This window comes from Oryctolagus cuniculus, chromosome X (genome assembly GCF_964237555.1).
Source record: "Oryctolagus cuniculus chromosome X, mOryCun1.1, whole genome shotgun sequence".
Classification (NCBI taxonomy): Eukaryota; Metazoa; Chordata; class Mammalia; order Lagomorpha; family Leporidae; genus Oryctolagus; species Oryctolagus cuniculus.
The window spans coordinates 23,557,399-23,685,947 of record NC_091453.1 but is presented as its reverse complement, the minus strand read 5'-3'; the positions used below and the strand labels follow the sequence as shown (position 1 = coordinate 23,685,947).

General features: G+C 40.9%; 1 protein-coding gene across 2 annotated transcripts; it reads right to left on the bottom strand.

The window, feature by feature from the left end:
* Nucleotides 1-8,030: 8,030 nt before the first annotated feature.
* Nucleotides 8,031-106,517, bottom strand: LANCL3 (LanC like family member 3). 2 transcript variants are annotated; one of them, XM_002719829.5, is made up of 5 exons: nucleotides 105,621-106,517; nucleotides 28,904-29,027; nucleotides 23,857-24,054; nucleotides 15,357-15,564; nucleotides 8,031-9,832 (listed from the first exon to the last, which is right to left on the bottom strand). In XM_002719829.5, exons 1-5 carry the CDS (start codon nucleotides 106,191-106,193, stop codon nucleotides 9,673-9,675), a joined length of 1,263 nt encoding a protein of 420 aa, XP_002719875.1. In that variant the 5' UTR covers nucleotides 106,194-106,517; the 3' UTR covers nucleotides 8,031-9,672. The 2 variants fall into 2 exon arrangements, with proteins under 2 accessions (XP_002719875.1, XP_051682964.1); XM_051827004.2 differs by lacking the exon at nucleotides 8,031-9,832 and adding an exon at nucleotides 14,204-14,300 and having other exon boundaries at nucleotides 105,621-106,328.
* Between the last annotated feature and the right edge of the window lie 22,032 nt (nucleotides 106,518-128,549).

The window sequence follows — 128,549 nt, the reverse complement described above, 5'->3', positions numbered from 1 at the left end:
TCATCCAGTAAAATGTAACCACCTGGACATCAGGATGGACTCAGCCCCACAGATCTTGACCAAGCTCCTAAACCTCTCTACAACTCATGTTTTAAATTATTCCATGAAGGGGTTAGGCCTTAGCATTACAAGATATATTTCTCTGCTGAAATTGGGTGATTTCAATCTTCAGGCACATTTGATACTTTTCTGTTTAGGAAAATAATACAAACACAAATAGAACGTGAAGATTCAGAAGGCGTCAAGACAAAGAATGTACAGGGAGAGAATGTAAGGGCCTGTTTTCCTTAGTTGTGCAGTGACATGGGAAAATCTATTTATAAGGATTGAGGGGAGGATGGAGCCAACAGCTGAGAGGTACTAGGTCCTTTTTCCAAAAGGATTACTAATGTCTATTTATAGGACCCGTCAGGCCACTGTGTCCTGGGTCAAGATACACACACTGTCACAAATAAGGAATCAGCAGCAACACTCCACAGAGAATTTGTACAATATTTTATCTGACACCATGGTTAGTTTTAAAAGGAAAATTAATCAGTAGCTTAGAATTATTAATTGGAACACACTCAATATTTAGTATTAGATTTTATTTTAAGGCAAAGGATTATCACAGGTTTTACATTAAGTGGCCTGTAAATACATGTGTATTGTGGGGTGGGGCAATAAGCCAATAAATAACATCACTGTAAACACTATAAAGTCCAGTTTATGGGGAATTATTTTCTACAGTACAAAACTAATACAGAAAACACATTGGAAAGATCACAGTGTTCAGACCATTGTGACAACAGTTTTTAAAAACAGTAAGGTGCATCTACAAGCTTCTGACTCAACTTTGCTTCTAAAGAGATTCATTATACCAGTGGCTCGAAAGCAAGTCCCTACAGGAAGGTGGATCAATATCAACTGACTGTATTAATTCCCCCTCCAGGAACAACCAGTAACAAAAGCTGAAATCTGATGAGCATTTGCATGTTAAGGTTTGCACACCAGCTAACTTGCCCCAATGATCATGTCTTTCTGTATTATCATTTGCCATTTTGTCCTTGAGAATAATGTATACAATACAGCTCATGATTGCTAGCTTCCCTGTCAAACCACCAAAATGGATTTTCACCTCAGATCAATTTAATATCATGTATTGCATTATATTTTCTCACTAGGACCAAAATATCCCATTGTTTTAAAAATATTATATACAATAAATAGACTTATAGAAAGTGATGTTTTGGTATAATAATATGTAACATATCAGAATACTTGAGAATTTGGTTTTATTATAAAATATACTAGTATGACATTTTGTGATATAGTAAAATATCTGGCAGAATGTTCTGCTCTAAATTCAGACCTAATTGCTATTGATATGTCTGAAAGAGTCTCAAAGTACCTCTAAGGAAATATAATAATTAGCAAGAGATCAAAGAACCTGTTTTGGCAAAATGACATTTAAAAAAAATCCCATTTTGTGTGCAATTCTTTCAAAATTTTAGTTATATGCAACAGATAACTGGTTAAGGATGACAGAAAATTAAGGATGACAAATTAATAGTATTTTAAAGTAGTAATAACTAATCTATATTATTTTTACAATTTTGTTTTAAATATGCTTTTGTACTAAGGCAAATAGATTGCAAAGAGTGTAATTTTATTAATAATAACACTAATTAATTGAGCAGTCCTTCAAAATTCAAAAGTATCTTAAATAATATTTTTCCTAGATACAATTAGGAATAATTAGTTATACTATCTTGAAAGATTATTCTTTTGCACTGTCCCCCAAATAGTTAAGGAATTGCACTAATTTGCTCTTTTTAAAATATATCTTTAGGAAGATGAGTCTGTTTTTCTTCAATGATATAATCATATCCTATAAGTACCATTTAAGGTATTTGTGCAAAACAAAGCTTTTTTGGTGAAGCAAGATGTATTCACTTGGGAAACTCACAGTCCCAAATTAACATATGGTATTTAATTATTTCCCTGTAGTATATGGCTTTGCAAAGTGTTCTCCCCAATAACTGGATCTTACAAAATCTATTTTTAAAATTACTCTTCATTTTGTGCCATTAAATCTAAGAGATTAAAATTCAGACATTCCTTCCAAGAAGGGCTCCCAAAGATGTTCAAAGTTGGGAGTGCTGTTACCACTTTAGAATGGGCTGCCTGTCCTTGTCATCAGATTCTGAAACCAAACTTACATTTGAGACTTTGCCTTCCATACTCCTGGAGAGTCTATGTAAAACTCATGCACCACTTTGCATTTACAAGAGTAAAGGTATCCTACTGCTACAGACTTAAAAAGACATTTCTAATATTGAAATATTAAAGTTGAAAACACAAAGACAAAACTGATTATTTGAATCAGCCTTCTTATTTGAATACATCAACATTTAAGGGTTACTGTAGTCGACTTGAACTAAATTAAGCAGCAGAATTTATTTTATTGGTAATAAATTGCCACTTTAGCACAGATCTAAACACAAAACTTGTGAGTATAGTGGCAAAAATATCATTTGCTTATGATTGACTATAGTCAAGTATAGTCTACATCTTCTTTAAACTGATGGCTATGTCACAGCTACTTTGTCCACATTATAAGAACAGCACACATTAAAGCATGTAAATTAACACTACATTCAAAAATATAAAGAAAGCATCTGCAGGAACTGTTTTACTTAAGAAACTATATGTATTATATGTTTATACATATACATGTCTAGTGCTACGTTTCTCATCTTTTTGGAATTTTCAACATTTCTGAAAGAACAAGAGAAAAGTGTATATTTGGGTACAAGACCTTAATTTTGTAAAGGGTTATTGTAGAACAAAAGAGACATCTTGACCCTTGGGTGATTCTGAATACAAATGTAAGTATGCATAGGATCCAAAAAGAGTGGAGAAAGAAAGGAAAACACAAGTTTTTCTTATATAAAAATAACTTATGGCAATTTTTAGAATTCTTATAGATAAGAACTCAACAACTTCAGACAGGTTACTTTACCCAGGACAGTTTTCTGAATCTTTACCATGTGATCTCTGAAAGAGGGAAAAGAACTTTCCTAACACAGGATCCATTTTCCACAGGGCAGCTGTTAGTACTGCTGTGTTGCATTTGGGGAAATAGCCCGATTCTCATACAAACATGAAGTGTCCATTTCCATTTTCTCTCATAACAACAAAAATATTTAAGCAGTAGGAAAACCTTATCAGTACAAGGAAACAGAAATAGGATGCTAGCCTTACACTATCCAACACAGTGGTCGACCCATATGTGACTTGCATATTTGGAATGTGGCCAGACTAAACTGAGATGTGTGCTAAGTGTAAAGTACACACTGCATACTGAAGGTTCAGTACAAAAGATGGAAAGTATCTCTTTAGTATTTCTATATTGATTGCATATTAAAATGATAATACTTTGGATATATTGAGATAAATATGAGGGTTTTCAAAAATTGTGGCAAAATGAAATTAAAAGATGAATTTATTTTGGTGCAAAAGTTTTTTGAAATCCCTGCTTAAATTTTTTCATAATACACATTTTACGTGAATTTTTTGAAGAGCCCTCTTATAAATGGATTTCAAAAAATTCTGTGCCAAAATAAACTCATACTTAATTCCACTTTTCTACAAACTTTTTGAAATATGGTCATACATGATTAAAATTATTTTCACCTTTTTTCTTTACTTTTTTCTTAATGAATTACCTATGTGACCTGCATCTGTGGCTCACACTACATTTCTATTGGACACTGCTGCTTGTCTGTGAAATGCATGGCTGTTATATTCTACAGATGGCTACTAATGGCTTTATCCAGGCAGAAGTTTTAGTAAAAATGAATGTTTAAGATAAACGTCTTAAAATGTAATGAGTACCCTAGTTAACTATGTGCTAATTTATTGGGGAGCAGTTAGCACATAGTTAAGACCCATTCATTAATCAAGTTATGCTAGAACACGTTTGTTCACTCGGATATATCTAATAGATAAATGTTGGATTTTATTTCATATATGATATTGACTGTCTCTTTCATTGCTTGTGCGCGTGCACACACACACACACAGAGAAATTATTTCCTAGTAGAATTAAAAACAAAAAAGCAAAGAGAAAGCACACACACAGTCCTTGGAAACCACTTTCATAGCTCTGGATAGTTGTACCTCGTTTAGCTTTCTCCCTCATGTCTTCTTCCTTGGTATTGTGCAGGTAGGAGAAAGGCAAGCAGAGAGGGCTGTCTGCTCTTTTAATGCGTACTACTTGCCAAACCCCTCCTTTGCCCAGAACAAAAATAGAGATGATTTAGTTTTCAATGCAAATGTTTCAAATTCGGTTCAGAGGGAGAAATACCAGGGGCAGAAAGGCAAAAGAAGATGTAGGGAATTCTGTAGCTAAGGGACTTTGCCATTTGTGAAGAAGTCTAGGTGGAAATGATAAGATTCAATATTTTAAGAAAACACAAATATATTTTTAAAACTCTAAAGGCATCATCCATCAGGCCTCAATTCATTAGCACTTTTAATTAAAGAAACAAGGAGAGAGATCACACTTCCAGCAAGATTTATGATAATGGTAGAGGCCTATACATTTAATGCAGCATCAACTTTCTGGTTGTTTTTTACAACAGTAAAAATAAAAATGCCCAGGTTTATTTATGGAGAGAAAGGATAAATGCAGCCACCATCACATTCTTATGCACAGCCACACTCATAGAGGGTTGTCCCGGACTTGTGATCTGACTACAAAATAGGTCCAATTCCTGTGGCTGCTGACCTTGATGTCGATCCTTCTGTCCACAGGGAAGTCCAGGTTTATTGAGCCTGGAGCTCTTAGCCAAGAACAGACATGGACAGAAGAGGTAAGGAGAACACCTACCCGCCCCCCAGGAGAAAGGAGGTCACATGATTAAGCAGACACGGGAAAAAACATATGAGAATGAACTGCTTAAAGAGAAGAAGGAGAGAAAGTTGATGAATTGGGGGTGCTCTGGGATTAGAGGTCCCAGGAAACAATAAAACCCATGGGTATACTCAGCTGGTACTTAGCAGAATTAAATATGCTTATACTTTGGGATGTGCATTTCCTTGCCTTCTCACTTGCCCTCTTTGCAAAGTTTTCGATGCACACTCATAGATGCAGCAGATAAAGGCTCAAGTAGCTGGATCCCTGCCATTCACATGGGAGACCTGGGTTTTGTTTCTGGTTTCTGGCTTCAGCCTGGTGCAGCCCTAGTTGTTGGGGGTATTTGGGTAAATGAAGCAGTGGATAAGAGATCTCTTTTTCTCTCTCTGCCTTTTCAAATAAATAAAATAAATATATTTAAAAAAATAATTCTGTAATTAAACCAGCCCTGGTAAATCAGAATCTGAGACACACATGTCTTAGTCAAGACTGGTGGTAGAATATTAAAAATTTGCAATTGGTTTTACCCATTTTTAGCCAGACCCCAAGCACTGCATCCACATATGGAGATTCCATTTGGTTGAAAAGTTTACTGGAAGTCATAACTGATCAGGATTCTCTATGCACACAGTAGGTACTTAAAATATAGTACTCCTTTTAAATATATAAAGGGACTACATCTTACTCTTTTATATCCATTTTATCATTGACAACCCTGTGAAGGGGGTAGGGTGCTGCTACTGATGACAATGATGATGGTGGTGGTGACCCATGAAGTTGCAGAACAAGGCTTTCAGATTTCTAACACAGGGCTCCTTGCATTGCTAATATTTTTCCTTTTAATTGTGTGTTTTCTTAATACAGTTACAAATCACAAATCCCTTTTTCCACTGAAGTTACTTGTATTTGCTCTTTACAGATATTGAAATAATTTGAGAACTACCTTGATAAAAATCTTGGTGTGTCAAAAAAAGTTAAAGAAAGTTGCCAGTGGGGCTGGTGCCATGGCGCACTAGGTTAATCCTCCACCTGTGGCGCCAGCATCCCATATGGGTGCCGGGGTCTAGTCCCGGTTGCTCCTCTTCCAGTCCAGCTCTCTGCTGTGGCCTGGGATAGCAGTGGAGGATGGCCCAAGTGCTTGGGCCCCAGCACCCACGTGGGAGACCAGGAGGAATCACCTGGCTCCTGGCTTCGGATAGGCGCAGCTTCGGCCGTTGCGGCCATTTGGGGAGTGAACCAACAGAAGGAAGACCTTTCTGTCTCTCCCTCTCACTGTCTGTAAACTCTACCTGTAAAATAAATAAATAAATAAATAAATAAAAGTTGCCAGTGCATGACCTCTCTTTTAGCATAGGCCATGGAAATGACTGTTTTCCTAGTTATCAGTAAGTGAATGTTGTTATCTTAATAGCACACTCAACTTCCTGAAGAAGTATAGGGAAAATAATATGCTGTCAAACCTGTTTTTCTAAGATAGCATTTTAACAAGAAAAGTAAAGACTTTTGACTGAAATAGGATTGAGTAAAATAAATATTACTAATATTTTGGGGAAATTTGGAAGAAAAGGTATGTAATTGTGTTAATGAAATAAAATACGCAAAATGTCCTTTTGCAAAATATAATGTGTGATTAAGTGACTTTTTCAATGTAACCTCATCATTTCTATTACCTTCAGGGTTTATACTTGTGCCACATATAGTAAATAATATTAAAAATATGTTGGTGAAAATGTCCCCGTAGCCTATAAGAGGCAACATGCCTATGTACTACATTAAGAATGTTACTTGGGGCAGGTATTTGATACAGCTTTTTAGATGCTACTTGGGATGCCTACATCCATATTGGAGAGCCTGGGTTCTCAAGTCCCAGCCCTGCTTCTAATTTCATATTCCTGCTAATGCACATCCTGGGAGGCAGCAATGATGGCTCAAGTACTTGGGTCCTTATCATCCACATGGAGGACCTGGATTGAGTTCTTCGCTCCTGGCTTCAGCTTAGCCCAGCTCTAGCTATGGCAGGCATTTGGGGAGTGAACCAGCAGATGGAAGATTGCTCTCTCTGTATCTCTCTGACTTTCAAATAAAATAAATTTTTTTTCAAAAAAGAATGTTACTACATAGAAAAAGACAACGTGAGTAAATAAGAAGTGGCATTCCAATTTCCCACAATAAAATATAAGGGTCTTTTTGCCTCCTTAATGAGGAAAATAGAAGAGTCCCTTCCCAAATCAATTATTCTGTTCTTCCAGGAATAAGAAAAGCTTCAACATGTTGAAGCACTAACAATCCTACTCTTCTTTCTACCTTACTGAGATATCATTTCATAAAGACAACACCAAAACATGGCTTTTGCTTGAATTTGATACCAAAAAGGGCTGCCCCCTCACCATGGTCAGCACAATGTGTTAGTCACCTCACCAGATCTTAAAAGGCCAGGTAAACAGGGAAGAGGTTCAGTTTCTCTAAAATTTCTAGCAATAGAACTGATATGATGAGCTAGGGTTTCACTTCTTAATGTTTTTGGTGTTTAGTTTCAAGGATGAATGGTGGAAGAATCAGCAAACAGAAACAGAAGGTAACTTTGAGGGAAGGTTCATTGTTATCTCCCCAACTTCCAGTGTAGAATCCCGAATAAATAAAGTTGGAAAGTGAAACCATGAGTTTGAATCCTTGTTCTGCCCTTTAGCAGCTGTGAGACTTTACAGCAAAAACAAACAAACAAACAAACAAACAAAATCTAACAAACCTCAAGGGGACATGGAATGATGAAAAAATAAAAGGATGTGTCCCATAGGCCCTGATATTGGAATGGTTATTATCTTCAGTCTACATGAGCTATATGAAATGAAGTTAAAATGAGATGCTGAAAAGCAGGCATTACTATCGTGTCAAAAGGAGACCACTTTGCATCTTGCCTTATGGTCTGGCACAAGGTACTTGCCTATTCATTAAGGAACTTATGGAACCCAATTTTGGGAGCCATTTGAAACCTGCTATTTATGTAGTGTTTCCCCAAAGTGAGTGTTTTCACAGATGAACAAATGAGGCCAATTTTATATGATTACATCTGAGGATGTAAAAAAATGGAACAATAAGCTTGAAAAAGTCTCATAGTTTAAAAAAAGAATTATGTTGCAGTTGTTTTAATGAGTGAAAACATACACAGAGCCATAAAACACACAGAGTTCTTACTGTTTGGGGGTCAGATTCTTTTAGGATCTTATGAATGCAAGAGATTCTCTACACCAAAAAATGAGTGTACACACACACACACGCCAACATACACATAAATATTTTAGGCAACAGAGTATTCCCTAACACTTCCAAAAGTCTACCTATGATTCAAGTTAGGAACTACTGAACTATCAACAATTGCTAGAAGTTTACATGAGGACAGATGGTACACAAATATACTTGTATACACATATGTGCATATATACACATATATACATATATCTTCAAATATTTAATAACTATTTAAATAACTAAGTCTTATGCAGTATGAAATTTACAATGACCAAATTATAAGAAAGGGGTAGACTCACGTTCTGCACATTTAAGTGACAGATGCTCCTGTAGTAGTTCTGCAACTCACTATTTAATTGAAGCAGCTTCACAATTTCTATGTGTTTACTGCAGGACTGTATATGATATGATAATTTGACTCAATGGGTATTGTAGCCAATTTCTAGCAGACTTTGGAAGGTACGGTGACTAGCCAGGTTGTTCCCTCATCTCTTAATCTAATAATACTAAAATACTGAGCAATGTTCTTTCCACAAACAGTGGTGCTTCTCCCAGCCTGTTTCTGCCTGTCCTAGGGGACACAGTATTCCATCAAAGACAGAAATGACACATCTTTGTAGTGGTTACCCTGATGTCTGAGATGAGTGATTTTTACCAATAGTATATTTTACAGTTCTGCTAATAGCTTCATACTGATTATGTATATAAATGCATTTTTAAAAATAAATTACTAACAACAGACGATACACAGCTCACACTTCAAACTGAGAAAAACACTGGACAGCAAAACTTGTGACAGTATTTGCTAGCATATGAGTTTTGCTGTTCTAATTGAGCATTAGGAAAGGAAAAGGAACCAGGAAGAGATGTTCTGAGGCCTAAGGAAACTTTTGAATTTCAATGTATAAGTTATGACATGATTTCTTTAAAGAGCCCAGGGTAATGATTAAAAAAAGAGACTGATATGCAAATATCTTCATTCAGTAAACATCATGAATTTCAGTAAGTAAAGGCATAGGACAACTAAGAGTTTTCTTTTATGTCCTTCAACAACCTGACACTTCATCCCTACTTGCAGCTTTCAACTGGGCAATGACTTTAGTTTTTAATTGTCTTTTTTTTCCCTGAATTTAGGGGTGGAGGGTACCCACAATGGTCAAATACTTTCCAAATGTGAAGGTATTAGCATTTTATTGCCCTACTCCACATTTCAGTTTTATTTTCTATATCATAACTGAAAATAGATATTTCTCTTTCCTGTTTTCCTTTGATCCCTGGTTTCACATCTATTCCCTGAAATACTAAATCTCTATGGTTTTAGATGTGCAGCAGCATCTTCGTTTTGCAGATTGTCTCTTGAGTTTGGTATCACTGCCTTCACCTGCCTTCTCCCCTCCTTCTGGTGGCAATGTTAAGGCTCATGGTTGTGATACCATTAAATGTGGCTTATGTGGAAACTGCCTTGGGTAGGCTCAGGAAATCTCAGGGGACCTCAGCAAGCCCACAGTGGAAGATGGACCCTTCTAAACAAAGACGCTGAAGAGAGGGAATTCAGCCTGATTGGGCTGCAGCAGATCGATGAGAAAGCACACGGTCCCGGAGAAGCCTTCATACAAGCTGTAGATGCTTTCAAGGACCCGAGAACCGGCCTTGAATTCCTCAGTAAATAAGAACTGAGCAAACCTAAAAGAAGAAAACATAAAAAATTTTAGCTTGAGTGTTTCCATATAATTGACCATGGGTCCATATTTCCATTTCTGCTGAATTAAATGTCTAGCATTATTTTATTCCCAGAATTATGTAATTATTTTAAGACTTTTTCTATGGGGCTGGCCCTGTGATGCAGTAGGTTAATCCTCCATCTGTGGCTCCAGCATCCCGTATGGGCGCCGGTTCTTGTCCCAGCTGCCCCTCTTCCAATCCAGCTCTCTGCTGTGGCCTGGGAAAGCAGTAGAAGATGGCCCAGGTCCTTGAGCCCCTGCACCCATATGGAAGACCAGGAGGAAGCACCTGGCTCCTAGCTTCGGATCGGCACAGCTCCGGCTGTTGCAGCCATCTGGGGAGTGAATCAACGGAAGGAAGACCTTTCTCTGTGTCTCTTCCTCTCACTGTCTGTAACTCTACCTCTCAAATAAATAAATAAAATCTTTTAAAAAAAGACTTTTTCTCTGTTAAAAAAGGAACTATTATATAATTGTGTATGTTTCGCAATAAATCATGCTGGCAAGATAATCCAGAGTTTGCAAAGCAAAGCAGATTGGTGTTTTCTGAGGATTTGATTCCTCTATCATCTAATAATTAAAAGAAAAAAATGACAAATCACTCTACTTTTATTTATCTTGAATAGAATTAAACTGATATATCACTTTTCCTTTTTTTAAAAAGTAAATATGCCATGTTTTTGCAGGCGTATTATTTCTAATCTGGGTTTCATTTGTATGTGACAAAGAGCAGAGACTGAAAATAAATAGCCACGATTTTATACAATCTGTGCTTTGAACAAACAAAGGAAGAAGATGAATGGGAAAAGGCAAGCAACCTTTTATAACAATGACATCAAATAGCAAATTCAGCTCCATGACAGATTATTTTTTAAGACATCACCTTAAAAATAAATTACTGACCTCTAAATTCTCTAAGAAAGACCTTTTTCATTTACTCATATTTGCCACAAATCCTATTCACATTATTTGTAATGGGTAACATTTGTATAATATTTTATAGCCTTTAAAATGTTATCACCTAAGTCATCTTTTTACTGACTTGCTCTACTTGTTTTAATCAACAACAAAAATAATCAATAATTCAGAGATCACAGCTTCTTTTTTTTTTTTTTTTTTTTTTTGGACAGGCAGAGTGGACAGTGAGAGAGAGAGAGAGAGACAGAGAGAAAGGTCTTCCTTTGCCGTTGGTTCACTCTCCAATGGCCGCCGCGGCCAGCGCGCTGCGGCCGGCGCACCGCGCTGATCCGATGGCAGGAGCCAGGAGCTTTTTCCTGGTCTCCCATGGGGTGCAGGGCCCAAGCACCTGGGCCATCCTCCACTGCACTCCCGGGCCACAGCAGAGAGCTGGCCTGGAAGAGGGGCAACCGGGACAGAATCCGGCGCCCTGACCGGGACTAGAACCTGGTGTGCCGGCGCCGCTAGGCGGAGGATTAGCCTAGTGAGCAGCGGCGCCGGCTCGATCACAGCTTCTTAAGGCCCAAGAGCTGATACTACCATAAATTTAGATTATTGGTACTACATAGGGGGTCTGTTGAACAATAATTACCTATTTGATCTTTTAGGGTGTCTGAGATTATTGGTGGTAGCTTAGAATATATCAGCAGGAAACATATTGTAATTTTGTTTGGTACAATTTTTCTTACAATTCTTTTCCTGAACATGCAACAATTTAAAATGGAATTTTGAAATTTTAAACAGAAGAATGGTGCATCTTAAGAATTAATTCAAGATTTATAATTATATAATTAAGTCAGTATCATAGTATAGCTTCAGAAGGGGGTCTTTTTAGTCCCCATGCATCATTTGCAGATGGGATTCCTTCTCAAAAAAAAAAAAAAAAGAAGAAGAAGAAGAAGAAGAAGAAGTTTCATGTGCATAAAGTAAAATACTCAGTATTACAAAGGAAGTTAACTTCATTAAAACACAGTAAGCAAATGTTTAAACCAAATTTATATTATAATAACATATATGTCCCTTACTAACACATTAAATGAAAAAATATATTAGTGGATCAAATAACTCCTGATATGCCTAAGTAGTGATGGGACTAAATATTTTACAATATCTCCAACAACAGTAATATGACATGAGAATATCTATTGCTTTTATCAGTTGCAGAGTCACAGTTACTGTTAATACTTATTGAGTTGGGGCCAGCGCTGTGGCACAGCGGGTAGAACTGCTGCCTGCAGTGCCGGCATCCCATATGGGCACTGGTTCTAGTCCCGGCTGCTCCACTTCCAATCCTGCTCTCTGCTATGGCCTGGGAAAGCAGCAGAAGATGGCCCAAGTCCTTGGGCCCCTGCATCTGCGTGGGAGACCTGGAAGAAGCTCCTGGCTCCTGGCTTCGAATAAGCGCAGCTCCAGCCATTGCAGCCAATTGGGGAGTGAACCAGCAGATGGAAGACCTCTCTCTCTCTCTCTCTGCTTCTCCTTCTGGCTCTATGTAACTGTAACTTTCAAATAAAATAAATAATTCTTTTTTTTTAAAAAAAAGCAGTGGAGTAGCCAGGACTCGCGCCAGCACCCATGTGGGATGCCGGCACACCAGGCGGCGACTTTACCTGCTGTGCGTCAGTGCCAGCCCCAACAGGTCATTTAAAAAACTTACTGAGTTATCTTATCTGTGACTTACTACTTACATTTAGAATCGAAGAAAATGTCGCATTTCAGTTTGAGATGTAATCATTTTCTCAAGCAAGTTCACAAACCCTAAATGAAGAACTCTTAGTACAATAGAAAGAGGAGAGTTTTGGAGTTGAGATACCCAAATTTGACAATTCCATGTTATATGATCTTTGTCAAATTTCTTTATCTGACTTTAAAATGATGGAGTTGAAGGATTGTATAGCATTATTCACAAAGATTAAAGATACCATATATTTGGCTCTGAGCATGTGGCAAACATTAAATAAATGAAAAACATCTTTTCATGTTTTTTTGACAGGCAGAGTTAGACAGTGAGAGAGAGAGAGAGAGACAGAGAGAAAGGTGTGGGGAGCAACTGGGAGCAACTCGGACTAGACTAAGTTACTGGAATTAAGACTTATTCTATGCATCTGCTCTCCCACAATATGGCGCTGAGAAGGGAGAAACAGCTTCTACACAGTTGCCTCCAGTTCAACCAATAAACAGCAGGACCTGCTCCTGATTGGAGGAGAGCAGCGTACTCGGCGTGTGGGTAGCAGAGTTGGGATTGGTGGAAGAGGACTATAAAGGAGGAGAGAGACAACATGCACCAGGAACATCTAAGGGGAACACCTGTGCAGCCCCCGAGAGAGCCGGCCGGCGGTGTGCCGCTCCCCCGCGGAAGTGGGGAATGTGGCAGGGGGAACCGCCCTTCCACGGAGGTGGAAGGGATGGTAGTTAACCCAGGAAGAACCAGCAGCAAACCCGGGAAGGGCCGAGCAGACAAAAGAACAGTGCAGGGTCCTGTGTCGTTCCTCCACGAAGACGGGGAGCGACAAAAGGTCTTCCTTTTTCCGTTGGTTCACCCCCCAAATGGCTGCTACGGCCAGTGCGCTGCACCAATCCGAAGCCATGAGCCAGGTGCTTCCTCCTGGTCTCCCATTAGGGTGCAGGGCCCAAGGACATGGGCCATCCTCCACTGCCCTCCCGGGCCACAGCAGAGAGCTGGCCTGGAAGAGGAGCAACTAGGACAGAATCTGGCGCCCCGACCGGGACTAGAACCTGGTGTGCCAGCACCGCAGACGAGGATTAGCCTAGTGAGCCGCGGCACCAGCGAAAAATATCTTTTCACGTGAACACAGCAGAATATTTCATTCCACCATAATATAAAAGAAATCCATAGTTAATTTTGCTTACTCTTCTCCTGGCCTTTATCCTCTACTCATTGCTTTATTGATTACATTATTATATATTATTAATGTGTAAATGATTTGGCATCCTGCATTCTTTCACTTAAAATAATATGATATATTCTGTGCTTTGCAAAATAATCTAAATATGCACAGCAATTTGTCAAATATTTTTCTGCAGTCATGAATTTTAACTATACATTAAAGGAGTAATAGGTGATGACCAGGTAATGTTTATTCCAGGCAGGTTAACACTATTTACCATTACCATTTTAGGAACCTCTCGGATGCAAGGGAACCAGACTGCATGAATAGGTATGAGAGGCCTCCAACTTTAAAAGATCTAAGTGCCACAGAGGAAACCAGTGTCTCTTGTAGCAACTTATGGACACAGACAGCTTCCAACTCCCCTCAAAAGGAATGTCAGTTTCATGCCATTCAGCATTTTCTCACATTTGTGCTTTCTACCAGGTTATTTAGAGTTCATTCATAGTCTTTCTGGCCCAGTTTACCAGTCAGGGTTATTTCTATTGAAAACAACAACAACAACAACAATGTTTTCTGGCATGTAGCTGATGTCCCATCTTTATCAGGTTTGTAGGAAATAAGCTATAGAGGAAAATTTAGTGTTTGTCAAAATTATAAATAATAATATCTTTTGGTCTAATAATTCTACTTCTAGGAATTCCCCTTTAGATATACCTATATGTATGCAATGTGATAGTTGTACAAGATTATTCATCACAGCATTACTTGTAGTCTAAAATATTGGAAATTATCCAAATAAAGTATTTTTTCCAAATAAGGTATTTTAATCCTAGTATTTCATAAAATGATTGAAGAAGTCCTTTGTATACTGATTTAGGGTGATCACTAAGATAAGAAAGTGCTACCATTGGTATAAATAAATGATGGACAAAATTTTATGTGGGATCTTCAAAAATTCATTAAAAAAGCATATTACAAAAAATCTATGCAAGCTGGCGCCGCAGCTCACTAGGCTAATCCTCCACCTAGCGGTGCCGGCACACCGGGTTCTAGTCCCGGTTGGGGCGCTGGATTCTGTCCCGGTTGCCCCTCTTCCAGGCCAGCTCTCTGCTGTGGCCAGGGAAGGCAGTGGAGGATGGCCCAAGTGCTTGGGCCCTGCACCCCATGGGAGACCAGGAGAAGCACCTGGATCCTGCCTTCTGATCAGCACGGTGCACCGGCCGCAGCGCGCCAGCCGCGGCGGCCATTGGAGGGTGAACCAACTGCAAAGGAAGACCTTTCTCTCTGTCTCTCTCTCTCACTATCCACTCTGCCTGTCAAAAAAAAAAAAAAAAGAAAGAAAAAAAAAGAAAAAGAAAAGAAAAGAAAAGAAACTTCATTCTCTCATTAAAAAAAATCTATGCAAGAATTTCAAATTGTTTGTACCAAAATAAATTTATCTTTTAATTCCATGAGGCTTGTGAAGTACCCTCATACACCTATCTCCATGCATATACACAGACTATCTCTGGGAAGATAATGAAGAAACTGGTAACACTGATTGTCTCTAGGGAGGTCAACTAAATGGCCTGAGGGCACTGTTGATGTAATTCTTGCTGCACTTTTTGAACCACGTGATTATATTACCTGTTTGGAAAATTAAAATTTTGAAAAGAATTCACTTGAAAAGTGGCTGACCTTTGGGCTCGATAGATGTATTTCGAGTTTCCTGTGAGCCGGTACAGCAGCAAGAAGACATAGGCACTGCCAGCTACGCCATGGCAAATCCCTGGCCCCTTCTTTAGCAGGCCCTTCTTCCACGTGAGCTCCCCACACCGAATACATGTGTCCAGGTACTGTGGCTTCTTGGAAACCAGATAAGCTTTGGCAAACAGATAGGCAATTCCTGTAAAAACATCAAAGACATTCAGAGAGGTGACGTTCAGGACTTAATACTACAGAGTTGGACTTGTTGAACTGTAAAGCATCACAAGAAACCACAATTTCTAAAATGGTAGGGCTGAGGTGGGGCCTGACATGCTGCTTTTCTAACAGAACTCTCCTGGGGACCACACTTTGAGTAGGCAGGCTATAGAATGCTCAATGAGAGAGTATTTTTCCCTGTAGGATTTAAGTTGCTTTAATCGTGAGGCTGGCCCCTGGAGGAAGAGCAACATTTTAACTGAGTACATCAACTGATAAAATCAATAATTTAATCTACAAATGGGTTAATATTTTATGATGTTCACTCGGGTAAGTATTATGTATATCTGGCTGTTTGGAATATTTACACATCTTACCGATTTCCCCACAGAGGTTCAGAATTTGTATTGTTTAAGTACTTGTAACAATATGCATTTTCTTAAGAGCAAAACTTGGGGGAGTCTTCAAAAACAACAATGCTCCCAAATGACCTTGCCAAGACTTCGACCCCAGCTATGAAGTGAGTCCTTTCCAAGTGGATTGTTTCAAGGAAAGAAACGTTTCTCCAAAACTCATCAACAAAAGTAGTATCAATTACAAAGGCAGGAACAGAAACCAGAAGCACTGCTATTTATAGAAATGATTTTCTCTAAGCTCCAAGTTCCAAGTGCTCAAGTTCAGAGAGGAGGCTAGTAAGGCAAGATGAGTCTCTCCTGCATAGCTTACCTTTCTCCTAGATAAAAAGTGAGGAAGAATGAAATGCAGTAAGTGCATCGATTAACTCATCCATCAGGTCTACCTCTGCCTTTCATTGCTTCAACTAGGCTATTTTTACAACTCTGTAAAGATAGAGATTACCTTGTAGAAAACTGATAGCAATGTAAGTAAGTCCTGTTCCTAGAAACTCAAATCTGTCTGGGAGAGTTTGAAGTGACTTCCCTCTGCCTCTGTGGAAGAAGCTAGTTTGGCATCTACATGTATTAAACAAATCCATTTCATCATTCCTAATGGCCTATAAATGTCTGCTCTTTGGATTTTCCTCTGAACTGGTTGTAACACCTTTCTGGTTTCCTTCTTAATTAATGAGCTATATAAAATGCTTGATATACTCAGGTGCTCATTTTATATTTGTGTGAGAGTCATGATTTCATCCTCTTAAAATGTATCCTTTAACACTCCCTATGATTAACACTTACATTGCAACAGGCTCCTTGCTTAGCCTGTGTATTCTAGTCCCATTTTTGACAATGGTTCCCCATAGCATTGCCCTGCTTAAGTTTTAGGAACTATCTTGCACAAATGAAAGGATGATTCTTTTAAAAAAAGAATCTATTTAATTATACATTCATTCATTCACTGAAAGTGGTCACTGATTATCTCCTGTATGCGTAGCCCTAGGCAAGACCGGCCTCATGGGCATGTAACCTGTGCAGACCCATCGACAGCCCACGTCCCTTCAAAGAATCCAATGCTGGTTTAAGTGTTCTGCTATTGCCATATTTAATAATTTTTCTTAATATTCTAGGCCCTGTAAGTTATGTAGCCAGTACTGGCTGCGGGTGACAGAAATGCTCAACATGACTCTTGTCCTTCAGGAACATACTGTCTGAAAAAGATAAAATATGCATATACGACTGACACATAATAGGACATATAGCTCATGATGCCACTGAAACATACATGCTACTGTCAGTAATACTGGAGGGGGCGTGCAGTGGATTAAGCTGCCACTTGTGAAGTCAGCATCCCCTACTGGAATGCCATTTTGAGTGCTAGATACTCTGCTTCGGTCCAGAATTTCTATGCTTGGGAGGCAGCAGATAATGGCCCAACTAATTGGTTCTCTGACATTCACGTGGGAGACCTGGAAGGAGTTTCTGACACTTGGCTTCGGCTTGGCCTAGTCCTGGCTTTTGTAGGCATTTGGGGACTGAACCAATGGATAGAAGGTCTCTCTCTCTCTCTCTCTCTCTCTCTCTCTGTGTGTGTGTGTGTGTGTTTAAATAAATAAATACTCTTAGTAATACTAAAAGAATTAAAAAGATTCCCTAAGAGAGAGTGTCAGACAATGCCTCAGATGGATGTAGAGCTTTTTAAGATTTTGTAGGATGGATGGAAAACTCCAGGCCCAAGATGAGGCAGTGAGGGCATTCTAGGCACCAGGATCAGCAGGGGCAAAGACTAGGAGCCAGGAAGGATAGGTTACATGAGGGTCAGTGGTGTAGAAGGATAGTTTCAGTTCAGATTATGGCTGATTTTACAAATCCAATTAGACAGATCATATTCGGTGGGCAACAGGGAACCAGTGGAAGTGTTTTTCTTGTGAACTGGCATGCTTTTCTTTTTATGTAACAATAGGACTATTACTATAAACAAAATGACACACAATGGTGTCGGCAGAGACTTAAAGAAGGGCAATGGAGTGGCTATGAGGTGATTATGTTGGCCCAAAGATGGGAATGAAGCTAATGAAAGGAGACACTTCACAGAACTTGGTGGCTGCTTAGTTATTAATTGAGTATCTACTGTATGTGAGACACACAAGCAGATGCTAAGGTTTTAATAAACTCCTACACCTTAACTGGAGATGTTAATTTGGCCATGTGTTGGAAAACAGAGTTGTCATGAGAGCATATAAGAGGACCCCAACCCACAGCTGGTGGCACAAGAGGCCTACTATAGGGAGTGACACCATCTAGCATGAGCACTGGAGGAGAAGGAGGAATTAGCCAGGTGTACCAGATACACTTGGTGCCCTGCCTGGATCCCCTTTACCTTACCAGCAGATTCCAAATCTCCCAGTTGCTGTGAGAATTGCAGCTTCCCCCTAAATGGGAGATTTATCCACAGCCAGATGGAAGGCTATGCTATGCACCCCTTCCTCAGAGAATTTTAGCCAATGACTTACTGACACAGGAGTACAATTGCCTCAAGACAGAACCAGCATGTTGGTATAACCTGGGCCTCTTAGCTTAACCTCAGAATCAGGGTAAAACTATCTGCAGGTGGGTTATGCGCTGTTTGGTTTTTCTCTACTGCCCTATCCTGCTTCCCTGCTCCCTTTGTCGGTTGTTTCCAAGAGCAGGCTCTTCTTCTAGACACTTGGCAAAGAGCATGTTGGAGAGGGATGTGTTCCAGCCACGGGAAGCCTAAATGGCTTCCTATTACCCAAGTGCCACAGCATGACCCAGAAAGCCCTCTGTGACACAGCTCCTAGTCTGTTCTCCTTCCTCTTCTCCTCCTTTCCCTGTTTAAAGCTTTTCACTTCAGAAAATCCAACTGTCTGCATTGTTTTGGTGCCTCTGACTACCCATGCTGTTGACTCTTTTTGGAACAAGCTTCCCACCTTTCCTGGCTTAATTTACCCCAGGCATGACTTCCTCTAGGGAGTTTTCTCTGAACCTGTAGGCAGCACACCAAGAATCCCTCCCCTTATTACAGTACCAGATTAAAACAATCTATTCCCATGTCTACCTCCCCTAGTATAGTGCTAGCCATCCAAGGTCAGAAACAGCATCTTGTTCATTTTTGTTTCCCTGGTCCATAGTATAGTGTTTGGCACCTTGCAAGGGCTCCATAAAAGTCTACAGGCCATATAATGCTACGTTTCTCACCCTATCATGGGCTGTCACTGGGGTGAAGATGGGAGATGTGGAAGCAAAAAGGGATGAGATAGTCTGATTGCTCTATCAGGCCAGTATCCTCAGGCAGCTTAACAACAGGTATTGATCCTGTGTTTCTGGACAGAGTGCAAGGGCCTCTACATGAAGCCTGGGTCACAGAACGGTGCATGTAAGAGACCTTGCAAAACTTCTAAACCTATGGGTTCCTAACCTAATCTAATAGAATTCATAGTAAGGCTGCTTAATCTGAAGGGAAGGAATGTTGGCTTTCTTTGCTTTTTGGGGGAACCATATAATTTTGTTATGGGAACGCTAATTGTTGTGCATTGATAAGAGACCTCAGTCAGCAAGAACTTATGTCTTTGCCAAATGCAACTGGGAAAAGGAATTATTACCTAATAAATATGGCTTGAGAGACTAAATCTTCATAAACATGGGTTCTAGCAGAATCTTGTGATAGCCAGACTTGGTGCATGCAGTTTATACATGCTACACATTCATCACTCAGATCCATTCTGGGCTGCATAATATTGTTGAAGCTCACATCATATGTATGATCTGCACTACAGAACTTCGTGACCAATGACACCTATACTGCCAAAGCATTGCTCCTCTTTATTCAAAGTCACCAAGAGCCCTTATGAAAGAGTTAAAAAAACACACACCTGTTTCAAGCAGAGTAGAGGAAATGCACTGTCAGTGTTACCACGGTAATGATGTAACTCAATGCAGTAAAGAGTTTATTTTAGCCACAGAATTTGTTCTAATGATTTTGCAAAGTGACTTTCATCTTGTATTGCAGAGTTATCAAGGCTATGAAGCGATCATATGAATCTTCCTGTAATGCTTCATTGCATTTAATGAGTAAAAGCTACATGCCACCACTCCACACATTTATAAATGAGCTTGTTTTCAAAGCTTTCGGTATATATCCCACAGGAATGGCAAGGGTCCACAATCTAAAAGAGGGGTCTGTGGTTATAAAAAGGTTGGATTCCATGATGGATATTAAGCCTAACAGCTTAGACACTTGCATTCCACAATGGAATATGTGGGTTTAATAGTTAGCTCTTGGTTCCTGGCTCTACCTTCCCACAAATGTAGACCCTGGGATATAGTAGTGTTGACTCAATAACTGGGAGACCTGGATTGAGTTCTTGGCTCTTAGCTTTGGTCTGGCTCAGTCCCCACCACGGAAGGCATTTGGGGTGTGTGGCAGGGAGTGAGCTCGCTCCCTCTCTCTCTCCCTCTCCCTACTTTTTTTTTTTTTTTTTGACAGGCAGAGTGGATAGTGAGAGAGAGAGAGAGAGACAGAGAGAAAGGTCTTCCTTTGCCGTTGGTTCACCCTCCAATGGCCGCTGCGGCCGGCGCGCTGCGGCCGGCGCACCGCGCTGATCCGATGGCAGGAGCCAGGAGCCAGGTGCTTTTCCTGGTCTCCCATGGGGTGCAGGGCCCAAGCACCTGGGCCATCCTCCACTGCACTCCCTGGCCACAGCAGAGGGCTGGCCTGGAAGAGGGGCAACCGGGACAGAATCCGGCGCCCCGACCGGGACTAGAACCCGGTGTGCCGGCGCCGCTAGGCGGAGGATTAGCCTAGTGAGCCGCGGCGCCTGCCTTCTCCCTACTTTTTGAAAAGTTAAATAAAAAATTGAATTCTGTACTCCATTTCAATGTGTTCATTTCACAGATGAAGAGACAATGGCAGAAAAGAAACTAAGTAACTTTTCTCAAAGTCATTTAGCTGAATATTGCTGGAGCTACAATTAGAACACAGAGCTATTAACTCTGAATCAAAAAAAACCTTTCTACACAGCATCGCTGATAACTAGAGCTGCCCCCTGTACAGGTGGGTTGAAGGATAATAGAAAAAAATTATGGGGAGAGATAGAGCAGTATTAACGAAGTTCCACATTGTAGATTATCTCTGGCAGGTTTTTAATCACAGAATTGGTCTGCTGCCCCAGCCATCTGCACTGTTCATAAGTCTGCACTCAAAAATGTTTTCTTCAAACAAATGAAAATTATTTTTCTAGGCCACTTCCTGTTTCAGAATTTTTAGAGAGTTTGTTCTTCCCAACTTTAGTGAGATATCAATGTTCTCTGACCTGTACTTACCAGACTTCTAATCATATTCAATGCTATTATTAGAGTATTTCTTAAAAGGAAGACCTATTGGTTTTTAGGTAGGGGTAGAGGCTGGCAGAAATAATGGACTGCATTTAGTGTTTTATTCATTTGTGAGTTGGTTTAATTTTGGTAGTCAAGTGAATACGTGGATTGAATGATTTTGCTTTGGAGCCTGTGTTCAATCTTCTCAGGATATTGAACATGAATGACAAAGGAGAATAAATAAAGTCCCCAAAGTGACAAATCCTATGCTGCACTGTTATGGTACATGATTTACAAAGACAGATGGCACTTAATGTACAGAAATGATGGAATAATTGCCTTTCAAGATACCTAAATCAATGAACTGCCCCACTTGCTCATTTCAGCAGATAATGTTCCTATTCTTTATAGGGCTTTTACTAGCACACTGAGTGCTTTTAAAATATTCTGTATTTAATTTGGGACATCTCCAAAATTCAAGGATCCTGGGATGCTTGGAGGATATCCAGAGACCATCATTAAGAATGATTAAAGTGAATGGGAAATGGAGGTATTGAAAATAACAAGAAGAAATATAATTTCCAGGATGGTAAATAACTGCTTTTCCTCCAAAAAGGTCAAAGCAAGAACAAATGGACTGAAATTATAACTGGCAGGAGTTAGCCTGAACATAATGTACAATGCCCTGGTACTGGTTCAAGCACACATTTTGAAGTTCCTCCCATAGATAAATATGGCAGGTACACAATACATAGTCAATAGTCTGTGACATATTATTCATCAACTCAAACTATACTACAGAAAGAGTAAAATTACATTTGGATTAAAGAACATTAATTAGGGAGTGAAAAGAGATAATAAAAATCAGGTAACAAAGTAAAGATAAATCAAATATACGTATTTTAAAGCTGCACTTACAGGATTGAAATACAGCCTTGAAAATCAAATCTATTCATAATCTAAATATTTTCTTATTTTGATATTTCAAATCTCTTCACTGGTCAATTAACCAAAATTAATTGATTTATTTGAATTTAGTTTTTTCAAATTGCCTCTTCTCTGAAGGCCTAATTAGCAGTGTAATGGGACTGTAAAAGAGGAGAGAAAGAGGGTGTCTGATAAATTTCTAGGCTGAATTCCATTAGAATTCAGCTTCATATTTCTCTAGGCTTTTTATTAGATACTAATGGAAATCTTCATTTGAAGAATTATAGAACAGGGCTTGTCAAACTTTAATGTACATACAAATCACCTAAAGTTATTGATAAAATGCAGCTTCCGATTGAGTCTAGGGTGGGACCCGAGATTCTGTATTTCTAACAAGCTCTCCATTGTCCATGCTACTAGGTCAAAGACCACATTTTGAGCTTCCAGGTTCCGGATTTGTACCATGCAATATAGCTATTGAGAACTTGAAATGTGACTAGTCTGAATTAACATGTGTAACTATAACATATACACAGGATTTCAAACACAGAATTTTTGAAACATGAGATATCTCAATTTTTCAATCTGTTACATGGTAAAGTGACAGTATTTTAGGTATATTGAGGTAATATATAACATTACAATTAATTTCACCTGTTTTTAATTTTCCAATGAGGCTACTGAAATTTAAATTACATATGTGACTTGTGTTATATTTTTATTAGACAGTGCTTATTTAATGTAATATACAAATGGACATAAGTCATATATTTTAAGAAATATAGGATAATTTTCAGGAGTCCTTTGGAGACCAAGACATTTTTGTCTTTGAAAAATTTTATCTTGACCTTTATATCTCACACAGTTATGACAAGAGGAGAAATACTGTCACTTAGAAGAGGGCATTTGGCCTAGCACCTGAGACATCAGAGCACCTGGGTTTGATTCCTAGCTCAGGCTCTGGCTCTTTTTTAAAAGATTCATTTTATTTATTTGAAAGGCAGAGTGATGTACAGAGAGACAGAAGAGGGAGAGACAGAGTGAGAAAGAGATCTTCCACCTGGTGGTTCACTATACAAATGGCCACAATGGCCAGGGCTGGGCCAGGCCAGAGCCGGGAGCCTGGAACTTCATTCAGGTCTCCTAGGTGGGTAGCAGGGGCCCAAGCACTTGGGCATCGACTGCTGCTTAGGCACATTAGCAGGGAACTGGATCAGAAGTGGAATGGCTGGGACTCAAAATGGTGCTCCAATATGGGATGGTGGCATTGGAGACAGTGGTTTAAACCCACTGTGCCACAACGTCTGACCCCAGCTCTAGCTCTTGACTCCAGATTTCCACTAACGCAGACCCTGGGGGGCAGCAGTGATGGGTCAAGTAATTACGTTCCTGCCACCCATGTGGGAGACCTGGGGAGCACTTCCAGATCCTGGTTCTGGCTTCCATTGAGCCCCAGCTATTGCGGGTATCTGGGGAGTAAACTAGCAGATGGGGGCATTCTCTCTCTCTCTCCTAAATAAAAATATTTTTAAAATAGTGATACTTTCAGAAAAGGAACCTCTCTTTGGCTAAGCTGAATGAAAAGCAAAGGTTTCAGATAACAATGTGTGAGAGACCTGGAGCACCGTGGCACCAGTGTACCAGCTCATTCTCCCTCTCGATCGTCTCGCCAAGCTCAGGGGGCCAGTTGCAGTTCTGTTCCTGTTCCATAAGGAAGTCTACACTCTGCCATACCAGCTCACGATCTGAGGGCTTGAGGTGCTCATGGTAAGACAGAAGCATCTGGAGAATGGATGACAGGCCATGAGCTGCCCCTATAACAACAGAGAAAGCGTAATTAATTCACATGATTAGAAGAGCCAGTTTGATTTGCTGAAAACACGCTCAACAGGATAAAAAACGACAGTATTACTTGAAAGCACATAGAGTACTACAATAATTGAATTGTTGAAGAGCTACGCATCTGGCAGTCTACAACCTGCAGGTCCACTGCCTATTTTTTTAAATAAAGATTTATTGGAACATTCATGCTGATGTGCTTACATACTTGTTTAGCTGATTTTGTGCTACAATAGCAGAGTTGTATTTGTGAGACACAGTACATGATCTACAAAGCCTAAAATATTCACTGTTCAGCCCTTTACAAACCCAATTTGTTTTCCAATTCCTACTGTTTAGATTGTTTTAATTTTATAATTAACCTTTCAGTAGCTTTTATGAAAATGTTTCTAAAGTGCTTCAAAATAATTTGGTATGAGTACCCTAAACACTTATTTATTCATTCATCCATTCAACACAGAAGTATTAAGCATCTACTTTATACCAGATACTGTATTCCATGCTGAGGACAGATCAATGAACAAAACAGATTAAATTTCTTATTTTGTAATGTTAAACACCAGTGACTGGTATTTTTACCTAATCCTTCACTTTTAGTACTTTGTATATAGGACACTGTCTAATCCTGGGAATATACAGATGAATATGATTTGGTTCACACCCTTGAAGACTTCCCCATCCAGTTGTGAGACAGCCAGGTTTGTAAATAAGTTATTAGAACATAGGGTGATAAGTGCCTATGGAGGGGTGTATTCCAGGAGTGTGGTTAATTTTACATGTCAAATTTGACTAGGGGGCAGACATTGTGGTGTAGTGGCCAGTGCTTGGAATGCCCTCATCTTATATCAGAGTGCCTGAGATTGAGTACCGCCCCCCATTTCTGATCCAGCTTCCTGCTGATGTACCCTCTGGGAGGCAGCAAATTATGGCTCAAGCACTTGGGTTCCTGCCACCCATGTGGGATACCTGGATGGAGTTCCTGGTTCCTGACTTTGGCCTGGTCCAGCCCTGACTATTGCAGGCATCGGGTAGTGAACCAGCAGATATCTCTCTCTCTCTCTCTCCCTCTCTCTCTCTCTCACACACACTCTCCTTCTTTCCCTTTCAAGTAAATAAAAATAAATAAACTTAAAAATAAACTTGACTGAGTCATGGGATACCCAGATATTTGGTTAAGCATTATTTCTGAATGTGTCTGTGAGGGTGTTTCTAAATAAAAATAACATTTGAATCTGTAGGCTGAGTAAAGCAGATTGCCTTCCCTCATGTAAGTAACCCTGATATAATCCATCAAAGGCCAGAACAGAAGAAAATGAAGGACAAGAAAAACTTATTTCTCCCTAGTTGACTGTCTTCAATCTGGGACACTGGTCTTCTCCCTTTTGACCCAGATTTGGACTTTAACTCACACCATTGGCTTTCCCTCACACTACTGGCTTTCCCCAGTCTGGCTTTATCAACCTCCACATAATGTGAGCCAATTATATTTCTTTTTTTAAAGATGTATTTATTTGAAAGTTAGAGTTACACAGAGAGAGAAGGAGAGGCAGAGAGAGAGAGAGAGAGAGAGAAAGAAAGTCTTCCATCCACTGGTTCACTCCCCAGTTGGCTGCAACGGCCCTGAGTTGTACTGATCCAAAGCCAGGAGCCAGGAGCTTCTTCTGGGTCTCCCATGCAGGTGCAGGGGCCCAGGGACTTGGGCCATCTTCTACTGCTATCCCAGGCCATAGCAGAGAGCTGGATCAGTGAGGAGCAGCCAAGACTAGAACCGGCGCCCATATGGGATGCCAGCACTTCAGGATAGGGCTTTAACCTGCTGCGCCACAGCACTGGCCCCTGTGAGCCAATTCTTTAAATCATATATATGTCCTGTCTCTGGAGAATCTTGCCAAATATTAATACAAAGAGCTAAAAGACAACCAGTGAAGGAGAGTTTAATTTGACCTCAGGAGTGAATTTGGTACTGAAGGTTCCACATTGGTGGTGCCATCTAAGCAAAGTCTTAAAGAATTCCTAAGAGTTCCAGCAGAGGGTACTGAACCAGCCAAAGCATGAGCCTCCCTTTGCAAAAAAGGAGTTAGTTTAAGAACGTTAAATGCTTGGTGCCAGCGCAGTGGTGCAGCAGGTTCACACCCTGGCCTGAAGCACCAGCATCCCATATGGGCGCCAGTTCAAGTCCCGGTTGCTCCACTTCCGATCCAGCTCTCTGCTAGGCCTGGGAAAGCAGCAGAAAATGGGCCAAGTGCTTGGGCCCCTGCACCCATGTGGGAGACCCAGAAGAAGCTCCTGGTCCCTGGCTTCGGATTGGCGCAGCTCCGGCCATGGTGGCCAACTGGGGAGTGAACCAGCAGATGGAAGACTTCTCTCTCTCTGCCTCTCCTCCCTCTGTGTAACTCTTTCAAATAAATAAATAAATAAATCTTTAAAAAAAGAAAGTTAAATGCTAGGCCAGTCACTGTAGGAGTTTTCATTTATTCCCAATTAGCGAAATCCTGATTTGTGGGGTATTAGGTTTAGTATATTCTGAGGGCTTGTTCTTTAACTCAATTCTATAATGTTAACACTTTCTCTGTATTCAGGCATCTTTTAAAACTCCTGACTCACCAAAAAATGCCTGACAGTTGTACCTAGTCAACAATTCCATAGTTCTTAAAATTTGGTCATAAAATTTGAAAGTACTTTTTTCACTGGACTTGAAATTGCTAGGAAAAGCTTGATTTTCAGGAAAATGTTTACGGATTAAATAGAAATTTGGTTTGCACTCTACATGTAAGTGCCCAGACATTAATTTCTCTTTAAAAATCTGTAATGGAAAAGGGGTAGCTGTATTAGGGGCTAGGGCAGATACTATCAGTGGCCAGCCCATTACCTCATCCAATACTCACCGATCAGGTGCAACTACTCTCCCTGCTTCCTACCTAATGGAAGCATGTATCATTCCACCTGAGGCTTTCTCTGGTCACATGAGTATGCCAGAGTGTGCCCAGACCACAGAGGCAGGTAAAAATTGCTAGGGAATTAATACTTCTGGGAACAGCTGTGAATGAAGCAGGATGTTGGTGGAAAAATACTCCAGCTCCCTCACCTCTTAGATGAGAAAATTCAGAGGCAAGTTCCATAGTTTCTCAAAGTCCCCAGTGGAATTGAGTCAGCTGTCCACAGCTGCTCATTATTACACACTCAATTGGCTTCTTTTTCTTCCTTATATCATTTCCTTATTCTTCTATAAAAACTTTCTGGGATCACCAGAATGAATGAATGAATGAATGAATAAATAAATAAATAAATCTTCTACATTCAAATCCTCATTTCAAGGTCTAATTCTAGGGAAACTTAGACTGGAAGTTAAAGGTTCTTTGAAAGATTAAAAAAAAAAAAAAACTCTGATGTTTTCCTTAGTCACGCACCTAAGGAAATTTCCTTAGCCAAGTTTAATTTATTTGGGTACCTTCATTATGTGCATGCTCTGTGGCAAAGATCTAGGGATCACAAAGATACATGAAAGGAAGTCCCCATCCTGAAAGTGCACAAAGCCCTCGAAGGTAGTTGAACTACTAAACCACTAATTATAGTGTGATTTAATAAGGGTTCTGACAGCAGTGTTAGCAGAGTGACAAGACTGTTACCCAGTTTTTGTTTCAGGCAAAAACCTGACACATATGAAAGTTTTTTCCAGATAGGGTTCAATAACCCTTTCTCCAAAAGCACATAAAGCTTCTCAGTAGATCTGATGACATTTGCGCAGTCTTCACGTCTGCGAATGATTATTACCGGTACAAGAAGGGCCTGGAGGAAGTGGGCGATTCTAGGCAAAAGGAACATGCACAAAGGAATAAAGATAGGAGGCAACTTTGTGTAGGGTGGAGACTACGCTGGACAGAACGTGGCGGGGAGAAATAAAGCTTGTGTCTGGAGAAAGAGGCACGTGGTCTAAAAGGGCCTGATCAATCCATTGAAGAAGTCAAAAGAGGAGGAACTTATTCTTTATGCGGTTTAGAACTCAAAATTTGTCATTGCAATTCAGTAGTCTTTTACTAATCTACAATTACTAAAAACTCTAAATGTGGGGCTGGTGCTATGGCATAGTAGGCTAAGCCTCTGCCTGCAGCACCAGATACCAGTTCGAGTCCCGGCTGCTCCACTTCCAATCCAGCTCTCTGCTATAGCCTGGGAAGGCAGAAGACAGCCCAAGTGCTTGGCCACTGCACCCATGTGGAAGACCTGGAAGAAGCTCCTGGCTCCTGGCTTCGGCCCAGCTCTGGCCACTGCAGCCATTTGGGGAGTGAACCAGCAGATGGAAGGCCTCTTTCTCTTTCCTACTCCACCTTTCAAATAAATAAATAAATCTTTAAAAAAAAAAAACTCTAAATTTTAGTGGCTGAATCCTGTTTCCCTATGCAGAAGCACTTTTGGAAATCAGTGAGAGTGAAAATTATTCACAATCTTTCATCAAAATTGGGCCAATGAGCTTTCAATCTAGAAGAATGATTTTAATATTTGGTGAAAGCAGTTGTTAAAAGAGCTACATTTCTGCAGGTAGATTATGAAAACACATATTGAACCATGAATTGTAATATCTGTCAATATTTGTTTTAAAACTGCATTTTATCAGTGCACATTGCTTATATTGAAATATCACACTGTACCCCACAAATACGCACAATTACTACATGTTAATCAATTATTAAAAATAAATTTAAACATTTTTAAGTAATATTATTCCTTACTAAATGAATCCTTATGACTTAGGGCAGAAACAAAATGTTTCAGTCATTGCTCAATGTTAATGTCAGAGACTCCTTCTGTATCAACACCTTCACTCACCCAAGTACTCAGTTCCATAGTAAGAATACATCAGGGGAATCGGTTTTCTCTTTTTCATGGCATACTGCTTCCCAGAGTCCAGAATTGCCTGGCAAATTGATTTGATCTGTGCTGGAGTCAGTACCTGTGTAAGAAATTCAAAAGGCAGAAGTTAAAGCAGAATCTTTTTTTTTTTCTTTTTCTGAGACACTGGGTTTTCTTGATTGTGAAGTGTATAAGAACATAAAGAAAAGATGAGGAAATAGAAACATCCATTGTCTTATTTGATTAATTTATGTTGTATGCATGTGTTGAAGTATTGTACTGTACCCCATAAAAATGTATAAGTATTACATGTTAACCAAAGCTTTAATTTTTAAAAAAGATTTATTTACTTGAGATGTAGAGTTACAGACAGTGAGAGGGAGAGACAGAAAAAAGTCTACCCTCTGCTGGCTCACTCTCCAAATGGCTGCAAAGGCCAGAGTTGGGCCTATCTGGAGCCAGGAGCTAGGAGCTTCTTCCAAGTCTTCCATATAGATGAAGGGGCCCAAGCACTTGGGTCATCTACTGCTTTCCCAGGCCATAGCAGAGAGCAGCCAAGACTAGAACCAGCACCCATATGGGAAACCGGTACCACAGGTGGAGGATTAACCTACTGCGCCACAGCACCAGCCCCACCAAAACTAATTTTTAAAAGGCTCATCAGTATATCTCCAGAATCCTTACCTGTATGTAAATAAGCTTAACTATTTATATGTATTTTACCACCGATTTTCCCTTTAATGTCAAATGTATCTACCATCTTCAGAAAATTCGCTGTTTTGATGATACTGCTATAGACCATTATAAAATACAATCTACCTCACAGCTGTTATATCATTAACCCTCAGCCAAGAACAAGAATATGTTCAGAAAAGAACAAGTAGTGGTCCTAACTGATTTTGATTAAAAAAGTTGCAACTTGTCATGTATAGTGCAAGTCTGGCCTGGACACTGAGTCTTCCATTTGTGTCACTTAGACTGTGCATAGAAGCCATGATTCTGTGACAAGCTGTTGCATGACATACTCACTCTAGATATTCGTTCTCTGAATGAAACCCAAGTTCAATAATGCCAAGAGAAAATAATTTCTAAACATCAAAGTGAATGTTCGACCTAATGGTTAAGACACTCATGTTCCACATCTGAGTGCCTGGGTTTAATTCCTGGCTCCAGCTCCAGACTCTAGATTCCTGCTAATGCTGACCAAGGTAATGGTGATGGCCCACATAATAGGGTTCTTGTCACCCACATGGGAGACTTGGATTGAGTTTCCAGTCTCCAGCTTTAGTCTGGCTCATCCCCGGTACTCTCTGCTTTTCAAATAAATTAAAAAATAATAATAATAAAGACTTCTAAACATCAGAATGACTCTGAATTCAGAGAATGACTAAAATGTAAGAACTTTCAGTCTTCCACATTTTATTCAATCTATCCACAGTCAGTTTTAGGACCATGGCAATTAAAATGTTCTCAAGCCTTCAAAGCATCATTGAATTTATTATTCTGCTCAGGTTTGCAATGTGTTCTGTGTCCTGTCCTTCCTCGGGGCAGATCAGAAGCTCCCTCTGGCACACTGCCTGCACCACCAGAATGCTTGCTCCGGTGCAGCATTTACCACCTGCTACGTTAGGTCTCTCATTAGACTCTCAGTTCTTTGAAAGCAAAGACCATGGCATCTCATCATTTTGGTATCCTTGGTGTCCTACACAGAGCCTGAGGGGTTGCTTGGTATCCAATGAGTAAATTTAAGTGTCAAGTTAACTGGTATGAAAAGCAGAGCCCTCCCTCCTTTTCCTTTTCCCTTGCCTCCCCTTCTCCTCCCATCCCTCTGTTTCTCCCTCTTTTCCTCCCTCCTTCTTTTACATCCATTCAGGATTATTTCTTAAGCCCCTAATGTATTCCAGGCAAGCCTATTTGAGATGCTGGAGGTGACAGTGACCAAGATATATAGGATCTCTGTACTCATGAATCCAACCTCTCCAAAAGGCAGACCTACACAAGAAAAGTACCTGTTACATCAATACCTGTCCCTAATAACAACAAAATGTTACCTTAAAAAAAGTCATCTAAAGTTCAGTGTGACTGAATGAATACAGAATCAAGAAAAAGCTTGTTGGATTTTGGCCTCTCTTGTAAAATCCATACATCTAATTTTCCTACCTGATACCTGGCATTAGACCTGCCAATTCTTTTTTCTTTTTAAATTTATTTATTTGAAATGCAGAGATACAGAGAGGGAGCAACAGATAGACACATAGACATCTTCTATCTTCTGGTTTACTCTTCAAATGGCCATAACGGCCTGGGTTGGTCCAGGCAGTGTCGCTCCTCCGCGGGCTCGAAGGAGAACGACACCGGACCGCACGCTGTTGTTTAAGCGAATGACTCTGCATTGTGCACTCAAGTTTGCTCCTGTGCTAACCGCATTCTAACCGTATTCCACTTGGTGTGTGTCCGCATTCTTGTTATTCTTTCAGCGTGTGGTGTGAGATGTCTGGGGCGCCTCGCGGCGCATAAGCGAATCCCCCCGCGCCGCTTTTGTCTTGCCTTTATAGTCCTCTCCCACCAATCCGTGCTCTGCTGCCCACGTGCTGAGCACGCCGCTTTCTTCCAATCAGAGGTTGGGTCAGCTCCTGCAACTCATTAGTCAAATTGATGAAGCAGCCGAAGCCGCTGTGTAGAACTTGTTTACTCCCTCTCAGCACCATGTTGTGGGAGCCGGGCCCTGCTTCCCATAGGCAGAAACCAGAAGCCAGGAACTCCATCAGGGTCTCCCACATAGGTGGCAGGAACCTAAGTACTTGGGCCATCTTCCACTGCCTTCCCAGATACATAAGCAGGGAGCTGGATTGGAAGTGAAGCAGCAGGGACTTGAATCGTCACTCTGACATGGGATGTCGGCGTCTCAGGCCACAGTGCAACCTGCTGTGCCACAACGCTGGCCCTGAGACCACCAATTCTTTTAGAAATAAAATCCCACTTATATCCTAACTTGTTCATCTGATTCACCCAACATAAGAAGGGTATATTAAAATCCAGGTTTTGGTTCACTCAAATCAAACATTTAATTTGGAAAAATAATCACTTAAATCAGAAACCATTAATTTATTAATTCTGGCAATTAACATTTGTTTGGCTCCTATTCCAGGAAGGTCGAACACTAGGTCTCATACTAGGCATTGTGGGGAAATTCTAGAAGGCATGGGACGCATTTTTTCACATAGGGAACTTAAACTGCCAGAAATGAAATATGACAAAAATTCACAATAGCTCAGTTGAAGTTTATGAGCCTATAAATGGAAAGAAACAGGAATGTAGAGTATGCAACATGGACAGTGAAGCACTACTCATCTTCACAAAGACTTTATTCTCTCCTCCATTTCATCTGTCTGCTCATAAACAATTAAATTAAATTTCCCTTTTATTAATTACCTATCTTTGTCTCTTGAGTTTAGTCTTCTTTTCCTGAAGACCCTATCTGCCTATGCATTCCCACTGTCATCTGGCAGCCCAAGGTCTTTCCTCAGTCCAACAGCAAATTTTTCTTAAATGCTTTACTGGTCTGCACTCATTCACATTGCTATCACAATTTTCACTTGATACTGAAAACCTTTACTCTCTGGGTTTTATCTGTATCAACTCATCTTACATTTAGTCTTTACTTAAAATCTTGCATCATTAGTCTCAAATCATTCTCTCTACCCTGGCTCATTCTCAGAAACCTGCTAACAGCCTTGAAGGGCATGCACTTAACAGCACATTACCCTGGTTCCATCTCATATTTTGGGGGAATATATCTTTCTCTTTGGCTGTACTTAGGATCTATGCACCCAATATTGATTTTGAATCCATATGGCAGAGATGGTAGGAAATGATCACTAACTTTTCAGAGATATACTCATTTGGATTACTAAAATTCTATAACTGAAAATTGGGTTATTCTTTCCTCAGTTGAATGTTTATTCATGTTTTCTGTGTGTTTATATGTGTGTTTGCTTGATTTTAACCCAGAAAAAAAAATCAACTTATGCTCTATGTGGTGTCCTCTCTCTTTCTTTCCATCTGTAATCCACAGCTCAGCATTGGGAATGAGTTTATAAATATTATTTCAAAACCTCTCCTGGTCATGCATCATGTCTGGGTGGTTTCCTCTTATCTCTCAGAAACACTGTGAAAAACAAAGAGAAACCAGCACTTGTTCAGCTGGATAGAGACCAGTTATGCATGCAGTTCTTTATCTCTGGAAACAGACAAGACCAACCCTTGAGTGTATTGATCAGCAAATAAAAACTGAAAGCAGTAGTCATTAAAAAGTCTTTGTGGGGGGGATCACCAAGGAAGAGCATGTCCCCTTCCCCTCCCCCCGCCCCCCCCCCCCCCGACAATAGGGAAAGAATAAAGGAGATGAAACTCAGGGGCAGGTACTGGATCTTTTCCTCTGGTTTGTCTGCTTTCTCAAACATTCCACCATTCCCCACTCCTAACACACAGGAGCAAACACATGCACATGACTCACTACCTCTAAGAAGATGGCCTCTGTACTTGTCAAATACTCTGAGGCCCTGGCAAAGAGGAAGTGGCATTTCCCTGGGCAAGGGGAGATAAAAAAGTAACTAGGGATGGCAGAGGGTCTCCCTGCCCACAAGTCCTTCACCAAAACAAACCCAAATTCCCTTTCCTGTATTTCTAGCACCTAAGGCCTATGCATGTGTTCAGATTTTGTATGGATTGGGTTTTTAAACCTTTCTTTTTTTGTTTCACTGAATTAAAATAAACTAAGATATCTCAAAAATACAAATCAGGTTGTGGTGTTTTGACTATGTTCCTGAAGTTGTACTTATGAAATGCATGCAGTTTGTATACTTTAATAAAACGTTTCTGGGTGAAACAAAAAGCTTCATTAGTGTAAGGTTTTCTTCACTGATCTGTGAAATATTCCTAATGAGATGGCCTCTGAGTATGAAGACACAGGAGAACAATAAAGCATATGCAATGCTTCTTGGCCCTGCCTAAAGGTCATGCTATGACTGATTTACATCCACACAGAAGAGATACGACCTCCATTAAGGAAATGAAGACAATGGGCCAAGCCACAAAATGCTTGTCTTACCACACACCCCTTCCCCAGGCCAGTGTCCTGCCCACAGCCTCTCTAAAGTAGCAGTCTTTGGTGGCTATATTTCTTTTGCTAAGTATCAAACACCTCTTGCCCCTCCCTCATCAACACTGATTGAATCCAAAGGCAACAGCAGTGGAGTCCTGGGTGTGCAAGTGTCCTAAAGCATACTATGCCAATCAAATGCCACTTTTCAATTTGAAATACCTGTTCCAAAAAAAAATTGAGGCCTGTTCCAAAAAAAAAAAAAAATTTGAGGCCGTCAACAATTACAGCTGGTGCTGAAAGCAGGTCAGGAGGTAGGGCTGGAGGCCTAATGGGCCTATTTGCAAGCTGAGGGCAAGGGTTGAGTAAGCAGGAGCTGTAAGTCCAAACAACAGAGTAAAGGTGAAAGAAGACTGGTTCAGATAAGCCGAGAGGTACAGGATACCAAGAGAGCAAGTTAGAGAAAGGTCCTTACCTTAGTTCCTGGCCACCCCATCCTCCTGCTCCCCCCTTGACTTTAGTCATTTGAGAAAGTCTCAGTTCATTGCAAAAAGAGCCTACGTAGAATAAGCACAAATATAAAGGCAGCCTTTTCATTTTTCACTCCTTTACTCTTGATAAGAAAAATCAGCTTTGCTACCTACCATGCTAAATCCTTTCAGCTAAGATTACAAAGATGCCGGCATCTGAGACACATGGTAGGGCCCCCAGTCTGGAATAATCTATCTTCAAACTTCTTTCAAAAGCCCATTTGAGACATTTGGTGTCTGAGAAATAACTGTGGTCCATGGGCATTATTCCAGGAGTCCCAAGCCCCGGCCCAGACACACTGACTCAGGAACTGAATTTTAACAAGATCACCAGGTGGTGTGAATGTACACAAAAGCTTTAAAATCATTGGTTTAAGGAATAATACCCACAAATGCTGAAAATTTCCCAGTATTAGGTAAGATTCCAACACAGCATGAGCATAACTCAAAAAGTTCATGGGAAAATGAAATTAAACATATTTTGATAAGTATTTTATAAGTATTGGAATCAATATAGTTTTTCATAATATGCCTTTCTATACATTTTTGAATACCTCTCATATATATGAATTATATAAATCTGGCTTTCCACAGATTTTTTCCCCTAACCATTACTCTTATCATGCCCTTCATTTCTATACAAAGGAAAGGTTGATAAAGGAACAAATTTTTTGCAAAACTGCTATGGAAGATACTGCCTAGTTTTCTAACACTTCTATATAAAGGCCCAAGTGATAAGCTCCTCTCATAGTCCACCTAACAAACTGATAAGCTTGCTTTCATTTATAGTAGAAGCAGCAAGAGTTCTGTCTTGAGGGCCAAGAGGCAAAGTTAATTCCTGTGCTTAGTACAGTAACTCTCTTCAGCCTAGGGGAAAAATTTTGCTTCCTGAGCCTTAATCATTGTTTGAATGGTTAATGGTTCCACCATATTCATGCTTTTTTGTTGTAAATCACCCCAAATACTCTTTTGGAAGTAGGAAGAACAAAAGTAAAGACTTTTACGATGTGAGGGATAGGTGTCTTGAGGTGGCAATTCAGTGAATGTCAGTTATTACTGTCAAACCAAAGTTCTCAAGCTAACCTAACAACTAATCCTCATGGAATCTGAAACAACTATCAGAAGATTCTAGACTTCCCACCCAGGCCTTGCTCAATCGCAGCCATCATTGTTACCTAATAGTCAAAATGTTCTGAGTGCCCATCTGCATAGAATGCAGAGTCACTCCAAAATCATGTCAAACGCAGAAGTAAAAGAATAAGAATCTGATACTAAGTTACATGTTTTTCTCCAGAGATTTATTTCCTCTCAATCCTTTGTCCCACAATTCTGGTGGCAGGATAGGCTTCTTCTCAGAGAAGAAATAGCCATTTGGCTACTAGCAAACTTCAAAATGATTTTTGAGGGGCCAGCGCTGTGGCGTAGCAGTTTAAGCCGCTGCCTGCAGTGCCGGCATCCCATATGGGCGCGGATTTGAGACCCGGCTGCTCCACTTCTGATCCAGCTCTCTCACCTGGAACCCATTAGGTTACAGTGAACAGCCAGATCTTTCAGGAAATCTCTGAAACAGGTGTGGATTTACTTAAGGTGTAGAGAAGACAGACACTTGGAGGAGCTGTTTTGAAGTAGAACATCATGAATAGAGGTACCAAGGAAGCTTAAATAAAATAGGGCTAAGGGAAAACTTTCAGACAGGAAGCTGATTTGATAAAGGGAACAATTTGTATTATGTGCAAGGCCTGTGCTAGGTACTTCTAGGGAACAATCTTAATGATCAGACTAAGTAAATATGTGAACCATTTAAATAATGAAAGATTCAGCATCTGTTTAAATCCTAAACATAGGATTTAACCTGTACATAGACCTGTAGGAGTAAGATGCAGAGAGTAAATACTGGGAGCTTCCCAAAGGAAGAGAAACGTGAGCTGAGCATTGAAGGACAAGTAGCAAGTAGATAAAAGAATTATGGGATGATGGGAAAAGCCCTGTGTATTAAAGTAATGCTTCTCAAACCACAGCTTGGACACAAATCATGTGGAGCTCTTGATAAAAATGAAGATTTCTCGGGTCAGCAGGAAAAGCCATTGCAGGTGATGCCTCCATCCCATGTTGGAGCTGGCTGCTCCACTTCGATACAGCACCCTGCTAATGGTTTTGGAAAAAGCAGTGCAAGATAGCCTAAGTGTTTGGGCCCCTGACACCCACGTGAGAGACCCAGATGAAGCTCCTGGCTCCTGTCTTCAGCTTAGTCCAGTGCTGGCAGTTGTGGCCAGTTGGTGAGTGAACCAGCGGATGGAAGACCTCCCTCCACTCACTCTCTCTCTCTCCCTCACCCTCTCCCTCTCTCTGTCTCTCTCTGTAGCTCCCTCTATCTCTGTAACTCTGACTTTCTAAATAAATAAATAAATAAATCTTTTTTTTTTCAATGAAGATTCTAATTCAGTAGGATGAGGGTGTGGGCAGGATTTGAAGTTTCTAAAAAGCCTCAAGATGATGCTGAAGATAATGCTGCTGGTCCATCAACCACACTTGCAGTAGCAAAGGATTATGGGGATAGAGACTGGTTTCAGCAAAAGGCTTCATTTGGGGAAAGTGAGAAATTAGACTGAAGGAGCTACAGGAAGCTCCCAAAGATGTTCAAGGAAGGAAGAAACAGCACAAGGCAAGAACACTGCATGCTATAATTTAAATGATTAGATTACCCAGAGAAGGGAAGCATCAACAATGCTAAATCCTCCTCCCATATGCTGCATGTAGGAGAAACATGTCCAAATTTGCAAACCCCAGTGGGGAGCTCTCTTAGCCAGTGTGGCCAGGTTTGTTATTTTCTTAATTAGTCTCCAAATGGGGCATGTGTGCTGGTGCAGAATGAGCAAGTCCCTTCCATCTGGTTTTCCTGATGGTCCCTGACCATTATTATGCTGGACTAGGAGGAACGGGAGGCAGACAGCTCTAGTGGATTATTATCATCCAGTCATTAAAGAGATTCAGCAGGGAATGCCAGTTATAATCATTTGGTCCCAGATTCATTTCACAGTTGTTTCTTTCCCTTCTTATGTTACAAAACATAAGCTGAGAAAACATGGGAAACCAGAAAAGAAAAACAGGTTTTACTACATTCCTACAAAGTGACTGTTGGCTTTAAAGATTTATTACTAGTACCTGGTAATCCAGACTACACAAAGTGTCACTAGATTATTTCATTCTTTCCTCTAAGACACCAAAAGTCTCAAGGGTTGGAACTTCCTTATCTATACACAGGAAGAAACAATACTTGTCTGACTGAATTCCTCAGGAAGTAATGAGACTTCAGAAAAAGCAGTTCTCAATGTTTGGCTACATACTGCAATCACAGCAGGAGCTTTTTAAAATCCCTATGACCTGACCACACCCTGAACCAATGACATCAGACTCTGGGCATGAAGCCCAGGCATAAGGATCTTTTTAAAGCTCCCTAGGTAATTACAAAGTGTGGTCAAGGTGGAGAACTATGCATCATGAAATACTGCCAAAATAATATAATGATGCTGCTATAGAAAATGATGATGATGATAACGATGACTAAAGGGAAGAAAAAAGACCTCTGTGTGTAGAGAAATACCTTTGCTGTGAATCATGGAGGAATGGAAGGGACAAACCTGAAATACCTATGAATGGACACGCTGGGACAGGCCAGAGATCCATTAAACTTCATCCAGTGTTTCCAACACGGGCACCAATGAGTAATTTGTGGGAGGGTAACAGGGAAACCAGAGAACACAGGAGACAGTGCGCCAGACTAGCAATCAGGAGATCTGAACTTGAGATCCAATTTTGGCACCATAACCATGTTTAAGTCATCAGACATCCATTTTTTCATTTGAAAGGATTTCTTTCGCAGAGCCCTTTGGCAGGTGCCCTGGGATTGACTGTTGCACTGAGGTCATAAGTGGGGTAGGGAAGGTGGAGATTCTTTAAAGTTGCTTAGATATTTTTCTTTTTGCAGTACCTTAAATACATTTTAATAATATATTCCTTGGGGCTAAAGAAAGCAGTGTGATACAGTGCTAGTTTGGTCATGAATTGGTACCTTCTCTGTGTGCAAATGAAACTTAAAGCTATGGGGGCTAGGAAAAGCGAAGGTCAGTTAACCATGGTTGGAAAATTGAAACCCTGACTTTGGGCCGGTGCCGTGGCTCACTTGGTTAATCCTCTGCCTGCGGCGCCGGCATCCCATATGGGCAGCGGGTTCTAGTCCCGGTTGCTCCTCTTCCAGTCCAGCTCTCTGCTGTGGCCCGGGAGTTGCAGTGGAGGATGGCCCAAGTGTTTGGGCCCCTGCTCCCGCATGGGAGACCAGGAGGAATCACCCAGCTCCTGGCTTCAGATCGGCGCAGCGCTGGCCATAGCGGCCATTTGGGGGGTGAACCAACGGAAGGAAGACCTTTCTCTCTGTCTCTCTCTCACAGTCTATAGCTCTACCTGTCAAATAAATTTAAAAAAAAAAGAACTCTGGCTTTATTTTTATAGGGCCCTGAGAAAAGGGCCCTGAGAAAGGGATTTAACCTCTCCAGCTTCACTGTGTTCATCTGTAAAATGAGGTAGCCACCCTAGTATCTTCTCAGGACCTTTCTGATTCATGATTATGTCTACATATATCATCCCTCTCCTCTTATTCACTTAAGTATTCACTTAGGATGTAGGGAGTCCATCCTATGTGTGACTATGTCCAAATCAGTAGTGATAATGTTGACACTATGCTTTCCAATATTTTAAAGAAATAGAAGTTCTAGTTTCCTCTTTTTTGGTTTCTTTAAATAAATAATTTAACCAGGGATATGTAGAAGAGCTAGATTATAAAATTCAGATAGAATCAATCTCCATACAAACGAGGCATTGAAACAGGAGATTTGAGGTGACCTGAGCATGATGGTTGGATAAACGTGACTGACATCATCATCCCCTGACTAGGGCCCAGGCGTAATTTACAAAAGTGTTGTATGGTTAGTTTCAGTTTCTATTTTCTACAAACAGGAAAGACAGAGGAATAGAGAACTTCAGGAAGAGCTGGCTTTATGGCTGAAGAGGAGAGAAGAGTGAAGTAAACTGACACTGGGACTATGTAAAGGGCAAGAAATTCCCCAAAGACTCTTCCTTTGAGTTGAGTTTTGACAAGCTCCAATGAACCATTGAATGAATGTAGCAGGGAAGGCTTTTAGTCCTTAGGAAGGCTAAGGTGAGCAACAGGGTTACATAACCAGTATAGGCTGAGCACCTCCAGTCCAAAAATATAAAATCCCAAGTGCTCCAAAATTTGAGCATTATTCAAGGGTGTCATTGCTGAAAAAGTTTCAGAGTACTTCGAATTTTGGATTTTCAGATTAGGGATATTTAACTGTCTTCATGGGCATTCTCAAATATGAAAAACTCCAAAATCTGAAAAACTTGGAAATCTGAAACATTTCTGGTTGCAAGCAAGCATTTAAGGTGAAAAATATCCAACCTGTCCTAAGCAAATTAGGTATTACAACCTTGTAAAGTAGTAACTAAGGTATTTGTCTTAGACAAAGGTTTATTCTGTAAGTATTTATTGAGTCTTTCTACGGTTCATAGTGAGCAAAAGAGCAAAATCTATGGTACTGTGGAGATCACATTCTAGTGATATAGTCTGAATAAATTTATATTGTGCCACATATTTGATTTCCTCAAATATATCTTATTCATCCGCTTTCCATAAGTTGTTATTATTTTAATGGAACTGTCTTTATAAGGGAATCAATTTTAAGTGACTTGTGTGCCTCATTTCATGTTGTCTGTGGAAAGTTTAACAAAGAGATGAAACCTATTTATAGTCTCGAATTTCCAACTGAGGGCAATCACCAGAATTGTAAGGATGGACATAGGAAAGAAACGGCCAGCAGCTAGAACCCATAATTACATAGAAAGTTTTAAAACAGAGGCCCTGGTCTAGACCAAGATTTCGGGAAGAGTAAAATTAAACACTCTTATTTAAAAAAAATTCTACATTCTACTTGTGATCCTATAACACAGATATTGCTTTCCAGGGCCTTGCATTGCAAATCCAGTACTATTTAGTATGGAAAAAGCACAGGTGGCTGGAACATGGAATTCAGCTTAATCTTCTGTTACTTATGTAGTTTGTCTGGATTTATTCTTAGTTACAGACTAGATTCTTAATTACAAAGCTGAAACTCAGGTACATTCCCTATATATTTGCCTTATCAGTTGTAACATAAAATACTATTGACCATTTACTACTTTTTTGTCGCTCCTCCGCTCGTGGAGGAGCGGCACCCGGCCGGATGCTGTTATTCCCTTGCTGTAGGTTTTTTTTTATAGCAACGCAAGAACAGGTAAAGAGAAGAGCAAAATAACGAGCTCCCCAGCGAACGCTCCACCAACTCTCCACCAGCCCGGAGACAGTAGTTGTCCCAGAAAGTGCAGTTGAGTCCCTTTTATAGTCCTCTTCCACCAATCCGTGCTCCGCTGCCCGCGTGCTGAGCACGCTGCTTTCTTCCTATCAGCGGTTGGGTCAGCTCCTGCAACTCATTAATCAAATTGATGAAGCAGCGGAAGCCGCTGTGTAAAACTTGTTTACTCCCTCTCAGCGCCATGTTGTGGGAGCCAGGCCCTGCTTCCCACACTTTTTTTATTTTTTTATTTATTTTTTATTTTTTTACAGGCAGAGTGGACAGTGAGAGGGAGAGACAGAGAGAAAGGTCTTCCTTTGCCGTTGGTTCACCCTCCAATGGCTGCTGTGGCCAGCGTGCTGCAGCCGGCGCACCGTGCTGATCCGAAGCCAGGAGCCAGGTGCTTCTCCTGGTCTCCCATAGGGTGCAGGGCCCAAGGACTTAGGCCATCCTCCACTGCCCTCCCGGGCCACAGCAGAGAGCTGGACTGGAAGAGGGGCAACCGGGACAGAATCCGGCACCCCGACCGGGACTAGAACCCAGTGTGCCGGCGCCACTAGGTGGAGGATTAGCCTATTGAGCCGTGGCGCTGGCCCATTTACTACTTTTAAAATGAACAAAAGCGGTGCTGGTGCTGTGGTGTAGTAGGTTAACCCTCTACCTGCAGTGCCCGCATCCCATATGGATACCAGTTAGAGTACTGGCTGCTCCACTTCCAATCCAGCTATCTGCTAGTGGCCTGGAAAGCAGTGGAAGATGACCCAAGTCCTTGGGCTCTTCCAAACTCGTGGGAGACTGGGAAGAAGCTCCTGGCCCCTGGCCTCAAATCAGCCCAGCTCCAGCCTTTGCAGCCATTTGGGGAGTGAGTCAGAGGATGGAAGATCTCTCTCCTTCTCTCTCTCTTTCTCTCTCTCTCTCTTTGTAACTCTGCTTCTCAAATAAATAAATAAATAATTTTAAAAAGTAACAAAGGCATGCTTCCCCATGATACTGAGAAAATAGTCTCATGTTTAATATGTAAAGGGGACAGGTGCATTAAATATGTATTTAGTTATGAAGAGGTACTTACAAAATAACTCTCAATTACAATATAAATGAACATCTCAAGACAGAATTTAGGTATGTGTGCGTGCACACACACACAGGTACTTAAAATGTGTGGAAAATGGAAATAAAGTGTAAAATTTTTGAAATCCATGCATAGTTTTTTCATAACATGCTTTCTCCATGAGCTTCTTGACAAACTCATATGGTAAAAGATATGAATTTGACCTCTAACATAATATATCTATATCAGTATCCAAAGGAAGTACCTGGGTTCATCTGTATAGTAATGTCCATTGCAGGTATATTCACAAGACTTAAAACCTGGAAACATCATAAATGTCCATCAACAGGAGAATAGATGAATAAATTGTAGTATATTCATACAACAGAATACTACTTAACAACAGAAAAGAGAACAAATTACTGATCCATGTAAGAATATGGATGAATCTCATGAACACGTTGGGCAAAAGAAGCCAGACACCAAAGAGTACTTGCTGTATAATTCTACTCACATACAGTTCAACAGGCAAAATCAAACTATGGTGATAGAAGTCAGCAAAGTGGTTACTTTCCAGTGTCTCTCTGCGTGTGTATAGTTAAGTGATACTAATTGGGATATAAAGGAACCTTCTGAATAGATGGAAATGTACTGTTTCCTGATTTGGGGAGTGGATTATATGAATTACAGTGTTGAAGCATTGAGCTAAACATGTACAATTTGTGCATTTTGCTATATGTAAACTATACTTCAATTTTTTTTTTTTTTTTTTTTTTTTTTTTTTTAAACTTTTATTCAATGCATATAAATTTCCAAGGTACGACTTATGGATTACAATGGCTTTCCCCCCATACCGTCCCTCCCACCCACAACCCTCCCCTTTCCCACTCCCTCTCCCCTTCCATTCACATCAAGATTCATTTTCGATTATCTTAATATACAGAAGATCAGCTTAGTATACATTAAGTATGGATTTCAACAGTTTGCTCCCACACAGAAACATAAAGTGAAAAATAATAGATGATTTTTTTAAATGATGATGAAATCAGAGCAGACCTATTGTCATGTTTAATCCCATTGAGAGTCAAGTTGGGAATTGATAATTTCTTTTTTTTTTTTTTTTTTTTTTTTTTTTTTTTTTTTTTTTTTTACAGAGGATCAGTTTAGTATGCATTAAGTAAGGATTTCAACAGTTTGCACCCCCATAGAAACACAAAGTGAAATATATTGTTTGAGTACTCGTTATAGCATTAAATCTCAATGTACAGCACATTAAGGACAGAGATCCTACATGAGGAGTAAGTGTACAGTGACTCCTGTTGTTGACTTTACCAATTGACACTCCTGTCTATGGCATCAGTAATCTCCCTATGCTCCAGTCATGAGTTTCCAAGGCTATGGAAGCCCTCTGAGTTCTCCGACTCTTATCTTGTTTAGACAAGGTCATAGTCAAAGTGGAGGTTCTCTCCTCCCTTCAGAGAAAGGTACCTCCTTCTTTGATGGCCTGTTCTTTCCACTGGGATCTCACTCGCAGAGATCTTTTGCCAGAGTGTCTTGGCTTTCCATGCCTGAAATACTCTCATGAGATTGTCAGCCAGCTCCGAATGCCTTTAGGGCTGATTCTGAGGCCAGAGTGCTATTTAGGACATCTGCCATTCTATGAGTCTGCTGAGTATCTCACTTCCCATGTTGGATCACTCTCCCCTTTATTTACTCCATCGGTTAGCGTTAGCAGGTACTAGACTTGTCTATGTGCTCCCTTTGACTCCCAGTCCCTTCACCATGACCAACTGTGAACTGAAACTGATCACCTGGAACAGTGAGATGGCATTGGTACATGCCACCTCGATGGGATTGAATTGGAATCCCCTGGTATGCTTCCAACTCCACCACTTGGGGCAAGTCAGCCTGAGCATGTCCCAAATTATACATCTCTTCCCTCTCCCATTCCCACCACCATGTTCAACAGGGATCACATTTCAGTTAATTTTCAACACTTAAGAATAACTGTGCATCAATTACAGATCTAAACCAGTCATATTAAGTAGAACAGATAAAAAAACTACTAAGAGGGATAATGTATTTAGTTGTTCATTAACAGTCAGGGCTATGCTGATCAAGCCACCATTTCCCATAGTGTCCACCTCACTCCAACAGGTTTCCCTCTTGGTGTTCAGTCTATACTTCAATTTTTAAAAAGCCAAAATAAATCATGGTGTTGAATATCATTATCTATCGAATGCCAGAACAAATGGTTTAGCTGTCTGTAAATGTATTTTATATGAACGTCAAGGTCCTTTGGTTACAAGCAGAATGCACCAACTTTACCAGCTCTCCTGAAAAAGGGTCTTCCTGCATTTGTATGACATAGAAAAAGATGTGTTCCCTTGTGTGTGGACAAATTACATAAAGAAGCACACTACTTTTGAGCTGATGCAGCCCTAGATCGGGACTAAGTGACCAGAACATAGGGATGGATTTCAGTTCCCTCACCTTTCTGACCAGGTGCACTGCACAGGGCATAACTTTGCCCATCACATGGGGCCGCCCCACTATCTGGAAGGAAGCTCAAGCCTAAGGGCTGCCGAGCCTGAGAAGGAACTAACACTTGGATTTAGGAAGCCACTAGGCCTCAGGCAATGTTCTCTCTCGGTGACAATGGTCTCTCCTTGTCTCTTTCACTTTCTACAGGCCTGTTTTCTACATAGCTGAAGTTGACCTCTGATCACACCATAACACACACACACACACACACACACACACATACACAGAGCTTCCAGTTTTCCACATGTTCCTCAGTTTTAGCCACATTGCAGGAACAGCTACTATCACTGGAACTCACTATCGAATCCCTGAGATCAGGGTTATGCCACTGCCTGTGAAACTGGCATTTCATATGGGCACTAACTTATGTCCCAGCTGCTCCACTTCCCATCCAGTTCCCTGCTGATGGCCTGGGAAAAGCAGCAGAATATAGTCCCAGTGTATGGGCCCCTGCCACTCACGTGGGAGACCCAGATGAAGCTCCTGGCTCCTGGCTTTGGTCTGGCCCAGCACCAGCCATTGCAGCCATCTGGGGAGTGAACCAGCAGTTGGAAGATCTCTGCCTCTGTTTGTCTCTCTCTCTCTATATATATATAACTCTGACTTTCAAAATAAATAAATAAATCTTTAAAAAAAAACTCCCAAGACAATCTGGTTTGTCCAGCCTTGATCAGGTGTGTTCACCCAGTTGCATCCATTCCAGCTGAAGGCCAAGTAGTTCAACACAGCTGCAAAGATCTGGAGGGAGAGTGAGACAGTATTTCACAGAGAAATGTGGTTATTTTGAGCTGGCTACCCAGCTCAAAGGGTTTACTACATTTCTATTAGCAATGTGCTTAAATTAATATGAAATCTCACTTCCAATGTGTTAATCAAGTAGCAGGTTATTTTTCTCGAATAACAAAAAGTCAGGAAGTGACTGCTGACGTAGTTTAGTGACTTGTGATGTCAGAGCCAAGATGATAGTTTGCTTTTCCTTCCTTCATATGGTCCCATAGGCACAAAATAGCTGCTGCAACTCCAGACAGCATGTCTACATTCAAGGCATGGAGAAATGGGGAAGGGCAGCATCAGCCATATGCATTCTCTTTTATCAGGAAAGCAAAAGTTTTATCAGAATTCCCCAGCAGACTTATGACATATCATTAGCTAGTACTGTTTGACAGGGTGACCCATGTCAAAGGTCCAAAGTTGGAAGATCAAGAAATTATTAAGAACACCAGTATGGCACACAAGACTAGGGTTCCATTAGTAAAGACAATGTGGAAAATGGAGCTCTAGCAGGAACACTGGTGTGTCACCACACTACTCTATAAGAATCCCTATTCTCCAAAAATTTGTTAGTCATTCATGATCGTATCTGAGCACAGGTGAAGGAAGGCATACTTAATTCTTTTTTGCAAAAAAAAAAAAATTCATTGCTTCTCTTCACACACTAAGCCACTATACATTTAATTTTGTTCTCCACCACCTAGGATCTTTCAACCATGATTTGCAATCTATTTAAAAAACTATTGTAGAAATAATTGATTAAGGCAGGTTTCTCAGTTCCCAATCTGACCACTACACAAGTGCCTTTTGTATACTACAAGTAATACAGTGTTATAGGAAGTATGCTCCAAGGATGATCAGCTTTCTGTAAATATACTGCTATTTAAGAAGTGATCTGAGCCGGCGCCGTGGCTCACTAGGCTAATCCTCCACCTTGCGGCGCCGGCACACCGGGTTCTAGTCCCGGTCGGGGCGCCGGATTCTGTCCCGGTTGCCCCTCTTCCAGGCCAGCTCTCTGCTATGGCCAGGGAGTGCAGTGGAGGATGGCCCAGGTGCTTGGGCCCTGCACCCCATGGGAGACCAGGAAAAAGCACCTGGATCCTGGCTCCTGCCATTGGATCAGCGCGGTGCGCCGGCTGCAGCGGCAGCCATTGGAGGGTGAACCAACGGCAAGGGAAGACCTTTCTCTCTCTGTCTCTCTCTCTCACTGTCCACTCTGCCTATCAAAAAAAAAAAAAAAAGTGATCTAAAGATAATTGTTTCAACACATGCAGATAAATAATATTTCATTTTAAATCTGTTAGTGTGAAACAGGTACAAGAAATGAAAGGAAAAGTGATTAGGTAACCAACTGCAGATAGTCTTCAGTTTTAAAAGGAGTGGGTGGGAACTGATGTCTTCTAGGTGCCCCCCATGCCTGATATTATGCTCTCTAAATGGACTACAGTCATGAGGGATGTTTCCAAGAACTGAGTCCGGATTAGCTTTTTCAACTGATAGCAATTGCATTCTGTGAGGTGACAAAAATGCCATAGAAAAGGACAGAATGTACCCATGACACAGGACAAATGGAGAAGTTCAAATCTCTGAGCTAATTTTCGTAAGACTGTGTTGCACAATTATTCTTAGGTGTTTAAATTTTAACTGAAAAGTGATCCATGTTAAATATAAGAGTGGGAATAAGAGAGGGAGGAGATGTACAATTTGGGACGTGCTCAGTCGGACTTGCCCCAAATGGTGGAGTTAGAAACGTGCCAGGGGATTCCAATACAATCCCATCAAGGCGGTATGTACCAATGCCATCTCACTAGTCCAAATGATCAACTTCAGTTCACAATTGATCACACTGATAGGTCTAAGAGTCAAAGGGATCACACAAACAAGTCTAGTGTCTGCTAATACTAGCTGATAGAATCAGAAAGGGAGAGAACGATCCAACATGGGAAGCGAGATACACAGCAGACTTATAGAATGGCAGATGTCCTAAACAGCACTCTGGCCTCAGAATCAGCCCATAAGGCATTTGGATATGGCTGAAGAGCCCATGAGAGTATTTTAGGCATGGAAAGCCATGACACTCTGGAAAAAAAAAAAAACCTATATGAAAGATCTCTGTGAGTGAGATCCCAGTGGAAAGAACTGGGCCATCAAAGAAGGAGGTACCTTTCTCTGAAAGGAGGAGAGAACTTCCACTTTGACTATGACCCTGTCGGAATAAGATCGAAGTCGGCGAATTCAAAAGGCTTCCATAGCCTTGGCAATTCATGCCTAGAGCCTAGGGAGATTACTGACGCCATAAACAAGAGTGTCAAATTGTTAAGTCAATAACAGGAGTCACTGTGTACTTACTCCTCATGTGGGATCTGTCCTTAATGTGTTGTCCAATGTGAAGTAATGCTATAACTAGTACTGAAACAGTATTTTACACTTTGTGTTTCTGTGTGGGTGCAAACTGATGAAATTTTTACTTAATGTATACTAAATCGATCTTCTGTATATGAAGAAAATTGACAATGAATCTTGATGTGAATGGAATGGGAGAGGGAGCGGGAGATGGGAGGGGTGCAAGTGGGAGGGAAATTATGGGGGGGGGGAAGCCATTGTAATCCATAAACTGTACTTTGGAAATTTATATTTACTAAATAAAAGTTAAAAAAAAACTGTGTTGAAAGACAATTACCCATATGTTTTTATGTTTAAATATTTGAATTCTCATTTACACGTGCAAGGATAAAATTCTGAGAAGAAATAATGTTAATCATGTGAGGGGAGGTGTCTAAATTCTTGTTCATAGAATAGATACATTCATGTTACAGCATACTTATCATTTATGCTAATTTTGTACTTCAAATAATATTGTAACTTAACAGTATGAGGAAAAGAACAAACTCTTGGGATTCACTAATAAACCAGTGTGGACAGGAGTCCTAATTGCAGGTGGAAAATTGTATTCATTAGGAGTTGTTGGGCAACTTACTTTTGCTGCTTGGATCCCAGTTTTGTCAACCATGAAAAGGAGATGTCCAAGGCCCTTAAGAGTCCTTTTCTTAGTCTTAAATTTCAAATTTCTATTGCTCTCTGCCAAAGAAGTTCATCCAGATGAGAATTTGTTCTGGTGCCATCATCTTCACTTCCAGTTCCTAAGGTCCCCATACTGCCCTCAGCCTTACACCTCTCTTCCCCTAATTCTGGGAGGTTTCCCAGTATTATATCAATAACTCCCATTTTAATTTTATTTTTAAAAAACTTTTTGGTGTATAACTCCATAGAGTTATAAGATTAGTACAAAAATTCCCATGTGTCATTTGCCCATATTCATCTTCTGGTAACAATTTTCCCATATTTATTTTACCATTCTTTTGGGGAGGGGAGGTGGTTTTTTAAAATTTGTATTTTTTTAATTTATTTGAAAGGCAGAGAGACAAGGAGAGAGAGACAGATTGAGATATATCTTTCAACTGCTGGTTAACTCCCCAGTGCTGGTAACAGCTGGGATTGGTACAGGCTGAAGGTAAGAGCAAGGATACACACACTTTAGCCATCATCTGCTGCCTCCCAGGGTATGCATGAGCCAGAAGCTGGAATTGGATGCAGATCTGGGACTTGCACCCAGGCACTCTGATATGCGATGAGGACATCTTAACTGCTGTGCCAAATGCCCTCTACCTTACCCTGGGGAAGCATTTTAGAGTAAGATGTAGATATGATGCTCCCTTAGACAGAAATATTTTAGTGTTTCTAAAGTATTTAGAAACAAGGGAATTCTCTTCTCTTAACTAGAATTCAAAACCAGGACATGTAATATTGATACAATAATACTATCTACAGTCCACACTTAAATTTTTCCAATAATACCAATAATTTCCCTTAAAGCTAGTTTAGTTTTCACAGGAGCCAATCCAGAAACACACACTGTAGTGAATTGTCATGTCCCTATAGATTTCATTAACCTAGAATAGATCCTCAGCTTTCTTACTCTTTCTTGACTTTGAAATTTTTGAAGAGTACAGGCGATTCATTTTACAGTGTGTCCCTCAATCTGGATGTGTATTATGTTCCTCGTTGTTAGATTCAGCTTACGTGCTTGGGGCAGGAATACCCAAGAAGCAATGCCCTGTCCTTTGCAGAACACATATTGGGAGGAACATGATATTTGACTGATATTGGTGCTCTCTTTTACCTTTTAAAATTTTTTAGAATTCATTTATTTGAGAGGGAGGGAGGGAGCGGGGGAAGGAGGGAAGGAGAGAGAGAGAGAGAGAGAGAGAGAGAGAGAATCCTCTCTACTTGGTAACTCCTCAAATGCCAGCAACAGCTAGGGTAGGGCTGGGGTTGGAGGTACTAGAGCCATCATTGCTCCCTCATAGGGTGCATGCTTGTAGGAAGCTGGACTTAGGTGCCAGAGCTGGGAAATGAATCCAATAACTCCAATGTAGGATATGGTGTCTTAACCAGCATCTTAACCACTAGGCTAAATGTCTTCTCCAATGCCCCACATTTTAAAATAAAGCCATTTCAGGTTGGATTTACTGATAATTTTTTAAAGTTATGAATAATCTAAGGCTTAGTTGTCAAAGCCTCACAGACTCTTTTTTAAAAGATGCATTTATTTGAAATACAGATATATATATATCTGTAGTTATATATTTATATATAAATATATAAAATTATTTATATATAAATATATTTATGTGGGGAGCAACTCGGACTAGACTAAGTTACTGGAATTAAGACTTATTCTATGCATCTGCTCTCCCACAATATGGCACTGGGAGAGGAGGAAACAGCTTCTACACAGCTGCCTTTCACCAACTTGACAAGCTGTAGGAGCTGCTCCTGATTGGAGGAGAGCAGCGTACTCGGCGTGTGGGTAGCAGAGTTGGGATTGGTGGAAGAGGACTATAAAGGAGGAGAGAGACAACATGCACCAGGAACATCTATCTGAAGGAACACCTGTGCAGCCCCTGAGAGAGCCGGCCGGCGGTGTGCCGCTCCCCCGCGGAAGTGGGGAAAGTGGCAGGGGGAACCGCCCTTCCACGGAGGTGGAAGGGACGGCAGCCAACCCGGGAAGAACCAGCAGCAAACCCGGGGAGGGCCGAGCAGACAAAAGAACAGCACAGGGTCCTGTGTCATTCCTCCACGAAGAGGGGGAGTGACATATTAATACATATAAAATATATATTATACATATAAATTTATATATAAATACAGATATATATAAATATACATGTAAAATATATATATATATATAGAGAGAGAGAGAGAGAGAGAGAGAGAGAGAAAATTATCCATCCACTGGCTCTCTTCCCAAATGGCCATAATGGCCAGGGCTGAGCCAGATAGAAACCAGGAGCCTGGAACTTCAACCACGTTTCCCATGTGGGTGCAGGGGCCCAAGCATTTGGGCCATCTTCTGACTTCCAAGGCACATTATCAGCGAACTGGATCTGAAGTAGAAACAAACCAGTGCCCATATGGGATGCTAGCATTGCAGGTGGTGGCTAAACTACTATGCCACAATGCCAGCCCCTCATAGACTCTTAATACTTTCTCAACAGCAAGGCATGTCATGTAAGCCTGACTGCATCCAGCTGGGAAGGTCCAGAAAATAGAAGTTTGGGCCAGACTATCATCTCATGAATATACTATGGGAGCCTGATGAGTTAGCCAAGTCAGTGCAGGAGGTGTAGACAGGTAGGTGCAGGAAGCAAGAGTCCATGAGGTCAAAGTCAATAAGCACAAGTCAACAAGAATAGTAAGCACTGATTTCAGGGCAGGGTTTGTGGGCTCACTGCCCAGTGTTATAAATCTAATAGGTAGAGCTGGCCACGGGCCCATGGATGTTAGTCATAGACCTCAGTAGAGTGCAGGAGTAAGGTGCTCCTGGCTATTGAAGATACTGAAGTATCTCACTATCTCACATGACTCACTGTTGGCATTACTGTGTGCTTTCCCTTTATTCTAAACTAGTGCTTCTAGAATTATAATATGCATGCTAATTCTCTGGCAATCTTGTTCAAGTGCAATGTCAGGTACAGCAAGTCTGATGTGAGGCCTAAGCTTATGCATTTCCAATAAGTCCTCAAGAGACACTAATGATGTTGGTTCAAAGGACCATCACTGTCCTTTGTAGGACAACACCGTTTTTGGCTCTGGCAGAAATGAAGGTGTTGCCACACCTCACATACAGTGGAGGGGACATTAGTGGGAAATTTCCTTCTACTCTATACCATCACATACAGGGGTGGGGAACCTTTTGTCTGCCAAGAACCATTTGGCTATTTATAATATTATTCACTGGTCATACAAAATCAACTTAAAATTAGCCTGCTATTGATTTATTGAACTTTGAGTCCCATCTGTGGTTGTCTTGGCAAGGCCAAACCAAATGATTTTGCAGGCTTTATACGGCCCACGGGCCAGGCATTCCCCACCCCTGACACAGAAGTTTCTTTTAACCAGTTAATTCAGAACTCACTGAATTCCCTACTAAGTAATTTAATTCCAAAAAGATGGAGAGGTGATACAGCAGGAGACATATATGGCATGCTGCCAAACCAGAAATAAAGTAAAACTCTAAAAACATTAAGCAATGAATAATGGCTTTATGTTAAAAATTCACAAGGAATATTGTTTTGATAGCCCTGAGAATCTCTGTGTCCTGAGAAAGGGTTGCTCTCCTGGGCAGGGGAAGTGCTGGCTTTGCATCCATCCTCACTTTTTCTATGGAAAATTAGAGGCTACCTACATAACAAACCTGGTGACTCAGGATAATTTCCTTTTAGCAAGCACCTCTAAATAGGTCCATCACAGCCTTCCCATAATACTCCCAGATGTTCTAAAATTGAGAAGGTTACAATTGAAGTAACAAGGGCATTACTCACAGGAAACAAGAACCTGCTTATTATTAACAATTTATATTTCTGGCAAATTCTTTTAAATCAGTACCTTTTGTAAGGTTCTGTTTTGAAAAAAACAAGTAGCACCATTTATTATTATAGCTTGATGACAGGTACATTTAGGACACAGCAGGCAAAACATTACATGAAAAGGCAGTCTAGCAATGCAGCAAATTGTTTATTGCATTTGCTTTCAATTAAAAGGGAAAGGATCTTAAAATCTTGAGAAAAAGAAGATACCACTTCACTCCAGCAGAGGGAGCTTATGAAATCACCAAAATCAACCCTAAAACACAAGAACACAAGTGTTCATATAATCTTGTCTGAGTGACTTTAGAGTCATTTGCCAAAAAAAAAGGTCTTAAAAGTTAGTTTATTGAAGCATACATACATGACAATAACCTTGAAATAATGATTTCAGGTGCTCAATCAATACTTGTTTAGTGAATAAATGTTTTGCCTCTTTCCTCAGGGAGCTGTTCTCTTGGTGACTTCTCAACCACTTATCAATTTTATGGAATGTCAACATTTAATCCCACACCTGTGTTCTGGGAGGAGCTCACTTAGCAAACAATCAGACTTCTATGGTGGGAGTAGAGGGGTAATTTGGTTAGGGTCACATATGGTAGATGATTTATATTTAAACTTCACATCAACCCAAAAGAGCCTTATGCCATCTTGAGTCCCGTGCCAACCTTGAAAGAGTCTAAAGTTCTGAGAAGCAAATGACTTGCCTATGTTAAGACACTTAGGAAGGGTGAGAGGATGGAAAATTGTTAAAAGTCTTCATTCTAGTGTAACAGGATTATACACCCACACCTTTGTCATGTAATTTCAATGCTTCCCATCATGACGGGAACATAACCTGTGCCCTATTGGGGGCCTTCACTATGAGAATTTCTGTGGTCAATGAAAGTCAATGACATAAGAAGCAGCTTGAAATGAGCTTGCGTGGTTTTCCTTGTGCTGAAACACAGGAAGCTGAGCCGAATCCTACCCACAGCCTGAAGCACAGTTAACCCAGATGACCTACAAACCTATCAGCAAGAAAAGTCAATATTTGTTATAGTAAGCCAATGATATGTGAGATTGTTACAGAGCAAAATTCACTAATACAGAAGTTCTGTGAGTTATACCTAGGCTCAATCTGCATATGAGTGCACTGACATATTGACAAAAGCCTTTTTTTAAAGAGATTTAAAAGTATTTATTAGAATCAAGGACCTCCAGCCAGAGCAGCGTGGAGGGGGGCTTCCAAGAGAGGAAAACCCAAAGGGGACTGGTGGCAGTCGGCCTTTTATGTACAATTTCGAAGAAAAAAAATTTGACAATCAGATTGGCATTCAGTTACCAGGCAGGACAAAAACCATCAAAAGACCTCATTTACAATTCTCCATCCTGTCTGGCCTGCTAAGGATAGGATAGGTAATTTATTTTCACAATAAGCTGTGAGCTCAAGCAACATTAATAAATATTATCTTAACAACTGCAAAAATTATTTTTTTCCTGAGTGTCCAAAGATGTATGTTGAACTTACTGCAGCATTATATACAGTAGGAAGACCAGAAACAATCAAAATCCCTTTTAGGAGGGTACAATCAAACGAAATGTGGTACACCCATACATATATACAATGAAATATTATTGTTCTATGAAAGGATAAGGTAGATCTATATGAGATGACTTCAGTTTGTGTAATTAAAATGTAATTAAAAGATGCTTATTTGGATGCAAGAAAATGAGATCCATGTGTGTTTTTTTTATAACATGCATTTTCCATGAACTTTTTGAAGATCCTGCACCCAAGATATAAAGTCAAATTATAAACATGCTACAGGGGCCCATGCTGTGGCATAGCAGGTAAAGCCAACGCCTGCAGTGCCAACATCCCATATGGGCGCTGGTTCAAGTCCCAGCTGCTCCACTTCTGATCCAACTCTCTACTATGGGAAAGCAGTAGAAGATGGCCCAAGTCATTGGGACGCTGCACCCACGTGAGAGACCCAGAAGGATCTCCTTGCTCTGGACTTTGGATTGGTGCAGCTCTGGCCATTGCAGTCACTTGGGGGAGTGAACTAGCGGATGGAAGCCCTCTCTCTTTCTTTCTCTGCCTCTCCTTCTCTCTGTGTGTAACTCTGACTTTCAAATATATAAATAAATCTTTAATAAAAAAAACAAGCTGCATACAGTGTGAATAGCATGATCCATTCACACTTGCATGCTCATGGATATGATTAGAATATTCCAGATAAAATTTGCAAAAAACAAATCAACTTGGTAGCCTATGAGAATGAGAACCAGAAACTGGCAATTTGAGGCAAGAGAAAAACCTATCTTCCATTTTATACGCTTTTGTACCACTGGATATTTTTTAAAATGAAAATTTAGCTAATAAAAATAAGTCATATGATACACAAATAATTATGCATCCTAATGTACAGGAAGACAAACAAAAACAAAATTTAATAGCCTTCCTATTACTCTTGAAAAATCACTGCCTTTTAAAGAATAACTTTCTTTTTTAACAATGATCTAGTCATTAGACTGTGGAAGGTCGAACTGTCAAGGACTATTGAATTTCACTCTGTAGACAAACAGTGACCTGAAAAGCAAACTAAAGACAGTTTTTCAGTTAGTAAGGGAAGTAGGGCTATTTACATAACTTTGAGGACACAGGAAAGATAATGTCTGCATTATCTTCATGGTTCATCTTCTGTGGCAAAGAAACTGCAGGGACAAGACCCTCAATTTATGCCTATGGTATGACTAGTCCAGGAGAATTAAAGCATTTATTGGGCAATGAGCCATTATGAAATTTCCAAGCAGTCACTTTGGTTGAATTAGAAAAGAAAACAAATCCATATGTTTATGTTCTCATTAAAATAGAAATAAACATGTTGGGCTTTCATATGGGTGAATTCAGAGCAACTGGATTCTTAGGAAAAACTGAATGGTACTTGGCTAAAGAAACTGCATTCAATGCAGAAAAACTGCCCATCAAATGCTGCCACTTTCATGGTTGAATGAACATTCTCGTTATCCATCAATCAATGAAGAAGTATTTGGTAAATTTTTTATATCCTTGAGAGGAGCTAAAGAGAAATAGTGGAGCTGACGTGATCTGGCCATGCCTTATGGGGATACACAGTTGTGGAGACAAAATTAGTACTTTACCTGGTGCAGTACTAGAAACAGAGTATTGCCTCAGAGAATAGTGAAGCCGGAGGATTTGGAATACAGGCTATACTAAAAGTAAGGGTATCCAAATCGGTAACAACACATGAGCAAAGAAAGGTCTAGAGGTGGACCAATCATCTGATTAAGCAAACGGACACCGGTGGACTAACACTTCAGGCTGTGAGGACAGAGAGATACCATTTAGGTTGAATACAGAAACTCAATCCAAATTGCAGCAAGGCTTGGAAGGCATGGGGAAATGTGCAATTCAAGTGTTATGTGTTTACAAATTTCTGTCCCACTAAGATGACAACAGATAATCAATAGGGAGGGAAAGGGGTGGGGCAGCTCTTGTGGTTAAATACTTGTCAAATGTTAGGTTTAAAAAGATGTTTTGAGGGCAGGTGTTTGGCATAGCACTTGGGATGCCTGCATTCTATACTGGAGTGTCTGGATTTGATTCTTGGCTCTACTTCCAGTCCCAGCTTCCTGCTAAGGAGCTCTCTGGGAGACAGCAGGTGATGGCTCAAGTAGTTTTTGCCACCCATGTGGGAAACCCTGGATTGAATTCTGAAGTCCTGGCTTAGGTGAGCCCAGCTCCATCTGTTGAGGGCATCTGTGGAGTGAACCAGCAGAACGGAGATCTCTGTCTCTCTGCCTTTCAGGTTGTAGTATAAATCTCCAAGAGTAGGTTAGTTTGCAAGGAAAATATTTGACAGAAAGTCCCTCTTTTTTGCACAATCTCCATTTAACATAACAATCCAATTTGGGAAATGGCAGAGAGGGAATAGGGTATATATACTGCTTCAAGAGAAAGGAAATGACTTGTGCAAGGTCTACAAGCTGTTAAGTACAAAATGTTTTAAAGTATTGACATGAAAACATTAGTGACTCTCCATTATATGTAAAAAGTTTCTCAACAACTTGAGTTCATCTAATATACATATAATTCTATACATTTTCACCACTATAAGAACTGAGATTCTAGGAGATGCCAAGTGTGTATTTTGGAGGCTCAATCCTGTGGGCACTCTTAGAAAACGAGGGAAATGAGGATTAGGAGGTAAAACACATTGGAAAGAGGAATAGAAGTTTCCACAGTGATGTCTTTTTTCTTAAGATTTATTTATTTATTTGAAAGGCAGAGTCACAGAGAGGCAGAGGTAGAGAGAGAGAGAAAGAGAGAGAGAGAGAGGATGAGAGGAATAGAGGTCTTCCACCACCTGGTTCACTCCCCAAATGGCTGCAAAGATTGGAGTTGCACCAATCCAAAGCCAGGAGCCAGGAGCTTCTTCCAGGTCTCCCACATGGGTGCAGGGGCCCAAGGACTTGGACCATCTTCTACTGCTTTCCCAGGCCATAGCAGATAGCTGGATTGGAAGTGGAGCAGCCTGGACTCGAACCAGTGCCTATATGGGATGTCGGCACTGCAGCTGGCAGCTTTACCTGCTACACCACAGCACCAGCCCCAACACAGTGATGTCTTGAGAAAGAAAAAGGCACATGTAAGTCATCCTAGGCCTCAGAACTGTGAACAATCCTCAGAGGGCACCTGAGAGACATGTGTAACAGGAGGTGACAGCAAGTGCTTTGGCTCAAAGCTCTGAGTGTAAGGCAAAAAGAGATACTGCCAGTTAAAGGAGGGAGAATGGCAGGGGCTGCACTGCACTGGAACAAACACAGCTTTTTCCCTCTTAAGCTACCAAGTGCCTTCACATCCCTGGAATATGTGATTCACTAAAATGGGCCACTTGGAGTTCAAGGTCAACTATTACATATCATAAAACAGGAAATATTCTGAACATTTGGACATAGGATCTGACACAGCCCAAAATAATCTTTTATAAAATGAACTACCTTCTGTAACAAAGCAAAACAAACAAATCAATTCACTGAAATTGGAAAAAAGATAATTCTCAAGTGAGCTGGGGAAAATATAAAAATAGAATAACTATTAATTTAATGTGATAAAATGCCATTGATATCCTTTTAATTTAGAATGCCTCCTTTAATGTTTTATTTCACTGAATGTGAAAATATTTGTCAATGGTTTTCCATTAATCCACCAACACTTACTTCTGCCGTGAAGATGACCTTCAAGCAGGATTTCCTCTAGCAGAATTTTCTGAAATGTAAAATTTGCAGCTAGAGAAAGACTACAGAATTGATGTCTTTCAGAATCAATGAAACATACACTAGGTTGAGTAAAATAAGCCTGACCCAAAAAGACAAATACTGCATGTTCTCACTTATATGTGGGAGCTAAAATTTAAAAAAAGAAAATGAAAAAAGAAAGAAATGTCTGTGTGTATCAGTATTGCTGCAATTATAGTTTTGTAAAACTTCGTTTTATACCTTTGTCAAACCAATGGTTAAGGATGTTATACTGCCATAGTTTTAATGATCTATAATTACTTTAAAATCTACCATATATGGGTGAAATGGTCATTTTTTCCATTCAATTATTGTTTATAGCTGTTGTGTGTATTCCTACTAAACCAGGGTCTTCTTACTTGTTAAAAGTTCTTATTTAGTTAAGTATTAAGCCTTTTTACTGTAATGCAAATTTAAAATATATTATCTTAAAAACCAAAAAGAAGAGAAGGGGAGAAGGAAGAAGGATAAAAGGGAGGAAGGAAGGGAATATCATTATGTTGTTAGAATTGTATCTACAAATCACACTGAATCTCTTAAACATTTACTAAAAATTAAAATTAAAAACTAAAAAATAAAATGTCTTCAATTCTATTTATGATTTTGCAAATGCCAATATGTAATCTTTTATGGCTAAATAGTTTTCCATTATGAATTTATACACAAGATTACTTGTCCATTTATTAGTGATGGACACTAGATTGAGTCCATTTCCAGGCTATTGTGAATAGTGCTACAATAAACATGGCAGTACAAATGTAAAGAAAAAAAACCACGAATCAAGAAAATATCTTGCATTACTTGTCAAGAGATAGTATTTGTGTGTTCTGAAACTGGCGTGCCAAGCTCTCTGTAGACTCTAAAAAACTAATAAAAGACATAAGTACATGACCTCAAGGCAAGTATAATGGACAAGAAGGGTAAGACTACAACAACAATGCATATTGCCCAAGGACTAAAATAATGATAGGAAAAGGACAAGGGAGCTTTAGTCCAATCTTTAAAAGATAAATTCTTGGTTGTCTTAATTTGGATATAAATGAGATCAGGGCACTATTAATGTGTCAGAAACAAGGCTGTGATCTCTGGGGATCTGTGTTGAGAATTTGTGAAGTGAGAGTCCTCGGTCATCTCCCTAATCCTTCAGGTCATTCCAAGAGTATACTAGAGAGGAGAGTGCACTTGATCGCAACAGCCTCTCAGCTTTGTAAAGAACACCCCTCTAAGTCAGGCATGTGGGGTTCAATGTTAATGAACAACCAAGAAGCCAGATGACTGCTCGAGAAACAAGATCCCAATCATGTTTCAAACAGCAGTTGTCTCTCATCTGAAGGTACTGAGGGAAGTAGCTGAATCTCTCAATTCTGGCAATTGGCTAATAGTTGGTCGTATAGCCTTGGCCCCAGTTCCAAGTTTTCTGAAGCACTGAGAAGTAAAATAGCCACAGGAAAGCTAGGATTTCTGGTTCTGGAAATGGAACCACCAGCAATTAAGAAGTACGTGGAGTAGGGAAGAGTCTGAGCTGGAGTAGCCCCCAAAATCTGGCTACACCAAACTTAAAAGTCTTTGGAAGTTCTCTGAAACCTGCCTCAGCTTCTGAAAGACAATGTGGATTCCAGAGCTCATCCTCATATCCTCAGACCTGATGGGAAACGGATAGATGAAATTCTCTGATTTCACCACAGGCCTGAATCTCTGCCTCCTTTTCTTTAGGATGGTTTCAGTCCTCCAGTATCCCAGTGGCACCAGTTGTCTTCTTATGTCTGAGTCTCAGGGTCATCTGCTGCTTTGCCTTGGGCCTTTCTTTGGAGACTCCCACACTCTATCACTATAGAGGGTAGCTGGATCTTATGAGACTGCAGTTCTAGACGACCCCAACTGGTCAATAATCCTGAGCATCTCAGGCATGGCAAAATAGCAGGGCTACAGAGACAGAGAAGAAAACCAGGCTATGTCACCTGCCTACTTTCCTTCCTGGAGGATTCCCCATTTTATGCCTTCCCAGGGCTCTCTCCCTGGCTATATCTGGAAGGAGAAAGGCCATTTTGGGTAGAAGTGACAATGTGAACAAATGGCTAAGTGTCATGCTTTTATAAGAGTAGGGAGTCCACACAAAGCAAGGAAAATGCTCTGAGGAAGAGACATCAGTGTTGTCATTTTTGTTTGTTTGTTTGTTTGTTTTTGTAGAGTGGGCTAAAGGGAGGCAAATAAGAGTCTTTGAACACAAGCAGAGTTAGATGAAGGTTCTGTGCAGATGTACTCCAGTTCCAGGGAAAATGGGATAAGAGGAAATTCCCACTGTGTGAGAGGAAACAGTGCTAACATCAGACAATAGAGCTGAATAAAAAAAAACAGAGACTACTGTCTACAGAGCAACTTCTTGATCAAAGGAAGATTTTGTTACCAAGAAGTAGAATTTATTTAGCAAGTGTCACTGACAAATATATTGTCAAATCAGTACCATATGATCTAAAATAGCTTGGCTTAAATTCTAATTCCACCTTTGTAAGCACCCTTACCTCTTCCCAAATTAGAATTTTTTTAACTTTTATTTAATGAATATAGATTTCCAAAGTACAGCTTATGGATTACATTGGCTTCCCCCTCAATGACTTCCCTCCCACCCGCAACCCTCCCCTTTCCCGCTCTCTCCCCTTCCATTCTTATCAAGATTCATTTTCAATTTTCTTTATATACAGAAGATCAGTTTAGTATACATTAAGTAAAGATTTCAACAGTTTGCACTCCCATAGAAACACAAAGTGAAAAATACTGTTTGAGTACTCGTTATAGCATTAAATCTCAATGCACAGCACATTAAGGACAGAGATCCCACATGAGGAGTAAGTGCACAGTGACTCCTGTTGTTGACTTTACAAATTGACACTCCTGTTAGGATTTTTAAATTTCGTTTTATATTTCTTCAGTGTATCATTCACTCTCTCTTCACCTCCCCTTTAATTTGGGTTTCAGCTCAATGCTGCGTGAAGTATGACAAATTTAGGAATATTTTAGTTATGTTTCTAATTAAAGGGGTTTCTGCAGATAATTCTGTCAGGAAACATCCTCAAGGAGAATTTATTTTGGAGAATAAGTAGATGTGAAAAAGGGCTCTTGATCACTGGTAGAAAGGACTGTACTTCCAAATGAGAATCTGGATGAAAGTACCATATAAATGGTAATATTGGTAATAATTACAATAATTATTAGTTGGTTTTTTGATTCTTCTGGTTTTTATTCTAATCAAAATCCCATGTACAAGACTGAATACAAGTATATAATTTAGTGTGTTTCTTTTCATACAGTACTTTACACAATTATTTCTTCAAACAGAAGAGTAAGGATGGGCCATTCTTTGAAATAACACCACTTCCCCACTAAATTCCACTGAAGTAAGAATTACATCGAGAATGGCTGCTGGAATTGAGAGTGAGAGGAAAAGGCCCAAAAGAAAAAGAAGTGGCTGTTTGGAATATGGGGTGTGTTATAGGCTAACTTGTGTGTCTCTCCAAATAAATATTGTTGTCCTAACCTCCAATGCTTGTGAAAGACTTTATTTGGAAATAGATGATCAGGTTAATATGAAGTCACTAGGGTGAGTATTAATCCAACACGACTGGAAATTTGGACACAGAGACATACATATACACAGGGAAAACTGTGAAGGTAGACAGGTGAAAATGTGCAGATGAAGGAAGAGAGGTGCAGGTTAAGGAACACCAAAATGGTTAGTAAATCACCAGAAGCCAGGGGAGGGGCAGGGAACAGATTCCCCTTGCAGTCCTCAAAAGGAACCAGCCTTGCTGACATCTTGATCTTGGATTTCTAGCCTTTAGAACCATGAGACAATAAGTTCTGATGATTAAGCCACCTGGTTTGCTGTACTTCATTATGACAATGCTGGGAAACTAATACAGGGTGATAAGGGGAAGGAAGTGAGGGAAGCCACTAATCACCAGGAATAGAGCTCCCCTTCCACCGACTGTTTTCTCATGATGCCTCCTCTACTCCTGTTTTAGTGATTCAGTGTCAGGATTAGAATTAAGAGCTGGAAGACCACCAGTGGTATCTGCAAAGAGCAACAGCAAAGAAACAACCACACACACCCAGCCTGGATCATTCTATTGTCCATGCATGCGTGCAAAATTCCAGCTTGTGTCCACATGGTAACCTTGATAAACGCCTGCAAGGAGAGGGCCCTAGGGAGCCTTGGGTGTGGCAGGTCCAAGTAGCAATTTCTAGGGCATTGTTCTTCAGTTTGGCTTTTAAGAAGCCATTTTCAGCTAAGGTGGGCCAGAGATGGAGCAGGCCAGCTCCAATGGTCCCATCCTACATAAGATCAAAGCAGCTATGCTTTTTTCTCCTTTGTGAAAGGTACTTCCACAGTCTTTTTTTAAATGGCTGAAAATTCCTTTGGAAGACTCACATGCTTCAAACTCATCAAGCAACCATCCTTCAAATACACTTCATGCTCCATGCCTTTGTTCATGCCTTTCCTTCTCCTGGGAATGTCATTACTCCTGGATTCACTTACTACAGTCCACCATACACTGTTGGCAGCCTACTCAAAAGTTCTGCCACTTAAGAATACTTGTTACCTGCTAACAGAAGCTCGATTCTCCTTGAACATTGGGCTGGGATTCCTAGAAGTCAAGGAAAGTGGACCAGATCCTGGTCTACTAGTGGCCATAACCCTAGTTCTCGTCAATGACATATGGAATAGGTTTGCCGGGAAGCCTCAAGGAAAGAGTTGACTCCTTGATAAGAAAACAGACGGAAGAGTCTTTGTGAAACACCTGTCTACTTCTTACATTTGCATATCATTAGATGATAATGTTATTCTCAGTGCTACAGCAGCCATCCTGGGATCATAAGTGGAAATGAAGAGGGATACAGAAATACTGACTCAAACCCCAACATTCTTGAATACCTGAACCAGCACCAGAAACCAACTACCTCCAGACTACTTTTTGTGTGAGAAAGAACAATCTTCCTTCTTTAAATCACTTTCAGCCAGCTTTTCTGTTACAGCCAATTGCACTCCAAACTGATGTTTCCCCATCCTACAAAAAACATTCACAGATCCCTACGCCTATCATCAGAAAAAATTTCTCTCTACCTCCCTTTCTCTTCTTTGTTCCCACAGTCACATCTGTGAATGAACCTTATCACATCTGATTATGCACATAACAATTTCATTTTGTCTTTTGAGTTATAAGCCTCTGAGAATAAGACCTTAGTGTGTATTTCATCTAATAGAAAACATTTAATCACAGTGATACTAAAACTTTGATTTGCATTCAAATCACCCAGGATCCTGTTAGAATGCAGAGCCCTGAGCCCCACCTTCTGATTCAGAAGCTCTGAGGTAGGGCCCAAGAATCTAATTTATAAACAGGCTTCCAGATAATGCTGATGTGCTGGCCCAGGGACCACTTTCTGTTGACAGACTGCTCTAAGTCACTGTGCACCACCTGTATTATCTTTGTCACACATCATTTCTTACCGTTATCCTCTTTTCTGTTTGTATTGTATCCTTAACAATTTTATGAACTCTTTGAGGGCAGGGTCCACATCTTATGCCCCTTGGTACCACCATAGTACCTAGCCCAGGAACACTCAACAACCTTTACTGAGTAACCAAGTGAATAAATTCACTTCAGGTCAGGTCTGTTATTTCCATCAGTGATAAATGAGAACAGTGAGTATCAGAAAATATCAGCTTCAGAATGTTAGTAAAATCCAGCGTAGAGTCCTTTTCTTAACTTTGGACCCTGTTACAATGTAGAGATGCTAGGATTTCAACCCCGATTTCTGTTGCATAAAGTCACATATTTTTATGCATCACATATTTTATACTAGACACTTTGTTCCCTCCAGTTCTCTGAGCCAAGGACTGCCTCTTAAAATAATTTGACAAGTAAATAAATTTTCTTTCAGGCAAAGGCTCTTTGTCACATATATGCATTATTTGTTTAGAAAACATTATTCAGAATAGTGGGAGTGGGTAAAGAGTTCTTCCTGATACATAAATGGCTATTGAACTGTTGCAGGGAACATGAAATTTGATTCTTATTTTTATCTTTGATGGGTTTTATTTCAGGAGGCCCCTCATGGAGGAAATCCATGATATCAGTACATGGTGAGAGTTGGGGACCTGAATCTCATTCACCACACAATTGCATTGAGTGTGAGTCGAGGTTACAAATGGAAATATTTCTTTTCATCCAAAAAGTGAAAAACAATGTCTTTGCTCAAGTCCCTTTGATGGCATGATATCATATTTGCATAAAACCCACATACATTCTCCTATTCCTGCATACTTTTTAAAAAAGAATTATTTATTTTGCTTGAAGGGCAGACTATCGCTTCTCGGCCTTTTGGCTAAGATCAAGCATTGAAGGGCAAACTAACAAAGAGAGAGAGAGAGAGAGAGAGAGAGAGAGAGAGAGGTCTTCTATCTGCTGGTTTATCCTTAAAATGGCTGCAATAGCCAGAGCTAGGAGCCAGAAGCTTCTTCCAGGTTTCCCATGTGAGTGCAGGGGCCCAAGAACTTGGGCCATCTTCCACTGTTTTCCCAGGCTCATTAACAGGTAGCTGGATTGGAAGTGGAGCAGCTACTATTCCCATATATGTTAAATCACCTCTAGGTTACTTATAATACCTAATATAAGTGAATCCCATGTAAATAGTTGTTATACTGTATTATTTAAGAAACAATGACAAGAAAAATGTCTGTAAATGCTCAGTACAGGTACAATTTTTTTCTGGATATTTTTGATTCACAGTTGCCGAATCCATGGATACAGAACCCATGGATTTGTAGAGCTAACTATCCTAGATTCATTTCCAAGGTGTAAAAAGTGCAGATGAAATGTATATAATGACAGCCTCTGTTTATTACATTCCAGTCCTTGACTATGTTGGTGATCTGTTGGACCCCGAACTGAATATCAGTTTACTCATTCATTCAATAGCCATTTACCAAGTATCCAGATATAGTAATCAATCACCTTTTTTTTTAAACTTTTATTTAATGAATATATATTTCCAAAGTACAGCTCATGGACTACACTGGCATCCCCCACCCCCCTGATGACTTCCATCCCACCCGCAACCCTCCCCCCTCCCGCCCTTTCTCCCCCTCCATTCACATCAAGATTCATTTTCGATTCTCTATAAATACAGAAGATCAGTTTAGTATACATTAAGTAAAGATTTCAACAGTTTGCACCCCCATAGAAACACAAAGTGAAATATACTGTTTGAGTACTCGTTATAGCATTAAATCTCAATGTACAGCACACTAAGGACAGAGATCCCACATGAGGAGCAAGTGCACAGTGACTCCTGTTGTTGACTTCACAAACCGACACTCCTGTTTATGGCATCAGCAATCTCCCTATGCTCCAGTCATGAGTCTCCAAGGCTATGGAAGCCTTTTGAGTTCTCTGACTCTTATCTTATTTAGACAAGGCCATAGTCAAAGTGGAGGTTCTCTCCTCCCTTCAGAGAAAGGTACCTCCTTCTTTGAAGACCTGTTCTTTCCACTGGGATCTCACTCACAGAGATCTTTCATTTAGGTTTTTTTTTTTTTTTTTTTTTTTTTTTTTGCCAGAGTGTCTTGGCTTCCCATGCCTGAAATACTCTCATGGGCTTTTCAGCCAGATTTGAATGCCTTTAGGGCTGATTCTGAGGCCAGAGTGCTGTTTAGGACATCTGCCATTCTATGAGTCTGCTGTGTATCTCGCTTCTCATGTTGGATCACTCTCCCCTTTATTTATTCTATCAGTTAGTATTAGCAGGTACTAGACTTGTTTATGTGATCCCTGTAATCAATCACCTTTAAGACTAATTGTAGAAATACAAGTTACAGCTTTATTGTGCAATTGCTGTGAGAAGCTGGTGAAACTGCTATCCCCTCTGAGTCTCAGGATACTTACCAGAAAATGGAAGCAATAATAGAAATTATCTCAGAGGGTATGCACTTGCTACTTAAAATGTGGCCCATGAGTATACAGCACTTGAGAGCTTGTTAGAAATCCACCCCAGAACTACTGAGTCAGAATCTGCAGTTTAACAAGATCCTCAGGAGGCTTTTAAGGAAACAGGCTTTAAAGCCAAACTACTCGACTCTTAGCTGTAATGTTTACCACCTGTGAGGCCTTGGCATGGCACTTAACCAATCTGTGCTTCACATTCTTAATTCATAAAATGGGCATAATAATAAAAACTCATAGGGTTGCGACAGGAGTACATGAAGCAATACATTTAAAGAGCTTAGAACAGGACATGACACACAAGCATTCAGTAAGTAAATGAGTTGTAAATGCTGAATAGTAAATTACAAATAGTACTTCCTAATGTTAGTTGCAGTGAACACAATACTGTTAGGTATTATTAGGGAGAAAAATAATCGCAACAGTCTGTCAGAAGTACTCATTCGCTGGTAGACAAGGCATCCTTCCAAAGCTGGGAGATTAAATGATGGCTCTAAATTGTAGTTCATGGGCCAAATATGGTTCTAGATACCAGGGAATGATATGGTAGAAGAAAAAGCCACATTTCTTGGCTATCTCATTTTTAAGCAGTTTTCATATAAATTACTCCCTGAGATTTATAAAAGCTGACAGTTCTCAAAAGAGTCCCATCTGGTAAGTTGTGTGGAAACAAACTGATTCTGCCTAATAGGGGGGAAAGGGGTGAGTTGAGTCAACATGTCTGCACTATTTCCTAAAATAAGATGTGTCCTACAATGGTTCTCAAACTGCTTCCCACTAGAATTGCCTGGAGAGCTTTGCAAAACTAGGAATATCTAGCCTCCCCACCCCCCACCCCCGAGATACTGACATAATGGATTTGGAGTAGAGCCCAGGTAAGGGTATTTTTAAAAATTCCCGAAGTGATAATAATGTGCAGCCATGGTTGTGAACCTCTGCTATAAAACACATTAGCCTAAAGATGTCCCTAGTTAGTGGAGGGAATTAGTAGAAAGCAAACAAGAACCAAGGACATAAGAGGAAGTGAAAGGACAGTATCAGAATGAATAGCTAATTAGCATTCTGTTTCTATGTTTTGAGATGAACCAGCAGGAATGTGGGTTGCGCCACCACTAGGCCAACCACGGGGTTTGTAAATTTGATTTAGTTCTAGATACACATCACTGGTCCAAGCATACATCAGAACCCTGAAGTAGCAGGAAGAAAGGGGACAGCTCCAACAATGCAGGACTGACAAAATGGGGTAATGAGGAGAATGACCCAAAATAGTTGCCATGGAATTCATGACCCTTAATTCCAGGATATTAAAGGATCTTTCTGAAAACTCATTTCTCAAAACTCATTTGTGGTGCAGCAGATTAAGCTGCAGTTACAACTTGAGCAGCCCATGTTGGAGCACTGTTTTGAGTCCTTGCTGCTCTGCCTCCAATCCAGCTCCCTGATAATGTACTTTGGAAGGTGGCAAAAGATGGCTGGAGTGCTTGGGCCTCTGCCACCCACACTAGAGACTCTGATGGAATTTCTAGCTCTCCGCCATTGTGGCCATTTGGTGAGTGAACCAGCAGACAGAAGTTCAATCTCTTTCTCTCTCTCTCTCTCTCTCTCTCTCTCTCTCTCTCCCTCTCCCCCTTTCTCCTTCTCCCTCTTTGTCTGTCTTTCAGATAACTAAATCTCAAACCAAACAAAACCCCTCGTATTACATAATAATCAGACTTGGAACCAACCACAATGTGAGTAGAAGCGATAAAATGTATAGCAGCAGAGGGCCGGCACCTTGGCGTAGCAGGTAAAGCCACCGCCTGCAGTGCCGGCATCCCATATGGGCACTGATTTGAGTCCCAACTGCTCCACTTCCAATCCAGCTCTCTGCTATGGCCTGAGGAAGCAGTGGAAGATGGCCCAAGTCCTTGGGCCCCTGCACCTGTGTGGGAGACCTGGAGGAAGTTCCTGGCTCCTGACTTCGGATCAGCGCAGCTCCGCTCGTTGAGGCCATGTGGGGAGTGAACCAGTAGATGGAGGACCTCTCTCTCTCTGCCTCTGCCTCTCTGTAATTCTGCCTTTCAAATAAGTAAATAAATATTTAAAAAATGTATAGCAGCAAATTTACCCAGTGAACATTACAAGTAATGATAAAGCATCAACTTTACGACACACAACAACACAGATGAATCCCATAGATACAATGAGGAGAAGGCTGACATGTAAGAGCACAAATTACACAACTCCATTTACATGAAATTCAAGAATCAGTAAAACTCATCAAATAATGACGGAAGTCAGGAGAGCAGTTATGTTTTGGAGGAGGTCCTGACTGGGTGCTGTAAATGCTCTATATCTTGGTCTGGGTGGAAGTTACAATGTGTGCTTACATAACCACTATTTATTGACCTGGAAACTCAAAATGGACACACTTTACTACACACAAGTTATGGTACAATGAAAAGCCAAAGGAAATGTATTTGATATTATTATCATTACTCATTCAATAAATATTTATAAAAAGCTGATTTGGAACCTGGCCACATGCTAGTGTACTAGTGGTGTACTAAACTGACAGCTCCTGCCCTCCTGGCATTTATGTTCTAATGAAGAAGGCAGATCATAGAACATAAACTAATACATGTAACATGATGCCTGTTAGGAATAAGAGCCATGAAGAAAAACCAAGCAGGATAAGGGGCCGCAGAGTTTGTGTGTCTGTTGGGGGTGAGGATGCTATTTTAGATGGCAAAGTTGGCTGGCGCCGCGGCTCACTAGGCTAATCCACCTCGCGGCGCCAGCACACTGGGTTCTAGTCCCAGTCGGGGCGCTGGATTCTGTCCCGGTTGCCCGTCTTCCAGGCCAGCTCTCTGCTGTGGCCAGGGAGTGCAGTGGAGGATGGCCCAAGTGCTTGGGCCCTGCACCCCATGGGAGACCAGGAGAAGCACCTGGCTCCTGCTATCGGATCAGCGTGGTGCGCCGGCCATTGGAGGGTGAACCAATGGCAAAGGAAGACCTTTCTCTCTGTCTCTCTCTCTCACTGTCCACTCTGCCTGTCAAAAAAAAAAAAAAAATAGATGGCAAGGTCAGAGAAGGCCTTTCTGAAAGGGAAACCTTGCAGCAAGTTCAGGGTATCTGTTTTCCAGCCCACAGCAGACTAGAAGAAGTGCATTAGGCAGATAGGGATGCGACTTGAAGTCAGACGAACTGACATGAGCAAAGAGTGTCAACTGACAGCAAGGAAGGGACACAGAAGCTCTAAACTATCAGACCCAGGCACTCAGGCAGCTTAGCAGGAGGCGAACACATCTTTCCACTTGAGAAGTCTCTAGGACATCCCTATGATAAAATCCAAACAGCCTTTTGTTCTATCACCTCTACTGTCTCAGCACCATCTCCTGGCCTCTCTCCCAGTTACAGGGAGCCTCCTGAAGGCAGGAATCTGGTCCTGTTCACTTAAAAAAAGATTTATTTGAAAAGCAGAGTAGAGAGGTGGAGAGAGAAAGAGAGAGAGAGAGATCTTCCATCCACTGGTTCACTCCTGAAATGGCTACAATGGCTGGAGCTGGGCCGCACTGATGCCAGGAGCCAGGAAATCTATTCCAGTCTCCCATGTGGGTGGCACTTGGGCCATTTGCTGCTGCCTACCCAGGCACATCGACAGGGAGCTGGATCAGAAAGCAGGGCAGCCAGGACTTGAACCGACACTCTGATATGGGAGGCTGACATCACAAATGGCAGCTTAACCCGCTGTGCCACCATGCCAGCCCCAGGCCCTATTCAGTTTTGTATCCTCAGTATCACTACACTGAGGACACACAATGAGATAATCAACAAACGTTTCCTGTCTGGCTGGCTGATGATGCTGAGTCACCTGGCAAAATATTGCTACAACATAATTTCCAAAATGTTTTGTATAGACATATGATACTATTAAGAGTTAAGAATGAACCATACAAAAAGTTTTAAACTTTTTTGAGATTGAGTATTTAAAACAAAGAGTCTTAGCCATCTGGAGAACTCACTTACAGGAAACTCCTCATTTCCCAAAGTTACTGGGGAAATGAGGTGTTACTGTGCTAATAAATCTTGTCTTGACATCACCTGATCTCTCTCCCTGCTTCTCAGCTTGGAGCAGTAGTGCTCAAATTTCAGAATATATACGAATCACACAAGGGACTGGCTAGAAATGCAAATTTTCAGGCTCTCCCCTCAAAGTTCATGATTCACTAGGTCTAGGACATGGAGTTGGAATAATAAAAAACAACAGCTAACATTAGTGAACACTTAGTAACTGCCAAGCATTATTCTAAATTCAGTTTCCATTCTATCTCATTGAATCAAAAAAAATCAATTATATGCTATAGATACATTTTACAGGTGAAGAAAAGAGGCACAGATGATGCAAGTAAATTCCCCAGGCCATACAACTATCAGTAGCTCTGGGATTCAAACTTAGGCACTCTGGCTTCAAAGCCTCTACTCTGAAGCTCCTCAGTTCACTACCCCTGGGCACATCCAAGGATTTACAACCCAGTTACGCTGGTGACCTGGGTGTCTCACATAGAAAACATCGACCTATGTCAGTCGTTTTCTTTACCTTTTGCATCCCTTATCTATAATTGCTATTACCTTAACCCTGGCCATTCGGTGAGCCCTTATACTTCCCACATCAGAAAGGGACCATTTGCCTTGCATAAAATGATAAGATAATTAGGCCTACATTTGTGGCAAGGATTGAATATGACACAAATCACTGTAAGCAAATGCATCTCAAACCATGAGTTGGGATGGGAGACAAAAAAGGAAATCAGCATAACCACAGCACTGGGGAGATGGCCAAGGGATGAGGGTGCTCATGGGAGAAGATGAGAGAAAGTTAATCCATTCTGCTTCTCTTTCTTGCCCAGCAGGATCATCTGTGAAACAGTGGAAAGATGGCTCTCTCTGCCTGGAGTGTTCCTCTGGCTTCATGAGGGTTTGGCTGGGTCATAAGTCAGGCTGTAAGTGTCAGAGTTGATGCCTTCAACCAGTGGGGGACAGGAATTGGTGGAGAAATACTCCACTTGCCTCATTCCTATTAGCAGACAACTGTGAGTGTGTTCCACATCATCTTTCAAACACTCCCCTGGGATTGAGCTCCATTTGCCCCCTGGGGTCACCTGCTTATTATCACACAACTCATTGGCTTCCTTCCCTGGCTTACCTCACCTTCTACTCCCTCAGGTGGCTAAAGCAAACTACTTGCTCCCAAATCTTTGTCTCAGGGTATACTTTTGGGGAATCCAAACTAAAACAGAGAATACATATAATAAATGTATTGGCTACCACAGCTGAAGTTCTAAATTTCTAGACCTGGTGCATCTCAGTATTTGGAAAGGGTCACTGCTGGTTGAAAATGTTTAACATTTCCAATGTCTGCTTCTGTTGCCTAGTTCTTTTTTTACTGTCTTCTTCCCAGTTCTATGACTTGAAATGTTTTTAAATGGCCAAAATTGTCCTCTTTATGGGGGAAAATAGGGTTGTTTCTGGGATTGGCCTTTTAGTAAAGCCCAAGAATTCTGTCTACAGGAGTAAAAAGAGGAAAAGTAACAAAGTAAGAAACATTGAGACATCTCTTTGTTGTAAATAGTAATTTAAAACCTAGAACACGTCATAGGTTTCATGTGCAGCAAATTGTATCATCCAAAATTGTCCATAATAGCTTATAATCCACATGCTTTTCTAGAACGTTGTACTCTCCATCCCCTTGAGCTTCAATGGCCATTGTGACTGCTTTGACTAACAAAGTACAGAAATGATATTATATGAAATCTGGAGGTAGCTTGTGAAATGTCATGCACTTTTGTCATATTCTCTTAGGATGCTCACTTAATTCTGCCACATTTTAATATTCGAAGGAGTCTGCTGAAAGGTTGATGTGGAGACAAACCAAAGCTCTCAACCTGAGATGAATTCCCAGTATACAACCACTACCGACTTGTCTCCCACATGAATGAGTATCTTGAAAAGGGCTCATCTAGTCCCAAGTTCAGTCAGCTGACTGATTACAGAAGGAGCAGAGAGACAAACCATCTCACTGAATTCTGTGAGAATAGTAATTTGTATTAAAATAAATGATTATTGTGATTTGGAACTACTATGTTTTAGAGTGGTTTGTTATGCAGCAGTAAATAACTGAAACACTTGGTTTCCCAAGAATGGAAACGTGAGTCAGAGTTGATACCAAAAATTTTTCTTCATCATCATAGTATATCTTCCTGTTTATGAAGCCTCTAGTGTCAATTTCTTCCCTGAATCTTCATGCCCCTCTTTCATTAATTCTGTTATAACAATAGGGAAAGTTTTCCACTTCACTAACAGCAAGAACTTTCAGGTAAGTGTAAATATTTGTTAATCTATGGATTGGAGTAGTGTTCCTCTCATCCCGTTTACAGTGGTATCCTTGAAAACTTACTTTTTCATGGATTTTATTGATCTCAGGAAAACAAACTTTCTTAGAGCACAGATGAGTCTTAGATACTTTGGGGGAAATTTAGGGAATCTGAGGACCTGTGTGATCCAATCTTGGAGCAAGGTCTTTTTCAGCAGTTACAAGTAATCAGAAATAGAAATCCATTCATAACCCATAGTAACATTTCCTTAAACCCCTTCCCCATTCTCCAATTCCTTTGTCCCTCACAGCTGCTTCAGAACCTTTTATACATCAATGCTTTCTCAAACCCCAGACTCCATCTGGGGTCTCCCCCCCCCCATATTTTCTCTTCCCCTCTCTGAAAAATCTTTATTTGGCTTTTAGACTAACAAGGAGTGATTATTTCTCATCTAGGAAGGCAAAAGATACAATGAGGAGGGATTGTGAACAAGCAAATAGGGGTTCCTTTTCAGCAGGTGGGAAGGTTGCTGGAGGTGACCCATTTACCCACAGATTTTGTTTCAATACATTGTAAAGTATTCATTTGAATGTAATCAGCTAATGAATATTGTTGAAAAACTAAAAACAAGAAATAAGTGAAAATAAGCATTATGTTAATGACAAGACAGGCTTACACTCTGCTATGAGAATTTGGGCTGAAGATTTAATCTTAGTATCAGAAAACCTTCCCATTTTGTAGCACCGAGGAAAACATAAAGCACATTTGTGGTGACAAATTTGTTAACTAGATCAGACAAACACAATTCAGGAGGATTAAATTACTGTTTAAGTACACTTCTCTTTGTCAACTCAATTATCCATTGTTTCCTTTGCTTCCAGCCATCATTTCTGACTTTCTCTTTTTACTATTTTTCCTGTCCTAATGTGAATTTTCAAGATGAGTAAAGAAACTGCATAATGTCTTGGTAATGATGTGGATTCTGAAGAAGTAGTGACAATTAACCATTATTTTATATCTTAAAGTATCTCTTAGGAATTTGCTTTCCTTGACATTGGTATGTTATGTGGTTCCCTTTACCCATTCTCCTGGCCTCCAACGGAGAATTATGACTCAGTTAAGAAACTTACAAGACACTCATTCAGAAAACATAAGCCTTGTTCAGTAACAACTACAGATGTAAAAGGAAAAGTTAACTTACTAAAAGACAGGCCCTTTAATTCCCTAAGTACTAAGATACTCGGGACTTGGTCCAATCAATTAATAATTTCTTTCCCCAGCAGAAAATTTCACAGCAAATTTTTAGTTTCCTCTCTATCCTCTCTACCCCTTAGACCAGTGGTTCTCTGTGTGATCACTGGACTGGCACCATCAGCATCAGGAAACTTGATAGAAATGTAAATTCTCTGGCCCTATCCCAGACCTATGGGAATAGAAACTCTGGGGTAGGGCCCAACAATCTATAGGCTAACAAGTCCTTCACATGATTCTGACACCTGCTGATTTGTGAGAATCATGGCCCTCGAATATCAAATTGGATCAGAATGGTACAGTGACCTGACAGATGAAATACCTGAATTCTGTTCTGTCTTTTGCAATTAGTTTACTGTATGGCCTTCATCGAGTCACTGCACCTTTTTGAACATAAGCTTTCTCATCTACAAAATGAAGGAGTATGGATAAAAATGTTTATCATTCTTACCAGTTCTAAAAAGTAACAAAGTCCCTGCCCTCAAATGCACTAGCAACCTACTGTAATATCCTGGCATAGGGTTCCATTTTTTTTTTTCATGTCAGATCTTTTCAAAGTTTCAGGAAAGGCTAACCCAATCTTGTCAAAATGACTAAATACCTTAAACAGCTAGAAACTGTATTTAAAACATTTCTGTCAAGACCAAGTCATTTGTTCAAGTTGCTGGTGAATGTTCCCTGACAGTTTATCTTCCTTAGAATTTATCATTTCTCAGCCAGAAATATTAATTCATCTGACCAGTCTAGGAATCCTGATGTGCAATTATTTTTATTTGACCTAAGAATAGATTTGTAATTCTCCTTTCATTCATAAAAATATTCTCACTGCACAAAAATGACTCAGCATTAGAATTATTATTAAGATGCCAACCCAGCATATTAAATTACTAGGAATGATATTTCAACAGTTCTTGCAATAATATTAAAACTTAGTTTTGACAACAAATGTATGCAAGCTTTATATTCTAAGAAGGTACTATGATATTTATTTTGAAAACATTTCATTTTATCTTGTTGATCAATTCAACTCAGTATTTTTGAGCTGAGACCAATTTAAGCAGAGACACAGAACATGGGCCAGATGCTCTTTGTTGAATTTCAACAAATGATTCATTCCATCACTTTGTCAAACTTCAGAATGTGACAAGTAAAGTTGTGATGAAATAAACTGACTTTCCAGATGGGATGAAATTCTGACACAAGTAGTTTTGAAATTAGCTTAATCTTTCTACTACTGACTGAGTGAGTAGAGAATGAAAAATGAGGTTTTTACTTAAAGAATCACTGATAACAGTTAAACTGAAGAGCTTACATAGTCACAGTGAAAAATGGCTCAGGATCTGGAAACAGAAAAGGAAAGAAATGTACATTGTGTGGAGGGGAAAATCCTTTCACATGGTCCTTTGCCATTACAAATAAACTTTAAAAGAAGAAACTGCAATATCTCCAGCCACACGTAAAGTCACATGGTTGCCCGTGCCAGTTTCCAGTGCGAATCAGCTATTAAATGTTTAAAGGCAATATGACATCTACTTATCACTGTGACAGGCACTGTAGATAGTGAAAACCAAATGTGATTAAAAGAAAAAAACTGGATTAGGAGACCTTGATCCTCAGTAAGCAACTCAGTTACGCTGGGCACGCTGTTCGTCAGCAAAGGACTCTTGAAGGAGAAGGTCCTTTCCAGCTCCTATGCTGCATGATTCCATCAAAAGGGTTTGGAATTTTGTGGAGAAGACAGACTTACCTAGGAAATAATTAGAGAGTCAGATTAAGGTATGGATTCTGGGCTTATTTCAGTCTCCCTGGATAGGGAGAAGCCTAAGGAAGGGTAGATAGGCCTGTTGGTTCGGGTGAATTCTTTTGGGGGTAAATCAGGAGATTTTTCCTCCTTTCCAAGACATTTCTGCCATAGAGAAATTCACACAAGAGCTTGAAATCCAAATATTCACTCAATAAATATTTATGAAGCACCTATGTGCCATACACTGTTTTAGGGAATGTATCATAGAAGGAAACAAAGATCTCTGTCCTCAAAGAGCTTATAATCTTGTATAGTTTGGAGAAAAGAGATAACACAGAAGTTCTAAGACTTCTATCCTTAGTAAGGTCTGTTTGCACGGTTGGTCCTTGGCTAGCATTTGAGAACTTGATTTGGGATGACCATTCCTAGGACCAGTAAAAGTAGCTCTCTGCACCTAACCTGTGCAAACAACACTTATTCTGAACATCTTCTTTTCTTCTGGTAGTTTGGAATTTTTTAAAGATTTATTTTATTCATTTATTTGAAAGGCAGAGTTACAGAGAGGTAGAGACAGAGTGAGAGGTCTTCCATCTGCTGGTTCACTCCCCAAATGGCCACAATGGATGGAGCTGTGCCAATCCAAAGCCAGCAGCCAAGAGCTTCTTTCTGGTCTCCCACGTAGGTGCAGGAGCCCAAGGATTTGGTCCATCTTCTACTGCTTTCCCAGGCCATAGCAGAGAGCTGGATCAGAAGAAGAGCAGCCAGGACGGGACTAGAACCTGTGCCCATATGGGATGCCAGCACTGCAGGTGGCAGCTTACCCGCTACGCCACAGCACCAGCCCTAGTTTGGAATTTTCTACATGGTTATGATTATATGTTGAACCCTTTCAGTTTTCCCAGTGACTCACTGGTGTTGGGGTGGTTGTGGCAACCCTCAACACATAGGAACGGGAGGTTTAGACAACACAGGATTTATAAGTGAGTAAGTCATCTCTTACACTAGAAGGTGATCATTGTGAAAGAAAAAGGAACCTGTAAAGAAGGGAAAGCAGATTGGGATGTTGGGGTGAGAGAGCAGTGGGGTGCTGTAGTAAACAGGATGATTATACAGGCATTGTCAAAAAAGTGCCATCTGACCAAAGACCTAAAATAGGTGAGAATATTAGACAAGGTGATATATGAGGGAAGAGTTCTGGGCAGATGGTATAGCTCATGCAAAGTCCCTAAGGTGAGTACGTGCTTGAATGTTTGAGGAACTGTAAGGAGGCCATAGTGTCTGGAGCAGTAGGAGTAGGGAGAGGGAGGTAGGAAATGAGGTCAGAGAGGTAAGGCCATCAAGGAATGTTGCTCATCATTTAAGGCTTTATAGGCCGCCATGAGGATAATTAATAAATCAAAACAAGAGTATGGTAACTAAGATGAAGTCAAGGGTGAGGTGAATCTACAAAAAATGTGCACTGTTGACCTTTATAGTAGTTAAATGGATTCTATATTTGTATTGGGCTCAGAGGGAAATAGCTGAAACTGTCAAAAGCAACAATAACTTCATAATTGGGTTGAATAATAACTATTTAGCTTTTGCTTTTCACACAAACAGCAAATAGCAAAAATGCATTACTGAAAAACACCACCACCATTCTGGCCTCACTCTGCAATTACAGACATTTACTACCTTAGCAGTGGCCCTGTAGAGGGACAGGGGTAAGTGATCCATGATACTTGTAAAGTTAATAAAGCTCTTAGGGATCATGCATGGAAACACTAATGAGAACTGATGGAAGAAAAGGGAACATGGAGTATGGAATATTCCTTAGCATCTGTCGTACCGCCTCTCCAGAAAAAAAAATTCCTAATCTTCCTAGAAATATGGAACTCCAAGAATAAACATCACGCATCTATGCCACATGCACGACTTCATTTTGCCTCTGACATGACATATTGTGACAGATGGCAAAATCTGCCACAAACTCACCCCTTTCTGCATTTGTGCCCTTGCAATTTTACTTTGTACTTTCTCCCACCAAGAAGTGGAGTCTAGTTATCTACCCTCCTGAAATTGGACCGACAACATGACTTCCTTTTTCAAAAGCACGTACAGGAAGAGATGGTACACCACTTCCAACTAAGTGTCAAGAGGCCTTTGCGTGCTTCCATCCTTGCTCTTGGAATTCAGTCACTTCTAGCCTATCACCCCACCCAATAGTCAGCCACCTGAAAGACATATGAATGAAACCATTCCAGGGCAGCTAGCATCAGTTTAATTTTAAGGTAACTTCAGACACATGTAAAGATCCAGCCAAGATCAGTCAAGTATAACCCAGATCAGCAGAAACACCAAATAACCAACAGACTTGTGAGTAACAATAATAAAACACATAAGCCACTAAGTTTTGAAGTTATGCAGCAACAAACAGCTGACATACATGTCCAAGCCTGAATATCTCTTTAAAATTTCTCCAATTAACATATAGCAGCTGTTCTAAAACTAAATTTGCAGCAGGATCTCTCTCACAGCATCTCTCGGGACTAAGGGAGATTCGACAAAGGCAGATTTCACTTCAAAGCCAGAAGGACTTGGAGGGAGGCCACTGACTTCAAAGATGGGATGCTTAATTTCAGAACATCCTTCACAATTTGGCTTGAGAGGCCAACGGTTGTCACATTGTTTCTCTCTCTACCTCTCACTGGGAGAAGCCTAGTTGAAATGTTGGAAACATTCTCCGCTCAAGTACAAAAAGGGCAGATTCTCATATGGCTCAGGGAGGCTGAGCCTTTGGCAAAGTAGGGAACAGCAGAAAGGGCAGACGCTGGAGTAGCTAAGAAAGAACCTAGAGCCTGGGTGAAATGTCGGCAGGCTGCCCAGCAGGGAGGCTGGCATCCTTTCAACATTACAGTCTCATTTTGTAGAGCTGAGATAATATTTTCATCTCCCGTGAACAGCAGAGCTTCCCATTTTATTGTATGTTTCTTAGGCAGCAATGTGTAAAGATGATTTAAAACTTGAATGTGCCCATGCCTATCAACTTCAACATTTTTCTCTTTCTCCCCCATCCCCATCTTTTTTTTTTTTCTGTTAGTGCTGCACACATATCTTCTCTATTGATTGTCCTCTGAAAAGAAAAGGTCAAGATAGTTCAAGTACTTCTCAAAGTCATACCAAGAATTCTAACACCAGCTGATTAGACTCAGTGAGAAGTAGGCACAACTTTTCAATGAGAATATAGATCTTAAAATGAGATGCAAACTCAAATCTAACAACCATAGTGAGATTCTTCATTAACAAATTTCTTGGGTACTATGTGTGGTGATGAACAACGCAAAACACATTGTTTGCCTTCTGGAGTCTGAGTTCTTGAGTCTGCCCTCAAAGAGCTCTCAGCCCCTGTAATGCTCAGGATACAAACAGCTGATCCGAAGGCAGGAGCCAAGTACTTCTCCTGGTCTCCCATGGGGTGCAGGGCCCAAGTACTTGGGCCATCCTCCACTGCACTCCCGGGCCACAGCAGAGAGCTGGCCTGGAAGAGGGGCAACCGGGACAGAATGCGGCGCCCCGACCAGGACTAGAACCCGGTGTGCCAGTGCCGCAAGGCGGAGGATTAGCCTGTTGAGCCGCGGCACCGGCCAAAGAGGGAGTAACATTTACAAGTACCTCAACAGGGGTAGGAGTTCTAATGTCAAGTTAGAATGTAACACTCCAACACTCACATCTCCCCCAGGGTCTGGAAGTTCAGCTCATTCCCAGGCAGGTCTTACAAGAAATCCCAGTGTCTGGTATGCCTGCCACACTCTCCCACCAAGACTCTGCCCATCCTCAGACCCTAGCATACAGTATCTTAGACTTTGATTTGAAAGCAGGAAAGGGAATTCTTTAGCAAGAATAAATCATTTGCTTCAAGATATATCAAAAGAAACCTGCCCTTATCTTTTCACAATCACTATCCTTTGGTAGACTTTCTATGGAGATCTATAAAACACTTCCATTTTCTTTAGATGGGTGGAAAAATTAAAATTTGTCTTTTATCTCACTTTCTCCTCAAATTCTAAAATCTATGCAACACAGAAATCATTCCTTTTCATCCAGTGACTAGACCACAGATAAAAATGTATGAGCTAATTCAGAGCCAGAAAGCACAGAGAAAGAGGATTAAACGAGGCAATCACCTTCAAAATGTTACAAAGCCAAGCTGAAAAGCCTGATTTTGACCATACACACAGTTTTTAATTAAAAGAAAAAAAATCACTCCTCGAACCAAAATTGCACTTTTCCTCATTTCAAAAGAAGAGTTAATTCCTAGTTACGAAATTATTTTCCTAAGGTTAAATGAAGAAGAAAGGGACAGAAACAGTTACCCAAGCTCAACAGTGTGCACAATTCTGGTCTAACACAGATCTAATTACCTTTAGTAGATAAGGAAGGTCACCAAAAAGTAAAAGCAAATACATATCAACTCATTAAAAGGATATTTATTTATTATTTAAAGACTTAATGTCCAAGGGGTATTTTTAAAGGGAATATACCTTCATAATTTTCATGTTCCATGTTATTTCATTCTTCATCAAAAGATCTTATCAATTGCTCCTTATCAAGAACTAAGAACTGAATCTTGAAACATCCCAAGAGGTATTCTAATTATAATTAATGGTAAAGGGTTTGCTTTCAAAATCATTAGGGATTCATTAACCTGATAACACAAACTGTTTAATATTTAAACTGTCTAACAAGACTGCAGAATAAGGGATGCTACCATAATTATGACTCTGGAAGTTCTATTGATGAATTTACAAACTGCTTTGCATGCACAATGTGATGTCCATATGCACCATGTATGAAGGATTAGTTTGGATGTTTAAAAATCATTTGACCTTCGCATTTTCCCTCTATCAAACTCCTCACCACCATACACTCACTCTATTTCCCAGTAGTGAGGATTGCATTCTGCGAAGTTTAATAATAGCAGGGAGGGAAATTTTATTTCTAGTTACTTTTGTCGTGGTACACAGTTGCTTATCCAAAAGGCATTTCTCTCTTCTTTCTTGCTAAAAAAACTGACTTTTTTCAAGGTAACCCAGATAAATGTACATTTTTTTAGTCACTGTTGTGTGACTGGCTCTGGTCAATAGATATAAGGGTACTTCAAAAATTTTTTGGAAAAATTAAACTAAAAATAGGTTTATTTTCTGCATTTTTGGACATCCATGCATAGATTTTTTTATAATATGCATTTTTCATGAACGTTCTGAAGATCCCTTATATTAGGATTTAATGAACAGTTTTGGCTTCCCTAACAGGTTCAGACAAGCCTGATACAGTCTTCGCTCTTATTTCTGATTTGAACACAGACAAGGTATCTGGAGCTTACACACATATTCTGTAATCATGAGGTGTGAAAGGCAGTGCAGAGGCACTAGCCCTCCTGTCACCAGCTCATTGAATGGTCGCCAGCAGGTGCCTGCTTCCACACTTGTTTATATGCTAAAAAAAAAAAAAAAAAAAAAAAAAAAAAAAAAAAAACTATCCATTTTGAGTTACTATAAATCAGGTTTTCTAGCACTTGCAGCTAAAAGCATCACTAACTGATACATTCAGCCAAGAAAAGAGTTCAAGACTCACCCTCAGATCACCTTCAGTGGATTTCATTGTATAAGAATAATCTGCTTATAACCTGTCATGTGTTCTGTGGGAATAGAAGTATACCAGGGTCTCACAGCAAGCAGTGTCCACACACAGGCTCGTTAATAATATCTCTCATTTTGTTTCACTCAAGACCACAGTAAACAACAGAATTGTAACTTCAGTAAAGCAGAACTTATCGTAGGCACTGGTGATCATTGATCATAAGCTGAAGTTTCTAAGTCAAAACGGTGGCCTTCTGAGGATAAAATTAAGTGTTATATCACAAGCCTGCCTTTCCTTAGGAGTTGTTTGGGGGGGGGGGGTATTTCTCTGATACTATGCTATGGAATTATCTTCAGTATGACACTCATGACAACCATTCACCCCAACAGAATTTTCTGATGGAAACGAATCTGACACTTTCAATGACCAAGGTATAAAGATCTTAAAGGATACAGACGTAAAAGGAGTGATTTCCAATATGCATACTATCCATAGATTAAGCCAAATGTTTAATGAGTGGACACAGGGATGCAGGTAATGACTATCTTGTGGGACCAGGCTAAGTTTCTCATGAAAGGTCACACCAGTGTCCCGCTTGCTAGTTAAGAAGGGCTACCGTATGAAAGAAGGTGGTTCAAAAGTGTTCAGCATCTTGCCACTCAACATGTGGTCCTCTGACTAGGAACACTGTAATCGACTAGAGGTGGGGAACTTTTATTCTGTCAAGGGCTATTTGGGTACTTAAAAAATCATTTGTGAGCCACACAAAATTATCAACTTAAAAATCAGCCTGCTATAGGTTTACTGAATTTCAATTCCCACCTGAGGTTGCCTTGGCAGGGCCAGACCAAATGGATCTTGCTGGCCTTATATGCCTGTGGGCCAGATGTTCCACACCCACGACACATACTTAAAAGAAATGCAGAATCTCCACCCCCATCCTAGACCTTTAACAGTTTCTCCAGGTGCCTCAAATACACTAACATTTAAGAAACATTGGTTTAGAAGTTTGAGAACATTTTTAGCGGGTTATAATACCTGGAATTAGGGGACACTAATTATTCCCACCCCAGTGAAGAGAAAGCACCAGCTAATATTCACATAGTTTGTAGATGTTGCCTGTAGAAGTTGAAAAGATTTACGGCATTTGCCATGGCTGTTGCTCCCCCTCTTCGTGGAGGAACGACACTAAACCCTGCGTTGTTCTTTCGTCTGCTCGGCCCTCCCCGGGTTTGCTGCTGGTTCTTCCCGGGTTGGCTACCATCCTTCCACCTCCGTGGAAGGGCGGTTCCCCCCTGCCACATTCCCCACTTCCGCGGGGGAGCAGCACACCGCCGGCCGGCTCTCTCGGGGGCTGCACAGGTGTTCCTTCAGATAGATGTTCCTGGTGCATGTTGTCTCTCTCCTCCTTTATAGTCCTCTTCCACCAATCCCAACTCTGCTACCCACACGCCGAGCACGCTGCTCTCCTCCAATCAGGAGCAGGTCCTGCTGCTTATTGGTTGAACTGGAGGCAGCTGTGTAGAAGCTGTTTCCTCCTCTCCCAGCGCCATATTGTGGGAGAGCAGATGCATAGAATAAGTCTTAATTCCAGTAACAGTCTAGTCCGAGTTGCTCCCCACACATGGCAGCAAGAAGGAAGGTTATTTTGCCTGTGGTACCAATGATCAATCTACTTGACTCATCCAAAGGTATTAATTTCTTCCTAAAAGGTCACTTGTTAAGGTTCCTGGGGTTAGTACATATTCTTTGAGCTGTTGCTAGGAAGTAAGCCATGAATGTGCAGTGCAAGTTTTTCATAAAGGAGCGTCTTCTTGTTTCCTTGATGAGGCATCACAAATATCTTAGCAGTCTGGTAAGCTGTCTGGTTTATACCACTGGAAAGGGTTACCTAGGGCATCTGTGCTACTTGAACAGTCAGACTCTCAAATGCTGTCAACAGATCATCCAGGATATTCTCAAAAGAACTAAGAGCATATTTACACCCAATCGTGGCACCAATTCACTTGAGAAGTAAATGTACTATTTTCTCTTCTAAGAAGAGTGTGAACATCTAATCAAACACAATCACATAGTCACATACCCTTCAGCCTACACTGATTGTGCCAGCTCTGAAAGCCAATGGCATTCTGAACAGCTCAGCAGGGAAAGGAGATTAAACAGAGATATAGAGAAGTTATTCTAACTTCAGTGAGTGATCACTGGAAGCAGAAACTTTGCAAGACAGTATCAGGATGTCTTGTCCTACAAATCCAGCTGGAAATTCTTGGTAATAAGCTTTGTATTGTCAGCACAATAGAGGTCCAGGGCAGTGGTTCTCAAAGTGTGGTCCTTTTTCGTTCTAGAATCACCTGGGAACTTGTTGGACAAGCAAATTCTCCCACACCACCCCATACCAGCAGCCTGTTTTTATAAGCCCTCAGGTGATTCTCAATAATGCCAGCATTTGAGAAACACTAGAATAAATATTGCTCAAACTATCATTGGTAAAAGAAGAGTCTTGTTTGGTTTTATTTCTAATTAATACTTTTGTAAAATAATATATAGATATGCTGCTAGAAAAATAAAATAAGACATTCAAAATACCAGTCCCAATGTTTTATTATTAGATTCAACTGAAGAAGTTTCCTCAATCTAGTTTCTAAAAAATAATTCCTAAATACCTATTTCTAATTTCTGTACCACCACAGTGCCAGCCCCTTTTTCTCTCTCTTATTTTGACATAAAAATGTACTTACAGAATATTATAATTTATAAAATACTACATATCCTTTATAAAGCTCACTACGTGTACTTAGGTTCAACGAAACTAGGAGAATCCCCAAGGTACCCTACAAAAGCAAAATAAAACAAAAAACTTGAGCTTAAGTATTATGTGCTATGCATGGCAAGGGCACTCTGATGGCAAATGTTCAGACCTACATCAAGCTGGAGGACCAGGAAGTAGCTATAGTGGTCTCAGGCTAACTGAATCCCTGCTCTCAGAAGCAGCCATACAAATTTTCTCTGTAGGGAAGCATCTTCATTTTAGCCACCACATAATGAAATCAACCAAATATTTGCGCACTGTGAAAGACCAAAGCTGCTGCCTGCAGTGCCGGCGTCCCATACGGGTGCTGGTTAGCTCCTGGATCCTGGCTTCGGATCAGCACAGCTCCGGCCGTTGCAGCCATTTGGGAGTGAACCAGCGGATGGAAGACCTCTCTTTCTCTCTGCCTCTCCATAACTCTGCCTTTCAAATAAATAAATAAATCTTAAAAAAAAGACACCATAAATGACAATCTGCAAACACAATAATCAAGAAAAGTAAACTACTATTTCCAATATTGAATCTTTTATTTTTTTATTTTTTTTTTAACAGGCAGAGTGGACAGTGAGAGAGAGAGACAGAGAGAAAGGTCTTCCTTTGCCGTTGGTTCACCCTCCAATGGCCGCCGCGGCCGGCGCACCGTGCTGATCCGATGGCAGGAGCCAGGAGCCAGGTGCTTTTCTTGGTCTCCCATGGGGTGCAGGGCCCAAGCACCTGGGCCATCCTCCACTGCACTCCCTGGCCACAGCAGAGAGCTGGCCTGGAAGAGGGGCAACCGGGACAGAATCCGGCGCCCCAACTGGGACTAGAACCCGGTGTGCCGGCGCCGCTAGGCGGAGGATTAGCCTAGTGAGCCGCGGCGCCGGCCCAATATTGAATCTTTTAAAAAAGCATTAAATACTCCAGGATAAGGTTAAATCGCAAAAATTAGCAATCAATATGAAACCATGAAAAGGAACAACTGGAATGTACAGAGAAGAAAATTACAATTGATAAATATAAAGCTCAGTGGATACATTAAAGAGCAGATCGAGGCCAGTGTTTTGGCATAGTGGGTAAAGCTGTAATATGCAACATCGGCATTCCTTATGGAAGTTAGTTCTTGTCCTGGCTGCTCCACTTCTGATCCAGCTCCTTGCTAATGGTCTGGGGAAAGCAGCAGAAGACGGCCCAAATGTCTGGCCCCTCACACCCGTGTGGGAGACACAAATCAAACTCTTGGCTTTGGCCTGGCCTAGTCCTGGTCATTGTAGCCATCGGGGAAGTGAAACAATGGGTGGAAGATCTCTCTGTAACTCATTCAAATAAAGAAATAAATACACCTTTAAAAAAAAGAGAGCAGATGAATCACTGCTCAAGAGAGAAATGATGAACTAGAAGTAGCTCTAAGATACCCAAAATGCAGCACAGAGAAATAAATGAATGGAAAATATAAAAGAGAGGAAAAGCAAAAGAAGATGATATCAAGTTGTAATATGAGTATATTATCACTTGGAACCCTAGAGGAATACAGGGCAGAGTATTCAACCTTGGTTGCCCACTGAAATCACCTGAAGAATTTCAGAATTATTGATACATAGGTCCTATCCCCAGGAGATTCAGATTTAGTTGGTCTGAAATGTGGCCTAGACTTCAGGAGTTTTTAACATGCTTCAGATGATTCTAATGTTCAGACAAGGCAGCAAAGCATAGAAATGGAAAATGGAAAATATTGTGGACTCGATTTAGACAAAATCTTAGGTATGATGCCGAAACACAGGTGACAGATGATAAAGTAGATACACTGGACTTTATAAAATTTAAAAATTTGGGGCTGGTGCTGTGGCACGGCAGGTTAAGCTGCTGCCTGCAGTGCCAGCATCCCATATGGGCCCTGGTTCAAGTCTCTGAGAATTCACCTGGGAAAGCAGTGGAGAAGGGCCCAAGTGCCTTGGTTCCTGCCACTCACATTAGAGGCCTAGATGAAGTTCCTGGATCTTTGATTTGGCTTGGCCCAGCAGCAGTTGTTGTGGCCATTTTAACAGTGAACTAGTGGGCCGGCGCCGCGGCTCACTAGACTAATCCTCCACCTTGCGGCACCGGCACACCGGGTTCTAGTCCTGGTCGGGGCGCCGGATTCTGTCCCGGTTGCCCCTCTTCCAGGCCAGCTCTCTGCTGTGGCCAGGGAGTGCAGCGGAGGATGGCCCAAGTGCTTGGGCCCTGCACCCCATGGGAGACCAGGAGAAGTACCTGGCTCCTGCTATCGGATCAGCGCGGTGTGCCGGCCGCGGTGGCCATTGGAGGGTGAACCAACGGCAAAAGGAAGACCTTTCTCTCTGTCTCTCTCTCTCACTGTCCACTCTGCCTGTCAAAAAAAAAAAAAAAAAAAAAGTGAACCAGTGGTTGGAAGATTATTTCTCTCTCTCTCTCTGTGTGTGTGTGTGTGTGTGTGTGTGTAGCTCTGCCTTTCAAAAAACAAATAAATCTTCTAAATTAAAAACTTGTGCTTTAAAGAAAACTGTTAGCAGTTACAAAACAACCCACAGAATGGGAGAAAAATGTGTTTCTCATAAGAGATTCATATATAGAACATTAAAGATCATCAAAAGGTTAATGGAAAGGCATATTATGAAAAAATATACATGGATTTCAATTTTCATATAATCTTTTTAAAAATATTTATATTTATTTTATTTATTTGAAAGGCAGAGTTACAGAGAGGGAGAGACAGAGAGGTCTTCCATCTGTTGGTTCACTCTGCAAATGGCCACAATGACTGGGTCTAGGCCAGGCAAAAGCCAGGAGCCAGAAGCTTCTTCCTGGTGTCCCACGTGGGTTCAGGGGCCCAAGCACTTGGGCCATCCTCTGCTGCTTTCCAAGGCAGATTATCAAAAAGCTGGATCAGATGTGGAGCAGCAGGGACTTGAACTGGCGTCCAAATGGGATGCCAGCGTTGCAGGTACTGGCTTAACCCACTATGCCACAATGCCGACCCCTAAACCAATCTTTTAACTCCATTTCTCAACTTTTAAAAGTACCTTTGTATATAAATAACTCTTATAACTCAATAATAATTCAATTTAAAAATGGGCAAAGGATCTAAATGGAAATTTCTTCAAAGTTGTAGAAATGGACAAGAAACACCCGAAAAACTGCTCAACACCAGTGGTCATCAGGAAAAGCGCTATCAAAGCCACAATTAGATATCACTTCACACCAACTTAACATGTTTATAATTAAAAAGTCTGGTAATTCCAAATGTTGGTAAGGCCGTGGAGAAACTGGACCCCTAATACACTGCTGGTAGGGATGGAAAATGGTGCAGCTGCTTTGGAAAACTGACAATTATCTCAAAATGTTAAACATAGAGTTGCTATATGATCCAGAATTTAATTCCTAGATATATAACCAAGAGGAATGAAGAAAATGTCCAAGCAAAAACCTGCACACAAATGATGAAAGAATTATTCATAACAGTCAATAAATGGAAATAATTCAAATGACCTTAACTGACAAATGGACACATAAGATGTAATGAATTCATACAATGGAATATTATTTGAAAATAAAAACAGAATAAAGTACTAACACATGCTACCACATGGATGGACCTTGAAAATGTCCTGCTTGGTGAAAGAAGTCAATCATAAAAAACCATATATTGTATTATTCCATTTGTATGAAATGTCCAAAGTAGGCAAATCCAGAGACAAAAATTAGATTAGTGATGCCCAAGGCAATAGGATTAGGCAAAGGAGTTGAGACAAATACAGAAATGACTGTTAATGGCCTTGAAGTTTGTCTCTGAAGTGATAAAAATATTCTAAAATTGGTTTTGATGTACAACTCTTTGAACATACTAAAACCACAGAACTGTATACTCTCAATGGGTAAAATGTATGGAATATGAATTATATCTCAATAAAGCAGTTTCAAATGATAAAGAGGTAACAGTTGAGACAATAATAACTTAGAATTTTTCAGAATTCATTAAAGAAAGACATCCACAAATAGAAAAGTTACAATATACAACAAATAGAGGACATTTTAAATTAAATCTACACTAGATACACTATAGTGAAACTGGACGGAGCCAAAGGCAAAGAAATCCCTAGCAATCAATTCAAAAGGCACTGCGGGTATATCAAAAGCATCACAGCATCTTAACGGTCAGAGAATAGAACTTCAGAACAAAGGACCACTCAGAAAATGCCACTTCTGTCCTGCAATCTCTAGGAAAAAAAAAAAAAAAACACTAGACAGAAACAGAAAGCAAAATAATATTGCTCTGCCTTTGATTCACATTTGGTTCATCAGGACAGGAACACAGCTTGCCTGATGGAAAATGTAAAATCCTTCAACCGTGAAAACTAAATGTTAAAAGTCATTTGACATAGCAGTTTTAGTTTGAACCTCTAAAAAGTTCCCTGCACCAAGAGGAAGAATTGGGGACTTTTCTCTGACTCTTGGAGATACTGATGTAGAGTTACCTGTTATTCAGTAGTCAACAGTACAAATCAGAAACAGTTGTGCCATGGAGGGTTCCACTTAGATAAACAAAACTCACACTGTCTACGAGAGAGCTATTAAGTCATAATGCATTTCCAAAAAAAATTCTGAGGTTTCATTTTTCCTTCCAACTTCTAATTTAATTAATTTCTTCAAGTGTCTGTTTATTTACTATGGTAAGGATTTGCTTAGGCATTTAAAGTAACTTCTAAATACTTAACAACTATTTGGAGGACAGTATTTTAATAAAGAATTAAAATGAAAGCTTTCCATATTAAGTTCTCCTTTCTTTTTAAAGGAGAACGTAACTCCTCTGTAATAAGGAAATAAAAGAAAGAAATTCTAATAGCTGATTAAGTGCCTATATCTGTCAATATTCCATTTATCAAGAGTAAATGCAGGCCGGCGCCGCGGCTCACTAGGCTAATCCTCCGCCTTGAGGCACCAGCACACCGGGTTCTAGTCCTGGTCGGGGCGTCGGATTCTGTCCCAGTTGCCCCTCTTCCAGGCCAGCTCTCTGCTGTGGCCCCGGAGTGCAGTGGAGGATGGCCCAAGTGCTTGGGCCCTGCATCCCATGGGAGACCAGGATAAGTACCTGGCTCCTGCCATCGGATCAGTGCGGTGCGCTGGCCGCAGTGCGCTGGCTGCGGCGGCCACTGGAGGGTGAACCAACGGCAAAAGGAAGACCTTTCTCTCTGTCTCTCTCTCACTGTCCACTATGCCTGTCAAAAAATTAAAAAAAAAAAAAGAGTAAATGCAAGCTTTAAATAGAAGGAAGTAAAAGTCCTGAAATATCCACAAGATTTTATCATCCACAGCAATATAGTAGTAAAGGGAATTACTTTCAAAAGTAAAATAAAAACCCTTTTAGATGTCAGATATTGTACAAGTCCAAAATTGCCATCTCGTAAGAGGTATCTTTTTAATGTCAACAGTAAGAGAGTTCTATTTGTCAGCAGAGAAATCTGTAAGTGGATCACTTTGACCTGTCTCAAGCTATACATATTTCTCATTTTGTAATGTAAAAATGTAGAATTTTACCATCCTTTGGCTGTCAGAAAGCTGATTGTGAGTGAAAATATGACAATATTCATGGCCAAGCAAGTATCCTGTCCATCAAATGCCTAATCCTAAGTGGCTCTGCTGTCAGGTCCATAAAAGCTAAAACATATTTAGGCACAGCTTTCATAAAGAGCTAGTTTTAAGATGAGGGTTGTCCCATCTTAAGACTTTATACTTGGGTCTCAAATAAAGGGAGTTAGTTTGTTTCACGAAATTAAAAACATCTCATCCACATTCATTCCTTTGATCATCAGTATTGAGAATCTTCTGATGGCCATGAAGGCACCTATTATTCAGCTCAGCAGTAGGAAAAGGCAGCGGAGATTGAGAGCTCAGAGCTGACCCAGTTATGCTGCAGGAAAAACTCCCTAGGTAACATGTAGCATGACAATGAACACCATATGTGCAATCAGGAAAGAAAAGGGGCTCGCACAAAGGAGAGCAAAAGAAATTCAGGAAACAAATGTGGTGTTAGAAACTTTCTGCTTAATGATTTATCTCACCTTCTGCCACTAAGTTTTTAATCCATACACTCAACCATCTATCACTGTTGCTAAGATTGTATGATCAGGGTTTTTTTTTTTTCCTCCACCATGTTCTGTTCAGGAACTTCTTACCTGTACCTGAGTGCTTCCCAGACACTTCCCCTCTGGGAGGGAGAGGAGCAGGAGGGGTGAGAGGGTGGCTATGGTGGGAAGAATCACTATATTACTAAAGTTGTACTTATGAAATGCATGAAATTTGTATTCCTGAAATAAAAGGTTTCTTTGGGGAAAAAAAGAAATTGAAGCAATGAGTTACAGCAGAAAAAAGAAAACAATTTCAAAGAAAATCTGTATCTCAAAAATTATATAATTGTCACCCACTTTTACCTCAAAATATTTAAGATTACAATTAAATCTAATCCCTCAGTTAAAATGCTTGCTGAAGAAGAATCCACCCACTGTAGTGAAGCTTTTCCAAAAATAGTTGTGTGTGGGGCAGGCCTGGTGGTAGAGTCACTTGGGCCACCTGCATCCCATATTATAGTGCCAGTTTGAGTCCCCTCCGATCTGCTTCCAATCCAGCTTCCCACTAATGCATTGTGGGGTACAGCAGTTGAGAACTCAAGTGTTTAGGCATCTGCTACCCATGAGCGAGACCTGGATGGATCTATGCTCCTGGCTTCTGGCTTCAGCCTGACCAGGCCCTGGCTATGCAGGTATTTGGGGAGTGTAAAACAGATAGAAGATAGGAAAATCTCTCTCTCTCTCTCTTTCGGTGTGCGTGTGTGTGTGTGTGTGTGTGTTGTTCTGCCTTTCAAGTAGATGAAAATAAACATTTAAAAAATTGAAAAAAAAAAAAAAAGATACTCAGATGAGTGTAGGGGTGAGAGTAAGCAACTAAATTAGTCCTGAATCCTCAAGACTGGTTTAGAAGCTTCATACACGCCCTTCAAGGCTCTTCTAAGAGAAGGAAACAACTGTTTGCCATTAAGTCAGTATTTATTTGCATATTTAGGGAATGAAGTCTGTTTAACACTAATGGTACTACCAGCCCCAGGAAGCAAAAAGATCACAACTTTCTTTTTTTATTTTTTGACAGGCAGAGTGGACAGTGAGAGAGAGAGACAGGTCTATGCTTTGCTGTTGGTTCACCCTCTAATGGCCGCCGCGGCCAGCGTGCTGCGGCCTGCGCACCGCACTGATCTGATGGCAGGAGCCAGGTGCTTATCTTGGTCTCCCATGGGGTGCAGGGCCCAAGCACTTGGGCCATCCTCCACTGCACTCCCGGGCCACAGCAGAGAGCTGGCCTGGAAGAGGGGCAACTGGGACAGAATCCAGCGCCCCAACCAGGACTAGAACCCGGTGTGCCGGTGCTGCAAGGCGGAGGATTAGCCTAGTGAGCCGCGGCGCCGGCTGAAGATCACAACTTTCAAGAAGAACTTCCGTTAGGGTCAATCTCTTTTCAGCTTTGGTCCATAAGTCCCCTAAGTAAACACTATTTCGAATTGATCAGTTATTTTAGACTCCCAACTGGTTGATGCCTATCAAAAATATCCCATCTGGGCAATGTATGTTATCATTATCCTATTTTCCAACCATATAACCTTGGGAAAGTTACTTAATCTCTGTGTAATGTTTTCAACTTTCTATTCTGAAAATGAAAGTAGTAATAATATCTATCTTGAAGAGATTATGTGAGAATTTAATAGGAGAACTTATGAAAAAAGCCCTTAACAACTTAATGATAATTATTAGTTATATTGGTTGGAATGGCTTGGAAGCATTTTAGGATTTTGGAGCATCTTAGACCCCATGCCATGAAAAACTGTTATTCTTGCTCTGCTTTACATAAGTGATTCAACCAATCTTTATCATATTCTAATAATCTGTCTTTTCCATTTTAATTACTTTAACTGAGCCCTTCTCCTCCTCCTGGATAGAAGCTTAATAAATACCATTGTGATCTTCAATATTTTATTCAATATTAGGAAAGGCACAACTGTTTATTATATGTATTTCCTTTCTCAAAATATTTATAATTTGGGCATTTGGGAAGTTTTCTTATACTTCTAGTATTATCTGCTTCCTCCAAGTTTCATTTTCTGTTTGTTATAACCACATTTCATATTTGATACTTTCTTCAAATTTCTTTTGACAGTCTCTATTTAAGAATCCCATCCTAAAAAAGGTCATTGGGAACTCTGAGAGTTGGAATGGTCTAGCCAATTCCTGGGCTTAACTGTAGAATAACAGACAATGTAAAGACAGTGTAACTGCATTTACCTTGGGATGAAGTACTCTAAATGTCAGTATCTAGTTCTTTTTTCTTAACTATATCTGACAACCACAGAGCCTCCTTCAATCCTTTGCTTGGTGGGACATATGTCTGCAGTATCCTGGGAGATTACCTAAGGAAAAGGCTGTATGTATGGGGTGAGGGGAAGAGTCTCACCCGTCAACTTTAATGTCACTCTGCTGTTTTCAGTGCAGTACCTCATCTCTGCCCTTGACTGTGTCTTGAACTTCAAGGCCTATTTTCTCAGACTCAATCTGTCAAGAAAGTAGATCTCAAAGTTTCTACTAAGGTCTGGAGGGCCTGGGAAAAAGAACTGTAGATGTAGTAACCAACCCTACCCAAATGCTCATTACTTCTGTGGATCCATCCCTCAGTGTCCCAGTGTCCATGTGCATGGCTTCCAACAACACTCACCCGCATCCTTCTTCAGAGTCCTACTTTCGAGTCACAAGAGCCACTTTGACAGTATGCCATGATAGTAGGTGGAATTTTACATGTCCACCAGCTCCCCCAACTGGAGCTAATTACTGGTACAACAGTGTGCCTCTAGTTTAGAGTGCAATTTTTATTCCAGAGTTCCCCTATAGGATGAAATGTGGGATAAGACTAAGCCTAATATTGTACCCTTGCTTGGATTCCTACCCTTCACTGCTTCCTGCTTTCCTCACTCTCATAATGGCTTCTCCTTATAGCACTTCCTTAATAAACACCTCAATACGAATCCAAATCTCAGGATCAGTTTTTGGAAAATCTTGTCTAAAAGCACTATGTGGTTGCTTGGATTAGCGAAAGGATCTGGAGTCTAACCACTCTTTATCAAACTTGCAGCTAGTTCTGTTTTCACACCTGACTCATACCCCCACTACAGGTATTTGGAACTTCCAATTCTCGAACCTCTCCAGTGCTCAGAAAGCCATGAATCAAAGCCTTTTGAAAGTCTGGGACAAATGTAGAGCATCTTCCTGTGTGTTGTCATTTTATTCTATTTTAATTGAAACTTCACATTTTGATTTTGTTAGAATGAAGTTCAATCTGCCATTTCAAATGTCTTGGAATATGATTACCATCCTCTTGAAAGTGTGTGCTTTAATATAAAAATATGCAGAGGGCCTACCTGACTTAAATCTATAGAAGCTAAAACATTCTATAGTCAGACAAACATGAGTTCAACTACTTTACCAGCTGTGCAATGACAGGCAAGTTACGGAGTCTCCCTAAGTCACAATTTTCCCACCTATAAAATGGAGATAATAACTTATCATAGTGCCTGTCATGTAGTAAATCCTGTTGTTTTCTTTTTTCAAAAAGAATTATTTATTAGAAAAAATGTGGTATACACACAATAGAATAACACTCAACTATAAAAAGAATAAGATCCTGTCTTTTGCAGTAAAATGGATGGGACTGGAGGACACTGTGTTAAGTGAAATAATGCAGACACAGAAAGACAAATATCAAGTCTTTTGTATGTAGAAGTTAAAAAAAACTGAATATGAACACAGAATGGTGACTACTATAGGCTGGGAGAGATACAGGGATAGAGGGAGTTGGCATAAAAAACAGTGGAAGCTCGGTATGGTTCATTAATTACATGTATACTATACTTATATGAAACGTTAATTTTAAAAAGACAGATGAATACAGTTCTGATGGAGCTGGGTTAGTTACTGAGAGTTGTTATAAAGCAAGGTTACCCAGGCTTCAAGCTTTGTTTGGTTTGCCCTTCTGCTTTTCACCATAACTTGAAGCAGCACAAGCTGACACCCATGCTCTTGGACTTGCCAGCTCCAGAGCCGTGAATCAAATAAACTTCCTTTAGAATTTAAAAAATACTAAAATACAGGATTTCAATTTCTATGTGTCTGTTAAAAATAAAATAAAAGAAAACAAAAATAAAAATTGGAAGAGAGCGAGAGAGTGAGTGAGCCAGCTGTCTCCTATCTTCTGGTTCACTCCCCAAATGGCACAATAGCCAGGGCTGGGCCAGGCTGATGCCAGAAGCCTGGGGCTCAAGCTGGGTCTTCCATGTCTGTGGCAAGTACTCAAATACTTGATCCATCACCTGCTGCCTCCCAGAGCAGCACACATTAGCAGGGAGCTGGAATGGACAGCAGAGCCAGGACTCGGACCCAGGCACTTTGATATGAGATAGCAGTGCCTTAACCATTGTACCAAACACCCACTTCCTAGTTATTTTCTGGTGGTCATATTAAGTTTGTGGTACTACCACCACATGCTCTCACCTAGTTCCCATGTTTCAGAGATGTCTGGCCAGTGTTAAGGGTATAGTCTAAGCAAGTAGTTCTCAAATTCATTCCCCAGACCACCAATAGCAGCATCACTGAGAACTTGTTAAAGTGAAAATTCTTATGCCCAACTCCAGACCAAATGAGTTGTAAACTTTGGGGGTGGAGCCCACATATGTCTTAACAAGCCCTCTAAGGATTTTAATGCACACTCAAATGTGAGAAACACTAGCCTCAGAGAAAAATATAACAGACCACACGGAGAATAAAGCCAAGACCTAGACCCAGTTGGTATGGTACTGAAGAGCTTCAGCATAACTCATGAATATCCATGACATCATAATTATAGCTCTATTATTAGAATATTATAGTTAATATTAAGAGCATTATGCTATAAATGAATATAAATAGGAGCTGGGAGCTGAAGAGTGAAATGGAGATTGAAGTTTGTAAAACTGACAGTGAGTCTATACCATATTTTTCAAATCCAAATAGAAAAGTGCATTAATGCAAGAAAAAATAATTTCTTGGCCCAGAAGCTGAAGAAACACATGAAAGAACCATTAATTATATTAATCCTTTTCTGAAACAAGCTACCAAATGTACATTGCCTGAACTTTTGCAGAGGAAAACTCATTTGAAGTTGTCACTTCAACAGAATCACAACTATTGATATTCTTCTAAAATTCTGAATTAGTGCCAGGCAAGCAAATGATCTTAGGAACAAAGAGGAGAACTTAAGAGCAAGAAGCAATTCCTTGAATCCATCACTTAAAATATTAAGTGGAGGGGCTGACAGGTCTAGAAACAAATCCCAACATCACCTGCAAAGCAATTTGCGGCAGCTTAACGCCAATCAGGTGATTTACTCCAAGGAGTACATATCAGAGACAGAGAAAAGCCAATTCCTACATTAAGTCTGCAAAGAGCCTTTCCCTGGAGGTAGTGCAGAGGGTAGCACACAGGTTCCTGTTACACGGGTGATGCTCAGCCATTCAATTTACTTTGACACATAATCTGTCTGAGAAGCTCAGCTTAATCTCCTGCATGGCAGAGCAGAGGATATTTCCCTCCAGCCCTTTTTGGCCTCTGTGTGCAAATCTCAAAGCTTCTCCATTGCAATCAGGGATATAGCAGCTTTGAATACCACTGTAGGGAATATTCGACAGACTGGCTGAACATCAGAAAAACATACCTATGCAATCTAGTCAACTTAGAGTCTCATTTAATGATAATAATACTCAAACTAATAACAGAGTCTTATTTAATGATAATAATACTCAAACTAATAATAAAATAGTGGCTGACATACAGAATGCTTACTCTGTGCCTAGGGGACTTGCTGATAAGCACATCACAAGAACATTTTCAGTGGCTCTTCACAGAACACCTGGGGGTAGGTGCTTCTTGGGTTGCCTTTTATAAATGAGGAAAGTAAGCCCCAGAGACGATAAAATAGCTTGCTTAAGGTCAACCAGCTAACGTAGTAGAGCCAGGATTCAATCCTAAAGCTACCCAAATCTAAAAGTTCTGAGCCGCCATGTTTTATGCCTTCATTGAGACTCCAACCTATTTCAACAGATGTACTTTGTAATAAATGTGCAATTCTCTACCTCACTAGGAAAAAAGAAAGTATCTTCAAAAGTAAGATGAAATTACTGAGATATACATGAAGACAATACTTCTGTTCTTGTTGGATGTCTTCAGCCTTGAATCGCTGTAAAGTCTGTCAAAAATGTAGCTCCCTCTAAACTCACTGTGTGAGTGGAGATTCACCTGGTCCCCACAGTGCTTGCTTTGAGATTGGTGATGCTTTGGTTGCCATGGACACCGGATTTCACAACACCACTGAGCATAGGGAATCCATTCCATGCAAGGCAACAGAGCCAGCAGATGGGCACACGAACAGTTAACTGCACATTAGTACTGTGACCAGTATTTGCTTTGCTACCTCTAATTTAGATGATGCTCTCACCAGTGAAGTCTGTAAGACTTTATATCTCATCTGGGAAACAGCTTTTTTATGGCCCAGATAGCAATACTCACACTTCAGTGTGTCAAAGTCATCCGTTTCTCTGAGTTGTTGAGTGGTTAAAGCTTCAGAAAGGGAAATCTGATCTTACACAAAACACTCCTTTGTTCAGCTTGCACAAAGAAATTACGTGTCAAATGATTTCTTGAAAATACAGTTTGTGCCGGCGCCATGGCTCAATAGGCTAATCCTCCACCTTGCGGCGCCGGCACACCGGGTTCTAGTCCCGGTCAGGGCGCCGGATTCTGTCCCGGTTGCCCCTCTTCCAGGCCAGCTCTCTGCTATGGCCAGGGAGTGCAGTGGAGGATGGCCCAGGTGCTTGGGCCCTGCACCCCATGGGAGACCAGGAAAAGCACCTGGATCCTGGCTCCTGCCATCGGATCAGCGCGGTGCGCCGGCTGCAGCGGCAGCCATTGGAGGGTGAACCAACGGCAAAAGGAAGACCTTTCTCTCTGTCTCTCTCTCTCACTGTCCACTCCGCCTGTCAAAAAAAAAAAAAAAAAAAAGAAAGAAAATACAGTTTGTCCAAAAGGCACCTCCAAAATAATGAGTCTGTTATCTTGGTGAGTTTCTCTAGCAACTAAATCCACAGAGAAAATAATTAGGAATAGTTAAGTAGTACTTAGACATATATAATGCATTAGAATAAGTTTTTATGAAAGAAACAAAACATCTAAGGGATTGTACTTAAAGACTTTAAATCAATGACAAATGTGTACAATTGATTAAAGAAAAGCAACAATTCCTTGGACAAACCATGGACTGTTGGGTCAGTTTACCAAGAGATCATCTCCACTTAGGGAACTCCACTGTGTATCATGCAGCTGTCAGTCACGTGGTAAACATCACTTAGTAACAGCAAAATTGAAATTAGCAAGAAGTTGATAAGAAATCAATACAATCTATCATTTTCACATTCAGAGGTCAACAGATACAGTAAAATTCCATTAAAACAAGCTCTCTATAGAACACTGGGAGTTTTAGTTATTGGCAAAATAAAGAAGTCAGTACCTTTAAAATAATTTTGACTGTGCTTATTCCTCCAATTTACTTATCCAGTAACAGAAACTGAACCATGCTCTCTTCAGATAATTGCAATACTAAGTTTGGGTTTTAGCGGAATGTATATATATATTTTTTGGACAGGCAGAGTTAGACAGTGAGAGAGAAAGAGACAGAGAGAAAGGTCTTCCTTTTCCGTTGGTTCACCCCCCAAGTGGCCGCTGTGGCACCGCGCTGATCTGAAGCCAGGAGCCAAGTGCTTCTCCTGGTCTCCCATGCGGGTGCAGGACCCAAGCACTTGGGTCATCCTCCACTGCATTCCCAGGCCACAGCAGAGAGCTGGACTGGAAGAGGAGCAACTGGGACAGAATCCGGCACCCTGACCGGGACTAGAACTCGAGGTGCCAGCGCCACAGGCAGAGGATTAGCCTAGTGAGCCACGGCGCCGGCCAGTAGAATGTATATTAAAAGATGATAAGGTATAAGGAAATTATACTTAATGCTAATTGCATTATTTTGAATGGGGACGTTAAATCATTATATCAAAAATATTTTAAAATAAAAAGGAAAATATCTGATCATCTAATTTAAATTAATATAGAGTTGGGGAAGAAGCACTACTTTATGTCATACAGATACAAATAACTGAATGATTCTGAAATAGGAGTGGCAGCAAGATTGTATTTTCTATCACATCTGGGAATGTTGTAGTTAAGTGTCTCTTCTTGTATGATAAGGAAGTAATTTTAAAATGCTGGAATATGGTTTATTTGGGCTTTTAAGTACATTCTAAAATGCTTCTATATAGACTGTAAAATTAGATTTATTAAGGAAATAGAGTCTACGGCCATACTACCCTGAACATGCCTGATCTTGGAAGAGAAAAGAAATTCATGCATGCATTCATTCTTTCAATAGATGTTAACAGAATCCTTAATCTACAAGGAGATATGCCAGGCAGTTAACTTTTCCTTCACTGTAACTAAACCAGAGAGCTGACACTATGGCATCTGTAGATGAAGTCTTTCTCATAACAAGGACAAATGATGAAAATGATGAGGTTTGGGGGATCAAATTTATTAACAAGCAATCCCATAAAAGTTGGAGAAAATAGTCATTTAGATTTTTGTATGGGTCTATTCAGTGTATCATTAACAGTGGCATGACCAAGAGCTATAGATTCTTGGGTCTGATTGCACACCCCACTGAGCCAAAATTTGATTTTGAACAAGGTACCTGTGGTTTGTATACACAGTAAAATGATGAGAACACAAACTGAAACCACAGATTTGGTAACCAGCCACAGGAGATGGAACCTCATCTCTGTCACTGGCTAGTTGTAGGATTTGGAACAAGTTCTTCAATCTCTGTTACTCAGTCTCCTCATTGGGTATGCTGGAGATAGTAATGGTGCGCATGTTATAAGGCTGTTGTTAGTACGAAGTGACACATACATGGAACTTAAGAAACATAAAACCAAGAAATAGAAAGTAGAATGGTGCCTATCAGCAGCTAGAACAGTGGGATATGTACATCCAAGGAAAACAGCTAAAATGTACAAAGTTTTAGTTAGACAGGAGAAATAAGTTCTGGTGATCAACAGCACAAAAAGGTGACTACAGTTAATAATACTGTACTGTATATTTCAAAATTGCTAAAATAATAGATTTTAAATGTCCATAGCACAAAGAAATGGAAAGTATGTGAGGTGATGACTATGTTACTTAGCCGAATCTGCTCACTCCACAATATGTGCAAGTAACATCACACTGTACCCCATAAATAAATATAATTATTATTTTTAATTCATTTATTTGAAAAGCAGAACAAGAGAGAGATCCTCTACCCACTGGTTCACTCCCCAAATGTCCACAACAGCTGGAGCTGGGACAGGTCAAATCTAGGAGCCAGGAACTCCATATAGGCCCTCCATATGGGTGGCAGGGACCCAAGTACTTGGGTCATCCTCTGCCATTTCCCAGGGACATTAGCATGAAGCTGGATCAGAAGCAGAGCAGCTGGGACTCGAGCTGGCACTCCTACATGGGATGCTGGTGTTGCAAGCAGCAGCACAACCTGCTGTGCCACGACTCTGGTCCCTACTATCGTTATTTGTCAATTTAAAATTAAAATAAACTAAAATAACACTTAGGTGTATTAAAAAAGTGGCATTAATATATGTAAATTGCTTACAACAGTGTGTAGAAATAAGCGATCAATCATTGTTAGTTCTTATTACATCTTTTTAGCATTCACAGTATTCTGGGTCATGAGTCACAAAGGATCTAAGCTGTAGCCCATGGAAATGTTCTGCTTCCTGGATGGAAGGAATATAATAAGGCAATTAGGAACTTAAGTTGGTCTACAAAAATCCAGCTTCCCCAACCCTGCTGTCATTTCAAGTCAAACGTCGGGGTTTACATAGCCAGTGCACAATATATACTTGTTTTAAGAACAAGGGCTGTTCAACGCAAAATGTTGAAGGAAATACATGCCTTTTGTTTGGTAAGAGTGGAAAAGAACACTAAGGGGACTCATTTCTCAATTTATACTCTCAAAACCTCCATTTTCCTTTTCTACTCAACAGTTTGGTGAGGGCTTTTCAAAAACCTCACGGAAAATGCATATTATGAGAAACTATGAATAGATTTCCACATTTTAATTGTATTTTTAAAAGTTTATCCTACAAACATATCAGAGGACTTCTAAAAGTTTGTGGAAAATGGAATTCATAGATACTAAGAATTTGCCATGAAGCCCCTATGTACTTGCAAAAGTAGGCAAATATTCTTTATGATAGTGTTCATTGTAGAAAAAGAAAAAGAAACTTAACCTAAATGTCCATCAATAAGGATTTAATCATGGTATTGCCATTAAATGGCACCAGTATAAAAAATGAGACATCTCTCTATACAGTAATGTATAAAGATCCACAGAGTATATTGATCAATAAAGGAAGCTGTAGAATATATGTATGATTTGATCATTTGTGTCAGTGGATGAAAATAAAGGCATTTTATGGAATATACCATTTCTTGTAAAAGAAAATAAATGTTAACTACTATTAATTCAAAGATGATTTATTTTGCTTTATATATTTCTGTATCCTATGATTGAATTTACCTTGCGAGCAGGATAGTGATAGTTTTTAAGTTAATCAGGAAAAGTGAAAATAATTACTGCCATAATGTATGCTCCCAAAACGTTATTAAAATTTTTAATTAATACTTAATAGAAGCACTGGAGTGTGTTAATGAAAAAAGGAGAGGGGAAGTCACAGACAGACCTTGCCAAGGAATGCCAAAGGACAGGCAGTTTGGTAGCCACCCAACAGCCATTTCCTTTTCTTTCTTTCTTGTCTGTTCCAGGCTCCCCTGAAAAACTAGAACTGGCCAGGGACCACGTGCTTGGCAATGAGTCAGAAAGGAAATTCCTCTAGGGTATAACGTTCTGCCTGTTAAAAGAGATGCAGGGCAAAGAAGCCTCAGATCTTCCCTTTTTACTTCAATTGTACAGGAACATGCTGCTTGGAGTGGCAGCAGCCATCTTACAACAGTGAAGGACGACACAGCTCACACACTGAGACTAGCAGAGAAAATGGCCAGAAAAGGGTTGAGTTCTTATAGCTCCTGAGTTGCCAAACCAATACTGAAGTCCAGCTCTACACTCCTTGTTAAGTGAAGTAATAACTGTTCACATGATTTCAATCACTTTTTATTGGACATTCTGTTATGTAGCTAAAAGCATACCCACATTTACAGCTGCCAGCCACCTGACTTAGCAAGCTGAGTACCCAATTAACAACTCTGCAATCATTTTAATTACAGCAGGAAGACAGATACCATATATTGAATATAATTTTTTATGTGATGCTCAGATTTACCTTGGGTTTTCCATTAGCAGGAGCAAAAAGGGCTACTACTGATTTCATTAAGCAGCTACTATATGCCAAACATGATGCTAGGCATTTTGTCTAGGGTTAGTCATCATAGCAACTTTCAAACCAATTTCCTTTGGGAAAATAACATCACATCTATATATGCAGTTAAACAACTAAGCATTTCCTTCCATGACAAATGTAGACCACAAATAACCAGTACTTGGGACTTTGCCACCTACTGATATCACAGATTTATGCATATTACATTGAAGTTGTTGAAGATATCTTGAAATATTATCAGCCCTTATAACTGCTTCAAAATACCATAATCCTTAGGCCCATTACAAAATACTGTAATTTAACGTGTTAATAAAAATGCATGTATGATACTACATCACACATTTTTAAATGTTTTGGTGATTGAATTGTAATCTGACTTCCTTTCTAATTCTATTTGTTTTATATTATGCATTCAAAAATCTTCTTCTAAGGGAAGATCCCATAGGTTTCACCAGAAAGACAAACGAGTCCTTGGTACAAAAGGGGGTTAGAGCCTCTATAACCAGTGCGTTTTGCAATCATTCCTAATATTGTCAATCCACTCTCCAAACAGAAAATCAAGGTCATCTTTTTAAAAGGTAAATAAGATAAAGACATTCCCTTGGTTAAACAAGAACAAATGCCAAGTCCTAACTTTGACTGACCTGGCCATGTAGGATTTTACCTCTTCCCATGGTATTGAACTCCTCTGTCACCTACTCTCTTTGCTCAAGCCATGCTGGCCTCCTTCCATTTCTTTGAAATCTCCAAGCTGTTTCCCAGCTCCAGGGCTCTGTCCTTGCTGTGCTCTTTGCCTGGAATGTCTGCTCTTCGGGCAGTCACTTCATTTTTGTGCTCTAGGGATGAGCCAGGACATCACCTCTACTGAGAAGCCTTCCTACCAATCTATCCTAATTGCAGGCCTACTGTCTCCATGTGCCCTAAGCTAGTTTACTTCTGTCAGAGCGCATAGCACAACAGAATTATATAGCTTTTTGTTCGCTACTGAGTCCCAGTATCTAGTAAGGTATCTGGCACAATGCAGAAGCCTGCTATTCACTGAATTAACAAATAAAGGGCAGAATAAGTCTTTTATTAAGGAAACTTGTATTAAGCCATTTACATAGGATTAAATTGAAGCTCAAAATGTTAAATTACTCATCCAAGATCACTCAATGGCAAAATTATTTTAACTGGGGTCCTAGGCCTCCCCTTAATCCCACCACTATTGCCTGTAACATTTCTGCCCATCTGTGGAAAGCAGAAATGACCCAACAAAAGATTTTTGGGGACTTCAGTGCCCCATTGCTCAAGGGTATCTGCCTAATAAATCCTCAGTGGTACTTGAGTATTACCAGGAGGACCAAGTTAAATGAAAATATACTACCTGGCTAGAGTGATTCTCTCTGTATGCCTGTCTCTCTCTATTTACACACACACACATCTATTTTCATCTTTGAATCTTATAAACATAAATACAAGTTATAAAATGAAGAAAAGGATACATTTACAAAGGAACAAATTAGATAAGCCCAGGGGTAAATGCTGCTACATAAAAATTATACATGGATAAGGCACCGTATGCTAGCTTAAGTGGACGACAATTCTGGCCAAACACTTCTTAAAAGCCAACACAAAGTGAGAAGTACAATCAGTTACATGGAATATTTCAAAGGTTAAAACATCCAATAAATTGCCAGAAGGAATATAACTATGTCTGGTTTCTAGGACCTGAGAGAAATCTGTATTGTGAGTCCTCAGGATGGAAGCTGGTAGAATATACTCATAGACACGCTTTCAAAAATTTTTTGCACCAAAATAAACTTATTTTTATCTCACCTCCCGTGAAATTTTTTAAGTACCCTTGTAATAATCAGCATTCTAAACTACAGTCTTATATAATGGCATCGTGCAGCATGCCTTAGTAGATGTGGCTGGCATAATGCCAAAACCTGTGTAGTACTGTGTTGCCTTGCTGTTCAAAGCATGGTCAATAGACCACCAACATCATAAGCATCACTTAAGACCTTGTTAGAAATGCCCCATCCCAAGCCTGATTCAGAATCAGTATTTTATTGACAGGATTTGCAGGTGATGCCCATACACATTAAAATTTTAAGACCTAGCAGTCTAATGGTTGAGGTTCATCTGGGGAAAAATTTGTGAGAACTACATTCATTCATTCATTCATTCAACAAACACTTACTGAGACCCTGAGAGTAGGAAAGGATTTCATTAAACATGACACCAAAAGCATAATCATAGAGGAAAATATTGATAAATGAGCCACCATTTAAACTGGGTGAGAAAGCAAGCCACTGAATGGACAGTATATTCAACAACAGCAAAAAAAAAAAAAGTTATCTAGATATGTGCTGAGCTCTGTCTTGATGCTGAGGAGAGAGCAATGAAACAAAAATTTCCACCCTTGTGGAGCTTACATTCTAACTGGTGAAAACATAAAGAAACCTAATAAAATAAATCATGGAGGGAGAATAAATCAGGGAGAGGGGTTGCAATTTTAAATAGGGCAGATAGGAAAGGCCTCACTGAGGAGGTAAAGACCTGTACAAGGTCAGGAATCTAGGTATAAAAATATCTGGAGGAAGTGTTCCAAGCAGAGAGAACAAAGAGTACGAGCACCCTGAGACAGGAGAATGCCTACAACAGCAAGGTCAGTGTGGCTGAAGAAGAGTAAGCCGGAAGTGGAATAGGGACGCAGGGGGCTAGATCATGTGGGGCCTTGTCAGCCATTTTAAGTATTGTGGTTTTAACTATAAGAGAAGTCCCTAGGGAAAAAAAAAAGTAATAAGGATCCATTGTAGGATGTTGAGCTGGGAAATGACACAATGAAAAGTGTTTTTAAGAAAATTAGTTTCTTAGAGGTAGATGGAATGGCTTGAGTGGGAGAATCCAGTTCAGAGTACACTGTACTAATTTGAAGATATGGTGATTCAGCCCTTCACTTATTCGTTAGGTGGCAAGGATATGTCAAGTAGTGTGGGGAGGATCTAAAAGGGTGATAACCGACAGAACTGTTAGGGGAAGGTGAATATAAATGAAATTGGAGGGAAAGAAACCTGAAACATAATGATAGATTATTTACGGAAAAATGACACAAGTTGGAAATCCCATTTCACCAAGGTTTTGGATCATCTACTTAGTCATGTGCTGGCTAGGACTTTGGGATGGAGATTCATAGCACAGACAGACAGATCTGGCTTGACAGGAGGGTGGAAGACAGGTCTTAATAAACATGTCTGTGGATCAGTGTTACACACTGGCCCTAGAGCACCAGGTTTCTGGCAGTCTCTCTGCTCTGCTTCTACTGGTGTGACTTGGTGGATCTCACACTCTTTGCCATGCCATTCTGGTGAAAAGATCCCAAGGCAAGGAAAGAGAAAGAAGCAAGCTTAAGGAAAACGACTGGGGGAAAAAACTGAAAATTGCGGATCACCAGACTGCAAGGTCTGGGAAGCAGATGCAAATGTCATGCAAATTATATGTAAATAGCTCTGTGGCCTTCTAAAAGGTTTTATACAACTGGAAGGGCCCTTGGGAAACTGCTAGCAGATAACAGTGACTCAGAAGCAGAGTGAACTATTTCAAGACAACTTTGTCACACAGACCTTTGCTGCCCTGCTAGCACCATGCACATTCTTTAGTAATCGCTTTTCTCACTTGAAACAACCTCACCTGCTATAAATAAATAAATAAATAAATAAATCATGTCTGCCGCTGTAGAGGTTATCTGAGTTAATTACTTTTAAAACACTCTGTATATCTTTAATTTTTCTTCAAACGCCCTTCTCACCCAAATAAAGCCAAATTAAATGTGTCACTTCCTGTCTAGAACCATATTCGGCTCCAATGGATTATGAATGAAAGTGCCTCCCTTTCAGTTCTAGTTACTATGATCCTTTGGAGTTTTTTTTTTCCCTACTCCAAAGAAACTGGCACATTCTCTTCCAATAGCTACATGCTGCATTCAAAAGTGAATCCAGAAGAAAAAAAAAAACATACATAGATGTGAAATCCAATTCATTTCAAGAAGACACCAAAAAGCTATACATGGAGGAAAGCTGCCCTGTCAGTGGTCTTGTCCGTCCTAAGTACACATTTTAAAATGAAAAATGCACATTCAACCACCACGGGGTACAATTGTGCCCGCGTTTCTGTATTTCCAAAAACAGAAATTCTATCAGATTTGCATTCAATAAGAGTCCCTGAAGGAGCTGCATAGTAAGCAAGGCAGCCAGCGCATCAGAGCAGCTGGGCGGTTACCCTCCGTGGCAGACCCAAGGATTCAGAAGCAACTAACCTCCACGGCGGCCCCCACAAGTTCTGTTACTTTTCTAGTACTCGGACATTTCCAGGTGCCTCAGCTTTTAACAGCACAGTCAAACGAAGGGAAATCCCTTCTGTTTTTGAGGTGTTTCCCTTTCTAATGTCACTTGCAAGGGTCACACTGCCAGCCCTTGGGCAAAGAGGAATCCGGGGTGAGGCCACGTTCGGCATAAAACACAACAAAGAGCCAAGAGGAGGATCCAACGAATGAGACTGGAAAAGAGAGGGGAAATGCACAAAAGCAGGAGATAAACCTCAGGAGACAAGAAATGGCAGCGCCAGACAAAGAGTAACAAAGAGAGACAGAGAACACGCAGGGGCGGGAGTCACGGAGTCCGGGAAGGGCGGCGGGGCAGGGCCGGGCCGGGCAGGCGGCGAGCGCCCTCCCGCGGCCGGGGCTGCCTCTTACCTCCTGGGCGAGCTTCTGCTTGAGCACCAGCGCGGCACACAGGTAGCCCGCGCGGCCCACGAACAGCTCGTCCGAGCCGCACTCCAGGAAGGAAACCGGCGCGCAGACGGCGCACAGAGCCCGGAACTTGCCCAGCGGCTGCACGTAGTCGGACCGGCCCAGGGCGTGATATACGAGCGTGGCCACGGCGTACACGCCCGCGCCCCCGAGCAGGAAGGCAGCGCGGGTGTCGGCGTCCGGCTCACCCCACTCTTCGGCGCGGGCGCACGCGTCTATGAGGCGCTTGGCCGAGCGCAGGTAGCGCTCCCGGGCCGCGGCGAAGAGCGGACTCTGGGAGACGTGGTAGAGCATGTAGGCCACCCCGGCCACGCCGCTGTACAGCCCCCCCTGGCAGCCGCTGGCTGTGGCCGTGGCACCCCGGGCCTCAGCGCCGCCCCCAAGCGGAGGCAGCTCCTGGAGGATGCGCTCGATGGTGGCGGTGACCAAGGGCGCCACCGCCTCCTCGCACTGGCCCGCCAGCAGGCTGCCCTGGTAGTCATCGAAGCGGTTTGCAAAGCATCGCTTGGTGTCCATGCTGTCGCTCGTGCCCCTCAAAGCCGAGCTGGGGACCGCTTGAGGGTGCGCCCTGTGGCCCTGTGCACCACCTCCGGCTGTCTGAGGAACTCGGATGGCGGTGTATGCGGCGGGGATGGAGCGAGAAGGATGAGACGAGAGGTGACAAGAGGAGGCGGGCGCGAGGAAGAAGACTACGGAGTGGATGGCCAAGTGGGGCACCGGGCTGCGCGAGGCTCCCGAGTGGCCCGGGAGCGCGCGGGGGATGCGCGTCGTGCGCCCCCCTCCCAGAGGCCGCGCCCTCGCCGAACCCGCCCCCTCCTGCGCCGCCGCAGCTGGACCGCCTCTCCAAGGGGCCGAGGTGATCTCCGGCAGGACCCACGCGGGGCCCGCGCCACTCCTCCCGCTCCGCCCTCGGCTCCTCCCCTCCCAAAGGAAGACCGGGGACGTACGGGACACGGATCGGGAATGCTGAGACTGGGTATTCGCACACCTGGTGGAGGAGGTGACGACCTGGAGTCCGTTGTACGCTCAAAGTGTGGTTCTCAGGTCAGCAGCAGCAGCATCACCTGGGATTATTAAAAATGCAGTACCTCAGGTTTCGCCTATTGAATCAAAATCTGAATATTTAGCAAGATCCCTTGCGGATCGCATGCACCTTAAAGTTTGAGAAGCCACTTAAGTAGGCTCGAGTAGCAGGAAAAAACTAGGTGTCCTCTGCTACGCTTGTGGTTCGCCTTTGGTCCCGTTAGAGTCCTCATTCAGAATGTTTCAATCCTAAAGGCTGCGGAGGGGTTGAGTACCTCATGTTCCATGCATTAAGATGGTGAAATGCCCCACGTGGAAACTTCCTCTTGCCTTTGGTTCTCGTACTGTTTTTCTTGGAATATGCAGGAGTAAAACCCACGTCAGGGTAGGGCAAGGGAGTGAGGCATCCCCTGCCCCGTATGCATAGTAAGAGTCTAATGAATATCTTGAGGTGGCTCTCTAGTTGATACAAGGATAAACGCTGTGTGAGAATTCAATTCGATTTTTAAATTTCTCTAAAGCGTGTCCTTAGTTTCCTCCTCCTCTGCATTTCTCCTCATGGTTGTTCCCTTTTCGGTTTCTTTCCGCAGGCATTATTGGGGGTCTCCTGTGTCTTGGAACCTGTAAGTACACGCGTATATAACATAGACGTGGTCCTACACCTCTTGGGGCTTATATTTCAGTGGTAAAGACAGACAATGAAGAGTTATGCAAATTACATATCTTTCTTACACTCAGCTTTTAAAACATAATCCTTCCTTCCTCAAAATATTAACTCTTGAAGACTAAAGCTCTCCTGTCTGCCAGAGGTATTTGCATGTGAGAGAGATTGTGCCAAACACAAGTTTCTGACACTTTGTGGGGAAGGCAACCACTCCACTTACTTGAAAGACTAGTTTTGTTTGAAATCATTTTTTCCTCAAAAGTATTCATTATCATGATGACTGGGAAACAAAGATTAAATAGCCTGCCCCTGTGTTCTTGTGTTAGGCTGTCTGGGAAAAGGACCTCAGTTTGCCAACATCATTGCCAGAACTGACACATCCATACAGTTCAAGGATAGTATGGCCGTCACCCTCAGAGAGTGCTGCCAGGAGTTTTATTTTTAATAATACTGTCATAATATTAAAGTTAAGGCCACTTCGAGGCAGGGAGCTTGAATGTTAAAAAGGGAAGGGCATCAGAAAGCAACTGGAATGTGTAGTTTCTCCTTGAGGCTTCCTTCCCAATTCTTCAATTGTAATAGGCTTTATGAGTGATGTTTTAAAGATGATTTATCTATTTATTTACTTGAAAGGACAAAGATAAGAGGGAGAGGGAGGGGGGAGGGGGAGGGAGAGGGAGAGGGAGAGGGAGAGGGAGAGGGAGAGGGAGAGGGAGAGGGAGAGGGAGAGGGAGAGAGAGAGAGAGAGAGGAGATCCCCATTCACTGGTTCATTCTCCAAATGCCTGTAACAGGAGTCAAGAACTTCATCTGGGTCACCCACCTTGGTGGCAGAAAACCAAGTACTTGAGCCATCATCAGCTGCCTCCTTCCTGCATTAGCAGGAAGCTGGGTCAGAGCAGAATAGCTGGGGCTCAACTGAACACTATGATATGGGAGGCAGGTGTCACAAGCAGCAGTTTAACTCACTGTGCCACGATGTCTACTTCATAGGAAAGATTTGTTTGTCCTTTCAGACAAGGAGACATAAAATGCATACCTTAACAGGCAGAAATGAAGCCTTATTCTGTTTCGTTCTGTCACATATCGCCCTTGTAATGAATCTAGAGGCAACTCTGTTAATTTGGCTCTGATTATCTTTCCACACACTGCTACCCAGAGCTAAGATCAGCAGCAATGGCAGGAACCTACACTGACTGGCTTCAAACTAGAACTGTAAGCCTGTCTCAGAAAAGAAAAAAAAGAACTCTGTTTTTCCCAGTTCTTTTTTCTTAATTTTTATTTATTTTCATTTTTATTTGAAAGAGAGAGGAAGGGAGGGAGGGAAGGGAGAGAAAGAGAGAGAGAGACAGACCATATACTTGTTCACTTCCCAAATGCTCGCAACAGCCAGGGGTGGACCAGGCTAAAGCCAAGAGCCAGGAACTCCATCTGGAGGCAGAGGTCCAAACATTGGAGTCATCATCTGGCCTCCTATGGTGTATATTAAAAGGAAACTGGATTGTAAGAAGAATAGCCAGGATTTAAACCACGCATTCCAATATGGGATGTGAGTGTCCCAAGTGACACTTTAACCACTGTGCCTGCCCCACGTTTTTCTCAGTTCAGTCACTTTTGCCACAAAATTCTATGTTAACAATGAATGAGAAAATCATGTAGCATGTAATGATGAGTTTATCATTCATGCATCTTGGATCTTGGCTGTGATCATTCATGTGTCTAGAGGTAGGCTGACTCTTGCATGAAGAAACCAAAGAGAATTGGGATCTGGCCCACGTGTCTCTCATCCTCCAGCAAGCCAACACATGGTAATTGTATTGCAATGGCAGAGGGGCAAGAGAAAAGGTAGAAACATGCAAGGCTTCTTAGGGTCTATTCTCAGAACTGGCGCTCTCTTTTCTGCCTTACTCTATTGGCAAATCATGTGAGGAAATATAAGATGTCTTTATAGGACTCCAAATTACATGACAAGGATGGGGATATGGGGAAGGGTGAAGTACTGGGGCCCTTAACAATTTCTTTTGAACAGTGATGCCAGCAAGTGACAAGGGTCACAAGGTGGATGTCAAACAGCATGATTTGGGAGGTGAGGTTAATAATAGCTAAAAGTACTCGGACTTGCAGGAGAAATTAGCCCTTTTATCTATGGAATTCTTTCTCAAATTGCTCACTGTTGTACAATCACCTGGCAAAACTCCAGCCCAGAACATCCCCTAGGGTGGAGCAAGCTCCTATACCACGTGTGGCCACACCTTTAATCATCATTTACATAATTTGCAAGAACTGCTATTTATTTTAACATTATTACACCACTAAAATACACTCTCCATGAGTGTATGGCTTTCTATTATAATTATTTACTGATATGCACCTAGAGCCTAGAATAGTCCACATTTTACTACTATTACAGGTAGTAGGTACTCACTAAAAGTTTCTTAAAGTTTATGAAATGATGAGTGAATAACCATAAAAGTGTTATTGTTTAAGCTATCCTGGGGTATAGAATCAAATTCAGACCTTTATTGAAACTTTATTCTGATTTGTTTAAATCCCTACTGTATTTTGAGTCCTTTTGCTCTTGTGAATGCGAGAATTTAAGGATTCTGCAGTTTCTGCTTCTTTACTTTGCTTCTCAACAAAATCAGGTGACTTCTGAACAAAATCAGGTGACTTCTGTACTTTACCTTGAATCCAGTGACTTTACACATTCTATTTTTACTAACCCTGTATGGCAGATATCTTTTCCAAATATGGCCATGACAGTCTCTCTTGTGCCACGTACTCCTTTACAATCAATGTGACCTTGACATTTCTCTCATTAGGAAGTAGGTATGTGTCACATCCTCTTAAATCCGGGTGGGCCTTGTGACTCACTTATAACCAATGGAACATGATGGAAATACCACTGCATGACATCAAATGCTAATATATACAAGGTGATGTACCTTTCTTTTTTTTTTTTAATTTTTTTGACAGGCAGAGTGGACAGTGAGAGAGAGAGAGAGAGAAAGGTCTTCTTTTTGCCGTTGGTTCACCCTCCAATGGCTGCCGCGGCCGGTGTGCTGCAGCCGGCGTGCTGTGGCCGGTGCACCGCGCTGATCCGATGGCAGGAGCCAGGTGTTTCTCCTGGTCTCCCATGGGGTGCAGGGCCCAAGCACTTGGGCCATCCTCCACTGCACTCCCTGGCCACAGCAGAGAGCTGGCCTGGAAGAGGGGCAACCGGGACAGAATCCGGCGCCCCGACCGGGACTAGAACCTGGTGTGCCGGCGCCGCAAGGCGGAGGATTAGCCTAGTGAGCCGCAGCGCCAGCCAGTGATGTACCTTTCTTCATACATGCTGGGGCACTCACATTTGGAACTCTGAGCTGCAGTGTAGGATTCTGGATGCTCTGAAGCTGTCGTATTGTGAGGAAGTCTAGACAACATGAAAAGGCCGCTTGTATGTACTTGGGTCAGCAGCTGAGCTGGTGGTATCAACTAATAGTCATGTGAGTAAGCCACTTTGTATATCCAGCCTGGTCAATTCTTCAGATGACTGCAGCTCTATGCAAGATCCACTGTCCCAAATCCTTGCAGAATTTCTGACCCACAGAAATATAAGCAAAATAAAACAATTGTTTCAAGCTTCTAAGTTTTAGGGTAATTTGTTATGCAGCAATGGTAACTGGAATATTCTGCCATTCCATTCTTCCCATCATCCAATGCTATAGAAGTCCCCTCTAATCAATAGTACCCATTCAACAAAGCAACAAGCATTTGGGAAGAGGAATATTTCAGAGGAATGTGGAAGACATGGAGGTATGCGAGTACCCAGAAAGTTGTGTTCCAAAATAATAATTCTAGTTGAATTTTTTAGAAGTAGCAGTGACCCAACTAGAAATATGCAGCCTGTACAAAATCTTGCCAAAGCCATTTATTTTATCCTTATCTGAAAGATTTGTCCTGATACTCACAGAATTTCTAGCAGCATTTGCTGACAGGCAGCTCCCAGCACATGGCTTCTGTGATCTTGCTGAATTGCTCAGTTCCAAGTTCTTCCTCAGTATTTTCCTATTATGCAGATTATGTAAAACTATGTATGGAAAATACTCTTAGTAGGTTCATCAAGGAAATCACATAAAAATTATGCAAAACTATCCAGGGAAAGAGTATTAACATAAAAGTTCTCCTTTTATGCAAATTACTGCTATCTAAAGGTGAATATGAAAAAAAAACAGCTATTGCATAACTGTCAAATCTCATCATTTAAAGTTTAATGCATTTTATTGGAAAATCCATCTTAAAATGCTTTCAAAACCTTTTCCAAAATTTTGCTAAAAGAGTGCATCTTGGAAATGGTTGAATTAATGCAATAGTGCCACATCCAGTCCTTATGGGGTATCCTCATCCCCAATTTGTTAGATTAACAACCTAATTATAGCCGGCGCCGCAGCTCACTAGGCTAATCCTCCGCCTAGCGGCGCCGGCACACCGGGTTCTAGTCCCGGTCGGGGCACCGAATTCTGTCCCGGTTGCCCCTCTTCCAGGCCAGCTCTCTGCTGTGACCCGAGAAGGCAGTGGAGGATGGCCCAAGTGCTTGGGCCCTGCACCCCATGGGAGACCAGGAGAAGCACCTGGCTCCTGCCTTCAGATCAGCACGGTGCGCCGGCCGCAGCACGCCGGCCGCGGCGGCCATTGGAGGGTGAACCAACAGCAAAAGGAAGATCTTTCTCTGTCTCTCTCTCTCACTATCCACTCTGCCTGTCAAAAAAAAAATCCTAATTGGAGACTTCTCCCTGCTTCTATACTTTCACCTCCTATAACTCTTCTCAATACTGCAGCCAAAATGGTGTAAGTCCGATACTGCCTTTTAATTTAATGTCAAAGTTTTACATGTCCCTCAGAGGAAAATCCAGGGTCCATAGGATGGGCTATAAGGCTTGCTGCCATCTGGATCTCATTACTCTGACTTCTTTATATTCCTTGCTCCTTCAACTCCAGCTTTATTAGCTGCCTTGATATTCCACAAACCTACTCCTACATAGACTTAACTCGAAGACTTGACTTAGCAGAGACATCTTAGAAAACTCTTCAAAAGGTGCATTCATTCCATGCCCCTTCAACTCCCCTTCAGTAAAGTTTTCCACAACTTATTATTTTTTTATTTTTTTAACTTTTATTCAATGAATATAAATTTCCAAAGTACAGCTTATGGATTACAATGGCTCCCCCCCCCCATAACTTCCCTCCCACCCGCAACCCTCCCCTTTCCCGCTCCCTCTCCCCTTCCATTCACATCAAGATTCATTTTCAATTCTCTTTATATACAGAAGATCAGTTTAGCATATATTAAGTAAAGATTTCAACAGTTTGCTCCTACACAGAAACACAAAGTGTAAAATACTGTTTGAGTAGTACTAGTTATAGCATTAAATCTCAATGTACAGCACACTAAGGACAGAGATCCTACATGAGGAGTAAGTGCACAGTGACTCCTGTTGTTGACTTAACAAATTGACACTCTTGTTTATGGCATCAGTAATCACCCCAGGCTCTTGTCAGGAGTTGCCAAGGCTATGGAAGCCTTTTGAGTTCACCGACTCTGATCATATTTAGACAAGGTCGTAGTCAAAGTGGAAGTTCTCCCTTCAGAGAAAGGTACCTCCCTCTTTGATGACCTGTTCTTTCCACTGGGATCTCACTCACAGAGATCTTTCATTTAGGTGTGTGGTTTTGTTTTTTTTTTTTTTTTGCCAGAGTGTCTTGGCTTTCCATGCCTAAAATACTCTCATGGGCTCTTCAGCTGGATCCGCATGCCTTAAGGGCTGATTCTGAGGCCAGAGTGCTGTTTAGGACATCTGCCATTCTATGGGTCTGCTGTGTATCTCGCTTCCCATGTTGGATCATTCTCTCCCTTTATTATTCTATCGGTTAGTATTTGCAGACACTAGTCTTGTTTATGTGATCCCTTTGACTCTTAGTCCTATCATTATGATCAATTGTGAACAGAAATTGATCACTGGGACTAGTGAGATGGCATTGGTACATGCCACCTTGATGGGATTGAATTGGAATCCCCTGGCACATTTCTAACTCTACCATTTGAGGCAAGTCAGCTTGAGCATATCCCAAATTATACATATCCTCCCTCTCTTATTCCCACTCTTATATTTAACAGGGATCACTTTTCAGTTAAGTTTCAACACTTAAGAATAACTGTGTATTAATTACAGAATTCAACCAATAGTATTAATTAGAACAAACAAAAAAATACTAAGAGGGTAACGTATTAAGTTGTTCATCAACAGTCAGGGCAAGGGCTGATCAAGTCACTGTTTCTCATAGTGTTCATTTCACTTTAACAGGTTTCCTTTTTGGTGCTCGGTTAGTTTTCACCGATCAGGGAGAACATGATATTTGTCCCTTTGGGACTGGCTTATTTCACTCAGCATAATGTTTTCCAGATTCCTCCATTTTGTTGCAAATGACTGGATTTCATTGTTTTTTACTGCTGTATAATATTCTATAGAGTACATATCCCATAATTTCTTTATCCAGTCTATTCTTAATGGGTATTTGGGTTGATTCCAGGTCTTAGCTATTGTGAATTGAGCTGCAATAAACATTAAGGTGCAGACCATTTTTTTTGTTTCCCAATTTCATTTCCTTTGGGTAAATTCCAAGGAGTGGGATGGCTGGGTTGAATGGTAGGGTTATCTTCAGGTTTCTGAGGAATCTCCAGACTGCCTTCCATAGTGGCTTTACCAGTTTGCATTCCCACCAACAGTGGGTTAGTGTCCCTTTTTCCCCACATCCTCGCCAGCATCTGTTGTTGGTAGACTTCTGAATGTAAGCCGTTCTCACCGGGGTGAGGCGGAACCTCATTTCCACAACTTATTATTTAAATTACACTTCCTCTCCCAACCATTAAGTATCTAATGACTATATATTTTCTTATTTGGCTCTCATCTGCTCCCCTATTACAGCATAATCCCCATGAGGACAGAAGTTTTGTCTGTGTTGTTCCCTGTTGTATCCCCAGCATCTTCATCAATGCCTGACACACAGTATGTGGTCAATTGACAATTTTTGATGTGTGTGAAACTCTTAATAACATCAAAATCTCCCATTGATGGCTGGGCTTTGATGTCTGCTTGCTTTCTTTGTTTCTTTCTTTCTTTCTTTTTTAAAGATTTATTTTATAAGAGTTACAGAGAGAGAGAGAGGGAGAGAGGGTGAGAGGGAGAGAGAGAGAGAATCTTCTATCCACTGGTTCCCTCCCCAGATAGCCTAAGCCAGTAGCCAGTGGGTTCTTCTGGGTCTCCCACATGGGTGGCAGGGGCCCACATACTTGAGGCATCTTCTGCTGCTTTCCCAGGCCATTAGCAAGGAGTTGCATCAGAAGTGGAGCAGCTGAGACATGAACTGGCACCCAAATGGGATGCCAGTGTCACAGGCCGTGGCTTTACCCACTACATCATAGCACCAGCTCCTGTCTAGTTTCTTGATTGGATTCCTCTGCCACAGCAGGCATAAAAATGTTGACATTGATTTTTAATTTTAAATTCAAACATTAAACTTAAAATTTTAAATTGTAAACATATATTTTATTCCCTTTCTTGTCTCTTTTTCTCTATCTCTAATATTATTAATTGTGAGTGTTTTGCTAGCCATTATAGGTCAAACATAATCATAAATACACAATATCATGACAGAACTAGAAACTAGGTACAATAAGCCATCTTATGACTGCAGGGAGAAAGCATGCTTAGAATAAAGCCACACAGAAGAAAGCAGAATCAGGTACTAACAGAATCATAGAGCTGGAAGTATAGCAAAATATGTGTCCTGAAAGACTGCTCAATTATGAGACCCAGTACATTCCTTCTTTAAGTGAGCCTGTGTCACTTAAAAAAGAAAGAGGTCTGGACTAATTCAGGTTTTTTTAATCATTAAAAGTAGTTTGCTGTTGTTTGCTTAGAAAAGTTAGGTAGGGACCCGCACTGTGGTGTAGTGGGTAAAGCCACTGCCTGCAGTGCCAGTATCTCATATGGGCACTGGTTCGAGTCCCCGATGTTCCACTTCTGATCTAGCTCTCTGCTATAGCCTGGGAAAGCAGTGAAGGACGGCCCAAGTCCTTGGGCTCCTGCACCCATGCGCAAGACCCAGAAGAAGCTATAGGTTCCTGGCTTGGGATTGGATCCTGGCTGTTTGGGGAGTGAACCAGCAGATGGAAGAGATTCTCTCTCTCTCTCTCCCTCTCTCCCTCTCTCTCTCTCTCCCTCTCTCCCTCTCTCCCTCTCTCTCTCTCTCCCTCTCTCCCTCTCTCCCTCTCTCTCCCTTTCAAATAAATAAATAAATCTTTAAAAAAAAAAAAAACAGAAAAGTTAGGTAGGCATGGAGTAAAGCAAAAAAAAAAAGTCTGGAAAGATTGAAAGATTGTCAAAGTCCAGTTTGAGGGTGTGATTGAAGGCAATCTATGAGCTCTTGAGTAACGAGTAAGTGCAGATATTGAAGTTAGACCTGATGTCAAGTTCTTGCACCAAACCTAGCTGTGTGACCTTGGAAAAGTTATTTAACCTTCTTAAGGCTCAATTCTCTCATGTATAAATTCGTTGTGATAATGGAATCTTTCTCACAGAATGGCTAGGGTAATGCCAACGCAGGGTTTCTAGCTCTGAATAAACATTAGCGTTTGTTGCAAATCATTATTTTTCTGTATGTAGTTGCTTCAAGAAATATATTGCCACTGCCTGCTTACCACCAAACCTCTGGTATCTTCCTCTCTTCCCAAGTTAATTCTCCTTAGAATAGAGGCATGGAGGGCTTTTTTGTTTCTTTGTTTTGCTTATTCATTTTCAACAATTCCTAAATCAAATGTGTTCCATTCATAAGCATAAAGATTGTTTTTAGTGTGACAAATCCAAGTTCTAGGGTGAAAAAAATCTTGCTGTGTTTTTCAGCTTTTATGTGATTGCTGGTAATAAAGATTCAACTTGACAAATTTTGTTGCTGATGCATGAGACAGAATAAAATTAATCTTTTTCAAGGCTATCTGGTTCTGCAGCAGTAAGGGTACATACAAAAGTAAAAACGTGTGACAGGAAGCTAAGTGGGTGAGCACATCTGTAAAGAGAGGATAAGCAGGCAATACATGAAGGGGGGAGACACTTGGCTCAGTTGTTTTTGATCTTTTAAGTACTGTGGAGGCTTTCCACAGTTTCTCCTTATTTTTATCAACTCTCATAACTTTAGAAAAATATTACAAAATGTCTTTAGATTTGTGATTGTTTGAGATACTTCTGGAAAGACTGTAAGAGACTTGGGTTATTACTGGCTAGAAATTGTTCAAGGCAAACTTAGTTTAAAAGGAGAAAAACTGAGTATATTCAACTTCAAATTAAATTTCTCTTTCAATTAAGATGTTCTAAAATCATTAATATTTTCTTTCTAGTTAATATGCAATTAAGTCACTTAAGCATATGTACTTGAAATTCACAACTAGTATTTCCTTATAGCAGAACCTTCAGGCCACCACTACTCAGTAAAATTTTTATTAAGATAGTGAATTTTTGGTCAAGAATACTGCACATTTTGCATTTTGCAATTTTGAGTTTTGTATGAGACATATGGAATTACAATTCAGACAGTGCTAGCAGATGCATAGGAAATATGTAGGTAAATGCATATAAGTGATGAGTATCAAAGCATTCAAAAGATTAGGTCTTCTTAAACGGAATTTGAATATAAGTCAATGGAATAGAACATCATGACAGTCTAATAGGCTTCTGCTGCCAGATGAAAGTCGTGGAAACGTGGAGATATTTATCTTGTCTCAATATTTACTTTTAAATCTGAAGTCTATTATCTCTTCTAATGGCTTTATTTCATTTACCAAATGATTAAATATAAATAAGATGAGATCATTTATTTAGTTTAAGCTAAGTGCGCTTCCAATGCAGACTAAAGCATTCAGCCCAAATAAAGATGTAAAGTATGAGGTTGACTAGTGAGTTAACAGCTTCTTCCTACTTAACCAAAGCAACCTGAAAGCCATTGTTTTCCCATGAGTAAAACAAAATAAATCAAGAGCAAGAATACTTTTCTAGAACATATGTTTACATATAATTTAAAGAGATTATTTATTTATTTGAAAGGCAGGGTTATAGAAAGAGGGAGAGAGGGAGAAAGAAGAGTGATATCTTCCATCTGTTGATTCACTCCCCAACTGGCCTCAAAGGCCAGGACTGGGCCAGGACGAAGCCAGGAGCCAAGAATTTCTTCTGGGTCTCCCACTTTGGTGGCAGGGGCCCAAGCACTTAGGCCATCTTTTGTTGCTTTTGCAGGTGCGTTATCAAGGTGCTGGATAGGAAGTGAAACAACCAGGACCCTAACCCATGCTCATATGGGTTGTTGGCATCACAATCAGCAGCTTAACCTGCTATGCCACAATGCCAGCCCCTGCATATAATTTTTTAAAACTTCCTTTTTTTGTAGAATACTTGGGAGAATAAAATACATTGAGCCTTATATTTATATACACTTATATTTGTAAATTTTCATGGCATCATCTAATATTGTCTACTACCCAAAGCAGGCATTCCCCTGTATCCACTAGGATTCAATTTAACTAATTTATTTTTGACTTATTAAAAATAACAATACCAATATATATATGAACAATTGAACTTTATTTCTCTGTCTTACTATAAAATCCCAAAGTACAAAAAGTGACATCAGCAAGGTAGCAGAACAGAAAGCCCCAGGCCCTCCTTCCTCTTGTGGAAACACAGATTCACAATATATGGAGCAATCCCCTCACTGATAAATCCAGAAACCAGATGAGGAACCCCTATATCCTAGGCCAACACAAAAGCAGTAACATCAAAGCCTGTAGGAAAATGGGTGGCATCCCCCTGCTGCAGTATCTTCCCTATCCTACAACACCATGTGGTTGAGAGGGACCCCCAGTTCCCAACTTTTGGGTTATCTCTGAGCTAAGAAAAGACTGGTCCATACATCCAAATTTTTAACTTTCTGGGGAGCTGCCTGAAGAAATAGCTTCTGTCTGGCATGTCTGGGAGGACTGACAGGAGTAGGTACACTGTAGATACCTGGGAGTACCTTTTTCTCTCTCTCTGCCTTTCAAATAAAATAAATAGAAATTTTAAAGTTATGAGGCATTACAAATGAAAATGGGCCAAATAAAAGAAGAAGAAAAATAGCTCCTGAACTGACCCTAAACAAATGAAGATATATTAATTCCTCAAAAATAAAATAATTATCATGAAGATATCCAAGGAGCTCGGGAAAATAATGCATTCACAAAATGAAAATTTCAACAGGGTGATTAAAATATTTTTAAAAGGACAAACCTGAAACTTTGGAGATGAACAATGCAATAACCAAAATGAAAAACTCAGTAGAAGGGTTTAACAGCAGACTTGAGGAAGCAGAATAAAGGGTCAATGAACATGAAAGTGGGCCATAGGAAATTATCCAGTAAGAGGGACAAAAATTAAAAATGAATGAAAAAGAGGGAACAAAACCCAAGGGACTTGTGGTACACCATTAAGTAGACCAATATATGCATTATGGAAGTCATAGGAGAAGAGATAGAGAAAGTGGAAGAGAATTTATTTAAAGAAATGCTGACTAAACACTTCCTAAATCTGGAGAAGGAAACATATATCCAGAATCTTGAGGCCTAATGGATTCCAAATAAGAGAAATTCAGACTAATCCATACTAATCCATTCCATATAAAACATTATAATCAAATTGTGAAAAGTCAGAGAATTTTTAAAGCAAGAAAAGTGACATGTAACATAGAAGAGGACCTCTGTAAGACTATCACTGGATTTCTTAGTAGAAATGTTACAGGCCAGAGGGAATGGGAAGATATAAATAAAAAATATTGAAAGAAAAAAACCTGGCAAACTGTTCGTCAAAGGTGAGAGAGAAAGATTTTTTCAAATAAGCAAAAGCTGAGGGAGTGCATCACCACTAGACATGTCTTTTTTTTTTTTTTTTGACATGCAGAGTGGACAGTGAGAGAGAGAGACAGAGAGAAAGGTCTTCCTTTGCCGTTGGTTCACCCTCCAATGGCCGCCACGGCTGGCGCGCTGCGGCCGACGCACCACGCTGATCCGATGGCAGGAGCCAGGTACTTATCCTGGTCTCCCATGGGGTGCAGTGCCCAAGGACTTGGGCCATCCTCCACTGCACTCCCTGGCCACAGCAGAGAGCTGGCCTGGAAGAGGGGCAACCGGGACAGAATCCGGCACCCTGACCGGGACTAGAACCCGGTGTGCCGGCGCCATAAGGCGGAGGATTAGCCTAGTGAGCCGTGGCGCCGGCTAGACATGTCTTACAGCAAATGTTAAATGGAATCATTAAAGTTGAAATGAAAAATGCTGAACAGAATATGAAAGTATAAAGCTCCCTGGTAAAAGTAAATACATACACAAACATATGATAATATAATACTGTAATAGTGATGAACAAATTACTTTTAATTTTTGTATGGAAGTTGAAAGACAAATGCATAAAAATAAATATGAAATATATTCATGAACACATAAAATGATGCAATTTGTAATATGTATAGCATAAAATTTGTGGTAGAGAGATTAGTAAAAATGTAGGGTTTTAGTATTTGATTAAAGTTCAGTTATCTGCTTAAAATTGGTTGTGATAATTGTAAGGTGTTTTCTGTAAGATGCACACTATCCACAAAGAAAACACTTATGAGCAGGTCATCAGAAAGTTCATGAAAAATGAACCTTCTAGATATAGAATCCTTATTTTTTAAAAATATTTATTTATGTATTTGAAAAGCAGAGTTACAGAGAGGCAGAGGCAGAGGCAGAGAGAGAGAGAGAGAGAGAGAGGTCTTCCATCTGCTGGTTCACTCCCCAGATGGCTGCAATGGCCGGAGATGAGCTGATCTGAAGCCAGGAGCCAGGAGCTTCTTCCGGATCTCCCACGCAAGTGCAGGGGCCCAAGGACTTGAGCCATCCTCCACTGCCCTCCCAGGCCACAGCAGAGAGCTGGATCGGAAGTGGAGCAGCCAGGACGCAAAACAGCTCCCATATGGGATGGTGACACTGCAGGTGGCAGCTTCACCTGCTATGCCACAGCACCAGTCCCATTAACATTGTCTTTTAAATCCATTTGTTTCATTAACTTTTTGAAGGGCCTGCATATATAAGATATACAAAAGAAAATGGAAAGGGAATCGAAGAGTATCACTGCAAAAACATCAACGAAACACAGAGGAAGACAGCAAGAGGGGAAAAGAGTGACAAAAGAGCTACAGAATAGAAAATAAATGGCAAAATACATAAAATGGCAATAAATCATTCTATATAAGCAATTGTTTTCAATGCAGATGGATTAAATTCCTTGATCAAATGAATGGTTGAATGCATAAATCATCTAATTTCCAATTAAAGTTGTATGCTGTTCATAAGAGACCCACTTTATGAAAACATACATCATAAGCTCAAAATGAAAGGATAGAAAAAGGCAATCCTTAAAAATGAGAATGAAAAGAGAACAGAAATGGTTACACTTATATCAATGACTTACAGCAAAAAGCTATCATAAGATATAAAGGACAGTATACACATTAAGAGTGTCATTTGAGGCTAGCACTGTGGCACAGTAGGTTAACGCCCTGGCCTGAAGTGCCAGCATCCCATATGGGCGCCTGTTCTAGTCCCGGCTGCTCCTCTTCTGATCCAGCTATGGCCTGGGAAAGCAGTGGAAGATGACCCAAGTCATTGGGCCCCTGCACCCTTGTGGGAGACTTGGAAGAAGCTCCTGGCTCCTGGCTTCGGATGGATCGGTGCAGTTCTGACCGTTGTGGCCATCTGGGCAGTGAACCAGCAGGTGGAAGACCTCTCTCTCTGTCTCTACCTCTCTCTGCAACTCTTTCAAATAAATTTTTAAAAATCTTAAACAAAGTATATAAAAAAAGAGTATCAGTTAACCAAGAAGATAAAACATTGATAAAGATGCAATTAACAGCAGCACATTGAAATACATGAAGTAAGCATTGACAGAAATGAAGAGAAATGATAGAAACACAATAACTAGAAGATTTCAATACCTTAGTTTGAATAATGGGTAGAACATTCAGACAGAAGGTTAGTAAGAAACAGAGGACTTGAACAATAGCATAGATTAAAGGGGACTCAATCCAACAACAGCAGCAGGACATGCATTCTTCTTGAGCCCACATGGAGCCTTCACTAGTTTAGGTCACGTGTTAGGTCACAGAACAAGTTTTAATGAATGTAAGAATATTGAAATCATACCAGGGCTGGCGCTGCAGCATAGCGGGTAAAGCTGCCGCCTGTAATGCTGGCATTCCATATGGGTGCCAGTTTGAATCCCAGCTACTCCACTTCAGATCCAGCTCTCTGCTGTGGCCTGAGAAAGCAGCAGCAGATGGCACAAGTCCTTGGGCCCCTGCACCCACGTGGGAGACCCTGTGGGGAGCAACTGGGAGCAACTCGGACTAGACTAAGTTACTGGAATTAAGACTTATTCTATGCATCTGCTCTCCCACAATATGGCGCTGGGAGAGGAGGAAACAGCTTCTACACAGCTGCCTCCAGTTCAACCAATAAACAGCAGGACCTGCTCCTGATTGCAGGAGAGCAGCGTACTCAGCATGTGGGTAGCAGAGTTGGGATTGGCGGAAGAGGACTATAAAGGAGGAGAGAGACAACATGCACCAGGAACATCTATGGGGAACATCTAAGGGGAACACCTGTGCAGCCCCCAGAGAGCCGGCCGGCGGTGTGCCGCTCCCCTGCGGAAGTGGGGAATGTGGCCAAGGGAAACTGCCCTTCCACGGAGGTGGAAGGGATAGTAGCCAACCCGGGAAGAACCAGCAGCAAACCCGGGGAGGGCCGAGCAGACGAAAGAACAGCGCAGGGTTCTGTGTCGTTCCTCCACGAAGAGGGGGAGCGACAGACCCTGAAGAAGATCCTGGCCCCTGGCTTCAGATCAGCTCAGCTCTGGCTGTTGCAGTCATTTGAGGAGTGAACCAGGGGATGGAAGATTCTCTCTCTCTCTCTGTCTCTCTCTGTCTCTCTGTCTCTCTCTCTCTCTCTCTCTTTCTCTCTGATTTGGTAGACAAAGGAACCACTGAGCTAAAGGCAGCCCCTCTATCTCTCTCTGTAACTCTCTTTCAAATAAATAAATTTAAAAAAGAAAATATTTTGATACAAATGCAAATACAACATAGCAAAGCTTAGAGGATGCAACAAAAGCAATAAGAGGAAAATTTATAGTGATAAAAAGCTCATATTATAAATGAAGAAATAGCAAATAAATCATCTAACTACACCTCAGAGAAATACAAAAAGAACAAGCTAACCCCAAAGTTAGCTGAAAGGAGAAAATAATAAAGATTATAGCAGAAACAAATGAATAGGAACATGGGCCGGCGCCGTGGCTCACTAGGCTAATTCTCCGTCTGCGGCGCCGGCACACCGGATTCTAGTCCCAATTGGGGTGCTGGTTCTGTCCTGGTTGCTCCTCTTCCAGTCCAGCTCTCTGCTGTGGCCCAGGAGTGCAGTGGAGGATGGCCCAAGTGCTTGGGCCCTGCACCCCATGGGAGACCAGGAGGAAGCACCTGGCTCCTGGCTTCGGATCGGCGCAGCGCACCGGCTATAGCGGCCATTTAGGGGGTGAACCAACAGAAGGAAGACCTTTCTCTCTGTCTCTCTCTCTCTCTCTCTCACTGTCTAACTCCACCTGTCAAAAAAGAAAAAAAAAAGAAATAGGAACATGAAAATCAATGAAAGGATCAACAAAACTGAGAAATCTTTAGTTACACTAAGTGAAAAGAAAAAAGATAATTTAAAAAATTATAAATCAAGGAGGCTACAATAGAACTGATGCCACGAGCTGGCGCCGCGGCTTACTAGGCTAATCCTCCACCTTGCGGCACCGGCACACTGGGTTCTAGTCCCGGTCGGGGCGCCGGATTCTGTCCCGGTTGCCCCTCTTCCAGGCCAGCTCTCTGCTGTGGCCAGGGAGTGCAGTGGAAGATGGTCGAAGTCCTTGGGCACTGCACCCTATGGGAGACCAGGAGAAGCACCTGGCTCCTGGCTTCGGATCAGCACGGTGTGCCGGCTGCAGCACGCTGGCCACAGCAGCCATTGGAGGGTGAACCAGCGGCAAAGGAAGACCTTTTTCTCTGTCTCTCTCTCTCACTGTCCACTCTGCCTGTCAAAAAAAAAAAAAAAAAACTGATGCCACAAAAATAAAAAGGATTAAAAGAGATCATTAAGAACAATTATATATCAACAAATTAGAAAACCTAGAGGAAATTCTAGAGGAAATTGGTAAATCTCTAGAAATATAACTTAATAAGACTGAATCATGAAGAAAAAGAAATTTAAATTGATCTATAATCAGTAAGGAGATTGACTCTGTGATCAAAAACTTTCTACAAAGTAAATTCCAGGACCAGATGGCTTCACAGGCTGAGTCCACCCAACATCTGAATAATTAACATCAATCCTTGAAATCTTTCAAAAAATTGAAAAAGAAGGAATATGTTCACTCTCATTTTATGAGGCTAAGAAGTAGCCTGATACTAAAGCCAGAAAAAGACACCACAAGAAAAGATGTATCTAAAGTATAAAAACCTATCAAAACAGAAAGTAGACTTTGCCAGGGCCTGTTGGGAGCAGGAAATGGAGAGATGGTATTTAATAGTTACAGTCATGATAAGCGAAAATTTCTGGAGATCTACCATACCACATTGTGCTTACAGCTGATAACACTCTACTGTACAGTTTAAAACTTTTAGGAGGATAGATCTCATGTTGCATATTGTTTTACCATGGTAAAAAAAAAAAAACCCAAAGCCCAGAATCAGGTCTAACATGATGAAATCACAATATCACCTGTACTCACCTGGGTTCCTGGTTTTCTTCTCCATATGGCTTCCATTTCCTGGATTACCCTATGGCTAAAGCAGCTACTGTAGCTCTAGCCACAAGTACTACATCCTAGTCATGCAGAAAGGGAAACAACTGGGACAAGGCAAAGTTTTTTTTTTTTTTTTCCAAATTGAAATCAGTCCTTTGATGTTCCCTTCTTTGAAGTCCCACAGAATATTTCGGCCATCTTCTAATTGGCCTGAGCTCAGTCACATTGCCATATATCTCAGGGATGATGGGAAAGTAGTCTTTTAGCTGGGTGTCTTGACACACTACACAAAGCCAGGGTTCTATTACTAAGGAGTGAAAGGAGAAAGACTGATAATATAAACTCCATGTAGCCTATATGTTTGCAGGATTCATATATTTATATATGATATATACTATATGCTGTCATATGTTTGTGCCACAAGCTATAGCCCTATATTCTTTTTGCTACAGATTTTCCTAGAAATTGAGCACGTTGTGACTCCAGAGATAGGCCATTCCACCAGAGGATTTTTAAGGCTGTTGAGTTTGTGGATTCAGCTCATGTCAAGAGCCCTGGATGATCACTGAGGTCATACATAGGGGTGTTCATTGTTAAATTAACAACAGGAATCTCTGTGCACTAACCTCCCATACAGGACCTCTGCCCTCAAAGAGTTGTATTAGGAGAGCTAACAATAAAACTTGTTTTCAGGGCTGGCGCTGTGGCGTAGTGGGTTAACACCCTGGCCTGAAGTGCTAGCATCCCATATGGGTGCTGGTTCTAGTCCCGGCTGCTCCACTTCCCATCCAGCTCTCTGCTATGGCCTGGGAAAGCAGTGGAAGATGACCCAAGTCCTTGGGCCCCTGTACCCGTGTGGGAGACCCGGAAGAAGCTCCTGGCTCCTGGTTTCGGATCAGCACAGCTCTGACCGTTGCAGCCAACTGGGGGAGTGAACCATTGAATGGAAGACCTCTCTCTCTCTCTATGCCTCTTCTCTCTCTGTGTAACTCTGACTCTCAAATAAAAAATAAATCTTTTAAAAAAACATGTTTTCAAAGATTTATTCCATTTTAGTGTATTAAGTGGAGTATATACTTATGTCTCATAAATTTTAGTTAGGCCAAAGTGTCTAACTCCATTGTTTGTTTTCTTAGATGCTTCTTTAATTAATGAAAAAACTTGTTCCCAAAAACTTACTTTCTGTTAATGTATTAAGTGAAGGATACTCTTATGTCTCATAAGTTAGTTATGTCTAAGTGCTTGCAAAAGATGTATTACTCTTGGGTGCTTCTTCAAAGTTAATTAAGTATCTTTAAAAAAAAGAAGTGAAATTAACTTTGAGATCCAATGACTTTGAACAGCCCTCGTCTCAATTGTTGAGAAACAGTTTCTTCTTTTTTATTTTTCTTTTACTTTTTTTAATCATGCAAATTGATGAACTCTTTACTTACTATATACTTAATCTTCTGTGCATAAAGTTAATTGAAAATACATGTTAGCATAAGATAAGGCTGGGAAAAAGGAGAGGGAGGAAGAAGAGGGGTGGGAGGGTGGGCACAGTGGGAAGACCACTATGTTCCTAAAGTTGTATTTAAGAAATTCATGAAGTTTGTATGCATTAAATAAAAGGTTTGAAAAAAACCCATTGTCAATGTGGGCATTTGGCACTGCAGGTAAATTGCTGCTTAGGATGCCAGCATCCCATATTGGAAGGCTGAGCTTGAGTCCCCTCTCCTGTGCTTTGATGCAGCTTCCTGCTAGTGTGCACCCTGACAGGCAGTGGTGTTGCTCAAGTAGCTGAATCCCTGCTCTCCATGTGGAACACCTGGATTGACTTCAGGACCCTGACTTCAACCTGGCCCAGCCCTAGCTCTTGTGGACATGTGGGGAGAGAATGAACAGACGGAAGGTCATTCTCTATCTCTTTGTCTCTGTCTCTCTGCCTTTCCAATATAGAAGTGAACATAAATAATTTTAAACACCTTGTCTGTATTGAACATGTTCAACTTACCCAAGTTTTACCTCCTAGAAAAATTTTATGAACAGGCCAATAAGAAAAGCCGGGTGCATGATAGATGTGGGTTTGGATTGTACAGTATGCCTGAAAAAGTGATGTTCTCATTTACGATTCATAAAGGGATCTAAAGGAAATAAATTATTTTTTTAGATTGAAGTTTACCAATTCACTCAATTATTCTTATGAACTGGCTTCCAGGTGCTTCTGGTCCTACTAGGAATTCTGGTTGTCAATAATTCTTTTAAGAGTCAACCCACCAAGGAAACAATCCACTCTAGGTGTAGACTCACCTATACACCTCTGTAGAGATTATTTTACTAGTTGTTTTAGTCGCACTCTAGTTGAATTCCTTCCTCTGCCTGAGAAATTCCCACTTTGTAAATTTTAGTGGAAGGTAGGACCTACCTCCTTCTGTAGAATTGAAAATGTCACATACAGATTTCCCCCAACATCCCTTGCAGCTAGAATGTGCGCATACAACTACATTCTGCTACTCAGATGCACCTGTTGGTGCAATGAGACTTTGAATGAATGGAAGCTAGCCAACCCCAAAATCTGTCACGACTGAGTCCCCAGGGTGTCAGAGACACGATCTTAGTGGCAGTTTGCAATGTCTAATACCATGGTAGTTGTGGCAGGAACTGTAGCTAGCATTCACAATATAGTCATGGGGACAGCTGGATCCTCAATAGGCTGTACTGTGCATAATTTAGGTTAATCTTCCTGCTACTTAGCCTCTGTCCAGTTTTCCAGCTCTCCTACAACTTTTACTACCGACTCAAATTCCTTTTAATGAATTCCTTTTCTGTTCATATCAGCCAAAATTGTTTTCAGACTGACATAACCTCCAATTTCCACAAGTGCCCAGGGTTTCTCGTTTTTTATGATATTTTGTAGTTCTAATATTTTCAATTTGGAATTAGTTTTTCTGCGCAGAAAAAAATAGAAACGTGAAAGCAATGGAATAATTTTGCTTCCCTCCCATCAACTGTTATGACCTAAACACTATTCCTATAATTTTCTGTATCTTCTCCAAAAATATAAAAAAGGACTTACATCTTGTTTTTGCACATTTACTTAGTAGCCCTAAACTCTGTCTGTAATTATTAAAGCCATTCGTAATGATTAAAGCATGAAACGTTCTTTCCTATTCATATTTGGTTAATTGTTCCCAACTTGTGTTTGTGTTTTTAAAATCTTTGTTGCTCAGCAAATTCTCTCTGCAACTTTAATGGATTCTTCTGATGCCTCTGTATTAGCAGGGACCCAACTCACCTTGGGATTTTTCCAAAAGGGAACTCGTAGTGTCACAACAGAATCAACCTGGCAAAGCCTGAACCAAGTGCTAAAATAATGATGTTAAGATTGTCTCTCTCCTCTTCCTCATCGTTTTTTTTTTTTTTTTTTCCCAACAGAAAGTCATGTCTCTATTCCACGTGCCCTAATGCTACGAAATATGTTCTCCAGTAACTTTCTGGTACTTTGACAATAAGGGTCAATCATGGCAGTGAATGAAGAACTAGAGAATGAAAATAGCAACAGGCACACTAAAACAACTGTGGGCTATTGAAAGAGCTCATGCCGGCGCCTCGGCTCACTAGGCTAATCCTCCGCCTTGCGGCGCCAGCACACCGGGTTCTAGTCCCGGTCGGGTCGGGGCGCCGGATTCTGTCCCGGTTGCCCCTCTTCCAGGCCAGCTCTCTGCTGTGGCCAAGGAGTGCAGTGGAGGATAGCCCAAGTGCTTGGGCCTGCACCCCATGGGAGACCAGGATAAGTACCTGGCTCCTGCCATCGGATCAGCACGGTGCGCCGGCCGCTGCGGCCATTGGAGGGTGAACCAACGGCAAAGAAGACCTTTCTCTCTGTCTCTCTCTCTCACTGTCCACTCTGCCTGTCAAAAAAATTAAAATAAAAATAAAAAAAAAAAGAAAGAAAGAGCTCGTGTGATGCAGCAACTCAGCCATGGGGAGGCTCATGGGAAAATGACTTTTCTTTGCCACATAATACAAGTGATGAAAAATACTTCAGGTCTTAGAATTTCTGTAACAGCTTACTTTTTCTCCAGCCCACAAATGTGGCCAAACCTAATTTACATGGTTATTGGTTGAAAATGGAGATCAATTTTATCTCTGATAGGACAATTTCTGAAATTCATTGTGCAAGTGACTGATGGGAAGAAAATTCCAAGGCATTGTAAGTAACTGAATTAAAGCAAATTGACTCAGGAAGCGCCACTTGCCTTGTTCTGGG

Bases quoted from the DNA above. Each gene is read 5' to 3' on its own strand.
- LANCL3 (XM_002719829.5), bottom strand. From the start codon at position 106,193: ATGGACACCAAGCGATGCTTTGCAAACCGCTTCGATGACTACCAGGGC. The intron at 29,028-105,620 runs GTAAGAGGCAGC...TTTCTTACACAG, and splicing joins AGCAGAAGCTCGCCCAGGAG to GTACTGACTCCAGCACAGAT. The intron at 9,833-15,356 runs GTCAGCCACTTT...TTCTTCTTTTAG, and splicing joins TACATCTATCGAGCCCAAAG to GTTTGCTCAGTTCTTATTTA.